The sequence below is a fragment of the Oryza glaberrima genome, chromosome 6 (genome assembly GCF_000147395.1).
Source record: "Oryza glaberrima chromosome 6, OglaRS2, whole genome shotgun sequence".
NCBI classification, from domain to species: Eukaryota; Viridiplantae; Streptophyta; class Magnoliopsida; order Poales; family Poaceae; genus Oryza; species Oryza glaberrima.
Genome location: NC_068331.1, coordinates 26,008,823 through 26,135,813, shown reverse-complemented (window position 1 = coordinate 26,135,813; position 126,991 = coordinate 26,008,823). Strand labels below are relative to the sequence as shown.

Sequence of the window (126,991 nt, the reverse complement as noted above, 5' to 3'; positions counted from 1 at the left end):
GCCTTGTAAATTATATTGAAGTCCCCCACTAGGAGCCACTTGGAGTCGTTTCTAGGCTTGGTGTCTCGCAATTCTTGTAAAAAGGCTTGTTTCGCTCTATCTCTTGTGGGCCCGTATACCATGGTAAGGAGGAAAGTGGTTTGACACTCTTTTAGGAGAACAGTGGCAGTGAGGGAGAAGGTGCCTAGGACGAAGTTAGAGAGGTCGACGGTGTCTTCATTCCAGAGTACCAGTATACCTCCACGTGTTCCAAAAGGCCCTGTAGCTGGCTTACAATTGTAAGACCGTAGGTAGCTCCCACCGAGAGATCCAACAATAGCTGCATCAATATTACTCATTTTTGTCTCTTGCAGGTAGGCGATGTGGGGCTTTGCCGTTTGCAGCGTTTCTCTAACCGTTGCTCTTCTACCTGGTCTATTTAACCCACGAACATTCCATGACATGATGTCAACTATGGGGGTATGACATAATTAGTAAGAACTCTATTATTAAAGCAGGATACCCTAAAAGATTGAGCCCCAAGTAGGATGAGGTTTTGACTTGGTCTACGCCAATCCTGGATTGGGCCGGTATGACGGCCTGGAAATCTCAAAGCGTATGGATCGGTTTTGTGGGCCGCCGGCTGATTTAAACTAAAGTGGCAAGGGGGCAGGCCGGCGTCGCGCGGAGACCTGGGCTGGTGCAGCGTACACGGGCTAGCTGGGAGAGCTTGGCCTGCTTGGGATGGCGAGGCAGACCAGTTGGGCCTGTTTGGCCAAGTTGAGCCCGTTCGGCCTCGTCGCACCAGAGGCGATCTTCTTCGCAAAGTCGCAGGAGCCGGCGCCGCAGCAGCGCTGCACGCAACCGTTCTTCGGCAGCACATCAGAGACTCAGCTTTGTCGCACGAGTGGGAAGAGGGCACGAAGGAGGTGCGGAAATGCGGCACCGAAGAATCGCTAGTGGGGGTAGAGCCGCGGAATTGCTGCAGAATAGGGATGTTTCCCCGAATCGAAGTGCCGTCGCTCAGGACATTCACGCGTGTCCATTCGTCACGCCACTGCAAAGCTAGCAAATATGAAAGATACATGGAGATATCAATCTCTGGACATGGAGCGCAGCTCCCAGATCATGTCGCCGCCGCCAGTTCCTCCCTATAGCAGGTGTCCGTCGGCCCCAGGTACTTCGCGAGCACCGTGTCCGCCGCCTTTGCATCCTCCTTATTCAGACCGAACAGCTGCTCGAGGGCATCGATGGTGTCTTGCGACAGTGGTGCGTTGAACATGGCTTTGAAGTCAGCCCCATTCGGCGGCACAGGTTCAGCTGTGCCTTCAACCCCGACGGCAGGCCGGCCGTTGGTTGCTGGGCTAGTCTTGAACTCCTGTGCCTGTCCTGTCGTGGCATGGGTGGAGGCGGCGTCTGCAGGTTCACATCGGCACACTGCAACGGTGGCGAGGGAAGGATTGAGGGGTGTGGAGATTTGAAGAGGACACATGGCATCGCCGGAGGTACCTGAGGGAAGTCGACTGTCGGGGTAGAGAGCATCGGCGTGTGTATCGCCGCCTCAGGTTGCACAGTGGGCCCCAGTGTTGCTTGCAGATCGTCGACCGGGTCATTTGCAGCAGCCTGTCACGCTGGTTCAGCTTGCTCGGCATTTGTAGGATCATCAAGAGCGAGGGTGTCCGTCGGCGCCAGGGGGCTGGCAGCAGCAAAAGGAGTGACGACACCCCCTGGCGCAACAATGGTTGCTGGCGCCGACAACTTGTCAATGGCAATCGCAACCCCAGCCGCCAGGACGAGCTGGCATAGGGCCCCTTCCGCAGAGGCCACTGAGATGGCCTCTTGTATGTGCGAGAAGACCCTCGCCGCGGGATTGTAGCTCCCCAACCAGCGGACCGGGCTTCATTCCCGAACCCATGGAGCAGAGGCAGAGGGGAGAGCGATCTTGGTGGCTGGAATTCCCCCGCCACTGCAAGGCCAGGAGAGATGCCGTTGTCGCGGTCGCCACCCCCGAGATCGCCGGGCTCCTCGCAGATGTCGTCCTATCTGCGGCGCCCATCACGCCGATCATTGCCACCACGGTCACAAGCTCTTGGCGAACGCGTGCGCTCCCGTCGGAAGTGAACATTAGGCTTCCGCAGCCCACCGCGTCCTTGCCCAACGTCACGGCCATGGCCGCGCTCCTCATCGTCATCATCATCTCGCCGCCACCCAGGGCCACGACCGGCGCCGGGGTGGTCATTGTTGTATCTCCCCCTGCGTTCCCGGCGTTTGTCAGCGTTACGCCGCACATCCCGGTCATCACGGGGTCCATCATGGTCCTCTCGACGCCTATCACGATCCCCGTCGTGCTGACGCCATCCACCATCCCTGGCGGCAGCTTCCCTTGCCGTCCTGCTTCCTTGGTCGTGTGGCTCCCTCGCGAGACCGACATTGTCCTCTACGCCCTCCGCCCGCCACTGGCGGAAAGCATAGGTCCTTGGCGTTGGGGGGTGGTGAGGGAAGTTCTCGAAGAGGCGCGGCGGAGCCCGTTCGCCATCAAGAACGCCCAGATGCCACGGAGGGAGCGTACGTGTCGCTAGCCTGCATGACTTCGGATTGCGGAGGTCCACCGTCACCGCCGTGTAGTCGTGAATCTCTTCAATGTGGAACAACACCGGGTGCTTGACGCCTTGCTGCCAGTGCTCCGGTGGCGTCTCCGAGATGGTGACTGACTCAAGTAGAGGGTCACGGGTTTGACGCGTGATTGTCACCCACATGCGCTTGTCGATGCGGCTCGGGTTTGGCATCCAAGCCCACAGGGAGATCACCCTCGTGTCGCCAGCGTCCACAGGGTGGACGAGGTCCGTCTCCACTGACTCCAGAGTGCAGGTCCTGCTGATGATGCGCTCGGCGATGTCCGGCGCCCACAGGTGCATTGGCACGCCGTCGAGACAGAGCTTCACTCTGTACATGAGGGCAGAACCAGCGGCGTTCTTCAGGCTTCGCCATTGGATGAAATGGACTTCTATCCCTTGGCCCTTAGCAAAACCTTGCTTCACAGCTTCTTCACAGTGCCGGTGATGTTTGAACTTGAGGAGGAAGGCCTCCCGGAAATGCAGTGACACCGCAATCTCCCCAGAACGCAGGCCGAACTCATCGGTGAGGACACGCTCCACATCCTTGGCGGTGACAGACGGCGGGGCGCGCATCACCCAGGTGACGGCCGCCGTGCTCTTCCATTCCCGCAGCTCCGCGTCGATGGCGTGGGACGTCGGGATGAAGATGATGTCTTCTAAAGGCCTTGTCTCGGTGTCACCCAGCTGCGCCATGATGCCCGAAGGCGGCGGCGGCGGCGGAAGGATCTCTGGTACCTTACGCCGGTGAAGCAGAGGCAGCAGAGGCGAAGAAGGGGTGGAATCACGGGGTGTTGGTGGAGAGCATCGGCGGCGAAGTGTGGTTGGAGGAGGATGGCGGAGGCGAGGAGGCGAGGGCGACCGGGCTCTGTTCTTGCTGGGCGGTGGGCGATTTGGTTTGGGGGAGGGGCGGACCGGGGGGCGAAAATTGCAGTAGCGCGCTCTATGGCTAGAGCGGTTGCACACGAAGCAACGAGGCGGGTCTCGGCACACCGAGTCCCGGTGGTCGCGAGCGAGGCACACAAAGCAGCGACCCCTGGTTCTTGCCTTGAATTCCTCCAGCGAGAGAGCCACTCTCCTGCCAGTACCGCGGCCTTGTCGCCATGAATCGGGCCGGTGGTCGGGACTTGAATGTTCTCCCCCTCTCCGCCTGCGACAAGATCTCACCACCGTCCATCCCGGCTCAGGGGGTGTGAATGCTCTGTGCAGCATCGTATGCCTAGGAGGGGAGCTCCTTCTTTCTTCCATCTCGTAGGCGCGGCGGTAGGCATCGCGTCGAGGCGACGGCACAGTAAATGTAGACTTCAATTTTGCCCGCGGCGGTGGTTGGGCGGGAGGCGAGCTTGCGTTGACTCTGGCGGGGGAGAGGACGACCTCAGCAAACGAGCGTGGGCGAGTTGGAGTTGCAAAGGCAAGGGTGACGCTGGTCGGCGACCGGGTGGAGCGAGCTGGAGTCGCGGAGACGTGGGTGACACTATCCGGTGACCATGGAGGGCGGCGGGGGTGGTGGCGTGGCCTGCCAGAACTTGCCAGGGGAGGGGGAGCCCGTGCTGCGGCTCAGGGGAGGGGCGGACTGCGGCCAAGAGACAGCGGAGACGGGCACCCAAACCTGCGGCCGACGGAGAAGCGTGGGCGCCGTCGGTTGGAGCACCGGCGGCGGTGATGGTGGAGCGCGCTGCGGCATTTCAAAAAAATATGTGAAGTGGTGGTAGTTCTTCATAGGGCCTAACTAGATTAGCCTAGCTACTAGTGCGTACTAGGATCTAGAATTAATTCGTGCCTAGCTAGGTGTCACGCCAAGAAATTCCCGAACAAAATTCCAAGCAGAATGTGCATTAGAATCCCCGTCCAGGACCGGCCGGGTACACAAACGACAATGTTGACATTCAGATCCACGTCTTACAAACATCATAAAATTCTTACATAAATGCAGCGAAAAAATGAAAGATAACAGGAGCTAAGCCTTGACTTGATCTGCAGCGGGAACACCACTCCACAGGCATCCTTGATGGCACGGATAAAGCCTATTCCTCGGAGAAACCACCATCTGACACATACTCGTACTCTGGGGTTGGGGAAAATAGAGCAAGACTGAGTACTACCCACTATACTCAGCAAGTCATACCGGAAAAGGGGTATGATGCAGGGAATTATCAAAGGAGAGCTAGAGTGGTTCATTTGCATAAAGCGAGCATTTATAAACAGAAGTTTAAAGAAGTAAACAGTTGTAATAATCAATCATATTATTCATCCACTGTCCAACGCTATAACATGTTGCGACAGGCCCAACCATCCACCTATACTATCCAATTTCATTAGACTAAACTAGGGTGAAACTAATCACGGTGAATCTGGTTGACCGCCCATAACCGCGGGCACGGCTATTTGAATAGTTTTTCTCTGATCAGAGGTGTATAACTGTACCCACAAGACACAGCCCCACGACACGTTTCCGTGCGCCGACATGCCACCACGACATACCGGAAAGAGGCCGTGACAGGACCCTTCGCATAACCCCCTCTAACCAAGCACACCACACCTCAAGTTTCACCCCCACTCCTCGCAAGGCAGCGGGCAGTCCCCTCTCGTGCCTAGGTGAATCCGGAAGCCGCATAGGCCGTCGCAGGGCCCATCCAAACTCCATCACGCCCACCCTTGCCTGGATGCATCGGCTAGAGAAAAGCTACACTACAAGCCCAGCCGTTGCCCATGCTGGCTTGTGGTAAGTACGATAAGTTCTTCCAGGGCATCCCGCGAACCGGTCCTTAACATTAATAGGATTTTTCCCCAATGTGTGCTAGTTGAACTAAGCATGGCTAAGCAATTCCTAGTCCAAAGTCTATTCATGTTATAACCCAAGCTAACAAAGGAGCATGGTATCAAAATAACATGGCTATAACAATAGGTAAACATCCCATAGTAACATTATAAAACAATGCAGTATTTGAAGAAAAATAATAGAGCATTTGCAATATAGGATCAACATGTTCAAGTGATAGGCATGACTTGCCTTGCTCTGCTGCTGGAGAAACCTCGGCGACTATTTCGAAGTACACCGGAGCGTCGGAAGAACCGGAATCTAAGCGACATACAAAGCAAACAATACAAACAGGCTATAAGACTACTGAAACAGAGAACAAAACCATTTTTAATGGATTCTACACATTTTTCTTGATTTACTGAGACTTGAATGGGCTTAAACGGAGCACAGATGAATTAGTTATGAATTTTACAAGATTCACTGTGTTTATTACTATAACAAAAAGTCCTTAAATCATTTATTGAGCAATATGTCCCAGGGCTGACGTCATCAAGGGGGGCAGCGACGGGCGGGGCCCGCATGTCAGTGGCTTAAGGGGAGAGAGGGGCGCCGATAAGTGGGGCCCCCGGGTCAGCGGCCCAAGGCTGCCGGTCCACCGTGGACCGGGACCACGCGGGTGGTCCACCGCCGGTCCACGGGACCGACGACCCAGATCGCCCCGGGGCCGGTCGAACGGGCGGCGGCGACCCGGCTCAGCTTGGCTCAAGGCCGGCCGACCGGCCACGGCGATGGCGACGGCGTGCGCACGCGCACGCGTTGCCGGCGCCGGCAACCGGCGGCGGAGGCGGCGGCGCAAAGGCGACGCGAAGGCAACGGCGCTAAGCGGCGGCTAGGAAGGAGAGGGAGGGGAATCGAGGAGAGAGGGATGCCTCACCGAGAGTGGCCGGCGCGGAGGAGGACGACGGCGACCACGGGCAAACGGCGGCGACGGGCGGACGAGGTCCGGAATGCCCGGAGCGCGAGAGGATGCGGGTTCCGGCGACGAATCTCGACGGAGGAAGGGCGGACGGGGTGGAGTTCGTCCTTGCGAACCCGACGGCGGTGACGGCGCGGTGCGGCGGCGAGCCTAGCAGCGGCTAGCGGCGGTCGGAGTAGCGGGAGCGGTGGCGGCGGGTGGTTGCACGGCGCGGGAGCGATGGGGAGCACGAGGGAGTTCGGCGAAATGGGGAAAAAGAGAGAGGGGGCGACGACGGAGCTTAAATTGGGAGAGAGGGGGCCGGACGTGGCCGGTAGGGGCGGGATTCCACCGGCCAACGCGGGGAGTGGGGGAGGAGAGAGAGGCGGGATTCGAAAATCGAATCCCGGCCATCTCGGGCATGGGCGCGGGCGTGGCCGACGTGGCCCAGAGGAGGCGAAGGCGTGGGCGCGGCGGCGGTTGCGGGCGCGGCGGCGCGGCACGAGGTAGGAGACGGGTCCGACAGGTGGGCCCCACCTGTCGGCGACCCGGGTGAGAGGAGGCAGCGGCCGGCCCGCGCGGCCTAGCTGGGCCTTGGCCTTCGGCCGGCCCAGCGGGAGGAGGGGGGAGAAAAAGGAGGAATGGGCTGGCGGCCCATTCAAAGGAAAAAAAAGAAAAGAAAAGAAAGAAAAAGGAAAAGGAAGGAAAAATGATTTTTTCTAGGATTAAAATTGCATGTGCTCAATTTTAATTGGTTAAAATTATTTCGAGAGCTCTGAAAATTCCACTAAAAATCTTGTTAGCGTATTTCGACATGTAGAACTCAAGAAAAATTCCACATGCCAGTTTCGATTATTATTTGCTTTAATTTATTAAGGTTTTCTCTTGCTTTACACAGGTATTTTCTTGAGACCATTTATAACTTCAATTTAAACTTGGGAAAGAACTTCGGGGTGTGACACTGGGTTCTATTTTGACACATGGGTGTTTCTTGCGAATTTGATGCACCCCCGCCGATTCGTCCACATTTGTACTTGGAGAGGCGTTGTGTGGGGCCCACATCCTAGAACGCAGACGGGTCCGTGATGTGTGGGGTGACACGTATATAACTCGAGTCAGTCAAGCTATTGACTCTTTCTGATTTTGTTTTCCTTCTTCTTTTTCATGTTATTATTGCTGTGAACTACTACTAGTGGGCATGAGGTTTCAACTTCCTACTACTAGTATTTACTACTACTAGGGGTGTCTTATGTTTACATGTATAAGACTAGTTCTATTGTGGGTTTTCTTCTTCGGGGTTATTGTTATCTTGTTAGGGTACATAGTTTGACCGTATGATAGTACTTCCTTCGTTTCTAAATATTAAATACCGTTGACTTTTTAGCACATATTTAACTTAGGTACACGAACTTGCAAAACGCACATCGAGCTCTCTAAACTTGGTTTATTGTATCATCCTGATCCAAAGCCGCATTTGACCGTGGTCTTACCTATGTGGCACGCCACATGGACGATGACATGGATTTTTTTTATTTTTTCTTCCTTCTTTTTTCTCTTTCTTACTTCTTTTTTCTCGGTGGTGACATGCGGCATGAGGGGAGGGGCTGTCGTGGTGGAGAAAAAAGAAGGAAGAAAGAGAAAAAAGAAGGAAGAAGGAGAAAAAAGAAGAAAGAAGGGAGAAAAAATAAAACAAATCCATGTCATCGTCCACATGGCGTGCCACGTAGGTAAGGCCATGGTCAAATGCGGCTTTGGACCGGAATGATATAATAAACCACGTTTAAGGACCTTGATATGAGCATTGCAAGTTCGTGGACCTAAGTGGAATCTCCTGACAAGTTTAAGGACCGCTGGTGCATTTTACTCTTTAGAAACGGAAGGAGTATGATACTATATGTAGTCAGGTGGTACTAGATCAACTTTTCCGTCACTGTTAACAGTGAAATTTGGTAAGCCCGGAGTAGTCATCGGCTTAGAGTCAGAATCGGCTTCGAAGTCCTAAGATTAGTTGATGAGAGTTATCAAGTCGTCAGTTATCGGATTCTTGCTATATTCGGTTAAGGAAATTGATCTACTAAAGGAAGTTTATCCAGAAGAGACAGAGTTCAAAGAGAATGCGGCATGTCAAGTTATCTATTAATTAGGAAATTAGGAATAGTCTGTTAGTTTCCTTTTATCTTTAGGAAAGTGTGTTTAGTGTCCTATAAGTACTTTATGTTTTCCTTTTATCTTTAGTTTCTTTCTTGTCTGACAAGGACTAGTATCTCCCTATGGGTATAAATATGTACACCCAGGGTCATTGTAATCTATCAATATATCGATCAATAAAACTACTCTCGGCGCATCGCCACCCTCTATACCGAGGTTTTTAGTTATCATCCGACGGAACTTGGCACCTAACGCGGGGCTGCATCGGCTTTCGATCTCCGGCAAAGGGGTAAGTCCTACGTTCCGCTGGCCCTAGTGAATTTGTTGGCTACATTGGTGTTGTTCAAGGCTGCATCGCTTCGATCTCTTGGATCGCTCTGGTTTGGTTGATATATTTGCCTACCTGATATCTCAATTCTATCTCTAATTACATTGTGTTTAGAGACGCATCGGTTTAGTTGGAACTGTCTCGGTTAGGTCCGATCTTCTGTCTTAGCCGATATATCTCTACAATCACAATGTTGTTCTAAATAGATTTGTCATATCCATCACATTAGATAGATCTATCGGCTCATTGAGTATTAGATTATCATATACAATCTCGTGTTGCATCGGTTAGGTTCGACCTACTAGATTGTTATTGATAATATGAATCTTGTTAAGCCGATAGGTTCATGCTAGTGTTTTATCGGGGTGCTAGCTGATAAGTTATCTGGACGTTGCATCGGCTTATAATAATTGCATATACATATAAGTTGGATTTAGTCGATGACAACAAAGGTTTCATTGATTTATCTAATTGTTTGGATTTTATGACATCGGACCTTTAGCTGATTTATGCTTTAACCTTTGGATCAATGCTTATTCTATCATATTGTATTGCTAGCCGATTGGTTTATACTGGATTATATTATTGTTATACTATATTATCATCAGCCGATTGCCTGTATATCATTATTAAAGTCAAGTATCAGACTATACATTGGACATAAAGCTGATAGCTCAGAACCCTATTGCTATCGGCTGGCATCGGCTATCGGCTGGTATCGGCATCTGCTGGAACTACAACATCGGCTTGTCAGCCGATCGGCTTATTGATCTACTATTTGCATATCTTGTCAGTTGTAGGGTCAAATTGACTGGCACGCCTACATTTCAGTAACCTTTGGACCTGCACTGGAGTTAAGCAGATCTCCTAGGCCAGTGTGTGTTTTTCGCATCAACAGTCACATCAAATGTTTGGACACATGCATGGAGCATTAAATATGGACGAAAAAACCAACTGCACAGTTTGAATGTAAATTGCGAGACGAATCTTTTGAGCCTAATTATGCCATGATTTGATAATGTAGTGCTACAGTAAACATTTGCTAATAACGGACTAATTAGACTTCGATTTGTCTCGTAGTTTACAGGCGGAATCTGTAATTTGTTTTGTTATTAGTTTACATTTAATAATTTAAATGTGTGCCCGTATACGTCAAATTTATTTTTGCCAAAACAACTAAACACGGCCATAGTATCCTCTATCCTGGATGGCCTTCTTGTGAAGACGCCGGCCATCATCAACGGTGGAGTCCACCAACATAGCTTTGGAGCTTGTCACTAGCATCCATGACCGATTCTCATGTCCTTCGCAGAAGTGAAACGGATTTCATCAACAAACTACACGAGCATATATAGTGTTGAGCTATTGATGGTTTTTTTTATACAGAAGCAGGACACCCGGTGAAGGGGCCCACCTTGCTCTCGTGTTGTTAGGAGTTGGGCCCATCCCATTCGACTCCCGTCCCCTATCATTACTGTTCTTCTAAGACGCATCTGATTTAGGTTATTGGGTGAACTTTATGATAAGCATATTTCTCGAACTGCAACGATGTTTTTTTTAAAAAAGAAACTTTGCGTATATAAATGTATTAAAAAAATCAAATAAACCCATTTTTCTTTTCTATAATAGCTAATACTCCGTATTTAATTATTCATTCGCTAATGAAACGTTGTGTTTTTTTCACCGATCAGCTCAGCCTTCCAGGTGAAGCGAACAGTGCCAAGCCGGTAGTGAAAATTGCCTTATTTATATAAAAAAAGTAAATGTGAATGCTTAATTTGGTTTATTATTGTTTTGTCATATGAAATAGGGCTTTGTCTACTGTCCTCAGACCAGTATCGCCGTCGTACGTAGCAATTGAAAAATCAGGATTTGCTACCTTACTGCGATCAGGTCGAGTTTAGTTCCAAAATTTTTCTTTAAACTTTCAACTTTTCCATCACATCAAAATTTTTCTACACACATAAATTTTTCAACTTTTCCGTCATATCATTCTAATTTCAACCAAACTTCTAATTTTAGCATGAACTAAACACACCCTCGGTAGACTCTGAAGTTTCAGCTTAATTTGGTGCATGGTCTTGACCAATTGACAAGCCGGAAGCTGAAGCTGCTTCCGTATGCCTCCTGGACAGACTACAGTGACTAATAGAACATGGTTTCTGTCTGAAACCGACACACTTGGTCGCCTCCCACCGGAGTATTTTACCATTAATTACCTCTCAGAGAAACCAATTTATAATTACCATCAGCATGCAATTGTTAGTTCGGATTTGTATATAATAAAGTAGGACTAAAAGTTTAAGATAAGAGAGAACCTCTGAAGTCTAATCCTTTAGTTGGGAGATTTTGAAAGCTATTGACTCGCAGACTTGGTCAAGCAGCCTAACCAACAACTCTAGGCTTAGCACTGAAGCTTCTTCATGACAACATAATGAGCCCCAGTTGATATTATCTGATGTCCAGTTACTATGAACGATTTGATGTTGACAACACTGTCGTATACGTATAGTTAGTAGATATTTAGAGCAAACAAAACTTGCTTTTTTTTTCAAGGGAGTGAATGAGTGATAGGGAGGCAGACACAAACAGATAAACAAATTGCAGATTAAAGGAGGAGGAGTACTAACAAACAGATTAAGACCTCTTTATTCGCAGCCGGATCGAAATCACTATCGTCAAACATGACTACATCAGCATGTATACTCGTTCGTCGCGTTTGTGTTCGATTGCTAAAAAAATCCGTCCCAGATTCGATCGATTCGAGCAGTAAAATATACTCCGTATTTGTTTGACCTCTTGTTCCCGATCTGTGTACAGCAAGATGATGCACGTACGGTGGCCTGGCGATTGCAAAAACCACAAGAATTTGAGCCGTCTCTTTTGTTCTTGAGTCTGTCAAAGCCGCGGTAATTAAGGGCAGGTAGATGGAGCACAAGTCACATTGATCAGCTTGCAGTTTTTTACCTGCGCCGAACTGATGCGTCCTGTTCCCCGTACAGGCCACACCATTCACCATTCACTGTACCGTAGCACTTATAACTAATCATGGATAATTAGATTAAAAAATTCGTCTTACGATTTACATGCAAACTGTACAATTAGTTTTTTTATCTATATTTAATATAATACTATATATATCAAAGATTCGATGTGATGTTTTTAGAAAAGTTTAAAGGGGAAAACTGCGCCAAAGTCGCGAACGGCACGGCACCGATAGATGAAAGCGTACACATATCCATTACATCACATGCATCTACAACCACAAATGCACAATTGAACATGTCTAGCTCACCTGCGTTTGAGAGGGATAGGTATCATCAGGTGAGAAAGGCTTGGGAAGTTGGCTTGCTCACTTCGGTTTGGGCTTAGCAGGCCACGTGGGAAAGTGCCTGCAGTGGCCTTGTTTGTTATTTGGCCCACAATCCAACAAGGGCCTAGGCCCCCCCCCCCCCCCCCCCCCCCCAACTAACAAGATCGCTACCGCCTGAAGCACAGGCAAACGTACACACGCCATGCGCTGCGGGGGTATGCAGCCAACTTGCGAGAGAAGCTCGTGGTACATGGACGTAGTACCAGTAGGCTCGATCAGCTGCACACGGGCGCGTGCATATGTGCACGATTGCACACGTACACCAACCAATTGGGAGAAACGGAAGTGCGTAGTGGAGAATGGTCAATCGGAGGAGGAGGGACCAACGGTCAAAAGGATGGACAATGATGCGAGAGGGGTGTGTGTGTGCGACCTGACCACCCCTGCTGCAGCTGAGTGCACAGCTAAGCTGGGGGCGCTGCCTCCCTTTCCCCTGCAAGAAAGCCCAGTAACCCGTGGGGGCGCTGCCTCCCTTTCCCCTGCAAGAAAGCCCAGTAACCCGTGGGGGCGCAGCAGCTGCTGCTGCTCACTGCACACCAATCGCAACCGCCATTGGAATGGGCTGGACCACCTCCCTCCCCTTCTCTCCATTATTACTGCCTCTTTCTCCAACAGGTACAATACTCCTCCGTGTATGTATGGCTGTATTTAGTTGGATCCAAAGTTTAGATTTTGGTTGAAATTAAAGATGATATGACTAAAAAGTTGTGTGTGTATGACAGGTTGATGTGATGGAAAAGTATTGAAGTTTGGATCTAAACTTTGGATCTAAACACAGCCTATGTACTCATCACGGCTGCTTCTGAATCTCTGCTTCATACAAGAAGGTGTACGTAACGTACGCACCGATCCATCTGGATTTGGCCTGCAGGTTAGCGTCGTACGTCGTCCCGTGCCGTGCGCGCAGGTTGGGTGGCCAATGGTGCGTTGGTCAAGCGCACGATCGATCGGTGTCCAAACACACGGGACGTACAGAGAGAGGCAGTGGGTGCATGTGGCAGGGGAGACATGGCCGCGCCCCAGAAACCCACCACAAAAACTAATCAATCGTGCAGAGATCGAATAGCTAAAAGCCATGAGCCAGTAGCCGCGCAGTCTCCCGCCGCTATTATTGATCTCCTTTCGTCTCCATCGGTTGATCGATCGATCGTTGCCGGGAAAAGCTTGCTAGCTGCTCGCCTGTTCGGCCCCGCCCGACAGTAGCGCCATCTTTTACTACTACTACTAATCGGTCCATCAATTCGGTGGATCCAGCACAAAAAAAGACATTAGCAAATCCTCCAAAAGATTGGCAAGAACGTTAGCTAGATCTTGTGTTTTCTACTAGTAAGTCACAAGTTTACCAGCATGTTAGGAGTTGCATTTAGCCACGGTAGTACAGTACGTAGTTCCTAAGCTTCAGTTTTTGCCTTTGTCTTTTTTTTTCCCTTCTCTTATCATAAGCCGGTCTGACTGATTGCGTTGTGTAAAAAAACCTATTTTTCTTCTAATATATTAACGTGCAATCATTTTGCACGTTTGCGAAAAACAAGTTTACCAGCAATCAAGCTGGCTAGTTTTGGTACTAATCTTGTACGAGGTAGGGTTATGTACAAATTCATAATTTCAGAATGTGCGGAGGAAGTAATTATGAACGGTTGCTAATTAACCTTGATTTGTACTTGAACCTACTACTACTCCGAGAATTGTAAATCTACTGTACAGTGTATATATTGACGATGGATGAGGGGGAGATGTAGTAAAGAGTGTGCAAATGGAGGGGGCTGGTGATGCAGTCAGTCACTAAGCTAGAAGTAGCTCGTTGGTTGGTTGGTTAGGTTGCATGTGGTAAAGCTGACATGGATGTAGGGGAAAGCGGGGTCGAGGGCGGACGAGACCGTCAGATCGATGCGCAGAAGTGGTGCTGTTTGTGATAGATTCCGCAGGTTTCAGGACAAGGGCATATGAAGCGAGTTTTGCTCTTGCAACACATCAATCATTGGGGAAAGAAAAGGAGGGAGCGGTGCTTTATATGCTGCGAGTATAGTAGCGGTGGATTGTTACTGCCATTGCTCGTTACCGCTGCCCCTCCGAGAGTAGCAAAAACCACGACGCAACCAAGCGGTTTTTCTTGCATCCGCTATCTATATATATGCTCCGAGTATAGTAGTAGGGGTTTGTTATTACAGTCATTGCTTGTTACATCTGCTCCTCCGAGAGTGGCAAAACCACGATGCAACCGGATGGTTTTTCTTACATTCGGAAATCTCACCGCTACATGAGTAGCAGTATTAGTAAAGCTAGCGTTGTGAGTTGCGATAGAACCTAGACAATGAAGAATTATAACTTGTTATCTACTCCCTTCGTCCCAAAAAAAGACAAACCGCGGGTTTGCGTGCTAACGTTTGACTGTCCGTCTTATATAAATTTTTTTTATAATTAGTATTTTCATTGTTGTTAGATGATAAAACATGATGAATACTTTATGCGTGACTTATCTTTTTAATTTTTTTCATAATTTTTTCAAATAATATGGACGGTCAAATATTGGACACGGAAACCAGAGTTTGTCTTTTTTTTTGGGACGAAGGGAGAACAATTTTTCTGTCAGTCATCATAACGCGTGTCAGTGTTTATGTTGACAATCATCCTGACGAGCCTACTAGCTGGCTCCAACATTGTTATCTAGCTGTTATCTCTCATTCATATAATAGTGGTATGTTAGTTGTAATAACTAATTGGAAGGGCCTGTAGACAGGTTTGAAAAGAGAGAGACCTTGGTGAGAGAGCTCTTGCCGAAGTACGGAAGTTTGTGAGAATCTCCTATAAGACCTGTGATAGACTTATGTAATTACCAATTCTCTTGATGAAATTTGGGGTGTGTGTGTGGGGGGGGGGGGGGGGGGGGTTCACTCTCCTAGTTAATAAAAAAAAGTAAAGTGTACGGGCGGTATTTAAACTTGTATTAATTAATGTGTCATCTAGGTCTCTAAACTCTCGAAATGAATATCCAAGTCCTAGAACTTCTCATAGTGTGTCATATAGGTCTCAAATCACCACAACCCCTTCAGGATCCTACACGGCGTTGATGTGTCATGCCACACGGAATGGCGTGGCATCATTTTGACTGACAAATAGGTCCCGTTAAAAAATTTTCCTTTTTCTTTTTTTCTTCTCTTTTTTTCCCTTTCTTCTCCTTTCTCTGTGACCCGAGCAGAAGAAAGGAAAAAAGAAAGAATGAGAAGAAAACGAAGAAAAATAAAAAAAGAAAAAAAAGAAAATGGCATGTCACATCCATGTGGCATGTCACATCAGCGCCACATAGGATACTAGAGGGGATGTGTCGATTTGGGATCTAGATGATACACTTTGACAAATTCTGAGACCTGGATATATATTTTGAGAGTTTAAGGACCTATATGAGAAAACCCTACAAGTTTAAGAACCGCCAATACACTTTACTCATAAAAAAAGTTGGCTCGATCAGTGCTCATTAGCAGTAGCAGTGATGGAGCTAACTATGTACGTTATTGGGTCTTAGGCAACGAGGAGCTTAGGTTATTGATCGATATTTTTTTTGTCGATTATTCATGGTGCACAAGACAATTCGGTTTGCCGCCTCACCAGCTTGGTAGCATATGCTCCTTTTCTTTTTAGAGAAAAGGCAGACGCCCAGCTTTTCATAAAGCATAACAGAGAGTACAGAATGCTGGGGTTTCCAGCTTTACAAGAAGCAACACAGTTCAAAATAAAAGGAGGACTAATGCTGCTGGCACAGCCAAACAAGCTAGAGATAAAGCAAAGAAAACAAGTTCATAGAGGAAGCAGCTTTAAGATCAGGACGCCAAATCTTCTATTTTTGCCTAAGCCTAGCTGATCAAATTGTGATGTCTCCATTTACTCCCCATAGTCTTTGCTGTAGCCATCCTTCACAGATGCAAAATGCTGGGGTTTCCAGCTTTACAAAAATAACATAGAAACAAAACAAACGATGAGCCCTTGCTATTGACACAGCCAAACAAACCAATAAGACATCATGTTGACATCATCATCTGCTGTTGTCTCCGAGCGCGTGGATACTGGCAAGCAGTGAGCTTTGTGCCGTCTCCAATTCTCCCCTTAGTTTTGCTGGAGCCATCTTCCTCCACCGAATTGCAAAAGATAGGGCTCTGTGAGGCAAAGTCATAATATCTTTCATTAGACGATTATTAAAGACCCAATCACTTCTAATTAGCCAAATTGCCCAGATTTCAGCAGCAACATATACCCACAAAGTTTTGTTATCTACCCCCCTTTGATGTTGAATGATATCGAGCATTTTACTTCTGTCAGTAGGAATTCTATCCCACCCAAAGTCATCTCTAAAACAACACCAGAGAAACTGAGCTGGTGGGCATCTGAACATCAAGTGATCCACATCTTCCTCTACTCCACACAGCTTGCATAAGGGGCTGCTAGGCCACTTCATTTTTTTCAGTTGTTTAGCAACTTGGATTCTCCCCTTAATCATTAACCACGTAAAAATTTTTATTTTTAGAGGCATCGGTGACTTCCACAAAATCTGAAGCTGAACATCTTTAATGCCCCCAAAAACCATCTCTCTATATAAGGACTTTGTAGTGAACTTTCTTGACTTTTCTAGCTTCCAAAGCATCCCCCAAAAACCATCTCCCTATATAAGGACTTTGTAGTGAACTTTCCTGACTTTTCTAGCTTCCAAAGCATCAAATCTCTTTCTGTCGATAATTGGATAGTAGCAAGCTTTGCTTGCAACTCTGTCCATTCAGCCACCTCCTCTTGGGTTAAGGTCCTTCGTAGATTAATTTAACAGTGCCCTTCTTTATACAACTTGCTTAACCGTCATCCCTGGATCAGCACTGATGTTGTAAATGTATGGGAACATGATTTTTAAAGGAACCTCCCCTATCCAGATGTCATCCCAGAATCTGATGGCCGCCCCATTACCTACCACATAGGCATTGCCAAGGTTCATCCATCTTTTAACCTCGTGCAGACCTTTCCAAAACTGGGAGCCCCCCTCAGCAGATGATTGAAAGAAACCTCCCCCATTAGGTAGATATTTGTTTCTGAGAAGGTTGCAGCAAAGACTATCAGTTCCAGATTCCAACTTGTAAATCCACTTACAGAGAAGAGCCTCATTCATGATTTTGGTGTTGAGAAAACCTAGTCCTCCATCCTCTTTGGGTCTACAAAGAGCCTCCCATTTAATCATATGGTACTTTTTCTTTCCTTCTAAACCATCCCAAAAAAACCTCGCTCTGATAGCATCCATTTTGTGGTGCACTTGGTCTGGTAATAAGTAGAAACCCATCATGTACATGGGAATACTACTTAAACAAGAGTTGATCAGTATCGATTTACCTCCATAAGAGAGAAAACCACATTTCCAGGTAGCCAATCTTTTTTCAATCTTCGTGACTGGCACTCATAAATCTTTTGCTATCAGTCTCCCCTCACTAACAGGAAGGCCTAGGTAAATAATAGGTAACTCCCCTCTTTTGCAGTTGAAGAGATCAGCCACTCTCTGTGCTTCCTATTCCTCTCCTCCAATCACAATTACTTCACTCTTTTGGAAATTTATCTTAAGTCCTGACATAGCTTCATAACAGTATAAGAGAAATTTGACAGGTATTATGTTTTCCTCTGTGTTTGTCATGAAAAGTATAGTGTCATCTGCATATTCCAGGTGTGTCAGCCCTCCAGTGACCAGATGTGGGACTAACCCTTGTAAGTGACTACCCTCTTTAGCTTTATTTAGCATCTCAGAAAGAGCATCTGCCATCAAGTTAAACATTAAAGGAGACAGGGGATCCCCTTGTCGAACACCTTTGTGAGTCCTGAAAAAATTCTCCACTTCTCCATTTATATTGATAGCCACCCTCCCCTTAGTTGTAGCATCTTTCATCCAGCCAATCCACTTTTCACAGAAGCCTTTCCTCTCAAGTACATCAAACAGGAAGTCCCAATGTACTTTATCATATGCCTTCTCAATGTACTTTATTATATGCTCCTTTTCTTTTGGCATACTATAAGTAAGAAAAACTTCACTGTTCCTAATTATATGCAAGGAATATATAGGTTTTGGTTTCATGTATCTTTGTTTTAAAAACTACTATGAAAATGTGTTGTACAATTGGTTATCTACACGCGTATGACCGATCGGTGAGTGAGATTCTAGTGTAATACAGTAATTTTCAGCGCTTTTGTTGTCAATATTACTCCTTAACTACCTTAAGCCTATATTGGTTAATTATCTCAGTATAAATGAGATAAAACATGAGGAGTAATTGCATTGGAGCATATATAACGTGTTGGTGCGTTAATTTGTCGTTGCAAATTAACATATGACAACCACGTTCACGACGTACTCCCACCATACTTATAAAGGAAGTCGTTTAGGACAATGTTTAAGTCAAACCTTAAGAATATAAATCATAAATAACTCTCAAGTTGTTGAGTTTGAAAATGTAAAAATTATATGTATAGATTTGTTTTGAAAAATACTTTCATAAAAGTATACATATATCACTTTTCAATAAATATTTTTATAAAAATAAGAAGTCAAAGTTGTGTTTTAGAGACCGGTCGCTGTCCTAAACAACTTACTTTACTAGTATGGAGGGAGTACTAAATACCCCCTATAGATTGTCACACGTGTGACAGTGAACTGAACCGCATGCAGCAATAATTAACCAGACGTGCCGTCCATGGACGAAACAACAGTACATGGCGGGCAACTGCGCTGTAAAAAGCCGTCAAAATGTAGCCCCCAATGACCCGGGACGGACGACCGATCAGAGAACAGAACAAAAACGTGGAGCAATGTTGATCGTAAGGTGATTGTGGGCTCGATTTATATATCGTTCGCATGCGCAAATTAATTAAAGTGGCCATACATATATCAGCAGCTCGTAGTACATGTTGCTGGGCCATGCATGGACAACGATGATCACGGGCAGTAACTCCAAATTAATCAAGCTTGCATACACATGTACGAATATTGTTCATGTAATGCAACTATGCAAGTAGATACGTACGCCGTATGGTTCAGCAGAAATATAATCGGCTGACAAGTCTGTCTGTGCACTCTGCACTGAGAGCAACAGGGAGCGGATGTGGCCGTGCGTGCGTGCGTGCGTGTGGTCACCGTTGCAGTCAAGTTGACGAAGTTCTTCACGGGTTGCCCGGTCGGGGGAGCCCCTGCCTGTGCCGCCCGGGACCATCGATCCATCCATCCATCCATCCATGCGTCGCGCGGCGCCCTGTACGCCTGTACGCCCGCGCCGCACGTACGTACGTACGCACGCCATCTTCCGTGGTCCACCACACCGCCCCCGCGGTTTGGTTGGATAACCCCAACACAACTGCATGCGGCCTCGTGCCAAAAACGGCTTCTCCCACAGGAAAAAACGGTGGAAATTTTCCTCTCCTCCCGGATCGCGACGCGCATGCAGCCGCGATGGGGGGAGATGGCGCGCGTGTGCTACACCGGTGCGGGGGTTGGTGATTGGGGAACACGGTGGTTTTAACGTACGAGCGCCGCTAGCTAGCTATGGAAGTCGATCGGGATAGGGGAGGGGTCGCGCCGTCGCCGTGTAGGGGTGTGCAGCTCGATGATTGAGTTGTGTGTGGTTTGCATATGCACCTGCACCAATTATTAATTGTGCCGCACACCGTCCAGTTATATGCATGTTTCGTACCTGGGTAAATCCAACTTTGGATTCGCTTGTACCACGTGATAATTGGTGTAGGATTTGGCACCGAATCAAGATCAAGTGCAGTTAGTATAATGACCGCAAGTTAAGCAGTCATATCCATTTACAGCCGTTGGATCAAGTTAATGAACGGCAGAGAGATATCCACGTCACAACCTGGCTGGTAGAGCTACAGTACATGCTACAGTGCGTAACAGGACTTTATGTACGTGCTACAGTACACTGGCCGAATCTGAGCTGTTCTTATTTGATCTAATGGTGAGGCAACGACTGCTAAAGTTGCAGTCCCTATTACAACTACAGGGGATCCTGATCCATTTGGCACCATAGTAAACAGCACTAGAGCAGATCAGCGCTGTCATTCACATTAGCAGACCGGCAATCAACCGGAGTACATACTTCCCAAGTGACAAATCCTGTAATAGCATATACTGGAGTATTTGTGTGTCTTAAAATAAATACACCGCTTATACTTATTCCTGGACACGGAGGGAGTACAAACTTTTATCCTTTTGCGTATTTGTGATACAGTACTCGTCACATCTCGATCAAACGACGGAGTATACCAGAGAAGAAGAACGAGGCATGGCGGCGTAGGCGTGCATGCATGATGGCAGGGCAGCCGTTCAGACATGCAAAATAACGAACCAGTGGGTCCCTCTAGGAGAGGAGCTGTGATGACAAGACTAGGCATTGCATGTTGCAGGAACAGCATACTACCCCTAGTAGTACTAGTAGTGTTGCAGGTCGGATGCAGAGATCACCATGTCCATGAACACTGTTTGCCATGCCGTCCCGGGAGTAGTAGTAGTAGCCGCTGCTAGCTGGAGTAGGATTGCTCGATCGTTTCTTCGTCTCGAGATCGTCGTCAACATGCATGCGCTGCGGGCGGCAGCAGTAGCTAGCAGCGGTTGATGGGCTACCATGGACGAACACATGGATCACATACGTTGTGCTGGTGTGTAGTGTGAAGCGAAGATGACCCAGTTCAAACACCATGCAATGTGTTGTCTCGTCAATCCGTCACTCTGGTCGCCGTTATCTTCATACTGGTATTTGATATCCATACAAGGAATCCGCTCCACTGCTGCCAAAATTGAATCAAACAGTGTGTTTTGTTCACACCAAAATTAGAAGTTTATTTGAAATTGGAACAATGTGATGAAAAAGTTGGAAGTTTGTGTGTGTAAAAAAGTTTTGATGTGATGAAAAAGTTAGAAGTTTAAAGAAAAAGTTTGGATCTAAACTCAGCCAAAAGTTATATAATATACGCTCACTGGGCCTAGATTTTTATTGCTTCATGTTGGTTGTGTTTAGTTTACATCAAAATTGGTTTGGTTGAAATTTGAACGATGTAACATAAAATTTGGAAGTTTGTATGTAGGAAAGTTTTGATGTGATTGAAAAGTTGGAAGTTTAAAGAAAAAGTTTGCTACTAAGATTAGTATTATGGCATAGTAATATTGCATACTATTCCAAAAAGAAGACAAAAAGGTAACCTTATTAGAGACCATAACAAAATCCAAAACGACAACTAGAAAACCATAATACATTTCCGCCTACAGGAGGAGGAGGAGCATCGCATGGTGCAGCTTTCCTCGGACAGAGCAGCATGACAAAGAGCATATGGAGGGCCCTGTTCAGTTATCCCCATAACCCCGTTTTTGGCGTTTCCCTGCAGTTCCATTCCATGCAGCGTTTTGTACAACTGCATGCAGCTGCCTGTGCCCTGTGCCCTGTGCCCTAGCAAACAAGAAGTACTTGTATACGATTGCTGGAGTAATTTGCACAAATGATGCCCTCTTTTTCCTGCGATCGATCGGGTTCAGAGTGGCTCTTCTCTTCCATTACTGATCTGATCATCGTCAGACAAGGCTAGCTCTGTAGCAGCAGTAAACAGGGCATCGTTTCATGCCGTGTCATGTCAGCTCTGCTTGCCACGGTAGCGAGATCTACAGTTGCAGGGCTTAGCTATAGCTCGTCACGATCAGCAGGTCAGTTTCGTTAGAGTTGCGGCGAGATGAGAGGAAGCATGGATGAGCCGTAGCAACAGTCTCTAGATGCCAAGTTCAGGACTTCAGGTTTGTGCCACTCCTCTCTGCCTGCCGCTACCAACAAAGCCTGCAACTGCAAGAGCCAAGAGGCCGGCTGGCCTGTGGCCTCTTCCTTGTACTCTCACTCTCTAAAGCGAAGTGATTTGTCGAAGCTGAAAGCATCTGACGATGCAAATTAATTAGTACTCATGAGGCTTAATTTCTGCAGATCTGGTTTCTTCTGGCAAACACAGCTGATTGATTGTAGCATGATTTCAGAGTTTGGAGAGCACAAATGTTTCGTTGACAGTTTTCAGGACATGCATGTGAATTCCAAAGCGATTCAGAATGAACTGTTCCATTTCTCCCTGCCAGATTCATAGGCCATGCATGCATTGATCTTGCTTTCTTGTGGCAAGGACGGCGTGAGTGTCTTTCTTTGTCCACTAATCATCAGAGGAGTAGCTGTAAACGGCACATGGGTTCCACGCAAAACACCAAGAACAATGGCAGATTTGGTGTACGGTGCACATTAAAATAGACGATACGGTCGTAGAAGCTCTCCCGTCCCTCCATGCAAGTACTCCCTTGGTCCCATGTAAAAAAAAAACAATATATTCTGATACAAAGAATATACAATATAGCATACCCTTTAACCTAAAATGAATTAAATCCTAACACGAATCTGGATAAATGCTTATTCATGTTAATAGCTATGATTTAAGTTAAGACATGTCTTAAAAACATATCATTAACTAAATTATTGATTAGAATTATTTACTTGATTATAATAATAAAAATAATTTAAAAAATAGATTCAACAAATAACTTCTAGCACGTGGTCTAAGTAATGCAGCCGAAGAAAAATTGTTAACAAAACTTATTTTTAAACATGTGATGCTGGAAATAATCTATGGCAATAATTTGATGAAGTGTTTTATTCACCCATTCATTTTACAACAAGCCACATAAAAATTTAAATTTTAGAATTAACTCAGAGCTTTTTCTCTATATTTTGTAGCCTTGATTTTTGGATAACTAATTAGAAGTTAAAAAAAGTGTCGAAGTTAAAAGTCTTACCGTCATTTTTTTTTGTTGCTTCATTACTTTTTTGGGTTTATAACCCATAGCTCAACCAATAAATAATTTGTTGCATAACACAAATGTTGTAGTAGTAGGCTGGAATCTCCAAGGCATGGTACTAGTTTCAATTAAACCAACACTAGCTTAAACTATTTCGATTTTAAATAGTAATCTGAAGTCAAACGATAATTTAGAATAATTCTCTTGTTTCTATACGGGACCCTTAGAGCAAGTATAATATTAGACTGTAAGCCGGCTAAATGCTGAGGTGGAGGAGAGAAGAGAGGAGAGAGAGGAGAAGCGGGCTATAAACTTATAGCCAGCTTGGACACAAGAACCAAGAAACTCTGTGAGAGAGATAAGTGGGCCCTGTATTAATTATAAAGAGCTAACTATTATATGGGTAGGCTAAGAGAAAACTAAAAAAAATCTTATAGCTAACAGGTCGGCTGTATTATTAGGCTCGCTCTTAACATGCCACCTGGTCAGAAAATTCCCGTGCCACAAAACGGGGACCTTGTGTCCCTTTTGGTCCCATGCATCGTCGTTCTTAACAAGCAAGATCACGTTTTGGTCCCCTCTTACTAATCATGGGAACTAACAATCCTGTTGATAAGATGTTCATTAGGCCACTGTTTATTCAGCACGGTTTCTACTTTATAGGTCCTTTTCCATGTTCTTGCATAGCCAAACTTAATTGATAAATGAGAATAGGCCATGTGCTAACACAGAGTTCTAAACAAGACAGCACGGAAACAAAGCCAGTTTAAGCGTGACAAGACATGGGAGAGAGCAGCATGTAACAACTTCTCCAATAATACCCATCAGTCCTATTTTAAAATGCAGTTGTAGGTTATGTGTCTAATATTTAATCATCTGTCTTATTCAAAAAATTTATAAAAATATATTTTAAAAAAGTCACGTATAAAGTAATATTTATATTTTATCATCAAATAACAATAAAAATATTGATCATGAAAATATTTTAAATAAGGTGAACAGTTAAAGGTAAAAAAACTCATTATTATATTTAAAATGGGATGAAGGGAGTAAGATTTACAAGACATGACACTACGATTGCCAACGTAACCGAGAGTCATCATGGGCGCCTATCCATAATCAGACGAGGTTGGTAGAAGTATACTAATACATCCGTCCCAAAATATAACAAGTTTTTGTTATGAATCTGGACATATAGTTGCCTAAATTTATAGCTAAAAATACTTATATTTTAGAACGTAGGAGTATATGGTTGTTCAGAAAATGGCAGAGATATGTGTAAAACGACATTTCATATGAACGCCGCACACTAATCGAGGGTCACTTTCTCTATCATGTAAACAAACTAATCTAGTATAGACGTTGAATCTCGATATCTCTCTATTCAGATTGATAGTATGGTGTTAGGCTCTTAGCATATGTTATATTCAGTATTAGATTGAGTATTTTTAGTAGGGCTAACGCCGAAAATCAAACAAACCATTTGATGAACATTTTTTTTAATTCACAGTTGTTGTTCTACCTAAAAATATGTTTAAAATGAAACTTAATTGAAAGCTTCTTTGAGTTACAATGTGCTGTACAGGTTGGAGTCGCATGCATGGCTAAACGGGAGAAGTTGACCGAGAGGGCAAACCGAGTTGTAGAGCCGTGAGCAGCTCAGCATCGATCTATGGTCGATCCAGTAGGATCGGTCGATCAAAATCGAAATGGATCTCATGAGATAGCTTTCTGACCGAAGCCGACACTTCTCTAGTCCCCAGAAAAGAACACCTTTCGCCCACTCACACGACCTATGGTCTGGAATGATTATTGTTTCTATTATGAGAAAACTTTTTGTGAATTCTGACTTGAATTAATATAGGCATATATGCTTACTTAATGTTAGTTTTAAAATTTTTATCAAAGTTGCCACAAATAGAATAATATGTGTTGCCTAAAAGGTCATTAGTCCTACTCAAACTGCTTTTATTCCTGAGAGAAATATCATGGAAGATGTGGTTATTTTGCATGAAACTTTACATGAGTTGCATCGTAAAAATAATAGTGGTGTTATCTTAAAGATTGACTTTGAGAAAGCCTATGATAAGGTTAAATGGCCCTTTGTTCAACAGACCTTGCGGATGAAGGGCTTTTCTCCTAAATGGTGTGAGTGGATAGCTTCTTTTATCCAAGGTGGTCATGTGGGTATTAAAGTCAATGATCAAATTGGCGATAATTTTCAAACTTATAAAGGCCTAAGACAAGGGGATCCGTTATCTCCAATCCTTTTTAATATAGTAGCTGATATGCTTACATTACTAATTAAAAGGGCTAAAGATAATGGTTCTCTAAATGGGGTAGTTCCTCATCTTGTGAACGATGGTTTATCGATATTGCAATATGCAGACGATACTATCATTTTTTTGGAACATGACCTACAACAAGTAAAGAACTTGAAATTGATTTTATCGGTGTTTGAAAAATTATCTGGCCTCAAAATAAATTTTCACAAAAGCAAGCTATTCTGTTTTGGGCAGGCAAAAGAGTGCCTTGATCAATATTCTTCTATATTTGGTTGTAAGCTAGGCTCTTTTCCTGTTAAATATCTTGGAATTCCAATGCATTTTAGGAAGTTGAGTAATAATGATTGGAAGGTTATTGAACAAAGAATAGAGAGGAAACTTAGTAGTTGGAAAGGCAAACATATATCTGTCGGAGGTAGATTGGTTTTGATTAATTCTGTCCTTTCAAGTTTAGCTATGTTCAGGATTTCTTTCTTTGAGATTCCGAAAGGGGTTCTTCATAAGATTGATTATTATAGATCACGTTTCTTTTGGCAAGGGGATGACCATAAGAAAAAATATAGACTAACTAGATGGGATATAATTTGTCAACCCAAAGACCAGGGTGGATTGGGTGTTCATAATTTAGAGATCCAAAATAAATGTCTATTGTGTAAGTGGTTATATAAGTTAATTAATGAGGATGGTGTTTGGCAAGATTTATTGAAGAGGAAGTATCTTCATAATAAATCTATAACCCAAGTGGATAGGAAACAAGGTGATTCTCATTTTTGGTCAGGGCTTATGAAGGTAAAAAACACCTTCTTAAGTATGGGCTCTTGGATTGTGAATGATGATCAACAGATAAGATTCTGGGAGGATAAATGGCTAGGTAATATAGCCTTTAAAGATAAGTATCCATCTTTATATGCTATTGTCAGAAGGAAGAGTGCCTCTATTGCTAGTGTTATGGGTTCTGTTCCGCTAAATGTTTCTTTTAGGAGAGCTTTAGTTGGGCACAATCTAACACTTTGGTATAATTTGTGTGCTTCCATTGCTCATATCCAGTTGGATGATTCTGCTGATTGCTTTAGATGGAATTATCATCAAAATGGCCATTTTTCAGTAAAGTCAATGTACTTAGCCTTAATTAGCAATGGTTACATTGATAGAAATAAGTTCATTTGGAAGCTTAAGATGCCACTTAAGATCAAGATCTTTATGTGGTATTTGCTCAAGGGAGTCGTCTTAACAAAGGATAATCTTGCACGACGGAATTGGAATGGGGGTTTAACATGTTGTTTTTACATGAAAAATGAGACGATCCAACACTTGTTTATGGATTATCATTATGCAAAGTTTATTTGGAGAGCTATTCAATTTTCTTTTGGATTACATCTTCCTAGAAGCATACCTTATATGTTTAATGGTTGGCTTCAGGGTGTGGACAAGGACAAGAGAAAGTTGATACTTGTTGGTGCCTCTGCTTTATGTTGGGCCCTGTGGTTGTGTAGAAATGATAGGGGTTTTGACAAATCACCATCTGTTTCCTATATGCAGGTAATTTTCAGGGCAACATATTGGCTTCGGCTGTGGGCTCAACTACAAAAGTGTGAGGAAGATGGAGTTTTCCTGAATGTTGCATGTCGTACTCTTGAGTCAACGGTTATGCAACTTTTTGCCAACTATGGATGGAGATTTTCTAATAGGCTGGAATAATGTTTTCCTTGTCATGTTAGGTCTTTCTTTTAATTTTGGTTGGTTTGATAGTTTTATCTTGAATTAAGATTTTATAAGTGTGTTACTTTTTATAATAATTGGCTGTAGCTCTTCGGAGTAAAGGCCGGGATGTTTCATTCCATTATCTAAAAAAAATAAATAGTAACTCTATTGTATTTAGGGTTTTTTTTTTTAAGTTGAGGACCAAGTTAAGCAAAGCTACTAAAAGTTTTCTTTTGGTTTTGCACCAAAAATGATTAGAACGCGACATAAACATATCAGAATTGTCAAATGTTATGTAGCAAAAAGTAACTGTCGCATTCGTCTTATTTTCACAAGTAACAGTGTGCTACTAAAACTGTAGTTTGGTTTGGCGCAAAAAGAAATTCTTTTTCTACTGAATTATCACAAAAATGTTAAGATCACGACATAGACAAATCGGAATTATCAAATGTTCTGTAGTAAAAATTGACCATACATAAAACTGTCCCATTGGAGCATTGGGACATCATGGACACGGTTCAAACATGTGGACAACACTAGCCCGTGCAACAGGAGCACCTAAAGCGCAGACTCCGCTCACTCATCCTCCTAATCACCTCGGAAGTTTGGAAAGAGAGAAATACGTGAGTCTTCCAGCACATCACCACAACACCGATCATAATTATGGGTAATTTGGAACCATATCATTATAAATTTTCAAAGTTTGAAATATGTCAGTGGTATCTCAAAGACACGTAGGACCCATATGAGTCAATGACATATGGGTCAGAATGATATATCTTAAATTTTAAAAAATTATAATGACATGGTTATAATTTTCCCCATAATTATTGTAGCATAAACAAAAGAGGAGGCCAGAGCTTGGTGCCTAGTGAGGGCAAAAAAAAGCTTAAAGAGCTAATGTTGTTGTGAGAATAGTCCCCTATGTAACACCCCTTAACACTTGCACAAAACTAAACCTTCTTCTTTGTTAATGAAAGGAAACTGTCCTTCTACCCTCTTATTCAAAAGAAAAAAAAAACAGACTTTTTCAAAAGTAACAGTGCTTGGTACGAAGAGGGGACTTTTCTTCCCTAAAAGCTTTTAGGCCCCGTTTAGTTCACGAGACGAAAAGTTTTGGAGAGTCAGATCGGATATACAAACACACATTCAAAGTATTAAACGTAGACTAATAACAAAACAATTTACAGATTCCGTCTATAAACTGCGAGATGAATTTATTAAGCCTAATTAATCCGTCATTAGCAAATCTTTACTGTAGCACCACATTATCAAATCATGGAGCAATTAGGTTTAAAATATTTGTCTCGCAATTTACAGTGTAATTAGTTTTTCTCTATATTTAATACTCTATACATATGTCAAACATTCGATGTGACAAGATGAAAATTTTTTTATTTACGAACTAAACAGGTCTTTACAGAGTTTGAACACGGGTAGGGCTGTATTTAGTTCACACCGAAATTGGAATTTTGGTTGAAATTGGAACGATGTGACGGAAAAGTTGGAAATTTATGTGTGTATGAAAGTTTTGATGTGATATAAAAATTGAAAGTTTAAAAAAATATTTTGGAACTAACCACGGCGTAGGTCGAGGTCGATATGGATCATATCAATCGATCATGGCGGCAGGCACGAGCTAAGGTACGGTGGCCCATGCAAGGCAACCACTGGCAACAGGCAAGCAAAGCACGGCCGCCGCTAGGTCCAGCTCCATCCAACTCCAAGCAGGCTAGGGGCAACATTTTCTCCAACGCGACACACAACACACAAGTGGCGAGCTCGATCGTCGGCTGTCCATGCCGGTCAAAGGACATGCACAAGCTGCCATTGGTGGATGCATGGCCCGGGACCGACAGGCGACAGCTACATGCGTGCAAGTACCATGGCCATTTGCAGATTAATTCAATGCCCAAACCCTCTCTCGCTACCATCGTTTCACACTATTTCCAATGATCATTTATCCAGTTAATTGTCCTTGATGGCAACAAAATATAGTTCCTCCCTCCAGGTTGTAATACGCGTTGTTTTGGATAAAGACATGGTTTTAAAAAAAACAACTTTAATCATTATTTTTTTATTATAATATATATAAAATTGTTAATAAATATATGATTTTATTAAAGTACTTTCTAATATAATCTATGCATGTAGTCACCTGTCGATGATATGGGTCCGGGAATATGCACAGTAAAGGAAAGTATCGATCCCATCTAGTCGCATAACCACGCGGCCTCGTCTCCCCCGCCCCTCGGATAGCGCTAAGGTGGCTAAGGAGCCTCGGGGTGCCACATCACACCCCTCGGGCTTTCGGGGCGCTCTACCCCGAGGCCCTCGACCAGCCACCACGTGGCGGGGAGAGCGGGCGAGGCAGAGGGCGCCTCTCAGGGCCTTTAATGCGCGACGCTCCAACCATCCCTCACCGCATTTAGGGCTCCTTTGAATCGCAGGGTAGAAAAAACGGAGGAATAGGAAAAACACAGGATTATGACAGGAATTGATGTGTAAAACAGAGGATTGCAAAACACAGAAAAAACACAGGAATGGTCATTTGATTGGAGCGCAGGAAAAACGCAGGAATCGGATGAGAGAGATAGACTCAAAGGAAATTTTCCAAGAGGTTGGAGCTCTTGCTAAATTTCCTCCGAAATCCACATGCAATGTGCCACTCCATAGGAATTTCATAGGATTTGGAAAGCTTCAATCCTTTGAATCAAAGGGCCAAATAGGACAATTTCCTATAGGATTTGAATCCTATGAAATTCCTACATAAATCCTTTGATTCAAAGGGGCCCTTAATGCGGTGTGGGTGGACGTGCAGCGCCGCCCGATAGACCCATGTCAATCGGGCGTGACCGGTTTATGACCGGTCATGGGTGATTGGATGGGCGGTAGCGTCCCCACGTCCCGCCCTGTGTCAGGCGGAGTGGGGGCAGGTATGCCCCGTCCTATCGATGCACTGCCAGGAGCGCCCTCCACGCGTGGTGAACCACCAAAGTCTCCATGCATTTAAAGGGTATGACAGGGATGTCCCCCGTGTCAGGCGGGGGACGGCGCTGGGCCCCACCCAAGGACGCACGACCACCTTGCTTTCGGTTGAAGGCACGAATGGCGGTTTGATCCAGACAGGGTGGGTTCCCCTCCCATGGGAGGGGTAGGTATAGACGGTGCATGTGGTATCCCCTTGAATTATAAAAGGAGAACCTCGCCCACCGAGAAAAGGGACGACTCTCGATTGCTTGAGCTCTAGAGGAAGAATAGCTAGGATTCCCTAGGAGCTCAAGACCTCTTGTAAGACCTAACCATAATCCCACACACAGGAATAGGGTGTTATGCTTCCCAGCGGCCCAAACCTGTATAATCCCTTGTCTTCCACACAAACTCGTGAACGATCCAGTAGTTAGATCCCAAGCAGAAGTACGCTCTTGATCATCGCGCCATCTCCCCCGGTCGAACTCACAAAGGGGGATCTCACGACCACCCGCTAGAGAGGATCACTCCTCGACATCACAATATTTGAAAGACAAATATTTTAAAAATGATTCATAATTAAAGGTTCTAAAGTTTGACCTCACCTTTTGTTTAAAACGACAAGTATTATCAGCCCAGAAGGAGTATATAGCCTCGTAGCTTCGTTTATGTTTATAGAACTAAAATTCAAATTTATCTGTTTATAAAGCTAAATTTCAAGTTTACAAGATAAATTTTGAAGTTGATTTATGGAAAAAAGTTAATTACAGTTTAGTGTTTTATAACATGTGTTTTTCAATTGCTGATAACACGTATATAAAAGTTTTACCGAGAAACAAAACAAATTATTTTGTTTGTTAATAAATAGTATGGATAACCATGTGAATAAGCAAGGAAATGAGGCTAATAAACACATGAAGAATTCTCACTATCTTACATATATAAGAATATTTTGAATTTTAACCCCCATAGGTACACATAGGTAGCGAGCAAACCTAATTAACCCCCATTACAACAAGTACAAAATTGGTAGCCAATCTTTTGGGGTCCCTGCACAGGGGCCCCCACAAAGTCCGTGCCTACCTAGTCTTGTAACAGGGAGGAGTTTGCAAGCTTAGCTGGTTCTCTCCTCTCTCAAATCTCGTCAAAACACTGCTTGCCCTAAAGATGGTGACCCTAGCCAGCCAAAGGCCACACCATCATCCATCACCACAACCACACACACACTCTCTTTCTCTCTCTACAATGCTACTAATAATCATAAGGGGATTACAATTAAGATAGGTAATGAGAGCAACTAATTATATAATAGTAGGGGGAGGTGTTCATGATTATCTGTACTAGCGATCGAAACACGGTTTACGCGTACGTGACGATCTGATGATGATCACGCGAGAGGCGACCTGTGTGGGGCGCCCTTCCTCCTGTTGTTCAGTGACAGCACGATCTGGGGGAAGAACCCGCCGCCGCCGCCGCTCTTCTTCTTCCTCGGGACATCGGCCGTCGTCGGCGCCGGCGACGTGTTCCGGCCGTTGTTGCTGGAGCCGCCGCCGCCGTAGTACTGGTGGTGGTGGTGGAGGGGGTCTTCGAGGATGGAGTTGGGTGTGGTCACCTGGTGGTCGTCGTCGTCGTCGGGGAGGCCGCCGCCGCCGTCGACGCGGAGGTTCTCGAAGCGCGGGAAGCCGGCGGCGAGGTCGGGCTCGCCGGAGGAGCCGCCGGACATGTAGAGGATGTTGGAGAGGTCGCCGCCCTGCATCATCACGTGATCCACCTGCATGCCAATGCATGCACAAATTAATTAACGACACACAGTCGTTGTAGTTAGTAGCTCACTCTCACATCTCTCATGGCAAAATTTTTCACCCGTCACATCGAACTCAAATGTTTGATACATACACAGAGTATTAAATATAGAAAAAAAACTAATTACACAGATTACATGAAAATTACGAGACAAATCTTTTAATACTAATTGCTCCATGATCCAACAATGTTGGTACTACCATAAACATTTGCTAATGATAAATTAATTAGGCTTAATAAATTCGTCTCGCAGTTTACATACATAATCTATAATTTATTTTGTTATTAGTCTACATTTGATACTTCAAATGTATGTTCGTACATCTACGATGTGACCCGTCAAAACTAGTCCTCCTAGATCTAAACACAACCTTATTATTATTATCATTAGAGTTGTGTGTCGTTAATTAATATTTCTCAATCGATCGCCAATTCGCCATGACAGTAAAAAAATTTTCTGGAAGATGTGTACAGTGGCTATCCTACACTACTGTACCTTGCAAGAGAGGCAGCAGAAATGGAAGGGCTCCTGCAGGATCCTGTCACATGTCAAGCAGATGTTGCCAGAGCCCTTGAACGGCCTCGACTGAGGCCTTGGCTTCAGAAATATCACCTTTGCGCTGTTGATCGTGTATGGCTGAAAACAAATTAGAACCAACATTAATAATTAGCTCTACATAATAGTAAAACTGAACAGATTAGTTTCAGAGTTTTTATTGCCGTTCAATTTACCTGAACAAAGGAGCAGTCGATGAGCTTGTCGAGATCATCCAGGCGAACAACGTCGTTGTACACATACCTCCTAACCTATATACACGTATAAGCACTTCAATGCACAGTATACTTATACGTACGGTACTGTTTAATTCTAGTGCTAGTAAAAGAATCTTCGGACCCATCCGTTTGCAAACGAAAAGTAATTTGTAAATATAACTTTTATATACGTGTTTTAGACAATATAAAAGTAAAGTTTGAAAAATAAACTTCGATGAAAAAACTCTCAAAATCAGCTCTAAATTTAAGGTTAAAAATTTAAATTTTAGCTGATAAGCATAGGCCATTATTCCATTATTCCATCCAAATTCAAATTTTAGATGAGACCCTTCTAGAAGTTGTAATTGTTGATGAGGTAAAAAAAAATTCCATTATTCCATCCGGACGCTGAGCCAGGCAGGGAAAGGATAGACTCCCCCGGTAATAATTGCGAGCCTTTGACCGGCGGCTCGTCGTCATCCACATCGTGGGAGGGAGAAACAAACCCTAATTTACCATACCACCCCTACACCTTCCACTTCTCTCGGTCACACAACCCGAGGTCACAAATGTAAAAAAAAACACCTCCAAATTAACCCCATGACACTGTAAGAAAAAAGATAGAGAGTGTGTGTTACTGCCTGAACGAATGAACAGTATCGTCACGGCGACCTTGGATTATACAGAGCCGGAGCAACAGTATTGGGGCCTTGTTTGGTAGGAGGACAGGGTCTTTTACCAAGCACACGTATGGTAAAAAAAAAAACAGAGACACTGCTCACTTTTTTTTTTTACTGCATCTCGCCAATGGCTTCTCTGTGGTCTGTAGCCTGTAGTTTCTGTTACTGTGACTACTGCAGCTGCGATCTTAACAGCTCTAGCTTTGGCTGAGATGATGGATGGATCGTAGCTAGTATGGCTAGATAGACACAGGATTGCCCATCCATTTATCAACCAACCGGCGCCGTCTATCTTTGCAGGGATAGAGAGATCAAGATCGGCATGCTTTGCTATTCATGGCTAAACAATCCGGATAACCCAACCCATTTTTGTGCTAATAGATCAATCTTGCTCACTGCTGCAGTTTGGATGTATTTAAGAATTAGAGCTTTTGTAGTTGCACCAGACTCTCTCTGGAAACACAAATTTTATAAAAGTTTGACAAAAAGAAGTGGTTCATTTTATGTGGTGATCACAAGTTTTTACTGGTTAATTATAATAGAGAGCAGGACACAAGGGCTATTGTTTGTTTACCGCTGTCAAAAAGAGAGATGGCCTTTTTTCATCAGAGGTGATGACTGTGTGTGCTGGCCTTTGCTGCTGCTGCTGCTGCTGCAAAATGTAACTTTTGCAGGTGGTGAGGTGAACAGAAGAGAAGAGAGAGCAATGCATTGCATATGCTTTGCACACCGGAATGGGGAAGATGTAAGATGGGACTAGGCTTAATTATAAGACTATGGTTATTTCAGGCGTATGGGACTGAGGCTCGCAGTAACTTCTTGCCAGAGAGAGACTCATTTTTCACCCTTCTTCCCAATTTTCACCACTCCACATTTCTACTACTCATGGCCCACCAAACAGCAGCCAAGGACAGGAAGAAAAATTAAGTTTGGCAAAGAAGAACACGCAAGAAATTAAGGTGGTGATTAGCAGTGTGAAAGTACTAATGTGTGATTTAGGTGACTAATCAGGGTGATTAACCGAGGGGTCACTTTGCATGGAGCACAAAACGAAGGCCGGAAAACGACAAGGGGAAGACGAAAGATGGGCACAGGGTTCTAAAAGGGTCGAGAGCTATAGCTGCAAGTGGTTAAGTGAGACACCCCATGCGATGCAGCTTAAGCCCAAGCACCGCCGCAATTAAGCCCAACCAAATCTAACCAAATTATGCTAGTAAGTGTGATGTGAGTACTACTACGGCTACTAGTACTCCTAGTGGCACACTAGCATGGTCGCTGATGAGAGGCAATTAGCAATCTTTCCTCTGAAAATGACACAATTAGCATGTCATGGCACATGGAAGAATCAACAAGATCCTCTAGCTTCCCACATCTACTGGTACTAGTAGAAGCAAATCTTGGAATAAGCCAAGACGGAAAGGCTAGTGAATTAGGCCAAAGCTAGTGCTTTTTTGTTAAGTACAAGCTAGTAGCTGCTATACATGCAAAAGCTAAAATCCTAGCCCACACCCCCACAAATCCACTCAATTCAGCACACTGTAGCACACCCCCAACGATTTCAAAGCAGATAAATAAACTTGTAATTGAAGAATTTCAACAGACTAACACACTCACATCACATGCATAATCTGAAATTCTGAATACAGTTAAGATACTGCAATTAATTAACGAAGAAGATAGACATGCATCATATGATGCATGTAGCTAGAGATATATGCAGTGTATCGAGGACATGCATGGCATGGCAATTGGGTCGCCGGCGCCGGCGCCGGCGACGAAGACGGCGGATTGATTACCTGGAGGAGAGGGTGGTGGCGGTGGGAGGGGGCGCAGTGGGGGCAGATGCTGGCGCAGCAGCCGAGGCAGAAGATGTTCTTCTCGTTCTTCTTGCGGCTCTCGTGGGCGGGACACCCAACGAAGAAGCTCTCCTCCACGAGCCCCCCTACCCATCCAGGCCTCATCCCCATCAACCCCTTCGTCTTCCTCCAATCCTCCTCCCAATTTTCTCACTTTCTTGGCCACAGCTACCTAGCTACCAACAATCTCTCTCTGATTGAGTGTATGTACGTGCGTGCGTATGTATGTATGTACAGGTGAGAACAGAAATTAAAGATCGATGCGAGTTTGGAGAGGCGAGGAGAGGAGAATTGGGAGGGATTAGTGGTGGATAGCAATGGAGGAAGCCATGGCAGGGTATATATAGAGCGGGAGAAGGTGAAGGAGAAGGAGGAGCTTGGTGTGGTGTGGGGCAATGGCGTCAAGGGGACACCATGGGGTTCGGCGGTCAAAGGACCAATTGGGCGTCACGGTCCAAGTGTCGGGGACCTTCTCGACAATATCCAACCAACTTGAGGGGTGTTTCTGAATTATCCTTGCTCCCATGGAAAATGATCGGTCTCTGCAAATTGATTCTTTGCTAGTTTAAAAAGTACTGATAAGAAAATGGAATTTTGTAGTGCCGTTTGTACGAAACAATACTAGGTCGAGCGGAAATTTTCGTGACCGTTTTTGTCCCTCACAACTTTGTGTGCAGTCGGACAGGATTAGAATAACAGTGTTATGGGGTGCTTTCTACGAAGGGTTGTTTCGCTTTGCCAAGGGAGGAGGTTATTGCCACCTGCGATTCATGTCACGACTCGTGAGAGAATATAAATCATTTTTAAGTAAATTTCATAAAACTATAAATATTTTAATTAAATTTTAACAAAACTAGGGATATATCACAAAACTATAGATTTAACGGCAAATCTATCGTAACTTTAAGGCTAAGTATTGCAAAACTATAAATTTAATAATAAAATTATCACAAAACTACATATTTTAAGCATTAGTTCCTTACCACTAATGTTATATTTGAGTTATGAATATCCAAATTTAGTGATTAAATTGACACTAAACATGTAGTTTCGTGATAATTTTGTTACTAAATCTGTAGTTTTGGGATACTTCAACTTAAATATGTAGTTCTGGGATAAATTTAGTGTTAAATCTGTAGTTTTATGATATATCATCTTAAATCTATAGGTTTTTTAATAACTTGACAAAAATATTTATAGTTTTGTGAAATTTACTCATCATTTTGTTTTGGGTAATTTAATACTTGTTCACTTTATTATCAAAATTAACCAAATATTTGGCACTTTCAAAATTCAGTACATTTGTCGCTACTAAATTTTGGTGTATTTTGATATGTCGTTTAGTTTGAAACTTTTTAAATTTTGGTCATGTTTTTGTGAGAGATTTTCTAGAACTTCCAAATTCTAATAAGGTAGATATGGTAAGAATGTGTTTATTTTGCTATCCTACCAAAATTGGTAATATAAAAAAATAGCAGGGTTAAAAATGATAATGAAGTGAACTTAAGCTGTTGTTTGCACTGATGAAGTGATGAGCATTATACCCCTCCTTTTATTTTTTATTTTTTTGAGGACGACCCCTTTTTTTCTGTCATCATAAAATTGACGAAGATACTGATAATTTCACATATCTGCTGCTAATCTTGATGGACATCGGTGCCATAAATAACCATCTTAATTATCCAAAAACTGCCATTTGTTCTTCCACCTTTGACCACATAAAACAGGAGCAGGCATTCCCACATGCAACAGCCGCACGGCTGCCTGAAGACTGATATGATTAGTGCCTGATCGAATGCACACAAATCTTTTTCATCAGCTGCCATAGCATTAGCGTGGTCCTGATCTATGCTACTAACTTTTTAATGTGTTCTTGAACACAGTAGTACAGCACAAACAAGAAGAAAATAAACCAAGAAAATAAACCTCCTGGGTTGCTGAATTCCAGTCATCTCGAAATATAATAACTTTTAGCTATTAATTTGAAGACATAGTTGTCTGAGGGAGTAGCAAAAACTGCAATACCACTCGTTCCAATCTGAAATCCCCATTCTTGTCAAGCCTTAATTTCAATTTTTTTCCCTTCAACACATACACAGCTTCTGGCATTATTCTTCCCTGCCTCTTCACAACCTGATCGAGCACTTACTGCTGCTACCGGAGTAGTACAAGTTTGGTAACGAGAGAAGAAATTCGAGCTGTTGCTGGTGTTCGTCGCTGCTCACACAGCATCTCTGCCTTTCCGGTTAGCCCAGTACAAACAGTGGTACGTACTGCTGCCTTTTGGTTTCTTGTTTTATGTGGCCCGAATTCTTTTTTACCCTCGCAGCAATTTCAAAGCTCCTTTTTACAATTTTTTCACAGTTTCTTGGCCGGTAGTGAACGCTTCTAGCTTTTTTTTCATCTCAAGGGCGCAGTACACTCTGTACCATCTGCTATCTCCTACCCAAAAATATAAAAACCTTGAATCAGATGAAACGTTTTCTAGTGCAATATATTTGAATAAAGATACATTATACTATAAAACGTCGAGTCCATCCAAATACGTTGTACTATAGAAATGTAGCATCCGGTTTTAAGTTTTTATATTTTTGAGATGGAGAGAGTAGTACTACGGCAGTGTTTAGTTCCTCCCAAATTTCCAACTTTTCATCATATCACATCACATCAAAAACTTTCCTACACACATAAACTACCAACTTTTTCTCCAAACTACCAATTTTCTCCCACTTTTCAACTTTTACACCATCTAAACACAGCCTACATGGGAGTACGTTGTGTTGCTTCAAATTTTAGAGCTGTATCCCATTTCATATTTCTTGGCATGCTAGTGAACTTCTCTAGGGAGCATATTTGGTTCATTGGTTGTTGAGTAGTAGTACTACCACTATAATTTGGATTGCTAGCTACTCCTCCGTTTCAAAATATTTGACACCGTTGACTTTTTAGCACATGTTTGACCGTTCGTCTTATTAAAAAAATTTGTGAAATATGTAAAACTATATGTGTACATGAAAGTATATTTAACGATGAATCAAATGATATGAAAAGAATAAATAATTACTTAAATTTTTTGAATAAGACGAATGGTCAAACACGTACTAAAAAGTCAACGGTGTCAAACATTTTGAAATAGAGGGAATACATTATTTATAGAATTTTTTGCCAAGTTTTGTGGAGCTTGTAGTGGATGATTGTGTTAGCTACACTTTGGTCTAAAATGTTTTTATTTTGTTAGGTGGAGACCAATTATATCTAGCTAGTAGTTTTTCCTGGTACCATTCCTTTTGGGGCCGATCTGTGGATATAATTTTCGGACTCAGCATCATTGCATTTGATCAGTTCCTGGCCAGATCATCAGTTTAGCAGTTTCTCTAACACGTGTTTGTAGTGCACATGACATGATCAACCAAATTCGCTCATTTTTATGCCCTCTCTGGCGCATCTCCTGCGCCCATGTAGTTGCGAATCTATTCTTAACCTTAAGCAATTTTTAGCATGTCCTAGCTAATCTAGAGTGTGAGATCTATATTATATTATTCCGGTATTATTTCGCATGTGCGGCATTGTGCAATTGTGCACGCTGGTGGCGGCGTAAATCGTTTAGGGCCGTCCTAATAATTTGAAAGCCATGTGTCAAATATAAAATTAAAAGTCTTATCTTTAGTAATACTAATTACATACCCTCTCCGTCAAAAAAAAAACAATCCTGAATTTAAATCTGGATGGATATATATGTGTCCAGATTCAAATCTAGAATTAGTTTTTTTTTCAGGTTCAAATTTAGGATTGGTTTTTTTTAACGATATGTGTCAGGATTCAAACTCAATATTAGGATTTTTTTTTTTGATGAAGGGAGTAATAGAATAATAGAATAGGCTATATCTTATATTTACAATATAATTAAATTGCAGTTAGTGGCCTTCCAACCATGCCAGGAAAGCTAGTATCAATATAATGCTCCTTTATTTAATTAGCTAATTATATCCTGCTATCAAACGAACAGAAATTATTCGCAACCAATAATTACTAGCGCTATGTCAAGTAGCATAATTACCCACCTAAATATGTATGACGATCTGACCAAGTAGAAGAAGAACCGTTGAAACAATTCAGCTTTTTCTTACTAAAAGAAAAAATAAAGCTGTAGCCATGCATGGTTACTATATCGAAGCTTGTCGGAATTAAAAAAAGAGCTTGTTCTAGCCGATTGAGTGGAGAAAAACAGAGATTTGAGAAAATAGAATAAAGAGATTCTAATTATATCGGAACATATTGCCTTGAATAATAGCTAGATACATACGGAGTGAAAGCCCTATACGGTTGCACAGCTCACACGTGTCTCTAGATATGGACGGACCTGCGCTGAATATAAATTTCGGTAGACACAACACATCAACAGCCTAATCAACTTGGCATATACTACTCCCTTCGTTTCACAATATAAGTTATTCTAACATTTTTCATATTTATATTGGTGCTAATGAATCTAGACATATATATCTATTTAGATTCATTAGCATTAATATGAATGTGAGAAATACTAAAATGACTTACATTGTGAAACGGAGGGAGTAGTACGCTACTGTAAACAGCGTCGGTAAATCACCTTTCCAACCTACGCCGCCGTACGTCGGATCGACAATCTCGCCGACCCAATGATTTTGCCGGCCGTACAAGCCCTTGGACCTCACCGCCGGTGACAAAATGGTAAGTGCAATGCATGGTTAACTAGCCAGCCAGCCATGAGCTAGCAAATTCTACGCAACAAATAACCTGCTGCATATATATACACTCCAAAACCATCACCAATATACAGACGACAGGCCGGTTCAGGTTCAGGCCATATATATATGTGCTCTCTAACCTGAAACTCGATCAATGCAAGAGTAGCATTGGTAGCTAAAACAATACAACATCTCGATCAAAATGTCATTATCTGAAAATAAAACAAATTGCAAATGCAGCACATGTTGTAGTGGATAGCTACTACCACTAGTGGCACGTACTAGTGCTACCCCGGCCTGCATGTACTTGCTACATGTGATGGATGGATCAAGTGATGAAGTAGGGGCAATAAGTGCGAGAGGAGGGGTTGGCCGTCTTGACGACGGCCCTTGTCATCGAGCCCGTTTTCGGCACGCCTACACGAGCCCTAGGGGTGTCCATTTCCGGCCTCGCATGTGCCTTTTAACTCTTGCTCCAGTAACCTGATCATATTATGAATTCAGGGTGTGCAAGTCAAGAGAGGAGGAGAGAAATTCAATTCAATAGCTGATCCTGGCCCATGTACATGCATTGCATTGCATATATATGACTCTGTGCTAGCTGCTGCCATTCGATCGGTTTATCTTATCCATCAAGTGTGTGTGTGTGTGTGTGTGCAAGCAATATTATGGAAACCCTGTGCCATGTGAACGGTTTCTTTCTCTCTCACCTGAACAAAGCTAAGAGCATTCCATGATAGGATTGGTGGTTGAAGAAGGCATGGAATTTTATCCATGTGCGTGCGTTCGCGGTTGGACTATCCGCTTGGTTCAAGGTAGCTTTTAGCAGCTGCAGGGTTTATCTTTTCGTTTTTGAAATAAAAACCGCTTCGTATTGGTTTACTGAAAACATAAAACTGGTGACCTTCGGTAAGCGATGTACGAAAACCAGCTAAAACGGATCGGTTTTCACAAACAGACAATTAATGTTTTTACAGAAGATGTATGAACGGTTTTGCGAAAAAAAAGATCGGTTTTGTGAACCCTAAGCAGCTCTAACTTTATTTCTAATCTCCAACTCTCTCCAAACAATTCATATTTTTCATTCAAATTCTTAAAATCTGTAGTTATAAATCCTAAAAAAAAATAAATCAAAGTTGGTTATTACTACCTTTGAAAAAAATAAATCTGTAGTTATTGCTTTATGAATTTGATTTTTATGCTTCTTCTTCTCTCTTTCTTTTTAAATATTCAGCTTTGATGAGGTTTAGCAGGATTGCAGCTAACTGATGTCTGTGCATATGACAAGAGCAATAACTCTGTTCTTGTCAAATCAGGATATATAGTATAGGTGGGTGAAATAGCATGTGTGCATGTGTTGCATTTAGAAGAAGGAAATGCATCGAGAGAAATTAAAGAGCATGCATTGCATTGCATGCTGCCTTTGTCGTTGTCCCTAGCCAAGTTTTGATGAGGATCACAGAGGGGCCCAAAGTGCATTTAGGGGACTGTTTCCAATACACGCCTACAGGCATATATATCCACGGCTCATATATAACCAATTTTTTGTTAGTAATAGAAGATTTGACTGAAACTGTTACCCTATCATAACCCAAGATCTCTGTCCTACTACTACTACTATTTACTAAAAAAAATAGGGTGCAACAAAAAATTAATTAATTAATTTATTAACATGCATGTCACGTTTTCGCACCGCTGATGAAGCCCAAACTTAATTTGCAGCAAAGGACATGTATATATGTGTCCAGTGATGAAGCCCACAGGTAAAGGCCTTCTTAATCTTGAGATTACGCCAAGAACGGCCCATGTATCATCTCGTCGGCTGTGTTGCTAAGATGCTTGCGTGCTCACTTTCAGCTTGGAAAAACGCAATGAACAGTTGCCGGGGCCTAGGCTTCGTCCATCCACCATGGAATCACCTACGTGAGAGCAGTATTGCAGTAGGTTATACCACACAACGAATTTCTGATTAAGATAGGTTACATAATTAACATAATCGTTCAATTAAGATGTACATTCTATCTCGATTTTCATTAGCATGTTTTTCAAATCAATAAACGGCTTTCTTTAAAAAAAAACTTAGTAGCACCCTATATCACCCGTTGGTTCCCTTAGTCGACATGTATGAATCGACCTATGGTGGGCGGGACCTCATGTAAGACGCTGGGCCTCAAAGTATGGGTCAAAGCCTAAATCATAGAGAGTGATATCCCCATATATGAGGAGACTAGCTTTTGGGATCTTTCTTGGTCAGGCTCCGATTAAGCTCTTCTTAGTGAAATACCATGGGGTGGTTTTTCCCAACCAACTAGGTTTATGTGAAAACTTTATATTTGTAAGTTGCCTTAAAATTTTAAATAAATTTATTTTTAAAGTCTATAAAAATTTATACTCACTTAATTATATAATAATGGCTTAACTCGTTTTACATGGGCTGAAAAATCTTCGTGTGCTAGTGAGAATTTGGGTGAATAGCCAAAATGGTCCTTTAAGTTTCATCTGAGGCTCGGTTTTGTCCTTGATGTTTCAATCTATCCATATTAGTCCTTCAAGTTTTCATTTTAGTTCAAACTTATCCTTGAACCAACAACTCTCTTCATAAATGACATTTATACCCTCATCATTCACATATATAAGAGAAAAATTGCATGCTTCAATTTTTTATAGATAATATATAGTATATTATGTAAAACGAAAAAAAATTATGTACTAACAAGTGTATACAATAGCAATTGCTTAAGTTTTATGTGCACATGTTGAAATAATGGGAAGTATATCTATAATGTTGTTTATTCATGTTGGCTTTCTCTTTTCTAGTATATAGATGTATACAAATTAAGGGCAAAAAGGACATTTTCTAATAGAAATATTGATAGAAATAGCCATATGGCATATTAAGTGCACTCAAGGATGATTTCAAGCCAAAACAAATATTTGAAGGACCTATGTGGACAAAATGAAACGTGAAGAATCAAATTGAGCCTTAGCTGAAACTTGAGGGACTAAATTAGTTATTCACCCATAAGAATTTCAGCGTGGTTGGTGTTTTTGAAATCAATTTCATGAAACAATAGAGATGCAAGTGGGTAGTCTCACTACCTATATAAAAACTCACTTGCTAGTTTATTTCTCACACAGTAATATAAAATTTAAAAGAAAAAATAAATTAGAAATGAGATAAACGGGCTTAAAAAAAACCTACATACCCGTCCGGCTTGCATGCCTACGAAACAATCCCATGTGTGGCAGCAGTGGACACCGTGTGGCCGCCATGTGAGGCGCGGGCGCTGCACCTGTGCGACGATCCAGGATGTGACGCGTGCCCCCTTATCGTCCGTACGATGGGCCCCACCGTGGCCTGAAGTGGGGGGACACTGCCAAGTGGGGCCCGGCCCGGCCGACCTCTTTGGAGTTGTTCCTGGGCCGTCAGATGGTCTCATGGAAGACGTCGCTCCCGCATGTTAGGACAGTTTGTGGGGCCCACGGTGTCAGTGACAGGGCGTTGTACCTAGTCAAAGTTGTTGACTGGTTGTATTGCGTACGGAACCACCGACTCTTACCATCGAGATGGATTGTGACGTGCAGTGTTACAGCTTAGGGTGTGTTCGGCAGCTCAATTACTGTGGCTGTTTAGTTGGTGAAATAAAAAATTTTGGGTATCACATCAGACGTTTGATAGGATGTTGGAAGAGGTTTTCGGACACGAATGAAAAACTAATTTCATAACTCGCCTGGAAACCGCGAAACGAATTTTTTGAGCCTAATTAATCCATCATTAGCACATATAGGTTATTGTAGCACTTATGGCTAATCATGGCCTAATTAGGCTCAAAAGATTCGTCTCGCGATTTATATGCAAACTATACAATTAGTTTTTCCTTTTATCTATATTTAATGTTCCATATATGTGTCTTAAGATTCGATGGGATGTTTTTGGGAAAAGTTTTTTTTGAACTAAACAGGCCCACAGTGGTTGTGCAGTGCTGCTGCTGTAGCGGCTATGGCTGAAATTGTATGGTGCTACTGTAGCTATTGGCTGTTAGTACAACTTTTTTTTAGGAGCTACAACATGCAAATTTCAAATTTGATTCGAGCTTATATGACATGCGCCGGTGTATTTGATAGGTCTAATCTCGCATTTCAGATGTGCCGAAACATATAAGCTAAAATATTAGCATCCATCCCAAAATATAAAAGTTAGTATTTACTGCTCCATCCGTCCTAAAATATAAGAATTTATAACTGGATGGGACATACGGTCCTAAGTTTTTATATTTTGGGATGGAATTATCTTGTGGTATTAAAATTTTAGTGTAAAATTTAGTTATCTAAGGTTACTTTTGTAAAAACAGTTTAAAATTTTTCATAAGCTAAATTTTGCAGTGCTCATGTACGACTGTCATTGTTGTATCTTCGCACCGGAAAGGCCAAAACAGAATTATCTCGTTAGGCAAGTAGGATGAGACGATGCCACAAGTAGCATGAGATGAGACTACATAGTGGCATGTGACACCTTTACATACTACAGCTCACATAGATTAGAGATCCATGCGTACGCAGTCCTAAAATATAAAAATAAAGAAATAAAAGCAACATATTCTATTACTGTGAATCTAAGCCGATTCATAGTACAAATATACATCTCATTTTATTATATAGGTTTTTATAATTTGGGATGAAGATAATAATGGCTGCCACTTCACTCAAAACAACACAAGATTGGAAAAGATGAGGTCTTTTGAGATAGAAGGAGTGGGAAAAAGAGAGCTCAAAGCTCATGACTCGAATCAGCTCGGATTGGTTTAAAGGTAAAGTCGTAGCGATATAGTAAGTTTGAGCCAAATTAGGCTTTTAAGTTTTAACTAGTAAGCTTAACGAGTTAGATCGCGAGCTACCTTGTTAGTATAAGATACCAACGTATCTTTATATACTTTGTGCTTACTTAGCATTTTAATTACATCTAAACTACTTACATTTAGTGAGTTCTTTATTACTTTGTGTTTATTATTATGTTAATATAAGATAAATTTAAAATTATGAAAGTAATATAAATGAGATATAAGAAGTGAAGATAGGTACTCCCTCCATTCTAAGGTCCCCATCGGTTGGCTTTTTCCCTAACAAGCCAAAACGGCTTATTAGGAAATAAAAATGAATTTGTAGGTAAAACTTTTATATATGTGTTCTTGGTGACTTAAAAGCCAATATAAAAAAGAAACTACGCTGAAAATATCTCAAAATCAATCTCTAAATTAAGTTTGAAAATTTAAAATTTGGCTTTTTCTTTGGCTAATTAGGCCATCCGATGAGAGCCTAAAATATACTACAACTTCTACTCCTCCGTCCTAAAATATAATAACTTATGGGCTTTAAATTTTTTCCAAAAACATAGATTCTCTTTCCAACCAACCATAACCCCTCTACCATTCAATTTTTCCAACTACCTCCATTTCTCAACCAATCACAATCTCATTCCATTTAATTCTATATATTTTCTTAATAATCGTGTCCAAAAAAATAATATTCCGGGACAAAATTAACAGCATTTAAAATTCGTTTCAAAATATAACGATTTCTTCACTTTTATTGAGTTCTCAACCTATCATAATCTTCGACCATCAAATTCTCCACATATCTTGCTTTTTCAACCAATCACAGTCCTTTCTCATTTAATTTCACCTACTACCACTCTAAAACCTGTTATATTTTAGAATAGAAGTAGTAACTCATTAAACATGTCCTCTATATTTGGTTTGGGGATGAGGTGGGATGGGTTAGACTCATTTCCATTTCTTGGATTCGTCCGTCAATTTTTTAGGGACTAGACCATCTGAAGGGAAATATTTCCTGTCAGGATCATCCTATTCCAGTTATTCTCGAATCAAACGCTATAAAAAATCAATCTTGCTATACGTACGAATGAGCCGTACGATTTGTGTCCGACCGAGTCATACAACCAATCACTGAACTTGTTTACTACCATGTGGGTCCAAACAAATAGCATATATGCTTATACATACACTAGTCGGATGGATGGGTCGGACGTATAGGTCGGACGTATAGCAATTTTGATAAAAAATAGGTTCAGCCCGATCCATCCCAACATTCAACCAAATTAAGGATGTGTTTAGTTCACGCCAAAATTGGATGTTTGGTTGAAATTAGAACGATGTGTGTGTAGAAAAGTTTTGATATGATAGAAAAGTTGGAAGTTTAAAGAAAAAGTTAGTAACTAAACAAGGGCTAATGCATAAGATAAACAAGGGCTAATGCATAAGATAACTGCGGGGTCGTCATCCACCCGAATTGCCCATCCGGCCACGGCCACTTTGGCCGCAGCGAACCTCTGAAGCCTGAACTCGGCGATGTGAGATGAGAGAGGAGAGACTGGCAAAAGAAGAGGACTGCCATTCTGCCAACAAGGCAGAGAGAGTACTCGTCACCCTCACCGGCCAGTCGGCCACACTCGAGTGTCTGGACGACCGTCGTCCGTCGTGTCGCCACCACACACTCACACTGTAGCTAGCTATCATCTCATCACTGAAACTTTCCACCAATCCTTTCCTCTAAAAAAAAGCTCCGCTTTTCAGGCGACACACAGCGCCGCGCCGCATCCGTCCACGATCCATCGGCATCGGCATCGGCATCGGCATCGGCGGCCATGTGAAGCGCGGCCCCCGCCACCACCACCGGCGCGCGATCGAGCTGAGCTGCGAGGAGAGGAGAGGCAGCGAGGCAGGCTGCCACATGGGCGGGAGACACGCACCGGCGTTGCCAACCTCACCGGGGGACAGCCGTCTCGTCGATCTGGTGAGTGACTGCTGTCTGCTGGTGTGCGCAGGCGCAGGCGCCATGGATCTGGATGATGGATGGATGGCCGGTGCGTGCGTGCATGCATATGCATGTACTGTAGTACTCCACCGTAGCCTGCACTGCACCTGGCCACTACTACACCTGCGTTCCCGCCACAAGGCGCTGTGCGTGTCAGGCGCCATTGGATGCTTTGCATCTCTGCTTACGCCATGTTTAGTTTCAAAATATTTATTCGAACTTCTAACTTTTTTATAACATCAAAACTTTTCTACACACATAACCTTCCAACTTTTCCGTCATATCGTTCTAATTTCAACCAAATTCCAATTTTGATGTAAACTAAACCCAATTTTGGTTGGGAAACCCTCTCCTTCGTTTTCCGCGCGCACGCTTTTCAAACTGCTAAACGGTATATTTTTTACAAAATATTTCTATACGAAAGTTGCTTAAAAAATCAAATTAATCTATTTTTTTAAAAAAATAGCTAATACTTAATTAATCACGCGCTAATGGTTGCTCTGTTTTCCGTGTGGAGGGTTCGGTTGGGAACCAAGTACAGCCAGCGAACACACCCTTATCCGTTAAGGACCTCTTTGATTTAGAGGAAAAACATAGTAATTTTGGAAGATTATAATTCTATATGAAAATTTCCTATGAAGCCCTTTGAATCCTATCCTTTCAAATTCCTATGGAATGGACAATCCTATAGAGATTTTGGAAGAAATTTAGTAAGAGCCCAAATCGATCTCTTGGAAACTTTTCTTTGAGTCTATCTCTCTCATCCGACTCTTGCGTTTTTTCCACGGTTCAATCAAACCGTCATTCTTGTGTGTTTTCCTGTGTTTTGCAATCCTCTGTTTTGCATTTCTATTCCTGTTAGAATCCTGTGTTTTTCCATTCCTACGATTCAAAGGGATCCTAAAGCTTATTTTTTTATTCATCCCACACATACCAATATAAACATTAGAATGCTCTTACTTTATCAAATCCGAAAGTTATTATTTTTTACTTTATCTACTTCCAATGTAATTATTCCATACTTTCATAAACTCAAACTCTGATGCAATAATTTAATTACTTAGAAATAAACTTATTTTGAGATAAGTAGGAGTCAAAAATAAACTTAATATGATACGGAGGTAGTATTATGGTGGATGGAGAATAAAGTTGGACAAACGAAAAAAAAACAATTGACGTATGATTAATTAAGATTTAATTATTACATTAAAAATAAATTTATTTCATTTTAAAGTAATTTTTATATAGAAAATTTTCATATGAAACGTATTTAAAAACATGCTAATAAAAACCTAAGATAAAATATGTATCTTAATAAAAAAAAAGAACATAACATTTTTACTGAGTTCTCATGGTAGTTCAGTTGCCACAAAGTTCCTTACGGAGTTTTACGCCGTGTTTAGTTCCAAAATATTTCTTCAAACTTTTAACTTTTTTATCACATCAAAATTTTTCCTACACACAAACTTTCAACTTTTACATCATATCGTTCCATTTCAAGCACTTTCAATTTTAGCGTGAACTAAACACAGCCTTAGTGGTAGTTCAGTTCGCACAAAGCTCCTTCAAATTGCCTGCAGTTTCGAGGGAGGCCTTTGAATCTGGTGTGCTAATTCGGTGGTAGTTCAGTTCGCACAAAGCTCCTTCAAATTGCCTGCAGTTTCGAGGGAGGCCTTTGAATCTGGTGTGCTAATTCGGCAATGGCATATTTTCGTTCCTGCCGCCTCGCACCTGTTCAAGAACCCCTGAATCTGTCCGTGCGTGGCCGTTTTGACCTTTGGAGTATGGATAGTCTGGATAGTGGCCTAGTGGGTAGAGCACGATCACAGTATACGGTGCAACGCACCAGATTGCTCAGAAATTCAGTTGAAACTCAAGCATTTAATTTATTTTTTTTCACTTTCGAGACGCCAAACATCGTAGGTTCATGATTAACTTGTGCCGATGGCGAGAAAAAATTCTGGGGGACTTGTAGCCCAACACTGGAATGGTTGAACTATGACAAAGGCCCAGAAAAACAATGGATGGACTGACAGGCCCAGAATTCCTTCACGTCTATCCCAACAAAATTAGTGGGTTGCTGCATCCCAACAGAATGTTCGCGTTGATTCTGATATTAGACATGCAGACTATACAAAGTTGTGCTAAATAAACAAGAGGTGCAATGTACTGAATTCAGCATGATAAAAAACAACCAGAAGGTTCAGAAATATCAATGTCAAACACGTTGATGGAAGGCACATGGAGACATCTGGCCACCTCCCGGTCATATTCTTCCACAAAACTTCTATAGTTGCCTGTGCAACAAAAGCATAATACCAGGGGCACTTAGTAAGTGATGGACACAAGTGTATGAACTCGTATGCATATCTTATCATCACAACCAAGGTTTTGCTTGTTTTGTAGTGACAGGATTAAATTTAATTGGTCAGGTTTTCTTTATGTCCATCTATTTAACAGCAGAGATAACAAGGGAATAATATAAATTGAATTTCTTACTTGTGAAGACTTTCCATGGTTGATTCAAGTTTTGTCGCATTAGCACCAACCACCTCACCTGTCTTCCGACCTTGGTAGTAGAAATGGAATGTTGGCTACAAGAGCAAAACATGTTGGCAACAAAGAAAAAGAGATCTAGATAACTGGAGGAAGCTGCGCAGAAATTTAGGCACAGTCATGAGCTATAGTCATAGTACAATGCAACTCACCACAGAGAATATTTTTAGATCACTTAGTTTGCTTCCAACACCATCCTGCAAAAGCAACACAGGTCAGGGAAGTGCCTATCAATAAACATGTCCAAGCATGGCCATAAGGTTCAGATAATTATTTCAGCCATAATCAAAATTGGTAACATAGTGAAACACATTTTGCCTTTCAATGTACTGAAAGTATAGGAGTGTTCTCAATAGAGTATTCCAGTTATTGAGTGAACTAACCAAACAGTGTAGCATATTAGTCTTTGAAATCAGAATACAAAGGTAGGAAGCTCTGAACCGGACACCAGCTTGATTAACAGTGATTCATGGAACAGTATTACGGATATTCAGTGAAAAATTCCCATCTCATAACTTTGCCTTCTACATATGCAGATCCATACTTGAACATAAGTAGTGCTAGAATGATGCGAAATATTTCAGACTAGATCCAGATTGGTCAATTGACTCGAGGCTTTCTACAGAAGAACAGGATTGGTTCAATCACTAGCACTTGAGTTTTAAGCATTGTAGTTTACTAAGGGCACGTTTGGATTTCTGGAATATTTTGCCTAGCCAAGCAATGCCAAAGTAGTCAGGTTAGGCTATATAGCCTATGGCAACAAGAGAGTTCATTTGGTTTCATGGCTGCTCAAGCAAAACTACCAACGATCATTGCTTGCCGCTGGAGGAGAGCTGATTTGGCTGTCCCTGGTGGGCAAGGATTTTGAGGCAGTTATTGCCTAACTTGCCCTCAAAAGCTAGGATTTTTTGTTTGTACCAAATGCCTCTCCTAACTTAGCAAGGATAGAACTTCCCTTGCTCAAGATTAAAACACACCCTAAAAAGCATAAGCCAAACCTAAACTTTGAAAGGACAGGGGTCAAAAATACTACTCTGCAGTTAACACATGGGAGGTAATGCAATTATACATGACAAACAATCTTCAACTATGAACATATGAGTAACCAAACAATTTTGCAATTTTAATCCCAACAACACCTATTTGAGCAAGAAGAACACTTCGGCGCATCACAATCGCAGCGAGATTTGGATCCGCCCACTTACCATGTCAATGTCAACTTTGTAGATAGGTATCTTGGGGTACTGGCTGCTCAGTTTTGAAATCACGGGTGCCATCGCTCTACCTACAAACACCAAACAACCCATCTTATAACACCTCACATCATCATCAACCATCTAATTCCAAAAATCCCAATTTCGGCACGAAGATCCGGCACTTACAAGGCCCGCACCATACCGCCGTGTAGTAGAACACGGCCGGAAGCTTCTCCGCTGCAAAAAGGAAATCGCGCGCATCCATGAGACCATGATCCAATCCTACCCACCAAAACACTAACAAACAACAGCAGCAAAGGTGGAAGGGGAGAGGAAGAGGAATCGGGCGCGCCGCACCTTCCACCTTGGACATGATGCTGGTGAAGGACTCCGCCGATCCGACCACCACCATGCTGGAATCACCTGCAATAACAAAAGAAGAAAAAGAAAAAGAAAAGAAAACACGATTATCTCGAGTCCAGTAACCACTTGAGGAGAAGTGGTGAGTACCTGAGGAGGAGGGGGTGGTGGAGAAGAGGCGGGAGAGAGAGGGAAACGGCGGCGGGGAGGAGAGGGGAGGAGGAGGCGCGGGGCTAGGTTTTCCGGGGAGGTAGGGTTTGGAGGCGGCGGCGGCGGCGGCGAGGGGGAGGAGGCGAGGAAGACGGCAGAGTCGGTGAGCCAGAGCCATACTGTGCCACGTCGCCGTGAAAGATTTTGCCTCTTTTGTGCGTAAAAGCTCGGAGACGCTAAGCCCACGACGAAACCGCATGGGCCTGAAAGTTTCTCACACAGTAGGATGGGCTTCCGGCCCAGTGTATTTCAGGCCCATTTATTCTTTACAAGTCTGTTTACCTTTTTATTTGATTGATTGAATAATAAATACTCTCTCTAGTTTTTAACTGATGACGTTGTTAGATTTTGAATATACAATTTGACTATTGGTCTTACTCAAAAATAAATTTTACAATATGCAAAAATATCGATTATCCTTATTTTTAATAAGACGAACAATCAAACATATGTCTAAAAGTCAAAAGTGTGATCTACTGAAAACCGGATGGAGTACTAAAGTAGCAAACCGATTTTTAACAAAAATTTAAAATGAGTTTTTTCTTTAGGAAAACCACCTAAGCTCAGACAGTGAGCGACAGTTGCAAAGCTTTGTTTGAGACCTTATAAAGAATATCTTTATCTTTAGACCACAAGTAGAGATTACTAAAGAATGGGATAGTGGAGCATTATTGTGCATTATCGGTGACTGCAAAATCCATCATAAGGCTTGGTTATAAAACTCTTCACTAACATTCACTAGTTGGGCCACATGACCTAACAGAAAGGATAGGAAATTATTTAGGGAGAGAAAGAACCTGATCCACCATGTAAAATTGAGTTGCAAGGAAAGACCAGGACCTACCAATCTATCCATATTTGTCCCTAAAGGCTCCACCAGACTGCATGAAATGGAAGTAGCTATGATGATTACTATTTGAGAGTGAAACTGAAACCAAATCTGACAGACAAATTGTGTGTGCATGTGAGTCATGGTCAACTAGGTGGCACTGTTGTCTCTAATTAAATAAGATTAGTACTCTAGCATGAGTTGACAGAGTCTGAACAGGAGAGGGGAATAAAAAGGTTAGTTACTCTGTCTCTCCATGTGCTTTGTACTTTACCTTCGAGAAATTCAGGTTCTCATTTTCAAGTGGTTAGAAAAACCTTGCTGGTTTGCTGAATATTGCCACTCAACGTTGCCAGTTCTTAAGAGTTTGCATATCACATGACTAGAAACTGTAAAATGGAGTAGAATACCTTTTCTCTTGTACCTTTTAAGAAAATCTATTGTGCATTTGTGATACTAACATACAAAATTCCTTTATTGAGAGTGCCCTCACCATTTGACAGCACTTGCTGCTGTTGTTCAGTCAATTCATCACCTTGCTTCAGTAATGGGTATGGTTTGATCATCAACCTAGCTTTTTAGCAAGTATTCAAAAGTACTAATGCACACTGACTTGCACCCATGCACCTAAAAAAAAGACAGATTCAGCAAACCAAGAAAAGATAGCTAGCATGGGCTGCGTAGTTGGGCTATATGTATGAACATATAAATGCAAAAGAATATCCTCTGAAAAAAATCAATCGTGAACACATCTCAGTGTAATATAACGAACTCAAAATCAGCGAAATGATCGTATCCTAGTTTTTTTGTGACAAGTTCAGAAGAGATCCAGCTCCCAAGTTGACCCATGAAAGCCTGCAAAGGCAAAACGAAACTATCTTTTGACCTCATGACACCGACTGTCGTAAAATTCTTCACGACAGACATGATGGTCATTGAGACTTGCTTCCATTCCAAGGGCCTTTTTTCCATCACCCGAACGCCAAAGGCAATGCCGTTGTCTGCCGGCTACCTCAAGTTCAATTGCAGATCAAGAAAAATTCAGGCGATGACCAGACCATAGTAACAAAGGCTGTGTTTAGATCCAAAGTTTGGATCCAAACTTCAGTCCTTTTCCATCACATCAACCTGTCATACACACATAACTTTTCAGTCACACCATCTTCAATTTCAACCAAAATCTAAACTTTGCGCTGAACTAAACACAACCAAACTGACAGGTAGTACATGTTGTAGATGGTGACCATTGCTGCTCAGATCATGGTAGTACAAGTTTTGCCAATGTTCTAGTACTTGCAACTAGAAGCAGAGTCCAAAGCTATCAGATGTAGGATGCCTTGTCGATTTCCCCCTTTTTTCACTGAACAGTTAGGAAATTGAAGCTTAGCTTCAGAAAAGAAGTTGGAAGAGAAGGTCCAACAACTTTTGATTAGGTGGACAGGCATACCAATACCATCACTGAAAGTGAGACTTTGGTGGGTTCAGCACTTTGCAGCTGTTCTTCCACAATATTCGGATGCTTTTGATCAAGACCTCCAAACTAAAGACACATTCATTTATGACTAATATAAACCATTTTCAGTGTCTTAGGTACTAGTACTACTATCAATTTACATAATCAAGCTGAAAGAAGTAGGACATTTCTGCTGCCCCTTTGTAACCTGTTCTTTAAGAGTTAGGACATGTTCAGTCTGTCTGTCTGCATGAACCGCACAAATGGCACAATCGATGCATGCATGGATAGCTGGATATCAAGCTAGTAGTTAATTTAGATGTCATGGTCCAGGAAGAACATGCTAAGCTACAACATGGAGTATACTAAATCATGATATAGGAGGATATCATCGTCACCTGACCTAACAAGCGTTTGCACTTATTCATTATTAAGCCGTGGATGATTATTTATTACTAGTACAATCGTAAAGAGATAGGACTAATGGGTGATTAATTAATGAAGCATCATAAGTATGGTGGTGGTGGTCGTACTCTTGATCTGGTCGATCGAATCACCAGGACTTTTGGTGCACGCCCACAGGATTCATCTGGCCCCTGGATTTTCCCCTTGGCGGGAAAAAAAGGTATCTCTGTTTAAATCAACACCGTTTACTGAAAATAACCAATCTGTCTGAACAATTTTATTTCAGCAGCCTGAATTTGTGACTGAGCATTTTGAGCATTCTGAACTTTTTTACTGAACATTTGAGCACCAAGTGACCGGTACTAATAATCGAGCTGCAGTTACAGAAAGATTTATGTCTCAGATCACTGTTTATCATCAGAAGTGGTGGTGAAGGATTCTCTGACCTGTGAGTCAGGAATCACTGGGCGTGTGCTTGCTGAGGCAGCATCCATGGCGAGGCCAGTGAGATGCAGCGCGGACGGCACTGCATGAGGCCGAGAGCTCATCATCATCCAAAAGCTGCTGTTTCCTTTAGGCTTTAGCAGGGTTTATGTTATCATCATCCCACGGTTTAGCGGTTACCACAAGATATACGTTACCGCATATTCCCTCTGTCCCATAAAAAACTAACCTATTACTGAATGTGACATATCCTAATATAATGAATCTAAACATAGAATATGTCATATTCAGTCTTGGATTAACTCTTTTTTGGGAGGGATAACAATATGATAATACGGTTTTGTAAATCCCAGGTTTTAGCTACTGAACAAACCAAATATCGTGTCTTTACATGATTGCCATCTTGCTTACTTCGCTGATAGCTCCAACTCGTAAGTCGTAACTGAAGCAGTGTCGATCTCAAACACGGAAGTTAAAACCAATCAAATGCGAACTTTGTTTTTGTTATTACTACTCCTAGTACCTGAATCTTTGCCTAACTTCAGCTCGATCATCATCATCATCATCACCAAGATTCATCATCATTCATTGCATCGAAAGTTGAAAACTGAAAATTATAGAAACGAAAAAAAAAATACAGTACTAAGAGCAAGTATAATAATAGTAGGCTATAAACCGGCTAAATGCTGAGGCAAATGATAGAAGAGATGAGAGAGAGAAAAGAAGCGGACTGTAAACTTACAACCGGCTTGGACACAAGAACCAAAAAATTCTATAAGAGAGACAAGTGAACCCTATAGAGAAGGCTAAAAAAACTTATAAACAACAGATCGATTGCATTATTAGCCTTGCTCTAACATACACTAGCTTGTATGCGGAAATGCTAAGGGGTGATCGATCGCCCCTGGGCGCCCCCCTTTCCTCCACATGGTTTCATTTTTTGGCACCACATTACTTTCCTATTTTAGTAAATTTACGCACCTAAAGTTTGTACACCTTAAGTTTACACATCTAAAGTTTAGAGACCTAAAGTTTATATATCCGGTTCAAATTTGAATTTAAATTCAAATAATTTTTATATATAATATTTCTATACATCTAAAGTTTATACACCTAAAATTTATAGACCCAGAATTTATAAGTCAAAAGTTTACATACCCAATTCAAATTTGAATTTGAATTATATCCGATTCAAATTTGAATTTGAATTCAAATATTTTTTATATATAGTATTTTGTACATCTAAAGTTTATAGACCCAAAGTTTATGTCAAAAGTTTATATACCCGATTAAAATTTAAATTTGAATTCAAATATTAGTTTATAGACCCAAAGTTTATAAGTCAAAAGTTTACATACCCGTTTTAAATTTAAATTTTTTATATATAGTATTTATATATATAGTTCTTTTTAATCTTATGTTTTTTATTTTTTAAAAATTTATGGTGTAATAGGAAGAGAAGAAGGGGAGGAGGAAGAAAGGATGGGGGGTGTTAGCCGCCCCCGCTTGTATGTGTCTAACGCGATGGGTCAACCTCGACGAACCGGATTTGTGCATGCGTGTCGTCTTGGCTTACACACCACGCCACGTCGGATGGGCCCCACACTCAGAGCCAAGCCTACCTACACACACCTACCCCTCCGACGGACGGCCTCACCCAATCACGACCCAGGCCACCCCGGGCCCACCGTCGCAGCGACCGTTATCGATCAGCAGGTGGGCGCCCACGGGGATCTTTGATTATTAGGTGACTAGGTGAAACCCGCGCATTGCTGCGGGAATTTAGTATGATAACTATAAAAAAATAACGTGTAAGATAGCTAGATAATATCAGATTAAGTAAATTAATGTGGTTTATGATAATTTAAATTTAAATAATATGTAGAATAGTGATTCAAACGTAAAAAGTAAGGTGATATGACTTTATGGAATAAGAAAAGTAGGGAGATAGTTTGGACCGTAGATTAATCATCTAAAGGCTAAAAACAATTGATATGATATGTCTTAATGAGAGGAAAAAAGGAGAAAGATAATTTGGACCATAGATTAATCATTTAAGCACTAACTAAGTGAGGATAAACTATATAAGTATATAGGATATATCATAAAACATAATAAAGATAGGATTAGTGAGGCGCTAATCACCCGATTAAAGTAGTAAAACATACTACTCCGTGATTAGCCGCGCGGAACACGTGCTCCGGAACCTGGCCACCGGCACGCGGATTCCCGCGGCGAAACCGCTCGTCTCCTTCTCTCCTCGCGCGGTCGCTCTGAATTTGTTTGATTTTTTTCTTTTTGCTTCGATTGCATTTTGAATTTCGATATGATTTGGGTGCATTTTGCAATGGGTTTATGAAATTTATGATGGGGGTTACATTTTGGCAGAATGGGCGTTGGTTTTAGCAGTGGAGTGGAGTGCCTGCATCCGCAAACACAGCGACAGCAGCGTAAGAACAAAGCTTCACTGTCAGAGCGAAACAAAAATGTCGCTAACCTAATGTTTTGGACTTTGTAAAGGGCATGTTGGTTTAGCTCAACTTATCCCAAATCATGCTAATTTCAACCAAACAAAGCCCCTACTATATTCTAAGCCAAAAATGTCAGAACAAAATAATCACAACAAAAGCTCACATATAACCAAGCATTAACTTACTACAATTACGAAAGCAGTTACGCTATAGTAGACCGTAACATTGACTTCCCCAACACGGTGATATGATGTACTCCCTCCGTCCTAAAATAACTGCAGCCATAGTTTGCCGCGCCCAACTTTGATCATTCGTCTTATATGAAAATTTTTTAAAAAAAATTAAAAATATTAGTCACGAGTAAAGTACTATTCAGGTTTTATCATCTTATAACAACAAAAATGCTAATTATAAAAAAATTTTAAATAAGACGGACGATTAAAGTTGGACACGGAAACTTATGGCTGCACTTAATTTGGGACAGAGTACTACTACCAAAAAGTTCAGAATTCGAAAACCCGGTCAGAGAGATTTTCTTCGAACCATCTGAGAAGAAGTCAAAAACGGGAAAGTTCATATGGCGAAATTTGCCTCTCCCAGCTAAACGCACAGATAACAATTTCGAGCATTTGACTAATCCATAATTTACAAATAACCCCCTAAAAATGCAAAATAATTCCACTTTGCCCCCTGCGCTTTAACTTTTTTTTTCCCTCTCCGTTTATATAATCCACCTCGCCCCCTTCTCCTTCGTTTCGTTTCCTCTCTCTCTTCCACCAAATATTCCCACCTCGCGCGGCTACTCTCTCTCTCTCTCTGACAGGCATGGCCCACCTGCAGCTCTCGGCGGTCGCCGGCGGCGGCCGGCTGGCGGCGGCGGGTGGGGGAGGGGACGAGATGGAGGACGTCCGGCTGCTGGACTCGTACGACGAGGAGATGGGGGGCGGCGCCGCCGCGGCGGCGGCGGGGGAGGAGGAGGAGGCGCACGTGCGGGTCACCGGAATGACGTGCTCGGCGTGCACGAGCGCCGTCGAGGGCGCCGTCTCGGCCCGCCGCGGCGTGCGGCGCGTCGCCGTGTCCCTGCTCCAGAACCGCGCCCACGTCGTCTTCGACCCGGCGCTCCTCAAGGTGATTTCCGCGCGATTGCGATTGCGATTGTGATGTGATCCTTTTGCGTGGCTGAGCCCGTTTGTCGAGCCGAGTTTTGCGCGTCTCCGGGAGCAAACTGGGATTCGTGAGCTCGTTGACGCTCACGCGGTGGTAAATTTTTTGAAGTTTTTTCTTGCGCTGGAATTATTGCGTAGGTGATGGTTGGTGCGGTAGAACAGGATTCTAGGAAGCTGGATCGCGCTGCTTGCTCGTGGTTTTTCTCGAGCGGTTAGAAGTTGGTGAATCGGAATTTACTCTTGTCTAATAATAAGTTGAGTTTACTAATTACTATGTGTGTGAGTGTGAGACCGAGTCAATCGTGTATGATATTGCAATTTTGGGTTTTAGCTGGAGATGATTTTTTTTTCCTTTTGACTTCACCTTGCGATGACGACCTTTCATGAGTTGATTCGTGAAATGTGGTTAGCCCACAGTGCCCAGAGGCCAGAGTTTTTGTGCTCCTTTTGCTTTGGCGGTTGGATGAGCTGTAACCTTGTTGCAAGCTCGTGATTGCTGCTGGACTCTCTGGATTGTAGGATTTGGGAGCTCAAAAAGGCTGGCAGTTTGCTGCGATTGGTTGTTCCTACCGGCAGAAATGGGGTAACTGCTGTACTACGATAGGTTTGATTGGCTGGTGAGGTAGGGAGCAGCCGAGTCATGTTTTCGGGGGGAAAGGGTGCTAAGTTAAGGATCCCAATTTATGTGGCTTCTAAGTACTCATTGAAGTTTCCCTTGAGAAAAACTGAATGCAAAATGATGTTACATGCTAATTTGGGACAAGCATATAATCTCATTATTCTAGGCCCAGTAATTACCGTGCAAGTGTATAAACTTTCAGTAGTAATAACAGTGTACTTCACAGTTTGAAATTTATTAATGCTTATGGTTATTATGTTGGGAAGTACTCTACAGTTTGGGACTCCCAAGGATGGTTGTAATGACTGTTAATGTGAATATTAGTTGAGTTGTAGCGCTAGCAACTTTTTGATGAGCCTATTGTAGTGCAGACGGGGAATGTTGTGTTTCATCTTTCTGTTTTTATTGGAACTATTAAGGAAGGTTTTCCTGACTATTAAGTAGACATTTACCAGCGAGTTTTATCTGCTACCTCCTGTTCATAATAGGCATTCATTTAGTTCGTTTTTAATGGCCACCCACTATTCATTGTTGACACACATTTTTAGATTATATGGGTCAATTAGCTACCTGCAATTTTTATTTGGGTACTTGTTTATACAGGTTGAGGATATAATAGAAGCTATAGAAGATGCCGGATTTGACGCAGAAATTATCCCAGATACTGCTATCTCTCAGCCAAAGGCACAAAAGACTTTGTCAGCACAATTTAGAATAGGAGGAATGACATGTGCTAATTGTGTGAACTCAGTTGAGGGGATCTTGAAAAAGCTATCTGGTGTAAAAGGAGCTGTTGTTGCCTTGGCAACCTCACTAGGGGAAGTTGAGTATGATCCTTCTGTCATTAACAAGGATGAAATTGTTGAGGCTATTGAGGATGCTGGTTTTGAAGCTGCATTCTTACAGAGCAGTGAGCAAGATAAGATTTTGCTAGGCCTGACTGGATTGCACACAGAGCGGGATGTTAATGTGTTACATGATATCCTCAAGAAGATGATTGGTTTGCGACAGTTTGATGTAAATGCTATGGTCTCAGAAGTAGAAATTATATTTGATCCGGAAGCAGTTGGTCTGAGATCAATTGTGGATGCAATTGAGACAGGAAGCAATGGAAGATTGAAAGCTCATGTGCAGAATCCATATGCACGAGGGGCTTCAAATGACGCACATGAGGCCGCCAAAATGCTTCATCTTCTCCGCTCGAGCTTATTCTTAAGTGTAAGTTTTGACCTTTGCTCTTCTTTTTCACCACTAGCATAGTTATGCATTTTTGCACAAAGATTTTTAGTTGGATCAATGTTTGTGACAATATCCTTGACATGGTTGTGACCTGGAGGACCCTTCCGACAGACTTCTGTTGGAGCATTTTAGTTTTGTGGAAAAACAGCAATCATCATGTCCCTGTGCCATTTGAATCAGTTATTTTCTCCTAACCACATAATAGTTTAGATTTTTTCTATTTACTTTCTTCTATCTTACATGTGAGATCCACTTGCCATAGGAAAGCATGCTGCTTTAATTCTAGGTTTGGGGGTTTGGGCTGTTCATAAAAGATAACAAGCACATTTTACTTCATACTTGAATTAAATTTGGCAGTACTGAACATTTGGGAGTGTTAGATATGTTCCCTAGCTACGTAGTTCTTTTGCTTCTTTATATTTCAGAATACCTTTGAACTTCTCTTCTTCTTGCTTACTAACTCTATCCAACTGTGTCCTTGCACCAGATTCCTGTATTTTTTATACGCATGGTCTGCCCTCATATACCTTTCATTCGTTCAATACTAATGATGCACTGTGGACCATTTCATATGGGAGATTTGCTGAAGTGGATATTGGTAAGCATTGTACAGTTTGTTGTGGGCAAACGGTTCTACATTGCGGCTTATAGGGCCCTGAGACACGGGTCTACAAATATGGATGTGTTAGTTGTTCTTGGCACCACTGCATCATATGTATACTCTGTTTGTGCACTCCTATACGGAGCATTCACTGGATTTCACCCTCCCATATATTTTGAGACAAGTGCAATGATAATTACATTTGTGTTGTTCGGGAAGTATCTTGAGGTGCTTGCAAAAGGGAAAACTTCTGATGCTATCAAGAAGCTTGTAGAATTGGTCCCTGCTACTGCTCTTTTGCTTCTGAAAGACAAAGGTATATGGTAAAATTTTGTCCTTTAAAATATATACAACTAAGTCACAGTGCCACACTCATCCATTAGTTTTAGAAGTTATTTCTGACTTGTTTTAGGCAACCGCCTGTGTTTTTTTTTTCATTTTATACTATCAAGTTACACAAACTCACATTGTTCTTTTCAAATGCAGAAGGAAAATATACTGAGGAGAGAGAAATCGATGCGCTATTAGTCCAACCTGGAGACATCTTAAAGGTGCTTCCTGGTTCAAAGGTTCCTGCTGATGGTGTTGTCGTGTGGGGAACAAGCCATGTCAATGAAAGTATGATAACTGGTGAATCTGCATCAATTCCCAAAGAAGTATCTAGTGCAGTAATCGGAGGGACAATGAACTTGCATGGTGTCCTTCATATACAAGGAAACAAAGTAGGATCCGAGACAGTTCTGAGTCAGATCATATCTCTGGTTGAAACTGCTCAGATGTCCAAAGCCCCCATTCAGAAATTTGCTGATTATGTGAGTAAGCTCCCATATTCATTTCTGTGATGTCCTTCATTTGCTTTGTCTGTACTTAAAGTGTTTACCATGTACTTTACATATTAACTTTAAAAGCGTCAGAGCATTTTTTGTGATCTATTTACTATTTCCGATACTTGAGAATGTTGCAGGCAGATGTTGTTTGTTTATGAGAATTCGATTGTTCATATGCCCTCTTTTAACATCATCATTCTTATGTTGCTTTCTACTTCTGATGTAAAAAGTTGTAACTTGTTTAATCTCAAAACATTTTGGCTGCTTAGGAGTACCTTCCAGTCCAAAGTTTTTCCCTGTGTTAACTTTAGTCTTTGACCTTCTATGCTTTCTAAATACAAAACATACATGTCTTTTGTATATTCGTGAAAAATTTAACAAAACTCTTGGAAGAATAGACTAGTTTCTTTTATCTGTGAAAAGCTCTTGTGTCTCCTAAATGTGCGGTAATGAATATAGAGGCCTGTTATGGTTAATGCTGACACTGCCTACATTTTGCTTTCAGGTTGCTAGCATTTTTGTTCCAATTGTCATCACCTTGTCCATAATTACATTCCTTGTATGGTAAGTTCAACATATACTAACATGATTTCTGAGTGACACTATGTTTGAAACTTCAATTTTTCTGACATGTACATTGGCTGCTTTTGTAGGTTTTTATGTGGATGGGTGGGAGCATACCCAAATTCATGGATTTCTGGAACTAGCAACTGCTTTGTTTTCTCTCTCATGTTTGCAATAGCTGTAGTTGTGATTGCTTGTCCTTGCGCCCTTGGTCTGGCAACACCTACTGCTGTGATGGTGGCAACTGGAGTTGGAGCTAATCATGGAGTACTTGTGAAGGGGGGAGATGCATTAGAGAGGGCTCAAAATGTAAATTACGTGATTTTTGACAAAACAGGGACACTAACACAAGGAAAAGCAGTTGTGACAACAGCAAAGGTTTTCTCAGGAATGGATCTTGGGTATTTCCTCAAATTAGTAGCATCTGCAGAGGTGAGGTTGAACTTAAGTTGCTTGTATGGTTCATATCAAGCTGTAGTATATGTGTTTCGGTACTGTAACTATGCTTCATATGAATGTGGTAATGCCAAAATATGTTTTGCTCCTCAGGGTTTTAGTTAAAAAAAATAATGTGTTTTGGTCTTGTTCATATTGACTTGTCAAAAGTAAAGAAAGTTTTCTGTTTTCTACTCAGGCAAGCAGTGAGCATCCTCTGGCAAAAGCAATTGTGGAATATGCATTCCATTTCCATTTCTTTGGCAAGCTCCCTACATCAAAAAATGGCATTGAACAAAGAAAAGAAGAGATATTATCTCGGTGGCTCCTTCAAGTTGAAGACTTCTCTGCCTTGCCTGGCAAAGGAGTTCAATGCTTGATTAATGGGAAGAGAGTTCTGGTGAGTCAAATAAGCTACCATAACTCTTCCTTGCCCTTCTTGCAGCGGAGTTGAAAACAGTGTACAAGTCTTAACCCATCTTTTAAGCAAACCACTGATTATCTAGACATAACTGTTGCACAGGTTGGAAACCGTACTTTGATTACTGAAAATGGTGTGAACGTTCCCCCAGAAGCTGAAAATTTCTTGGTAGACCTGGAACTGAATGCTAAAACAGGCATTCTTGTGTCCTATGACGATGATTTTGTGGGTTTAATGGGGATAACTGATCCCCTGAAAAGAGAGGCTGCTGTAGTTGTGGAAGGACTAAAGAAGATGGGTGTTCATCCCGTGATGCTCACAGGGGACAATTGGAGAACCGCAAAAGCCGTTGCAAAGGAGGTTAGTCTCTAATCTCTATTACCTTCCTTGATCCATAATGTTCATCATTTACCTGAACACCTCTTCATATAAATGTCTGCGATTTTCTGCTCTTGCAGGTTGGCATTGAGGACGTGAGAGCCGAAGTCATGCCTGCCGGAAAAGCCGACGTCGTCCGCTCTCTCCAAAAGGACGGGAGCATCGTCGCCATGGTCGGCGACGGCATCAACGACTCCCCTGCGCTAGCAGCGGCCGACGTCGGGATGGCCATAGGCGGCGGCACCGACATCGCCATCGAGGCCGCGGACTACGTGCTGGTGAGGAACAACCTGGAGGACGTCATCACGGCCATCGACCTGTCCAGGAAGACGTTCAGCCGGATCCGGTGGAACTACTTCTTCGCCATGGCGTACAACGTGGTCGCCATCCCGGTCGCCGCCGGCGCGTTGTTCCCGTTCACGAGGCTGCAGATGCCGCCGTGGCTCGCCGGCGCCTGCATGGCGTTCTCCTCCGTCAGCGTGGTGTGCTCCTCGCTGCTGTTGAGAAGGTACAGGAAACCAAGGCTGACGACCGTGTTGCAGATAACTGTAGAGTGACATTGACATTGCTCCTGTATACGTACATAGATTCCCCCTCTTCACCGTTTCATCACAGAAATGAAATGAGATGAGAAAAGGAAGGCCGATGGCGTCTTTTGTAATTTGTGGATCGCTCTGGACGCTGTTTGCTTTACAGGTTTTTTCGATTTTGGTCGGGTTCTTTGATTCATTTTTTTCCCCTTTTAACTCTCCTGGTGAATTACCAGTTGTCAGTAATCGGTTGCACTACCATTCATGTTTTTGCTTATCTTTTCGCTACAAAGCAATTCTCAGGGAGCTAGGGGGATATTCCGCTGTGACAGCTCCGGTGATCTCAATAGGCTGTGTTCGGAATCGGATTTTCCCAGCATGCACAGTAAGTATGAAAAACATAGCGATTCATTAATACGTGATTAATTAAGTATTAGCTATTTTTTTAAAAAAATTGATCAATATGATTTTTTAAACAACTTTCGTATAGAAATTTTTTGTAAATCGCACGATTTAGCAGTTTCAAAAGCGTGCGCACGGAATACGATGGAGAGGGCTTGGGAACGTAGGGTTCCAAACATAGCAAGTCCACTTCACAACGCAATTCCTCGCCTCTCTCCACTGATCTGGATGTTCCGTGCGAAACTGCTAATAGGTGACTAGCTGCGTGGGCCTGGTCTCGCGCGATTAGTTTCGCACCTCCCACTTTCAAACCGTTCTTCCTTTTCTGTTTCTTTCCCCTGTGTTGATATGAGGAGACTTTTCTGGCATCTGGAGCAGCATTTGGGCAAGGCAACTTGGATTGAGATCCTCTGCAGTCACTGCACCGTGCATTTGTTATTGACATGTGGACCACGGTGAAGTCGACTACAGAGGATCCTGATCCAGGCAACTTATGCTTTCTATCTATCGGTATTTCTGAATCCAGACACTACTACACGTGTAGTCATGCACGCGCCTCCGCCTACGCCTGGCCTTATGCATTCCTCGCCTTTGTGTCCCCCATGCTCGTCCATGGCGACGCCCGAGCACGTCTTCAAGGGGCGGTCCTACTCAAAACTCAAAAGGATGATATATTGCTGTTGGCTTTCTCTCCTTAGCAAAATATTCGCGCCATAAAAAAAATATAAGACATATTTCTTTTTGTTACCAAGACCAAAGAGAAATGAACTCAAACACCATATAACAAAACCAAGGTATCATATGTATGCATGCAATTAATAAGTATTAAGATGGCTGCTTAGGTTTCAATCAACAATTAATCTAGCACATAGAGACTACAAATATGACCATCTCTTTTCTTTTTTTAAAAAAGGAATAGGCTTAACACTTTTAGATGAAGGAAGTAGCAAGGATATTGAGATCCCATCGGCTCAATATCATTTGACCCCTTTCAAAAAACATAACTCGTTTGACCCCTTTTAACTCTTCACTTGGTTTAAAATTCACCTCTCTAAACCAGGTATTTGACACCTCCAACTTTCAATAATGTTTACTTGACCCTCATAGATCAAAACAAGGCAGTTTATATCGTGTTGACGTGGCAATCTAGTCAGCCAACAAAAAAATAGTAAAAACAATTGATCCCACATGGTATGGGTCACGTCATCTCTTTTCGTCTTTCTTTAGTTGTGTCTCCTTATCTGCTGGTGATTAGCATAGTTTGAGAGCGGTGGTCAGCTAGGCGGAGAAGGTGGCGCTTGGGAACTCATCATAGCTAACGGAGCAGTGGCACCCTAGCATAGAGGAGGGCGGCGAAGAGCGCTGGAGTCAAGATGATGGTCACTAGTGTAGCTCACGCCATTCTCCACCACATTGATAGATCGACGCCTAATGAGGTCATTGTCACCGCTATCGGCTCGAATCGAGGATGAGCCCGAGTGGCGGTGGTGTGTCCATCCGGTTTCCTTGTAGGCTCAGAGAGGATACTGATGGCAACATCTTTAGAAGAAGTCCACACTCGGCATCAGTAATCAATGCATAGATGGGATAATGAGAGAAATAGAGAAGAGAAGGGAGAGAGAAAGCAAGATGGTGGTCAATGGCAAGTGGACTCTGTAAAACTTTTTTAGGATTTTGTTTATTGGATCGCCACATCTACATCATGCAGGTGAAAACCACATTGGTTTGACCCTAAGTAGGGTAAAATGAACAGTATTAAAAAGCAAAGGAGGTATCGTTACACGATTTAAAGTAGAAAGGTGCACTTTAAACAAAATGAAGAATTCAGGAGATCAAATGGACTAATCCCTGAACATTAATTCCTTCGAGGGATTAATCCTAGCCCAAAGTTCTCCTCTGGACTTGGACTAGTGCCTGGCTTGCTAGCTGCCCTGCCTGAGCTCGTGAGCACATAGCAAAGAGAAATGTCACGTCATCAGTATCGGACAATGCTGGCCACTTGTCATAGTGCTTTTCATTGAGACTTTAAGAAATTTCTATGTCAGTATTGATTAGTGGCTAACTGGCTATTGGGGATGAAGAAGACAAGCAAACTGTAAACAACACATTACGGAGAAGAAAGTTGTAGGCGATTTTTAATTCTCGCTATGATTCGATAATAGTGTCATGAACTCATGATAAAAGGCACACAATAGTGTTTTGACAAAAAGGCAAGAGAAATGCCACATGTCACATCATCGGTACTATAGGGGTTTGGGCCATCGGTGCTGCAAAAGACAAGCCATTTGTAATGTTCTCTGATCATGATAGCACTGAATATACAAAAAAAAAAAAACGTGGTTCAGCTAATGCAGACATGAAAAGATCACATTTACGATCGATCGTGTCATCGATCACTACGGTGCATTCTTAACCATTGGCCATGCATTATTGTACTAACTTGCCTAGTTAGGACTTAATTTTGCTGCATTATACAGTGCAATTCTTGCGTGGAAGCATAATAATCTCACCTTTTGCGGCTAATAGTCAGAGATTCTTACACAAAACGTATCGATTATCATCATTATAACTTTAACCATTCATCGTAAAAAACTTCAATCAGCACAACACTTATTGTTTTTAAGATAATAAAAATGGTTTACATTTTCGGACTCTATCGACAGAGAAACAACCAATAAGTTAAAAAAATAATATAGAGTGATTGGACATGTTGCATTGAAAGTTAAGATAAATAGCATAGATTTTAGTAATTAATTATATAGGTACTATGCTATCCAAAACGAAATAAAAGGCTACAAACTCCAAGAGTATAGCACCACAGTGTATAGTATCTTACTATTTTTGTGCTAGCATCAAAGATCAAGTGTGAAGCCAGATGAGAGATCTGAAGATAACCTGCATGTAGCCTATTTTCTATTATAATAACTTTATCATTTTGGTAATACTAATTAATTTACCAATATTATGCACCAGCTTCAAATGGAACTAGTTTTCTTGACATGGACATCCCCACAAGTTAATTCGCAATTATATTTTTGCCACAAGTCAATTCACAATTATATTTTTTGCACTATGGGGAGGAGGACTTTTCAAAGCAAATAAGATAGATCGCCAAGCAAATTGCTCAATATGACATTCAAAGAAATGGTATTGAATTGTCTCTTGCACATTAGAAAACAATGTTGCTTATCACCCCTTAATCCCCTTTTGCAAGGTTATCCTTTGTTAAAAGATTAATTACTTGACCAATATTATGCACTGGCTTCGAATAAAACCAATTTTCTTGACCTGGACATCCCCCGTAAGTCAATTCACAATTATATTTTTGGCACTGTGGGGAGGACATTTGAAAGCAAATAAGACACATTGCCAAGCAAATCGATCTATGTGGCATTCAAAGAAATGGTATTGAATTGTCTCTTGCACATTAGAAAACAATTTTGCTTATCGCCCCCTAGTTCCTTTTTGCAAGGTTATCATTTGTTAAAAAGATTAATTACTTTTTATGAAAGAACCACACAAACATTTTGATGATTTTCAGTGGCACCTTCATCTTCTATAATATTGCCTTCGGCGCATGATCGTAGTGAACATTACTATATCATAACATCGAGTGAACATTGGTTATTTTTATGCATCGATCGGATAAAGCAATCCTTTTTATTTGACAATGTTATACTTACTCCATCCCAAAATATAGCCACTATTAGATTGGTACAAATATTAAGAAAGTAAGTGAGAATGATTGGAGGAAGTTTGTGATTGGTTGAAAAGAAAAAGTAGGTAAAGAAGAATGGTTGTGATTGGTTGAGAGGAGGAGGTAGATGGAGAAATAGCTTTATTTTAAAACAAGACACTGTCTTAGAAATAACTATATTTTAGAATGGAGGTATATTTTAGTATTAGCTAGCCAGCGTACCAAATCATCTCCTTCGACTAGCTTGGGACCAATAATTATCAACATTTAGTGATATTGAACCATAGTATTGATTCCTTCCGGCCACGTTATATAAATAACGTAATTATCTTTTGGAGGATATGTTCAATCAGCACAGCACTCATGGATTTTAGTGATGGCATGCAAATGGTTCTTTTTGGAAAAGATAAACAATGAAGAGAATAAATGTAAAGAACCAGATTTGATTATAAATATGCGGCCGAATTTTGCATATGTAAGCAGCAGATCATCAGAATTCAGAGCTAATGCATTAATCCATCATCCACACTCGAGGCTGTCAGGTGCCCATCTGACGCCACGTACGTCCAACCAGCGCGTTTCATGCTCTGCATATAATATAAGGGATTTTGACATTTTAATTATACTGTTTGACCACTCGTCTTATTCAAAAAATTTATACAAATATTAAAAACGAAAAATTATGTTTAAAATACTTTTGATAATAAAGTAAGTCACAAAAAATAATAATTTCAAAAGTTTTTGAATAAAACGAATGGTCAAGCAGTGTAAGAAAAAAATCAAAATCCCTTATATTATGGGACGAAGTGAGTATTGCGGAAAAAAAGAGAGCAATAGTTTGATTGTTATCAAGTACTCCACTCCCTCCGTAAAAAAAGGAGATGATGTGACCACTTCTAGGGCTATGAATCTGGACTATCTTTGTCCAGATTCATTGTTATAGGTTGAGTTTTTTTTGGGACGGAAGAAGTACTCCATCCGTTTTAGGTTATAAGTCGTTTTGACTTTAGTTGAAGTTAAATCGCTTCAAGTTTGACAAAAGCAGTAACATTTTTAACCCAAGACAAATTTATTATGAAAATATATTTAATTATTGATTTAATAAAAATAATTTAGTATTGTAAATATACTTTATTTGTTTATAAACTTAGTTAAATTTGAAGTATTTTGATTTTGACCAAAGTTAAAATGATTTATAATATGAAACGAGAAGGGAGTATCGTTTTGTTTATTAGGTGAAAGATGTATATACAAACTATTCTCAAGCATTTCACGTGCCTTCTTATCGTGCATTTAATGTGACAAAAATCAACGGCAAAAAACCCTACATCAATAAAATTATATTAAAAATGCACATGTCTAAGTAGTACTGTATATATTTGTGAAGAACAAGATTTAAGTGATACTTTTTCTCTCAAAAAAAAAAGATTTAAGTGATACTTGTGAACGCCAAATTAAGTTTTGAAATGGATGACATATGGTTCCACATCACACCACTGGTGCTTATTAATTACCTAAACGATCGATCGATCGCTATCATTGGCTGATTTTCGTGAAATCAACCTTTGTCCCCCCGCCAAATATTGGTAATTAAGTGTAAATTGAGCATAAAGTAAAAGTACCACCTTTTCAAATGTGGTAAGAACACTTTTATTGGAACAATTCAATTTTCTCCACAAAAATTTACTTCGTCACAAAAAAAGGCCTTAGCATGTTGTGGTTGATGGGACTAGGGACTGTTTAAGTAATTTTAGATTATGACAATCAACTAATGGGAGTTCAGATGGTAGAAATCTAGAAAAATTGGAAAAAAAAACATCTACTGACTTATAGTGAATTTCCTGGATTTTAATTTCTTTATGATTAAATTGATTGTAAGAGATGCCGCAGCGGCTAAAGACACCCTAAATAGCTTGTGTGTGTGTATTAAGATATACATCTAGATTCATGATGCATCACTTATGGTGGAGGCCTAGGATACAAACTTCATGCAAATTCTATACAATTTTTTTGAGGGAAAAAAAAGCTTTGATTTTACATATAAAACCAGGGCAAGATGACATAACTTAGTTGTAGCTGACTCCACCACTTGAGTACATATATAATAGTCTAGTTTAGTGTACGCGCCATGTATATCATATCGGTTCGTTCTACTTTATGCGAGCACGAGATGAGATCATGTCCATTCATGCGAGTGGTGCTCGATCGAGAAGAGAAAAACTAGTGGGTTCGTCCATTCTTAACCGTCCTCAGATTCAGCCTAAAGCTCTTGACCCGTCACACTTAACCTATTGATCTAAATATTTGGTAAGTAACTAACACATAAACCCACCCATAAACCAAAATAAATAAATTTATAACTTATTATAAACTATAAATAAGTTCGCGGGTTAGACACACAAACCAAGCCGCTTTTAGGATCTCCTCACGAACCAGGCTGCAGGTGAGCGGCAGAATCCAACCCCAACACGTCCATCTCTCCCTCGATCACTTTGGCTAAGCTAAGGCAGTGTTTAGTTCACGCTTTAAAATTTTACACCTTTCACATCGAGCGTTTAAACACTTGTATAAAATATTAAATATAAACTGAAAAAATAACTAATTTCACAGATTACGACTAATTTACAAAATAAATCTTTTAAGCCTAATTTCTCCATGATTTGACAATATAGTCTATTGTAAACATTTGCTGATAACGGATTAATTAGGCTTAATAAACTCGTCTCGCGGTTTACTGACGAATTCTACAATTATTTTTTTTATTAGTGCCAAACATCATATATGATATCCTATATAATACCCGATATGACACGGTAAAACTTTACACCCTAGTCCAAACACCCCTCCTAAGCTAAAGCTAGTTGCATGCAGCACGGCGTCCACCCGGGGACCGGCCCCACACCATCCTCGTGGGCCCACTTGTCAGTGACGTTACGGGAGCTACTACTTGGGTAGGTCGCTTGCTGGGTTGTTGTTGTTGTTGTTGGGGGACTCGCTGGATTCCAGATTCTGTTCGGCTGGATAGCGACGGCCACCGTTTTGCGACCACCACCAGATTCTCTGCGCGCCACTCCTTTTATCTTTTTGCCACTCCTACCTACGATCGACTTGTATCACTTGTGTGGATCTCTTCTACTTTTTCGAGTTTTGTCCCGTCCCGTGTGTGTGCGCGATGCATACCTGCATGGCCAGCCGCCTCATCCGCCCGTACACGTGTCCTGCATCGACGGCGCAGACGGTCTGTCCAGAAAGGTCGTCAGCTCAGGGCACTTCCGTGAGCAAGGGCACTTGTGTTGCCAAACGGAATCCGTTCAGTTCGCTCCTTTTCTTTTCTTTTCCTTTTTCTATAATTTTCGTTGTTTTCACCATTGCTCTCAAATCTGGCTCCGTTCATGCCATGCATACTCTCCTTTCGTGTCACTAAAAGATACGAAATGTTACACATTATTAGAATCTAAATAGGTACTAAATGTATCATATTTTATATATTGGATTTGTTTCACGAAGAGAGTAATTATTAGGAAGGTTTTACAGCAGCAGATTTGGCGAAAGGCTCATGTATGATTTGAGATCCTACGCCTTTAAAGATATTGTGGCATTATCACTCTTATATAGGATATCTTCTAGTATTACGAATATGAACATGCTGTCATTCTGAATTCGTAGTACTATAAAATATACCATTCGATTCTACATTCTTATATTTTAAAATGGATAAGTATATTCAGGGTTCATCGGACCCACGCGTCAGCTGACAGCTTATTCTTATATTATAAGACGGATGATGACCTATTTGGTAGAGTTTCAACTCCTAAATTTAACTTCAAGAGGTGGGTTTAGAGTGAAGCTGTGAAGCTGCCTAAACCCAGCTCCACTTCTCTAGTTCATTTTATAGGAGAGCTTTACCCAGCTCCGCTCCCATTATAGATAGAGTTGAAACTGTTTGGCTGAGCTCCAGCTCAGTAGATGTGCCCGGAGTATATTCAGGGTTCATCGGACCCACGCGACAGCTGACGGCTTCACGGGCTCTCGTGGGGAAATTGAGGGTGCTATAAAAGCAGCCGCCATGAGCCACAGCCACACCCGCTGTGGGAAGGGAAGAGCCAGAGAGGCCACACACACACAAGCACAACACAAAAGTGGCCATGGCTCTCCTCCTCTCCTGCCCCAGGCGCCACCCATCCATCCACCTCCTCATCCTCTCCGCCTACGCCCTCTTCCTCCTCCCAATCTTGGGTGGGTCTTGGTTCTTGGATCATTCACTCCATTGCCATCTATCAAAAATTGCTTCTTCTTTGCGATTTTGTTTGTTTGTGATTGTGATGGATGGTTTTTTGTGGTGTCTGATTGTTAGATGGATTGGAGCTGGGAGGAGATGGGCTCTACAGGGAGATCCTCAGGGATGAGACGGTGCTCAGGCTCAAAGAACTCGGCAAGGTCAGATTCTTCATGTCGTTGGAATATTCAGTTCTTTGATCCACTTTTTAAGGGGAATCTCGTCCGGATATGTATAGATTGTTTGGCCTCCTGCATGCTGCTACCTCTGTTTGTTGGTAATTCAGATAGCTTCATAATTGGAAATAGAAATTAATTCTAGGTGTTATATGTCAACAGCTATTGACACCTAAATCACCATATATAGGTTAAAAAAATTATGTGGGGTTCATGTGTGTACACTTCTTTGTTCATCAGATGAACAGAGTAAATTTCATTTTTAGGATACAATTTCACTCTTTCCTCGGAGAGAATACAATTTCATTTTGTATAACTTACCAGTACAGACCATATCAAGACAGCTGGCTGCAGGCCACTCGAAAATTATGCAAAAGGATTGCAAATATATTCTAGGCTTCGCATCTCTTCTTTTTTGGGGTGAATTTCATTTTACTAGGCGTTAAAGCATCAAACTTTTGTAAGGCTTTTGTTCCTTTTCTCTATTAGTTATGTTTATTGGTCATTTCAAAGAATCATATCCATCCCCTGTATTCGGGTGAGATGACCTTACGCTATGAAGGTTGCTCAATTTTCACGTTCTCCAGTTGAAATATTAAATATATATAAACTGAACAAAATCCTGGTTTCAAAGATCCGTGCTGCACCTTATTTTTACTCTATTGCCTAACAGTTTAGCCATGCAGTCCTAACACGGCGTCGTTTTGTGTGAATCAGATATCTGATGGGGAAGGTTACCTTGAGAGGACATTTTTGAGTCCTGCCTCAATCAGAGCCTCTGCTGTCATTATCAGCTGGATGAAAGATGCCGGGCTTACCACGTAGATCTTCTTCTCTTGTTTATACTGCAGTCATTTTCTCAAATTTTGACCTTGGCTGACCAATCTATGCCTTATATTAAGGTGGATTGATCAAATGGGGAATATTCATGGTCGATTTGAACTGACCAACTCAACCAAGGAGGCCTTGTTGATCGGATCTCACATGGTGAGAAATAGATATATATTTTTCATACTGTCGCACATCTAGTTAAATAAAATCACTGATAAAAAAATAAATCTTGTTTTTTTTTGGGGAAAACAGGACACTGTTATTGATGCTGGCATGTATGACGGAGCTTTGGGTATTATCTCTGCAATCTCTGCTTTGAAGGTTTTGAAAGTTACTGGGAGACTTCAGAGACTTACTAGACCAGTAGAGGTTAGATAAAATGTTTTCATCAGTGTGCTAGTGATGTTACTACTTTATCATCATAGTTTGTTTCTTTCATAAGAATATATGTATTGGGTTACATTAGTCGCTATCCTACTCCTTACTAGTTGCATGATGAGTCACATGTGTCCTACAAATAAGACATTTATCTGCACATAACTTGTCTGTGTCTTGTGTATTTTACTAGTATCTTAGTATGTGTCGTCCACATCATCGATCTCGTGTTGATTTAAATTAGCATAGTAGGTTTCAAAGAACGTGTATGGGCTGCTACCTCAATAGATTATCAGAAAGACTACAGATATAGACATATTTAATCCAGGATGAATCCATTATATAATGTCTCTTTACTCAGTTGGCTGTTTCCCTGCTTATGTAGAGAAGAACCTATACCTTATTCTGATATCTATAATTCATAAAGCTGTTGGGTCTCACTGTTGCCTGGTAAACCTCAGGTGATTGCATTCAGCGATGAGGAGGGTGTTAGATTCCAAACAACTTTTCTGGGAAGCGCCGCTGTAGCTGGTACACTACCTGAATCAATTTTACAAGTATCTGACAAGAGGTTGTCTTTTTTCGCATAAACCAACCGTACTGTTTTTTGAAATTGTTTGCTGATTCAGTGTATATTTTGCATTCGACTTCTTCAGCGGCACAACAGTTCAAGATGTTCTAAAGCTGAATTCTCTTGAGGGCACTGCTAATGCTCTTGGTGACGTAAGGTACAGCCCGGAGTCTGTCGGGAGTTATGTTGAGGTATACAAGACTCTGTATTTTTTTAATCTAGGTGCATAACAGATAAAAGAAATTTAGCATTTACCATTTTTTTTCATTATTATTTTGGTTAGGTTCACATTGAACAAGGGCCTGTCCTGGAAGCCCTTCGTTATCCGCTTGGTGTTGTAAAAGGAATTGCAGGACAGACGCGATTAAAGGTGCAATCACTTTCTAATTAATACTTTTTTTTGGTCAAGTGTAAGCAGTGACACTTAAAGAACTATGTGAGCCAAAACAAAAATATGACTCGTTTCTGAAAACAAAACTAAAACATGACCAGGTAACATTGCATATTAAATTTAGACCAACTCTTCCAAACAATTGGCATGCTCTTTATAATGACCAGGAGCAAGTAAACAATCAAGTAAGCAACTATATTGCTGGTTATTCTTTAGCAAAGAGTGTCAGTGCTCGAAGTCAATACTGAGGTCAGGTACTAGTAATCAGTGACAACTGAAGAACTTTATTAGTACTTCACAAGATTCTCGTTTAACAAACTATTTTGAAAGACTGCACCAGCGTAGAGTTGGTACTTGCAAATCAAGTAAAATGTTATAGCATGAACTTTCTTTAATAAACAGTAGTAACCAACTTAGCTGACTATCACCGAAGTTGATGTTTGATATTGTTCTGAATTATCCAAATCCGTTAATCTCAGTGTGATTTTAGCACGAGCAGTGCTTCCTTACACTACAAAAACTAATTAAACTAGTTTTCAATCTCGATGCCCACAGTACCAGATTAGTAGGTGCTGGCCAAAATATAATCGATCAAACAAGCTGTGCTTGCTTTCAACTGCCATTGCTTAGCAATTTTCTGGTTTCTTTAGGTAATTATAAATGGTTCACAAGGGCATGCTGGCACGGTTCCAATGAAATTGCGCCGTGATCCCATGGTTGCAGCTGCAGAGCTCGTCCTGACACTGGAGACACTCTGCAAAGAACCCAACAAGTTCCTCACCTACGACGAGGAATGCGGCTGCTTCACTGAGGAATCCGTCGCCGGACTCGTCTGCACCGTCGGCGAGCTCCTGACATGGCCCAGCGCCAGCAATGTCATACCTGGGCAGGTAATGTATATAATTCAGCTTGATCATTGCTGGTGATGATGCTTTCAGCTAAAGCTAAGCTGGGCTCTGCTGTGCTGAAGCTTTTGGAGTTTGGTGATCTTTTGCAGGTGAACTTCACGGTGGACATACGCGCCATGGACGACAAGGTGAGGGAGACGATCGTCGCCAGCTTCTCGAGGCTTGTTCTTCAGAGATGCGACGACAGATTGGTCGACTGCGCCGTCGAGCATAAGGTGCCAAGAAATCGAAGCATTTCGCATGTGTTTTTTTTTTTTTTTTGCAGGTAATCTGGTGTTAAAACTGCGGATTGGTTGGTGTTTGTTTCTGCAGCACGCGGCGGCGGCGACGCCGTGCGACGCGGAGCTGACGTCGCAGCTGGAGCGCGCGACGCGGTCGACGATCTCGTCGATGGCGACGGCGGCGGCGCTCCCGGGAGTGCGCCGCGCCGGCGGCGAGACGCCGGTGCTGATGAGCGGCGCGGGGCACGACGCGATGGCGATGGCGAGGCTGACGAAGGTCGGGATGCTGTTCGTGCGGTGCCGCGGCGGCGTGAGCCACTCGCCGGAGGAGTCCGTGCTGGACGACGACGTCTGGGCCGCCGGCCTCGCGCTGGTCAACTTCATTGACCAGAACGCGGTGGATGCGGCGGCGGCGACGGCGGCGGAATCGTGACAACGACGGCGGCGATTCTTTTGGTCGGTGTGTGCCTAGTAGCCTACAAATTGTAAATATGGATTTGCTTCTTACCTTTGTCAAGAAATAAAATTAAATTCTCTTCGTTGAGACGTTCAATTCTGCTTATCTTTTATTTTATGGTTGCAGTTACTCTAAGGTCCTAACTTTAACTCTCCGTAGAATCGAATTTCAAATTTCAGACTGCATTATTTGAAAGGCTAAGTTTACAATTTAGGCTGCATATATCTGATTGGATGTAGATGCTAGATAAAAAGTACCATTCTCAGAAAAAATAATAATTTTATCTTTTTAAATGTTTTTTCGTTATTTTTGAGTGAGAATCGTGCTGCATCATAATGCTCAGCCTGTAACTGACGAGTTGGTCCAACAGATATAGAACGTAAGTTTGCTCCGGCCCAACCAAATATAAATAGGCCCAAAAAGGTTCAGAGTGCCGCTCCGGCCCAATATATATGAGCGTCACGTAGATCGTAGTCCCGTTCCGGCCCAAATAGTATGGGACGTACATAGCTGATTCCTTTTACGGCCTGCGAGGTGTACGTGAAGCAGCCGCGTCGAGATCAGAAACGCCAACTAACGTGTGGGCCCGAGTTTGTTGGGGCCCACATGGCAGTGAACCGAATTGGGCCGGGAGGAAGGACCGGACGGGGCTAAGGAATAAGTTCATCTAAGGTCCCTAAATTTTACACCGAATCTGATTTTCATCCTTAAACCCAAAAACCAGATACAACCGGTCCCTGAACTATCAAAACCGTTGCAAATGAGGTCCTTTGGCGGTTTGGAAGGCGGTCTTGGCTGACGTGACGTCTACGTGGCTGGTTTGACTAGGTCTCCGTCCCACGTGGCATTGACGTGGCGCTTACATGGCAATAATAGGTTGGAAAAATAATAAAAACTGTGGGCCCACATGTCAGCTACACATAAAAAATAATTTAAAAATGGTAGGACCCATATGGCCCCACATGTCAGCCAACAAAGTAAATTTGGTGGGGCCCGTGTGGGACCCAATGTCATTCCCTCTCCCCCTCTCGGCTCTCATTCTTCTTCCTCATCCCGTCACGGCGCCGCCCCACAGCCTTAAAGCCGCGGCCGGAGCGGCGGGGCCCGCCGCGCCAATCAACCGCCGTCGGCCACCGGAAAGCCGGCCGCCACCACCGCCGCTCTTCCCACTTAGCCCGCATCGCAACGCCACAAGGGGACGCGACCGCCGCCTCCCCACACCTCCGGCAACGCCGCCCGGAGTCGCGGCCGCATCAGCCGCTCGCTGCCGGGGGCGCCCATGGCGACGATTTCGGAGACACTGCCCAACTCGGAGGCCGTCTCCCACGCCTACAAGTTCGCCTCCACCTGGGAGAAGGTCGGTTTCCTCGCTTCGCTGCGCGTCGGGTGGGTGTGTGGTCCAGTGGTAGCACTGGTGGATCTGGTGGATCTGATCTGATCTGATGGTGATCCAATGTGTTTGATCCATAGTCCCTGTTGCTTGCGATGACTAAATGTTGTGAACTGATGCTACCATGGTTTGGTTTAGTTTAGTTTAGTTTGTCGTGCTATGCTCGGGATAGACTAACCCATCAATCGTATTTGAAGGATTTGAGATATTTCATTAGTTGCAACACAGCATACATACTCCATTTGGTAGTTCCCTATTCCTCCTCTTGTTTCTTCCTGTAATCTGCTTCCTCTGCCTGCGCCATGGCCGCACCAGGAAGCAGCCTCGCGCCGACTACCTAATCGTCGGCACGCTGCCACACTTGGTCAAGAATCAACACCATCTCGTCGAGTGGTCGGCTGGCATTGTATGTGCTCGACACCGGATTAGGCGCAACCCGCGCTGCTCGAAGCGCAGGGGACCTGGAGCTCGGGGAGCTGAGGGCTGAGGCACCTCTCCGTGATTTCAACAGCGCAGCTCATCGAGAAACTGCCGCGCGCGGCGGGTGGCGGAGCAGCTGCTTGCAGATGGGCAGTGAATCGAGGGAGTGGTGGATATGGTGAGTCTAGTTTTGCAGTTATGTCGCCCCTCCACTCCGCCCTGTCGGCGTGCTTCGGACGACGAGGAAGAAGAGGGAGAGCCGAGAGGGGAGAGGAAATGACATTGGGGCCATGTGGGTCCCACAATTTTTCTTTAACTGACATGTGGGCCCATGGTTTTTATTATTTTTCTAAAATATGATTGCCACGTAAGTGCCACGCCAATGCCATGTGGGACGAATACCTAGTCAAACCAGCCACGTAGGCGCCACGTCAGCCAAAACCGCCTAACAAACCGTCGAGTTACCTCGTTTGCACCGGTTTTGACAATTCAGGGACCGGTTATATCTGGTTTTGGGTTTAAGGACCAAATCGGATTCGATGTAAAATTAAGGGATCTCATATGGACTTATACCCGGGGCTAATGGCGAGGCCCAAGTTTGCTAGCCGAACGGATAAAAGAAGTGAAATACCGGCTTTGGCATGGCAGTGGGTAATACTCCTATACACTAATAATACGAAATAATACTATAATAGTAGTGGTAAATGTTAATAGGAATATTAGATAGCACACATCGAGAGTACTAGTGATATGAATCACAGAATCAGTAATATGTAGGCCCTGTTTAGTTTTAAAGTTTTTTTTTTCCAAACTTTCAACTTTCCATCACATCAAACATTTCAACACACACAATTTTTCTATCACATCGTACCAATTTCAAACAAACTTTCAATTTCAACCAAACTTCCAAACTTCAGTGTGAACTTAACACAGCTATAATATACTACTTCCTCCGTCCCAAAAAGAATCAACTTAGGAGGGGATGTGACCCCTCTTAGGTTGATGTATGTGACATATATCCACGGAGTACATCAACCTAGGAGGAGTCACATCCAATATGTCTACATACATCAACCTAGGAGGGGTCAGATTGATTCTTTTTGGGACGGAGGAAATACCTCCGTACTCGTAAAAGAAATCGTTTAGGACAAGATTTAAGTCAAACCTTGGAAAATATAAATTATGAATAACTTTCAAGTTGTTAAGTTTGAAAATGTAAAAATTATATGAATGGATTTGTATTGAAAAATACTTACATAAAAAGTATACATATATCACTTTTCAATAAATATTTTTAATAGAAACAAGAAGTCAAAGTTATGTTTTGGAGACTGTGTCGCTGTTTAAAACGACTTCCTTTACGACTACATAGGGAGTATACTGTAGCTGGTTAGTATACTACTCCCTCAATTACAACATTAAAGTTTTGTCATGAATCAAACTTCTATCTCTAATTTTAACCGAGTTTAATAGACAAAACTAAGTATCTATAACATCAACAGTTTTATTAAATCCACTACAAATATCATCATCCTTAGGATTTTATCCATTCCATTTCGTTAATCCTATTACATTTTAACGGAAAGAAACCAATGGAACCCTAATAGTAATGGCATTTCTAGGACAAATTGATTCATGCGATGGTATTTCTTGAAAGTTACGTTTGTCGATGGTATTTTTTGAATAGAACACTTGCCAATGCATGGCATTTGTCCAATTTTCTTCTTTCTACAAAGTTGGGAGATATTGGACTTTAGACAGAACTAAAATGACTTAGGCCCCACTGGAGCCAGGCGGCTCGCCAGCTTGGTTGCAATTGTGCCCCATAGAGGGCACGGTTGAGCTGCAGGGCTTGAGGCCACCACGCTCCGAGTACGGATCACGAGTGGTTACATGTTGGGCAAGGCCGTGGCCTTGTGACGCATGCTCCTGTGTGTTAGGCTAGATTTGACAAAAACGGACGGTGCGATGGATGAGGTTGAAGAAGATAACAAGTGCGGTGGGAAGGAAGAAGAGAGGACACTACCACCACAGACACTGTCGTGTTCATCACTACATCTGCGCATGCTGCTCACCTTGATCTGCTCATCACTGGGTGGCGCCGCCTTGATCTGCACCATTGAGATTGCTGTTCAATCTTTGCTCGCCGATGAGGGAGGAAAAGAGGGGCCGACTTGATCTACCTGCACATTGTATATATTATATGCAAAAACCACTGCCGGGGAAACCATCTTTAATCCCGGACTACAACCTACTTTAGTCCTGGATTGTAAACTGGGACGCTCAATCTTTAGTCCTGGTTGAAATAACCAGGACTAAATGTTTTTTTTCTTTTTTTCCATTGTTTTTTTGATACTTGTATATTGATTTCGAACCGAACTCAACAACAAAACCATCTACATTCACAAAAACATTATAAAATCATCCACAAATTCACAGATTGAATGAACATACTCAAATTGATATCACAAACTCACAGATCCACAGAATGAACAAATTCACATCATAATTTCACAGGTCCACCAAATGAACAAATTCACAGACATCGCAAATGAACAAATTCATAGACATCACAAATGCTGCACGCCTCCAAGTCCGTCGCCCCACATGGTGCCAGCAACCACGCTCGCGCCATCGCTCCACCGCTGCACAGGCCGCCGTCGCCAGCCGCCTCCCCTCCCACTGGATTCGGCGGAGGGGAGGGCGCCGCCGCCACCCGCCGCCTCCTCGTGCCCCGCCTCCTACCGTCTCCTCGTGCGCCGCCACCTACCGCCTACCGTCCCACCAGATCTAGCGGGAGGGGAGGGCGCTGCTGCCACCTGCTCGCCGGCTTGCTCGCTCATTCGCTCCTTGCTACTACTGCACGAAAAGAAGAGGATAAGGCAGAGGGAAGAGAGAGAGAGAGAGGAGAGAGGAGGAAAAAATGAGGAGGAGGAAAAGGGAGGAGGAGAGGATAAGTGCTAGGGATTATATATGGCGCGTCGATCTTTAGTCCCGGTTGGTCGGTTGGTGACATCAACCGGGACTAAAGATAGTGAGGGGCCTGACATTTTTTGAACCGGGACTAAAAATGATCTTTAGTCCCGGTTGATTTATAAAGGTTCGTTGGGCTTTTGAACTAGAGCTAAAGGTCTTCTTTAGTCCCGATTCCTATTCGAACCGGAACTAATGTGATTTTTATCATCCGGATAAATCACTTTTTCAGTAGTGAACCAGCTCGGATTTTAGACCCGTGACCTCAACTTAAGTGGCACTGTCACTGATGCCTCCATTTTTCATGTCCTTATGGTTCCATGCATGCAATGCTAGTAGGAAGGTTCTACATGCATCCCTAGAAGAGGCCACACAGCTGCTGGGACTGTAAGCTGCCTGTGAGGGTAATTGTACTCCTACACTACTATAGTCAAGGCAAGAAGGATGGCATGAAGGACTAACATACAACAATACACAGACCCAAATCATACAGCCATGTGACCTAAAAAAAAGATTCCCCTTCTTTTGTAATAACCAAATAAAGGTTTCTCTCCTCCTGCCAATGCAAATATACTCCCTCCATCGGTCCATCCCATAATAAATTTATTTTTAAGCTCCTTTTGTATATCCTAAAATATCTTTTAAGAAATCATTATACCAAAGTTTATAAAAGTAGAAGATAAACATATTGGGAGTAGATAAAGCTAGTATGAGTAATTGTATTAAGATTTAATAAAATGAGGATATTTTTAATTTTTTATTTTTATTGGTAGATGTATGTAGGATTAGTAAGAAATAAACTTATTTTGGAACCAAGAAAGTACTTATACTTGTTACATGCATGGCGGCCAGACTCATGGAAAATTAAAGACTGGTTTGGTTTAAGGCCTAAATTAGGCTTACCAATATTTGTTAATTTTAATAGTGTTTAGTTTCTATATGGTTTGAAGCCAAATTTAATTTGGCATGCCTAAGAAAATAGATCATTTCAATAGTGAACTTAGGCTATTTTAGCTTTAATCCAAACACAACTTTACCTTACCAAAATTAGTCATGCCAAAATTTACCAAAATTTAGCATTTACAAAATTTGATAAAGCCTATCTAGACCACCACGAACCAAACCAATCCTAATTTTCTGCCGTGGCAACGGAGCAAAGCAAAAGATACACTGTACGGTTACTGTACCCTAGGCCTCCACGTATCATGCACCTGGCTGGAAATCGAGGCACGTCGTACAGTACAGTACAAGTACAAGTATTCGCTGACATACTACGTGTAGAGATCAGTACTTGTACTAGCTAGCTAGTACGTACTTAGTAGCTTCCTCTTGTGCATATGAATGCGTATGTATTGCTGCAGCATACAGCCTCGTACGCTACGAGTAGTTCGTAGTATAGAGATGCAGATCGATCGATGCATGCTTGTACGTATAAACTTAATAAAGGTGAAGTGACTTGGAAGATTTAATTTTAATTGGACGCGATTTGAAAGAGAGAGAGAGAAAAAAAGTTTGAAGTTTGGCCAGTAGATCGATCGAGCTAGCTATACTCCGTAATTATAAGTACGACGTACAGACGACGCGCACGGTAGATATCGTTAGATCGAGAAGCAAGATGGTGTGCACTACTACTCTGTGTACCGCTACCACACCTTTGTGCCAACCCGGCCTGCTCTTGTTAAACGATTGGGGACTTCCAGATAATACACAAATGGTACTGTTATATCATGTTTATAATTATATAATTAGTTGAGTTTGACAAAAGCTTTCATTGTATTAAAAAAGGAGTAATCATATAAACTTGGTGTAACTTAGTATCCGAACTTATAATAGGCTAGCTTGTTATGATACACAAACTTAGGCCCCATCGTTTCGTTTTTTTCTTGATAAGCCAAAACGGCTTTATTAGAGAATAAAAATAAATTTATAGGTAAAAGTTTTATATATGTGTTCTTGGTGACTTAAAAGCTAATGCTGTAAAACAAACTACGTTAAAAATATTTTAAAATCAATCTCAAAATTAAATTTGAAAATTCAAATTTTAGCTTTTTCTTTAGCTATTTAGGCCATCCGATGGGAGCCTTATCTAGTGATAATCCCAGGTTCAAAACAACATATTATAACTGATTATGTTGAGTTAATTATTAGGACACCCACGATGTGAGAACATGGGTGGGGTATTATGATATGAAAATATACCTTATTGATTGTGAGGGTCATAGAGTGATTTCTAGATACGGGTGTCCATATGATTATAGCCTGCCCTCAAGGCATTAAAAAATGAAAAATAACTCCCTTCTCTCACTGACCAAGAGAAAAGAAGAGACGAAGGGAGAGAGAGAAAAACGATTTTCTTTTAAAAGTGTGGGTTCCATCTTAATTAGCTTGGTCCCACCTTAACACCATCATACTACATATACACTGCTAAATCATCATCCAATATTTTAGACGACATTAGAGAATCAAAATCCATCGCACCATCAGTTGTACATACATATGGGACTCCATCTGAGCTAAAATACAGAACTTTAGCACTTAGGATTTGTCTCAAAATATAATAATTTATCCACCAACATTTCCTTCCTAATTAATCACAACCCTCCATCATTCACTTTTTCTACATATCTCTACTTCTCAACCAATCATAACCCCCTCCTATTTAATTATACATATTTTTTTAATAATCGTGTCCAACTCTAGAACTCTCTGTATCAGAGACTGAGGGAGTAAGTTGATAACTCTGTTGAAGGCATTAGTTATTCATTGGATTTCACCGTGGTGAATCTTTCGAAGAACTCGGGGGGGGGGGGGGGGGGTTGATTGTTCCCGGTGGTGTTTCACCAGTGTTTACAAAACTGTGTAGTAACCTTTTTAGTTTTTTAAACCGCAGTATATCTCACAATAACCATACAGTTTTTACAGTAACCGTGCGGTTACCGCGATAACCTCCAAACTATGAGGTGATGGGAACCCCACCCAGTACGATTTTGGAAACCCCGTGTGTCACTTTATCAAAAGCCTATGGTTTTGGGCCACTACTAATAATAAGTCGTCGTTAAAATTTAAAATTTTATTTTGAAATTTTTTATCATAATTTATCTTCCAACATTAACTTTTACGAAAACTTAGGGGGTGTTTAGATGGGGCTAAAACTTTTTAGCCCATGTCACATCAAATGTTTGGACGCTAATTTAGAGTATTAAATATAGACTAATAAAAAAACTAATTTCATAAATAAGAGCTAATCCACGAGACGATTTTTTTAAGCCTAATTAATCCATAATTATCAAAAGTTTACTGTAGCATCACATTGTCAAAATCATGGCGTAATTAGACTCAAAAGATTCGTCTCGCGAATTAGTCCAAGCTTATGGAATGGATTTTGTAATTAGTGTATGTTTAATACTCTAATTAGTGTCAAACATCCGATGTGACAGGGACTTAAGTCCCTGCAAACCAAACAGCCCCTTATTGCTGCGTTTATTTTAGGGCGGAGTAGAAGATAAGAGTATAAAAATGTGACATGAGCATGTCGAGAACTTGAGAGTTGTTGGGTGTATACCCCTTTGCCGGTTGCTTCATCTTCATCACAGTTGGAACTGATCGATCGACATGCATGCAGAGCCTTGAATATTTCTCTCCTACACTCACCTGACAGCTAGATCGATCGATCGATTTGCCTGCTATCGTGTCACTCATCAGGCGGAGAAACAGATTGATCATCCCGTCACCAATCGATCGATCGATCTATGATCTCTCATCTAGTAAACGATTGATGAGAGAATGAAGGAAGAGCATTTCAGAAAGGGATGACACTGTGCAAAAATGGAAGTGGAGTAGCAGTAGCAGATCAAACGCGAAAATGCAGGGAGCTGAGCTAGGGCGTAGTAGTAGTAGTAGCTGGGGATCTCTGCCTGCTTTCTAGGGCTAGCTTAGCAAGGGACAGTGACACGAGAGTGGAAGTGGTAAGAGACAAACTGGATGATGCATGCTTTCTGAATTCTGACAGGCAGGTGCAGAGTGCAGACATGGTTTTGCCATCAACTTTTGGCCTCTAGCAACACACACACACACACAAAAACTCTCTCATTCACTCTGTCTCTTCTCTCTCTTCCTTTGGCTCTCTTTGATTTTGTTTACAGAAGTTGTTAGCAGCAGTAGTTTCTTTCAGAGGCCGTGTTTAGTTGCTTTTCAAACAAATCTAAAATTAGGAGACATATTTAAAGTATTAACTATATACTAATAACAAAAACAAATTACAGATTTCGTCCGTAGACTACGAGAAGAATCTATTAAACGTAATTAATCTGTCATTAGCAAATGTTTACTGTAGCATCACATTATCAAATCATAGTGTAATTAGGCTCAAAAGATTCATCTCGCAATTTACATGCAAAATGTGCAATTGGTTTTTTTCGTCCACATTTAATGTTCTATACGTGTGTCCAAACATTTGATGTGACGGAATTTTTGAAAGTTTGAAGGGAACTAAGGGTGTATTTAGTTCACGCCAAAATTGGAAGTTTGGTTGAAATTGAAATGATGTGATAGAAAAATTGGAAGTTTGTGTGCGTAGGAAAGTTTTAATGTGATGGAAAAGTTGAAAGTTTGAAGAAAAATGTTAGAACTAAACTTGGGAGTCAATTTTTTTTTCAAATAATTTAGTTTTTTTCTAGATTTTGAGAAGTTATAATTGTAGCTTGTAGAATCTTAAAAATAAATTAGAAACTAGCTAGCAACCAACTTCTTTTTATAATCGTAAGCTGTCCCAAACAAGCTCTTAGATTACTGAGTCGATTTTAGTCGTGGATTATCTACTTGATTACAGAGGTAAATCAAATATTTGAAAATTTTAAACTTAAATAATTTGAAATAAGTAGTCTAAATAATGTAGCACAAGATATTTTTTAAGAAAATGTATTTTTTTGACAATGTAATGTAAATAATCTGTTTTAATAATCGATGAATGAGCTGAAGAAAAAATATGGTGTGTGTTTCTCTTGCTATCTCTGTGTGTGTGTTCCTTCTCTCTCTTTTTATGTGTTTGTGTGTGAGAGAGATACTACAGCTTTTTGGAAGAGAAAGGCTGATGATAAGTTTCGAGTTGGCGACTTCAAGTCAATTCGTGTAGCTACGATACCAAGTGCACTAGCTATAGCTTAGCCCTAGTACTGCACTGGAGTAGGAGTACTACTGTGGTTGTCCTCCATGTACGCAAACAAAAATTTTCGCATCAAAGCGACAACGCCACAGAAGATATTACTGCAGAATATTTATCTCTACTACCCGCGATCCACTACTAGCCAGAGTCCCAAGCAACACATCACACAGTGTAAAACAAGTCCAGCCACGAATTTATACAGTGAGAAAACTACTTCAGCAATATCCATTGCAGACGTACGTACTCGCGTACTCCTATATACTACCTCCGTCCCAAAATAAGTACAGCCATAGATATCCGTGCCCAATGTTTGACCGTCCGTCTTATTTGAAAAATTTATAAAAAATTTAAAAATATTTAGTCACACATAAAGTACTATTCATATTTTATCATCTAATAGAAATAAAAATACTAATCATAAAAATTTTTTAAATCAGACGAACGGTTAAAAATTGAACATGAATAGTGTAAAACTGCACTTATTTTGGGACGGAGGGAGTATCAGTAGTTGTGAGATAACGCTACAGCCGGCTACAGGTAAGGGCTCCGTTGGAAGAATTTTTTTTATATATTTTTAGACTTTTTTACGTTTTAATTTTATTAATAGACATTTCCAAAAAATATTTTTTAAATCTAAATATTTTGTCCACGCCTTGCAGTGCTGTCTTGCCACGCTAGCCCCTTGCTACGCCATTATGGCCAAACTGGCCAGGCCAAAAAGTTTAGTTTTTGAAAATATTTTTTTGGAAATATCTATGTTGACAGAAAACACGAGACCTGAGAGATCTGCTTAACTCCAATGCAGGTCCAAAGCTCGCCTTCGAATGTATGAACGTGCCAGTTGATTTGATCCTATAATCAACAAGAAATAGAAGCAAAGAAACCGCAGTTAAATCTATAAATGATAGCCGATCGGCTAGGTGCCGATGACATATCATTCATCAATGAGCCGATGTCATATATGCATCGATTGGCGGTCATTAATAAATAAGGAAGGACTGAATCTACTCGATCGGCTGCAGATATTTCCAATATATAATCTTTATATCGATATATACTTAAATCAAGTGATTGGGATAGATCGGTCGCCATGCCGAGACAGTATAAATCACTTAGATCGAAATATATATTAATAATGAGACTATATGTGTTCTTAGCATAGCCGATCAGATAGATCTAGCATGTATCGGCTAATACTCCGATACCACTCTATATTAAGATATTAAAGCAAGTAGAATATACTAAACAAAAGCCTAATATACTTAAATGCAGCAAGATCTTAACGTAAAGGGCAGATTTAACATGTCAATCAAGCATATAGGATAAAAAGTAGTTAAATCAGGTAAGATCGGCTGAAACTCCGATGCTACCCTAATCAGCAACCAAGAAGCGGGCTAGAGATTGAGATTCTAATCACGACTCATAAGATCAAACTTAACTGATGCATCTATAAGTATGAAAAGAAAGATAATATCTAGACAATCAAGACGTTGGATGTGTCATAGAGTGGTAGATATCCTATATAATCTAAGTCAACACCGGAATTTAACCTAATCGGCTGCCTTCTATTGACGGATGTTAGCCGATTGTAGGTTGGATATCGATATTGCCAAGGATTATGTAGGATATATGATAACTCGACGAATTACATAAACAAGATTAGAGTGTCATAAAGATGGAAGCACTAATCCTGAGAACGCAAGCCGCCATAACAAGTTTTACCTCTTGTTGAAGATCGAAAACGATGCAGCTCAACCCGAAAGCAAGAACTCGTCGAAATAAAACTAAAGCAAAAAAGGGTGGCGATGCGCCGAGATTGTATTGAACATCTGTGTTAAAAGTTACATAGGGCTCGGGTCTATTTATACCCGAAAATTACAAGATATGTCCATAACAACTATCTCTAACAAACTCTAAGATACCATAAGTCTTTGCGGCAGACTTTTGCCCAAGCATATCTCTAAGGAAATTACCTAAAACATCCTAATTAATAGATACAATTGCCTTCTCAGGACTCTATCCATGTGCGGCAATCACCTTGAAGCACCTCAATTCAACCCGATATCATACATCAAGTTGCATTGTCGGAATCGGCTGCATCAGCTTACCTAGCCCGACTCAGACCCAGCCGATCCTAATCGTAGCCGATCTGGACTCCAGCCGATTCCTGCTCTGTTTCCGAACTCGATCTCCGCCTCCGACTTTACTTCAATCTAATCTTCTTTCCCGATGCCGATATTACCAAATTTGGTTGTTAACAATCTATTAATAAAATTTAAAAATAAAAGGTCTAAAAAATAGAAAAATTCCCATTGGAACGCATCATTCGAAGAACGTAATTAAGAATAGAAAAAAAATAGAGCATTTAGGCTTCTTTGAATCAAATGATTTACGTAGAAATTTCATAGGATTTAAATCCTATATGATTTTTTTCTATTTGGCCCTTTTATACAAAGAATTAAAGCTTTTCAGATCGTATGAAATTCCTATGGATTTAGGAGAAAACTTAGCAAGAGCTCTAACCTCTTGAAAAATTTCTTTTGAGTCTATCTCTCTCATCTAATATAATTCCTGAATTTTTCTTGTGGTCTAATCAAACAATCATTTTTATGTTTTTCTTGTGTTTTGCAATCCACTGCACTATTTTACATTTGCATTCCTATTAGAATCATGCGTTTTTCCTATTCCTCTGTTTTTTTAACCCTACGATTCAAAGGGGCCTTTTATGTATGGACAAATCACGCAGAATTTCAAAATACATGAAGTTGTATTGGATATACTAGGGATTTAGTGTTTTTTTGAAACACAAATGTTGAAAAAACTTAGGGATATGCATTGAGCTTCTGAAAGGAAATCAAAACCATGAGGTCTGAGCTTATGTTTGAAATCCTTCAAAAAGTGGAGGAAAGAAAGGATTCCTATGAAAATTTTCTTGAAGGAATCCTGTGAAAATTTTCTAACCAAATCATTCAAACCGTATGTCTCTCTAGGAAAATTTTCAATAGTATTTCAATCCTACAACTTTCCTTTGTTTCAAAAGAGAAGATGCGTTGGCCTTACCAAACACAGAATCATAAAAACGCATGAATGATCAGAATAGAAAAAAAATACAGGTTTGGAATACCCCTGCCACTTCAAATCCTATGCAGGAAAACTGCATGAATCCGTTTAGATGGAGTGCAGGAAACACACAGGAATCAGATCAGAAGAGTGAAAGACACAAATGATATTTTTTAATAGGCTGTACCTCATGTCAAAATTCCTATATTTGAACCAATCCGAGGAATTTCGTAGGATTTTCGGATGGACATTCCTTTGATTCAAAGGACTATGTATAAAAATTTTCCTTAGGATTGAGTTCGTTCAAATTTCTTACAAACCTTCTGTCCCAAGGAGCACTAAAATAAGATTTGAGTTCATATATAGTAAAAAAATTTCCAATGGAAGTGATGCATAGGATAACAGGCCATAGAAAACTGTCATATTCATATTCTTTGTTCCAAAACAGACTAGATATATATAGGAAAAAATCCTTTAAAATTCCTTTGTGGGCTCCTTTGGAACATTGTCCAACAATTTCAAAGGATATTTCAAAGGAATTTTAAAGAAAAATCCGAAGATATTTTTTGAGGAAATGATGAACACTGTCCAACAAATTGTTTAAAATCAACCACTGCCGTGTGCAAAAAATAAAAATAAAAATAAAAATGCATGCATAGAATAACAGATCAGAGCTGGGACAAACCAAAACTTAACCGTCGTTGCTACCCAGACAAAACAACAACAGTACTCCGCAGTACTGCTACTAATACTCCATCTCCAATCCTTTCCGCTCTCAAATTTAATTTACGCAAGAACACACAATCCATCGATCCATCATCCATTTATATAACTGTTGCTTTGCTTTTAGATTGCGATTCTCAAATTTAATCATATATGCATACCGTTAGCTTTGGCATGGCTACCTACAATATCTATCACATGAATTAATCCCTTGGCATCTCGAGTACAAGCTATCCGTATCATTTGCTCGCAGCTGCCACTTCACCGCCTCACTCCACTCCACTTCACCCTTGAAATTTCAGCTCACGCAGCTGCAGCTAAGGCTAGCACTTCCGCCGCCTCCGACGACGACGACCATGATGAACCCTCGCCGGCTGCCGCCTCTGCCGTCGTCGGCGTCGTCCGCCTCGGCGGCGGACGACATGGACCCGCGCGTGTGGCGCCGGCTGCCGCAGCCGCTGGTGGACCGCGTCCTGGCGTGCCTCCCGACGCCGTCGTTCCTCCGCCTCCGCGCCGCCTGCCGCCGCTTCTACCACCTCCTCTTCTCCTCCCCGTTCCTCCACTCCCACCTCCTCCTCTCCCCTCACCTCCCCTTCTTCGCCTTCGTCGTCCCCGCCGCCGGCCACCTCCTCCTCCTTGACCCCACCGCCACCGCCTCCTGGTCCCGCCTCCCGCTCCCGCTCCCGCCCGTCGCCGGCGGCCCCGCCGCGTTCTCGCCCGCGGCCGCGTCCGCCGGCCTGCTCGCGTTCCTGTCCGACGCGTCGGGGCACAAGACGCTGCTGCTCGCCAACCCGATCACCCGCCTCCTCGCCGCGCTCCCCATCTCCCCGACCCCGCGCCTCTCCCCCACCGTCGGCCTCGCCGCCGGCCCGACCTCCATCATCGCCGTCGTCGCCGGGGATGACCTCGTGTCCCCCTTCGCCGTCAAGAACATCTCCGCCGACACGTTCGTCGCCGACGCCGCCTCCGTCCCGCCCTCCGGATTCTGGGCTCCCAGCTCCCTGCTCCCTCGCCTCTCCTCCCTCGATCCCCGCGCCGGCATGGCCTTCGCCTCCGGCAGGTAAGCGCGCCGCGCCATTGATGACGCATGGGTAAATATTCTTGCACAGATTTGTTGATCTTGCCTTGGTTGTTCTTCTTAGGTTCTACTGCATGAGCTCGTCGCCGTTTGCGGTTCTGGTGTTCGACGTGGCGGAGAACGTGTGGAGCAAGGTGCAGCCGCCGATGAGGCGATTCCTGAGGTCGCCGGCGCTGGTGGAGCTCGGCGGCGGGAGGGAGGGAGCGGCGGCGAGGGTGGCGCTGGTGTCGGCCGTCGAGAAGAGCCGTCTCAGCGTGCCCCGCAGCGTGCGCCTGTGGACGCTGCGCGGCGGCGGCGGCGGCGGAGGAGGAGGCGCGTGGACGGAGGTGGCGCGGATGCCACCGGAGGTGCACGCGCAGTTCGCGGCGGCGGAGGGCGGGCGCGGGTTCGAGTGCGCGGCGCACGGCGACTACGTCGTGCTCGCGCCGCGCGGGCCCGTGGCGCAGGCGCCCACGAGCGCGCTCGTGTTCGACTCCCGCCGCGACGAGTGGCGGTGGGCGCCGCCGTGCCCGTACGTCGTCGTCGCGCACCACGGCGGCGCCGGCGCCGGCGCGGCGGGTTTCCGGGTGTTCGCGTACGAGCCCCGGCTGGCGACGCCGGCCATTGGCCTCCTCGACGCCACGGCGCCCGTCGCCTTGCATGGCATGCATGATGGTTAGGAGCATACTATGTGCTTTTTTGTGCATGCTGCCTGCATCAACTAATCAATTTGTTATGGCCTAGGGCATGCATACACATGTTCATGAGCAAGCTAGGTTTGTGGTGTAGTATTAAGTTGTTTCAGCAATGGGGATCATATGTTAATTTCTTATGAGCAATTAAGTGTGTTATATGATAGGTTAGGTATGAGAATTAGCATGATTCTAGCTAGTAGTATGTGCAAGTTAGTAGTATGTACTAGGTAGCTTAATTAATTAATTAGGTTGTATTTGTCATCTGAGTTGGTAGTGTGCTAGATTGACAGTGGTCTGAAGTGGTTTCATCTCTGTTAATTCAGAAAACACTAATAATTCAGAAAACCTACTGAAGGGTTTCTACTCAACTACTACTAGTAGTACTACCTTGTGTTCTCTTATTTAGCCAGAGTGGATTCTAATCCCTCGAGGGAATATCCCCTCATACCTTTTTCTTCCAAATTCGATGCAAATAGTTGTGAAAAATTCTGAAAAAAATTGACAATGTAGAGTATATTGATACCTACTAGTCCACCAAAATTCATATTCAAATTCGATCTACACATCGAGAAAAAAAAGAGACAAATTTAGATATAAACAATACACTACTATTCATACGCTGAATTTGTTTTTTTATATCTCGACGTGTGAGTTGAGTTTGGACTTAAGATTTTGTGGAGTTGTATATATGTGTTGTATAATTTTTTTCAAATTTTTCTAGAATTTTTCATAACCGTTTAGATGGTTTTTGAGCAAACGAGGGAACATCCCCTCGAGGGATTAAAATAGTTTCCCTTAAGTTGGTCTTGCCATGAGATCTGTTGAAGAATATTCATGCATGTGATTTTCTGAAGAGTGTTGATTTAGATGGTTTATCATGATCACATGAAGCCTACAACAGTATGATCTTCTGGCCAGCATGACTTTGTCTGTTGAATCCACCTCAGATCGGTATATAGTTTCTCAGTTTGGGTATGCATTTCTTTCATATATTTGCTTAATATTCACACATATGTGTGTAGTTGCATCTTTCTTGTGAGTGAAATTAGTACGATCTCTATTAAATAAAGCTAGATACTCTGAAAAAGTAAGATGCCCAAACTTATAGTTTATGTAGCGCCCTTGGTCGATCAAATTTTATGGTCAATCTTTTTTTTGTGTGTGCAAGCTTACTCTAGAATTGTACCTAACATAGACATTGTAATGTAAACATAGTTTTCCTGATCGATCGAGTTGTTGATTCAGTATATCATGCATCTCGGGGGAAGCAGTAATAAGCACCAGAGATATATATGGTGGGTTCAGAACTTTAGCCACCCCCAACCAGGTTCAAATCATATCCATTTAATTAAAAAAAATCATGTGTAAGTAATATACTGCAAGCATATAGTTCTAAAGAAATAGGATTGTAGAAATCCCAAAGGAATAGGAGTATGTTCTAAAGAAATAGGCCTTGTTTAGTTCCAAATTTTTTCTTTAAACTTTTAACTTTTTCATCACATCAAAACTTTTCTACACACATAAACTTCCAACTTTTCCGTCACGTCGTTCTAATTTCAACCAAACTTCCAATTTTGACGTGAACTAAACACACCCGAACTAAACTGCAAAACATGCTATGCACTGATTATTACATACTCCGTACATGTCATTTGGGAACACTAGTGATCATGCATGCATGAAAGTAACTTGGGTGTTTCAGAACCATGAAATTGTACTTCTGTTTTTCTGTTGCAAAGAATGACTTCACTAGCTTGTAGAGTACTGTATACTCCATTGCACTAACTACTCCATCAAATTGCATTTTGACATATCACCATCCAGTAACAACACCATTTTCAGTTCTTTGAGATGTACTATTGGCCTGTTTTGGGGAGGTTAATATTCTGAGAAGTAGATGAGAAGTAGATGGTTGGTAGCCAGCTTCTGAGAATCTGAAAAGTGGGTTTCCCAACTTCTGTCTTCTAGTTCATTTTCTGGGTTCTACAACTACAGCTTCTTAGAATTCGAATTAAGTTGGACTGTTTGGGAGAGCTTCTGAGCTTCTGATTCTGGGAGAAGTTGCAACAACTATAGGCTCCACCAAACATGCCCTATGGCCTATGTATATCTTCAGATACTGGGCGCACTAGTAAATAAATTTTCGGAGAATATATCTCCCTCCGTCCCATAAAAAACCAACCTACTACTAGATGTGACACATCCTAATACTACGAATCTGGACATACCTCTATTCAGATTCATTATACTAGAATGTATATGCATCCTGAATCAGCTAGGTTTGATATATTTTGTTCGTTACTACCTTCGTTTCAAAATGTAGCTAAAATAAAATTATTTCTTCACTTACCTCCTACTTTTAACCAATCATAATCATTCTTCATTTTATTTATTCGACTACTTTTTTTTCTCAACCAATCACAACATGTTTTCAATCATTTTCACCTATTTCGTTCACCTCAAAAATGCTTATATTCTGAAAGGTATAAAGTAGTATATATAGAATCATTCTCAGGAAATTATGTTAACTAACAAATGTTAATTACAAAATGTGATCAAAGAGAAGATGGATATATCTGATGTTGTTGTTGCATGCACAGTAGAACTATATTTGGTAATGTACAGTGGAATGGAGGAATCTCTTATGGGGAATGCACATGAGTTAAGTACTGTAGGGTGAACAGCAAGCTAGGGCAGGGGTATGAGTATACTCCTATATGCAATGCAGGTAGTACTGTACTACTGCTGCTACTGATCTTGACCGGATCGGCCGGCCGGCCGGTCGGAGGGCCTCTGCCATGGCCACAGGAAGCTCTGCTCATCTGCATGCTGGGCTGGCTGCAACAATCGCAGCTGGAATCCTATCATTTCTTTGGCTTTGGCCAAGAAATCAATGGAGCAGTAGTACAGCCTCACCAGCAGGCTACACAACCTTAGACCCCGGGCCCTATATAGTAGACCTCGAATATTAATTAACATGGGTACTGTATTAGTAGTACTTTAATTATACTTTAATTAGAGATTGGATTTTAATTTGCTGATACGGACTATACTTAATTAATCTGTTACTACTTCATTTTACATGTTGGGAGAAAAGGATTTCTAACCATTCCAACCGGTCACTCCGTTTTGCAAACAAACATATCCTTAAGTGGCCAGTTAGCCACTTATCCATATTTCTAACCATCCCAAACAAACGCAGACTAAGATGTAAAATACTCCACAATTGATTCTTAATCTTGTCAGTTAAGTTTATAAACTTTCATGACTCTTTTGAAATGACGTAGAAAGTTTACAAGATTTTTATAAGAAATAGTTCGTTTCATGTAAAATTCCTTGATTCCAAATTAAACCTTAATTTGCATATACAGTACAGTGCTTAAACTCTGACTACCTCAATTCTCAAAAGGACGTTGATTTGGACATCCACGTAAGCTTCAATATAATGCATATGCTTTATAATTACTTTCTTAAAGTATTTATAAAACATATTAAAAATATAACTCTAGGAATATTTTGCACAGAAAATCTACTAATTAATATCATTTACACATTTTAAATCATAATATTTTTATCTACTAGTGATTTAAGATTTTAAGATTTGACTACACACATTTTGGGAATTCTCTTAAGATCAAGAACCAATGTTGTTGTAAAGCATCGATATACACGTCAATAGTTTGGATATAAGGGTGTGTTTAGTTCACGTCAAAATTAAAAATTTGATTGAAGTTGGAACGATGTGATGAAAAAGTTAGAAGTTTATGTGTGTAGAAAAATTTTGATGTGATGAAAAAGTTGAAAGTTTAAAGAAAAGGTTGGGAACTAAACCAGGCCTTGATGATGGCATGAAGACATTATACTATTTGTTAACTACGTTATATTGAATTCTACATCACAGGATATTAATTATGGGCACTCCTTTCCCATCCAACATCCAGTATTTATATGTTCTAGGTATGCACGGTCCTCAACAAACTAGACCTCGACTTGTCGTACTCACACCAATATTACTATTAGTAACATGTAGTTATAATGTTTGTCTAGAATAAATGTCCAATGCTGCTTATATCCTACTATTACAATTCTAAATTTTACTTTGCACTTTAACTGTAGAACAAAGTTATTAAAACTTGACCAAACAGCCTATCAGAGATCTCCAAATTAAATCACCTCTGGTCGCCAAGTAGCAGTTAGCATGCCATTTATACTACATATGGTGAATTATGTGACTTGGAGAAAACGTATAATATTTTTAATAAAAAATTATAAGCGTGTTGGAAATTAAACATGAGTATCTTAGGGTTGAGATCACACACCCCCTTCTACTAAACTATCATGTGCATCTCAAAAACGTATAGTACTATGACTGCAAGAGAAAATATTGAAATCGTACAAGGTATAGCCTTGTGATCTTTTTTTCTCTAAAATATCTATAGGGATAGTCCATTTCATATATGAATTTCAAAGAAAATGATATAATTAATTGCGGATTATTGTACTCCAGTCTCCTCGATCTCTCGTGGACGTTGGCAACCTGGCACAACCACCACCCCTCGTTTACTGACGTTTTTGTGTTGTTTTCAACAAGAAGATAATTATTGGATGTTTGACTACACTTTTTCATAAGAGAAACAAATAAACAATGTCCGGTGTCTCTAGCTTCATGTTAATTTCTAAGTCATTCATACGTTTCACAATGTAAGTCATTCTAACATTTCCCACATTTATATTGATGTTAATTAATCTAATATTTAAATTAATTAACATTAATATGAATGTGAGAAATACTAAAAATTTAGATTAATTAACATCAATATGAATGTGGGAAATGCTAGAATGACTTACATATCTATTTAGATTCATTAACATCAATATGAATGTGGAAAATGCTAGAATAACTTGCATTGTGAAACGGAGGGAGTACTTGGTATAGCTTGGTAAGATGAAAACACATACCTATACAAATAATATAAATCAGGGAGTTGAAAAATTATTGTTTTTATGTGTCATTGACATTTAGCAGACCATTCATGCATTAACTACCTTTTGCGATGAGTACATTGTAAAATCTTCACACCGGTATTTTCTTAATTTCTCTAACAAATTAAACGATGAAATGGCCATGTGAAAATATGAAGTATTCCATATTTATGTGCAAACAAGTTTGCAATGATGTATCAGCCAGTTGTCTCTGCTTGAGTGGAACCAAAGCAACGAAAAAGGACCCATCCCATACGTGCAACTTTAATCAAATTTCCTCTTTTCTTTTTATTTATTTATTTCTTCTTCTTCTTCTTCTTCTTTTTTGAATTTCTCATTGACCAAGCAAGCACATGTGCCAAAACTGCACCTGGAGAAAAGATCAAGAATCCGAACAAAATGCGCCGAAAACAACAGTGAAAAGAAATAAACATTTGCAGCATAACCAATTTTCTGAAGAACCAAGTAACCAATATTCTTATGCACCTTAGCCTGCATAGCGAAATCTGGCTAGCATCTAGCATGCAGCTGGAAAATTCTTCCTGCTTCCCCTTTGCCTGCTCACCTGAGACTTGTTAACCATTTGTTGCAAGCTCTTTTAAACTTGTATCTTTTTACTCAAATATTATACATATTACCTCTGTCCTAACATCTAAAATATTAGTGATTGATCCCATATAGTTACATAGGAAAAATTCGTTATATTTTTTTAAAAAATATATTCAAACAATATGATAATATTGTGTCTTTCATCATCTGTTTGTTGGGTGCAACCAAAATTTAAATTTTGAAACTTAATGCTAGTGGCTGAATTTGGCGCTTTCTTTTCCATTCACACATAGTTTTTTCCCTAGCCTTGACTAGTACAGATACAAAATTTTTACCTATAAATATTTTTTTCCTTTGTTCATTGACATAAGGTGTAACCAGCCTTAAATAATAAGGCTTCAAATAATTAGTTAGTGCGCGCAAATGTGTAATTCAATTTATTGCTAGTACAACGAATCTGGATAGGTGCCAGATAATGTAAGGTATGGTAATGTCATACCATAACATAAATTCGTTTATTTTAGAATGGAGGACTCTCTCCGTTCCAAAATAAATCAACTTCTGAAATTCAAATTTTTGTCCCAAAATAAATCAACATCTACCTTCTTATCTACTCTCGGTTCGCAAATCAAAAAATTTTATTCCTTCAGTACCCCTTATCTATCTACCCACCAATACTAATTTACTAATAATAAGGGTTATTTGGTCATTTATCCTCTCCTTTAATTTTGCATTGGGACGCTAAGATTTGTCTTTTTTGGGACAGAGGGTGTAGTCCATCTATGGATTAGAATCCTTCTCCTTATATTCGTTTGCAACACTATATCAATGTCTCACTCTCCCCGTACTCCAATGTCTTACAAGCATCAGTTTGGTAGCCTCGCGGCCGTAGTAAATTTAATATACATATATAGGATCATCTGACTAGATGAAATTCATTGTGCCGCTAATGGTGATCATCATCAAGCGCTACATCCTCCTAGCTCTCATCCTCTCCATTCAATGTGGTAATTATGCATCAAGAATTCAATCTAGCTACAAAATGCACACTAATATATACATGTATGATTTGATTTTGTACTTGCTCATATATATGTATGATTTCGTCTAATTTGGTCCAATTAATCTAGTTAATTACCTTGTTTAATTATCTTTTGTGTGCATTGTAGGTGGAGCAAATGGCACCTCAAGAGAGTACTCACCGTTGCCACCGTTCAAAGACGTGGTGGGCCCATCAACTCCGGTCGCCGCCGACGACGTTCCGCCGCCGCCGTACTGCGTGTACCCTCCTCCTCCTACCAAGCCGGCTCTTCCGGCCCCGCTGCCGCCGACGCCGGCGAGCCCCGGCGACTCGCCGCCATCGATCGCGCCAGCTGGAAACCCACCGACGCCGTCGCAGGCCGGTGCGCCGCCGCCATCGATCGCGCCGGGAACGGGAAGCCCGCCGCCAGCAACGACGAAGCCGCCGGCGCCGGGGGCGAGGGAGGCGGGGGTGTGGTGCGTGGCGAACCCGACGGTGGCGAGCGCGGTGGCGCAGACGGCGATGGACTACGCGTGCGCGTCGGGCGCGGACTGCGACATGGTGGCGGCGCCGGGGGCGCCGTGCTTCCTGCCGGACACGCTCATGGCGCACGCCTCCTACGCCTTCAACAGCTACTGGCAGCGCACCAAGGTCGCCGGCGGCACGTGCGACTTCGCCGGCGCCGCCATGCTCATCACCAAGGATCCCAGTAAGTACGCAGCCATGTCGATCGTTTGCATTATTGGGCCAAGGCCTTCTTCTGGTCATTAGGCCCAAGGACGGCCCATTCCCATTTTACTTGTTTATTTACTACCCCTCCATTTCATGTTATAAAACATTTTTCCTATTCAAACATATTTAGGTTCGACCATGTTTATAACACCAAATAATTTCATAAATATAATATTGAATATAGTTTGATAATAAATTTGTTTGGGTTGGAAATGCCGCTATATTTTTCCATAAAGTTGGTCAAATTTAAAAAAAAAGTTGATAAAAAAATTCAAATATGAAAAGGAAGGAATGGTAGTTCTGAAAATTTTCTCCTTTTCTGCATGAATTTTATTGATGAATTTTAATGGGTTTTGATTATTGTCACATTGTTTTGTTTCATTAATTTGTGTAGGTTATGATGGGTGCCGGTATGTGTACATGTGATGTGGTACGGAGCTCTTCGGGAAATGAAGATGTTTTGCAAGGCTTTTGGGCAATCGAATCCATGGGTCTCCTGCACAAGTATATTTACCGAAGTAAATATCTCATTTTTGAATGGTCGGACAGTCCACAGTATCAGAGTCAAAAGCATACCACTTTGTATGGTGTATTCTTTGACGTCCACATTCACAGGCTAGTTGTTCTATTAAAAATGTACAAATAGATGTGCTAGACTATTATTAACTGTGTCACCATTGATCCGGTTGCAGTAGTACAAAAAAAACAGCGTATTAAAAAACAGTGTGTTATATCATAAGAAACTTATGGGCTTAAAAAATTGCAAATCTTCCACGGAAAGAAAGTAACTGAATTTATTAAAAAGACAGGGGCTTAAAAAATTCTAAGCAAACGGTAAAATTCGGAAGCATCATTAATCATAAAAATAGAAGAAATTCCTACTTTTAATAAAGAAAGTACTATATTATTACTTCTGTATCCGTCCGAGCACACATGTGCAGCTCAGCTCAAGAACAACATGGTCGATCCGTTTAGCGGAGGGTCGTGCTGGCACGACCTGTCTAGTCAGGCTGTGCTTCGGTTGCTACTCGGGTTGTCATGCCAACACAACAAGTGCATGTGTGAGCCAGCACGACATGACCTAGGAATAGCGCATAGCTTGGCCCGTGCGACACGATGGGACCGACGGAGTAAAGGAAAACGGAAAAATCGAAGAAGCCAGGGGTTCAGGAAGAGGAAGCGACGGAGGATGCTCGTCGACATAGACCTGCACGGTACCATCGTGGTATGGCCAACCCAATTTGTGAGCACAACTACTAAGCATAGCGATCACTATGGACTCACCAGCTCGGGGCGAAGAAAGTAGGAAGTGAAGGGCCATGGCATTGCTTGACGATGAGGATGAGGAATGTGCTATCAATGAGCGGGGGATCTCATTTGTGCAACATGTGCCGAAGTTTGTGCAACATGATAGAACAGACTCTATTCATATTTTTTTTTCTTAGTATATGTTAAATTTGGGCTAACCGGCCTCAACACAGTTCACGTAAACTAATCGTGCCATGCCAACTCAACATGACCCGACATCTCATCTCACTGGACCGTGCCTAGGCTCTAGACCCAGCACATGGGGCCGACACAGCATGGCTCGTTCGGTCAGCCGTGTCTAATCGGACAGTGCCCCAAAGATAGCTATTTTTTATCCACCATCTCAACCATATAAAAAATTAAAATAAAAACCCGCCGTCTTAAAGGTTAATCCCAAGGGCTTAATTTGAAAAATGGGATTGGAAGTGTATTATACATTATTTCTATTTTTCATATTTCGGGTACGGTGGGGATGGGATGTGCAATTTGCAAGGAATGGGATGCGCTAGGCGAAATTACTAAACTGCCCTCGCCATTTTGACGCTTCTATCTCGCCCACCGGCCACCGCTGCCGTCTCCATCCATCCCGCGAGGCGCCGCCGCCGCCTCCGCCTCCGCCTCCGCCTCCGGCGATCCCCATCCATCACGCGAGGCGCCGCCTCCGCCTCCGGCGACCCCCATCCATCACGCGACCGCCGCTTCGTCGGCATCCTCCCACCGCATCCAGCCTGGTGAGTGAGCACATCCTCCCGCCACCGCCGCCCGCCTGCGCCGATCCCCATCCGTCGCTCGTTCTGCTCCTTCTGCCCGCATCCGTTACGCACACGGCACACCTCTCTACCCACGCACTTTCTGTCTTTCTTCTCCAAATTTGCGTTAGCCTCTAGCTTCTGTTCTAGAGATCTGCCCTCAACCTTAATACTAGTAGTAGTAACAGTTTGATGGTTCCCCATGTTAGATCCGCCACTGTAGAATTTTCATCGTTTTATTTTTTTGCTGCTCAGAAGATCATCGTCAAAACATGTCGCTCATTTCGAAGCTGCGGTTGATCACTGTGGATGTCACCGGTACTCTGCTTGCCTACAAAGGGCAGCTTGGTGATTACTACTGTATGGCAGCTAAGGCTGCTGGGAAGCCATGTCCTGACTACCAGCGAATGCATGAGGGCTTCAAGCTTGCATACACCGAGATGGCAAGGCAATACCCATGCTTTGGATTTGCAGCGAAGATGCCGAATATCGACTGGTGGAGGATGTGCGTCAAGGATTCTTTTGTTAAGGTGATGCCACTGTTTTGTAGGTCTGAAGCTTTTCAGGAACTAGTGATGTCTTTGTGTTCAGAGGCTAAGTGCTTCGGTTGCTTGATATGTGCTGTCTTGTAGGCTGGTTATGAGTATGACGAGGAGACATTTGAGAAGATTTTCAAACGGATTTACTCTTCTTTTGGCTCGTCTGCTCCGTACTCGGTATTCCCTGATGCGCAGCCCTTCATGAGGTGGCTTCGCGGGAAGGGGCTCACGGTTGGAATTGTCAGCAACGCAGAATACCGTTACAAAGACGTCATCTTGCCTGCTCTAGGACTGAACCAGGTTCGATATTCTCCGCATAACAAATTACACCTCATGCTCCTCTAATGTTATCATCTTCACAAGTAAATGTTGTGGTTCATGACTTCTCTTGATCTTTTTTTTAACCAGGGCTCCGAGTGGGACTTTGGGGTGTTCTCTGGAATAGTTGGTGTGGAGAAGCCAGATCCAAGTATCTACAGGATTGCACTGGAAATGGCGGGCAAGGTCGCGCCAGAAGAGGCGCTTCACATAGGCGACAGCATGCGCAAGGACTACACCCCTGCACGGAGCATCGGAATGCACGCGCTGCTTCTGGACCGATTCAAGACCGCCGATGCTGAGAGCTGGAGGAAGTCTGGAGCAACTGTGCTCCCTGACCTGGTAGCTGCTCAGGAGTGGCTCAGCAAGAATCTCAAGGATGAGCCAGTAGCAGCTGAACAAAATGTCTGACCTTAGAAAATTCAGTTCCCCTGTCACTGAGCTGAATTCCCTCTTGTTTCCTAGTTATGAAACGAGGGAGGCAAAAGAAATGTGCCATTGATGTATTTGTATTGTACTGATGGAATAGGTTATGTGATGGTTCTTGGCTGCTGGATTATGTAAGCTGTTTGGTGTTGAACTGTTGATGCTGATTGCTGAATATGTCAAGCAAATCAGTGTGGCAGAGCATTGTTGTAGCCTCCCATGAACTGTGTTTCAGCGAAGAAAACTAGTTTTGTTTGGCATCTTCGCCTGTCTGAAGCAATAAAAGCAGGGCAATTTCAGTTCTGTTTGTCATTCTATTCCACACCTGTCTGAAAAAAAAGAACAAAAAAAAAAAAGCAAAGGCATTTGATTCTGCCGCTCGTGTTTGAGATAATGTGAGAAGTTTGCAGCATTTGATCATGGTAGACAAGCAAATCTGTTAAAAATTATTCAATCCCATATTCCCATTATCAGAAGACAGTTTGTTTGTTTTATTACTGAAGCATGCATATCAGCATGATGAATGAACCACTTAAGCCAATAACAGAACGGTTTAGGCATTCAGAATGATAGGATTCTATTCATCACAAAACAATCAGTACCGATTCTATTCATCACTGCTATATGCAGTTCCGAAATAACAAAAGAAACAATGAAACAAAACAGCGTGGTTCTTATGCTAAGATGTACATGAAGGTCTAGGTCAAACCAAAGACCTGATTACACTCCCTGACAATTTTCAGTATATCATCATTAAGTACATGATACATGTCACCGGATGAGCCATTTTTATGCGACAAGTGTTTTGGACGTCTTAACGGCCTCCAGGATGTCTGTTCCAGGACAAGTAGTTGTGATCACCCAATTTCCTGCAAAAATACCGCAGATAAATATAGTAGAACGACTTCCATATACCAAATACAGCATGTGGTTGTGTGTAAATACAGGTGCATATCAATGCAACATGAGTATGATACTAACTAGCTGTGCCCTGTGCTGCCTTAGTATTTTACCCTAACAAAATTTGCAACTAAAGAGATTCTTCTATAAAATCTCAGTCAGCAAAGGAACGAAAGTATGCATGTTCAATATGAACATTTTAGCTTTGTTTCTTTATTTTGATACAATGATACAACCCAGTACAGCAATGCCACATCACTCTTAATGGCACTAATAGCCGTAAGAATGATATGCACCAAAAAATGATCGACAGTAGACATGTTCTCAGAAAACATAATAATCTAGGAAATGAGCTTTTTGCATAACACCCATGTCATGAATGTAGCATTCCACAGCATATGCATCTACATAGTGAACTATAATGAGAAGGTTAACTGCATGGCCTACAAGCATATCAAGTATATAGCACATGCATTTCCATTTAATTGCAGGGAACATATGTTACCAACCTTGGTTTTATGAGGTATAGCAAGGTGAAAGCAAATGCCAAGAAAAAGCAGACCCCTCCGACTATAACATACGCAAATCCTAGAAAATCATTCTTCCCACCAAGCCAGGTTGCAGTAGAAAGGACCAGCTTTTTCTTGCCACCAAAGTTATATGTATTGTAGTTGTTACTCAGCTTCACAGTTATGGTATCATTCTTCTTGAGGTCAACATATATTCTCCCATACAACTTTCTGAATGTAGGAAGTGCCGCAGTCCGCATCCAAACGATAAGGTCCTCTTGCTCACTCAACTGTCACATAGAATGCGAACTGATATGAGTTACTCATAGAAATTCCAAGGCTAGGCAACTTTTTTATATATCTATGTGAATAAGAACTCAAATGAACTATAGTTGATATTAGCAGAAAATCAAGATGTTAAGCATATGTAATAAAATGCGTAACAGTTTGCCTCCAACTACATGCATGTGCAACAGCGTGATAGCAAAGATCAAGAGTTCACATACTGGGATTGCCGGATCAAGTGTTCCTCCACCTTTGAGCAAACCATTCTGAAAGTTGCTTGGATAGACATTTTTGCCAAATTTGTGCTCCCTATCACTTTTCCAAGAGATGTCCTTCTTGTCTACTGTCAAGTTCTCATTGCCACGAGTGAAGCTATATGTATCATTGAACAAACTCCAAGCAATCAGCCCACAAGGAACAATCGGTTTTCCATCTGCCGTGGTTTTCTCAGGTTCACAGGCAGATGTCTGGTTTGCCTTCGCAGCGTCCCTTAGCTGTCCATCATTTCGGCTCTTCACATATCTGAATTTGGAAAGAGTTATACATACTAGGTATCAAATGCATGTTATTGTTATCATAAGGCAAAAAAGTCATAGGTTTCATTGTTGCCAGATTGGTTAGGAAGGCTAAGTAATCAAATTCTTGATTGAAAACCTTGAATAGAATCATGTCATACCTCCTATGATTCTGGTAGAAATTATCAAGTTGATAGTATACAAAAATTGGCTGATTCATATCCTCTGTAATCTGGAGATAAAAACAAAACAGTTCCCATTTAGCCAACAAATTTTGATACAATGTCCACTTACAACCACATGCTAATTAAAGTTTTAAAAAAATGTCCCAGATATATTTAGCTGCAGTGTTGCTCCAACTATATACCCTAATCATTCAATATGAGGTAACTGCCAGAAAATTAAGCTCATTACCGTCAGAGTCCTTGTGCACTCTTTGGATATGTTTGGATTTTGGATGTAAGCAAGCTTGTTATCAGTCATGTTGGCTGGCACGCATGCATCATCATACCGATCAACTATCTCAACAACCTGCAACAGTTTCAAACAGATAAATACAGAAACTTCCAGAACATGTCCTATTGTGTAAAAGATACAGAGCATACATTTTGTGCAGCTAGCAGCGAAACAACACCAACTGGTACGAAGATGACGCCGACAAGGAAAAACACCGAGACAACCTAAGTAGCACAAAGCCAAAACATCAGTGAACGGCTCCGCACATATATTCATCTTTTATCCCCTAAAACTAGTAACACCCTAAATTTATTAATCCTTGGAAGTATGCAACAAGTAATTAAACTTACCCATTTTGGAGTTAGAATTGGTTTACAAGCCGGCAGCTCCTGCTGCGTGAACTTGGAATCTGCGCATGAAAAATTTACGGAGTAAGAATCAGCTCACAACCTGGAAACGCTAGTCAGATTCGCTTCCCCTAACACTTGATCGGCGTTTTCGACCTAAAATGTTCGTCTATGCAAAGCACAAACCAAACAATATTAGAATTGCGCACAGCTCAATTTAATCAAGGTTTCTCCTGGACGATTGAAGCTAGGTATATAATCACTAGAGGTAAGTACACCCAACATAAATCATTACCTACCATACTAATCCAAAAAGAAAACATGCATGAGCTAGCATCCATCTCGAGAGCTGAGACCCCCCCTAAGCTAGCCAGATTACCACCACCTTTGCGGGGTGAAATTGCGAAAAGAACCCAAGCTACTAACTACTACATGGACTTCGCTCTCAGCAACAGCTCTGCTCATCGCATCCTGATCTTGGACTAAGGCTAGACGAGACAAGAAGCAAGCAAAGAAGAGCAAAGAGAGAGAGAGATCTCGCGCGCTCACACTTGGGCATCTTGGTGTTCCTCCTGGCCGCGCCGCCACCGCCGCCGCCATCCCCGTCGACCCCGGATCCGCCGTTGCTCGTGCTCCCGCCCGCCGCGTGGTTGTTCATCGCGCCAAGCCGCAGCCACCACCACCCACCACCTCCTCGACCCCACGACCAAGAAACCTCAAGAACCGGGCCCCCGGAGCCCGAGGCCCGGGCAGGCGGGCCTCCCTCGAGGCTAGCTTGCCGCGATCTTGGAGCTTGCTAGGATTGCAAGCAAGGAAGGGGAGGATTTGACCTGTGGAGAGAGGGGAGGGAGGAGGAAGACGAAGAGAGGAAAGGAAGGGAGGCTTTGCTGTGGTGGTTGGCTTGGGAATTGGGAGTTGGGATTAATTTTTTTTTCATATGGTCAAAACAGGTTTTATTTTCACTGTCTTTGTTCTAGAATATTTTTTCTTTTCTTTTTTAAGGACTTTTCTTATAAAGATTTAGGCCCTGTTTGCAACTGATAAATATGAGGATTAAGAAAGTATACGCAAAAACGAAAAAAAATAACAACGTATGATTATTGAGTTTTGATTATTATAAATTTAGAAGATGAGTTGATTTGATATTGTAGAGCAACTTAATCAGAAAATAAAAGGCCTAATACTAATATATAGTTTGTTTTTCTTTTTTTTAGAGATTTTTTCACAGCTATCAGTTAGATCTACTTTGTTCCTTTTCAAGCACTTTTCTTCCCATGTTTAGTACTAATGGGTTTTTTTAAAAAAAAATCTTTGAGATTTTTCGTAGCTACTATACTCATATTTACGTAGTTGCTAAAAAGTTTTATGATAATATGTTAATACCTCCTCTTAGAATAAAAGAGGTTTTAGAGTTTGACACGATTGTTAAGAAATTAGGTAGAATTAAATAGAGAGATATTGTGATTGATTAAGAAGTAAAGTTAGGTGAAAAAAGTGAATGGTGGAAGAGTTGTTATTGGATGAGAAGAGAATGTTGATAGAGAAGTTATTGTATTTTAAAACAAATTTTAAATGCTAAAAATAGTTATATTTTGGAACAGAGTATACCTGTCATGATAGCACATATAGTCCCTGTATTACGGAGAAAACGAGATAGTAGGACAGTCTGTACCCTGACAAAGCAAGATTATGCGTTACAAACTATGGCAAAAATAGTGATACGGAAGTATCATTTCAAACAAATCTGCACGTGATTTTAGTCAGCACAACAAAAATATGAAAGGTACTCAAAAGTTCACCTTAGACTAATCTGGCCCTTATGACGAACTCAATATACGGAACATTTTTGGTCATGCATGTGACACCTGGCAATAAGATATTGGTGCTTTTGTGCTGCGCCCCTACCCTCTAGCCTTTCTAGAAGATGAACACCGTTAGTCGTTAATTAATTAATCTTCTACAGTTGTAGTTTGACTTGTTCATCACTCTCTTGCTGATAATTTATCATTATATATGGAATCAATGTTGGTCACTCATTTTCGTACTTACGGTAGAAAAATCAACGACCATAAATGATGTATCGTATACGTTATCTCACATGACCATGACCTATAGAACATTGACACTTAATTTCAAGTTAACAGTCATCGTTATCATCGCCGTTTAGGTTTGGGTCTCGTTGAAATTTGAAAATTCAAATGTCAAGGTCAAACAATGTCATCTTGGAAGACAAAATAAAATGCGATTAATTAGTTGCCCTCTTGTGCATCCTGTCCGTCCAATGCCATTTTCCGGCCATCCATCAGGTAGGAGAATATTGCGTTGACGTTGGGAAGTCTTGGTGGGCCCCGGCTGCAGGCCGCGCTGTATTGGGCTGATAGTGGGCTCTAGTATGGGCCCTGATGGGCTGGATACGTCGTTTCAGCCTGATTCGTATTATAGCTAATTTTTATATATTTTTTACGAGGGATTGCAGTTTATAAAGGATGAGTTTCACCACTATCTCGAATAAATATTGATATTATAAGTTGATAATGGCACAATGCCTATTGGAGACTCTAGGATGAAAAATAAAAATAAAACAGAGAAAGAAAAACAAAAGAAACTCCGATTGCGCCTAATTTTTAGCAAAATCGTTTGGTTATAGGTTATTACATTTTTGGACTTTGGGAGCAGTTAGCAGGTGCTGAGTCATATGCCTCGACAAATAAATTCGGATATCATATTATTAATTATGCCATTTTGGAACACCATCAAACAAGACACACACACTCTCTCTCTCTCTCTCTCTCTCTCTCTCATATATATATATATATATATTAAATTTGTTTGGTGCTCCATGGTGCCCGGGCACCATTGTTGAAATTGAGTATATACCCAATTCAAATGAGTATGAAACTTTTTCAATTACTTAGATATTAACATTAACTACTTTACTAACTAGTTCAAAGCAAGTTTGAACTGAATTTGAACTTGTTTTTGTTAGATTTTGATTCTAGGTATATAGCATCCATACATATAATTAGTTAGGTATGTAATCATGGATTGTGAAATAAAGTTAAATTTGAGTTGTTTTGTTGATAGGTATAGGTATGAATCGAATTATTATAACTAGGTATATACTCACAATTTGAAAATTTTGAAAAATTTGAGTGATTTTGTGCATTTGATACCATGGTGCCCCATATGAGTGTCCTATATATGTGTGTGTGTATATATATATGCGCTTATTGACTGATCATGCAAGAGGTTTATTACACCTCTTAATCATAAATTATGATACCCCATAGCCATAGAAGATGTTCCTTTAAATAAGTAATACCTACCTTCCTCCCAAAATATAGTTGCTATATTTTGAAGTGGAGGTAAGGCTATTTATCCTCCTGGATTTTTCACATTTTGGTCATTTTGAAAAATTTATTTCGCAAATAGACCTCTGAAAAAACTTATCCCAGAAATGGTCCTTTTTGGGGCGCCAGAGTGGCTGGCGCCGTCGTTCAACTGGACGGCGCCAGCCTCTTTGGCGCCGTCCCCCTGCCGACGTGGCGGGGCGATGCTGAGGTGGCTAGGGGGAGCGTGCCAAAGTGGCTGGCGCCGCCCCAGGGAGGAGGGCGCCAACATGGCTGGCGCCTCCCCCCACCCCTCACCTCCATTCCTGTTTCTCTGTATGGAGTTGCAACGGTGTCATTTTTGTTTTATTTTTTCGGATGTTTTTTCACACTTAGGATCACGATACAACCAACCACAAAAATTTTTTTTAACTCGAACTACCACTTAGCTAAGTCTGAAAATAGCTAGCATACCACTTAATTAGTCTACTTTGCACCTTCACTAAAATTAGACCATAACTCCTTTAGTAAAACCTTTTGATCAGCATGTTAAACATAAGAGAGATCCTTTAGTAAATTAGACTATATGAAATTACTTAATCTAATTCAAAATATAACCACATGAAATGATAGCCATAAGTTAAACAATATAGAGAGATGCAATTTTTTTATTTTTATTTCATTTTTTTGATATTTTTTTCACACTTAGGAGAACATAGGAACCAACCATATAAAAAATAAACTCAAACGGACAAAATATGTGACTTGTAGAATTTTCCAAAACTCTACCGAAACGGACAAAATATGCCATTTATTGAAATAGGCGTAACTTTCCCATACGGACTCGGAATCAGGCAAATAATATATCCACGGACATCTACAGAAAAAGTTACACCCGATTCTCCCCCGCTTTGTCGGGTTCGGCGATATTAAAACCTCCAAATTCCACTTGCAAGATTGTGTTTTCGAGGAGAGAAGTTTTTCGGTAGAGCTTTGAAAAATTCCACAGGCCACATATTTCGTCCGTTTGAGTTTATTTTTTATAGGTTGGTTCTTGTGAGTTCCTAAGTGTGAAAAAATATCAAAAAAATAAAATAAAAATAAAAAAGTTGCACATCTCTCTCCTCTGCACTAGTTCAGAGAGAGAGGAGAGAAAAAATTCTACAGGTCACATATTATGTCCATTTGAGTTTATTTTTTTCTATGGTTGGTTCTTATGTGTCCCTAAGCGTGAAAAAATATAAAAACATAAAAGAAAAATAAAAAATTTTAAGGGGGGGCAGCCACTCTGGCGCGCTCCCCCTAGTCACCTCAGCATCGCCCCGCCACGTCAGAGGGGGACGGCGCCGTCCAGTTGGACGATAGCGCCAGCCACTCTGGCGCCCCAAAAAGGACCATTTCTAGGATAAATTTTTTCAGGGATCTATTTGCAAAATAAGTTTTTCAAAAGGACTAAAATGTGAAAAATCCAGATTTATCCTCTCACTTCCTTCCTGGAGGTGAGATCTTCGCCTGCTCATCGGCGGCGGGCCACGTGGCGCCAGATGCGAGGGCTTGGTGTGCTTTCTCCATCATGGACCGCATGTATTTCTCCTGGGCCTCAACCCTCATCTGGAGGTGCTTTTCTGCCTGCATGCAAAGAAATATATTCACTTTCTGGGTGTCCAAAGAAAATGCATATGCCAAATATAATACTCATGATGAGTTGAAAGATTATTGAAAAAAAAGTTGTGCTAGCACTAGCAGGGTAAACTTCCCAAGAATGTTCCTCTTGCAAGAGACATATCATTTAATTTTCAGATAGAACATGTGAGAATTTAATGGGGAACGTTCATGCATGTAAAGTTCAGAAGCAACATGCTATTCCTTCCGCAAATATCCTCATTTTTATCAAATCCTAATAAAATTATCCTACATTTTATATGCTCCGATCCTAATACATATATCTGCTACTTTTATAAACTCCAATATAATGATTGTTAATTTACGAATAAATTTATTTTGAGATAAATGGGAGGAGCAAATAATGAACTTAAAGGGGTACTAATTTCTTATGTGAACTAGTCATCAGTATGCAATGATGAATTTCAAAATACATATGCTCTCTCACCTCTTCTTGTTCTTGGCTCTGGGCCTTCTTCTCTGCCCCATTCACATGCACGTTGCGGCTGTGACGATCGACAAAACAGAAAATTAATTTTGAAAACATATGAACATGCATGGAGCTAGATCGATCAGAAAGTATAGACAAAAGAAAATTAATTTTGATTGTTTGGCTAAAAAGAGGGTGCATTTTGAATTAATGAACAACAAATTAATATAGCCATGGTAAATCAACTTACTCTGAATTCGTGCCTGAAGATGGCGCTGCATTCCATTGATTGTCCATTGCTGAAGTACTGGGAATTGAAATGGCGATGGATCGATCGAATGCACGAAGAAGATGATGAAATAATCAGTACTCTGACCGGTGTAATAAGAGATATATATAGGAGTACAGTGGCGCAGTTAAAGGGTTTGTCTATGGTAATATTCTAAAATCATCCCTAATTATCACAGGTAATTAATTAGCATGATCAGAGGAGCCACATATATGTTAATTTGCATGCGCAGATCACGCTAATACCAAGGAAAACCGCTTGTAATAATACAAGGGACGAGGGTGGGTGCATTTCAGGAACAAATATTTCTTTCCTGAAACCAGAAATATTCCACCGTTCTAGTGGATTTCAGGAAAGAAATCGGGACCATATATAATTGCAAGTCCCATGTACTCAAGGGGATATGAAAACAGCCAGTTTTTTTTATACAGCCAATATAATTGGGGTGCATGAAATGGGCTGATTCATAGCCGCCGTTATCTTTACTATTGTACAGCCTGCTCACCGACCCTCCTCTTTATTGTTACTGGGCTTTTAAAAATCAAACCTAATCGTTATTTTGGTTCTGTTTTATATTTTTTTAATATCGCGTCAACTGCCCCACCCTATCCTGTTGCCCCTTCTATTTATTATTATTGGATTTTAAAGGTCGAACACGATTCTTGTTGGGATTCCCAAACATGAATTAACATACACGTTTCTCAAACTCTTAACAATACGTGATTTTTGAAAATTTTGTACATATATGAATTTCTTATAGTAAATACTATTTAATTTAAATCTATTTCCTAACTTTATAATACTTCATTCATTTATACCTCGAATAATTAATCTTAACAGCTGCTGAAAAAAAAATAGAACAGTTGCTTGTGTCCCTGACCATATGATATGATCTGAATTCTGAATTGTACACTAGCACAAGCAGTGTGAAGTTCAGCAATTCCAGGGGCACTGTGTATAGACATTAGACTGTACATACATATGCAGCATTGCAGAAAGGAGGCGACGCAGAACAAACGAAGCTTCCACTCTCAGCAAGAAAAGGCTGCATGCATCATGCTATACAGGGCTCAGTCACTGATATAATTGGAGCAAAATTAATCCAAGCTAATTAACTGTGGATATATTTGAGCTAGCTACTTTAAATTAAGCCATTGCATCGTGATTCGGGGAACAGTGCTTAATTGTGCTGTTATGCAGTGTTGGTCTTTCTCTCTCCCCTTCTCTCCCTTCTTTGCTTCTCTATCGGTGAGAGGAAGACAGAGCACTGGCGACGAGGGCCAGTCCCCTCCACCCGCCGCTCCGAGCTCCGCCGCCCCCTCCTCCCGCTGCCCCAAGCTCTGTCCTCTGCTGCCCCGAGCTCCGCCGCCCCCTCAGCCCTAAGCTCCGCTCACCACCGTCCCGAGCGCCGGTGGCTGCGGGCACCCTTTGCTGCCGCCCACTCCGCCCGACATCGTCCCGAGCTCCGCCGCCCCCTTCATCGCTCCTGCCCGCCGCCGTCCTCAAGGTGAGGAAGCGAGAAGAGTGAGGATTTTGGAGAGAGGTAGAGAGGTGAGGGGTAAAAGAGAGGGTGAGAGACTGACATGTGGGGTCTGCTGATTTAAAAAGAAAAAAATTGCTGACTGGATTGCCACGTAAACCAAAACCGTTTGCAAAGCTGCTGGGGGGATTCATCCAATATCGATAGTTGAGGGTGAAAATTGACTGGTTTTCAGGTTTAGAGGGATAATTCGTACTCATCCAATACTTCAGGGGGGGAGTAATTTATACTTTTTCCTTTTAATAATCCATAGCAACAAACGAGTAATTTTGGCTAGTAGTTGATCGATAAAAGGAACGCCAATAATATATAACATTTTTAAGTGCTTGGGCTCATTAATAATCTTTTTAAATGCCTACCCCCAGGCCCCGAGTAATAATCATGAAAATTTCTAGAAATAATGTTAATATAATCTAGATGACATGCAAGTATATATATGTTTTTTTTTTTGCAGTGAACAGGGATATATTACTCATACTCAGCACCCAACAGGTGAGAGATAAAATTACAAGTATCATCCGGCCGGTCAGAAAGCAGTTAAAGCCTCGCTACGCCCTTTATTAGCCAGGGCGTGGCTAACACTATTCTAGTTACGATGAATCTTCAGAATAACAATATCCCTATTCCCAGCCATGAGGTTTCTTATCTCCCTAACAAGGAAAGCTAACTCCGAGCGCTCCTCCTCCTTTGACTGGATTAGTTGGATTGCCCGTAAGCAGTCAGTCTCCAGGATAATTGGCAGTAACGTCCATTAATTGGAGTGCCAGGATATAGATCCAGGATCGATCAAGCACTTGCACTTAATTATATCCTTAAAATATTTACCCATGAGTAAAAACATGTTATCACATGCATGCATGCCGTACTGTGACACGACTCCAAATACATATATATAAGAAAACTTTCGTTAATGTTCAGACAAGCATGGATGAATTAAGACAACACAAAATTAAAATTTACAAACTTTAAGCCAAAATTAAGAATGTAGGCACGACTAATTATCTAGATCACCCTCCTCTCTCAAGAACTTAATTAATTGCATGCATGGATGCATCCTAATTAATTGAACGATGCATAATGCAATACTACTTTTGTATACTCTCCCAACTAATAACAAGACAGTTACATATGCTTATTCAGTGATCTTGCAAGATCAGTTCAGCCTGCTTGCTGGTTTCACCACAAAATTAAACATGCAGTTAATATAATTACCTCTTCAATTCATCATCAATTAGTTTACCCATAGGAGATGTTCCTAGCCTTGGCTCCAACAATTGGACTACTCATCCTCTCACTTCCTACAGGTAGCACTGTTTGCTGTGGAGGTGGTGATCTCATGTCAAGCTTAGAGCTCATCTGACCCTCAAACCCCTTACTGCCCATGGAGTCTCCTCCTGACATGGTGATGGCCTCCATCATCATCGTCGTCGTCGCCGGCGCCGTCATCTGGAGCTGATGATCGCCGGAGATCTTCGCCGGCTCGCCGCCGCCGTCGTCGGCGCCGGGCCACACCATTGGGCTCTTCCCAGTACTGGAGCTGTAATTGAATGCCAAGAAGGTATCAATTGATGGCCTGATCTCCATCTGCTCATGCTGCTGATGCAGGTGATCTAGATGGCTTCCTCCATACAACTGCAGATCATCTTGCAGAGAAGGGAAGCTCATGGAGCTGCCAATGTCAAGGACAGCTTGGCTGCCTAGAGATTTGTATCCTGCGTGCCACGTGGCGCAATCTCCTGAGGACGAGATGGCTTGGTATGCTTTCTCCAGGATGGTCTGCATGTATTTCCCCTGGGCCTCAACCCTCATCTGAAGGTGCTTTTGCACCTGCATGCAAAGTTAGTTATATTCACTTCTTTTGTGTCCAAAGAAAATGCATATATGCCAAACTCATGAGTGCCACAGATGAGTATAGGAAAAAAATAAAGTTGTGCTAGCTAGGTAAACTTCCCAAGAATGTTCTTGCATGGATGCATCTCATTTTCAGAACATGTGAAGGACAAACATTGACATATAAGCTGTCCACAAGCATGTAAACTTCCCAAGAACGTTCATGCATGCATGCAAAAGTTCAAAGGCAACATGTGAAGGAGCATATGCAGAATAAAGCAAAGCAAATTAATAAGTAATTTCTTGGGCTATTAAGTTCAGTATGTGATTAATTTGACACCATGCTGAATTACAGAAAATTAATTTGTTTCTGACAATGCTCTTAATTACCTCTAATTGTTCATGGAATCTTCTCTGAACTTCCATCTTCATCCTTAGTGCCTCATTCACATGCACGCTGCGGCTAACAATTCATAGAAATTTTGAATAATAAGATAGTTATTAAAAACCACATTTTGAATTAATGAACAACCTAATCTAGCTAGGGTACTCTATGAAAAAAAAAATCAACTTACTCATTCATGCTTCTTCCCATGATGCCCGAAGAAGACGCTGCATTCCGTTGCATGTCCATTGCTGCAGTGGGAAAATGGACGAATATAAGTTTGAATATAATTCACCTTTTGATTATATTCAGACAAAGTGTGAAATTAACTATTCTGAAAGAATCATGGTAAGTAAATTAAGCTGTTTAATTAGCTAGCTAGTACAAACGAAACAGAAATTCACTGCTAACATATATCAAGTCGGTAAACTTTAACAAGCGGAATTAAAGGAAGGAAAAACATGCATGTGCGAACAAACTAACAAGCTAACTAGCCAGCTAATTATAAGAACACAATTAGGAATGTAATATGCTATTTTAACAAGTAGATCGTGTGTTTACCATCCTTAACCGAGTGGTCGTTGAAATCCTTGTGCTGCTTCCCAAGTCTGAATTTCTGAAAAAACAACAATCTACAACACATGAGAGAGATCCAGAGATACAGAAGTCTGAATTTCTGAAAAACAACAATCTACAGAACATGAGAGAGAGAGAGAGAGAGAGAGAGAGAGCATAAGCTAACCCTAGTTCTAACCATGCTAGCTAGTGCAACTAGAAAACCATATATAGACATGGATCTATTTATGTACTGCACACACACCTGAAGATGGCTCTTGAGATGGTAAAGTGTGAGTCCCTTGACTCCCATAACCCTCATGATCGTCTTTGGAGTCGCCTCTACAATTGATCAAGAGTTTGATCATGAAACATACAAGTAATTAATTAAGAAGAACCGAACTCGAACCAAATAAAATAAAATCAAATTCTCAGCATCAAGATCAGTCATGTATAGAGCGTAGCTACGTACTGTCCGGGCCTCCGAGCTGGGTGACGGCGTCGACGAAGCGGTCATGGAGCTCGACGGTCCAGCGGAGGCGTGGCTTGGGGTCGGTGGTGAGGACGAGGCCGGAGTCACCCTGGACGCACAACGGCGGCCGATCATTCGAGCTCGCCGCCGCCGCGGCGCCGCCGACGCCGACGCCGCCACTGAGCTGCTGCTGCTTCTTGGAGGAGGAAGGAGAAGGAGAAGGAGAAGAAGGGAACATTCTATTCTCCTAGCTAGCTTTCCTCCTCCTCTTAAGAACCTCTCTCTCTCTCTCTCTAGACTCACTAGATCTCCTCCCTCTCTCTCTCTGTTACAGATTTGGAAGAGATTCAAGAACAAAGGAATAGGGTTCGATCCTCTCGCGGCACGCAGAACGAGGAGGGGAGGGGGAGGAGGAGAGAAAGGACTACGGTGTTGGTAGAGAAGCTGTACTGCTGCTACGGCAACGACCACATCACTTGATCTCTCTTAGCTTCTTTTCTTGATGATATGTTCTCATCTCTCTCTCTCTCTACACCTCTCTTTGTTGCTTTAGTTGCTTTGTTTCTCTCTCTTTCTCCTTTCTCTCTCTGGGTCTCGGCGTAGAAAGCGCGCGCACCGGGTGATATTCTATCCCGGGGGGGGAGGGGGGGGGGGGGGGGGGAGCGGCCACCGCCAACTGCTAGCTAGCTCGAAGCCTCGCCGGTCTCCTTCTCCTGCCGCCTCGCTTTGTAACAAAGGTGAGGAGAGAGACCTTGAATTATATTACTCCTTCCGTACCGTTAATCAAAAAGTCAACGACGTCATACATTAAAATACGGAGGGAATATTTGTTAGCACTATCTCCTTGCACAAATGTATGACGTTGGTTGGTTCATTTTTGAGCTAACCAACGTCAAAGAAAAAAAAAATGGAGGGAGTTATAATTAAGCTTTTTTTTACTAGCTAGCTAGTATAGTTTTTAAGTCATAATTAATCAGCTTTGACCTTAAATGTTTGTGTACTAATGAAACATAAAAACTCCTATATGACGCCTTAATATATATATATATATATATATATATATATATATATATATATATATATATATATATATATATATATATATATATATATATATATATTAACAATTATTATGCTGCGTTCGGCAGCAACACAAAGAGAGGAAAACTTTTATTTATTTTTTTAGAAAAAAACGAAGTCTCACCATGTTTTTTAAAAACAAAGAGAAGAAACTGTTGTGTTTTATTAACAAAAATCTATAGAAAAATTGTTTCAAAAGTCATATTTATCTGTTTTTCAGTTTGAAATAATTAATACGTAATTAATTAATCATACGCTAATGACTCACTATTTTTTTCTTAATATTCTCTTTTTTTTCTCCTCAAGCACACCCTCAGGGCGCCGGTGCATATATACGTATCCTCGAAAATATTAAATTAGTTTTTCCTACATTTATTAAGTTTTTTTAAAAAAATCAAACAATATTTGTTACCATAGGGTGTATAACTTATAAAGATTGTTAGATAAGTAAATCATATATTGTTGAATTCTCGATTCTAGTAGGTATACTTCACCCAATCTGCAAAGGTTTATCCATTAACAAGCAGGGGTGAAAACGGATCGAGTTCGGTCGGATCTCAACCTTTCCATATCCTAACCCATATTTTATAATCGGAATCGGGTCAGACACGGATAGTGTCAAATACAGATACAAACTCGTATAATGTCGGGCAAAAATATGGAACAAATACGTACCAAAATAGATACACACACTATCGGTTACGAATATTTATTCGGATATCAAGTCGAAGCAACAATCTTATATATCACATAGACAATAACCATTTAACAATTTCATATATCCATAATACAATTATATTAGGCCATTAGGAACTTAGGAAATAAATAGGGTATAATACATCATAGCAAAACCAATACATAGTACCAAAAAATGCCTCACAAAAACATAATATAGGTAATATCCGTATAATTATCTGGGTAAAACCCGAATTTTTTACCAGATAATCTGTATCCATCGGATACTATGTTTCCGAACCCGATCTCATATCCGCCAAAAAAGACATGTATTCGGACCTGATATCCGTGAAAAGTCCCGGGTACCCGAATTTGTCCCGAAATAATGTGGCCAGACAGGAGGGCGGGAAATACCTGCCCCGTTTTCACCCCTATTAATAAGAAGCATTATTAATTCCACATGCATTGTTCATCTATCAATATATATATTCTTATTGCTATGTTATGAGAAGGATTTTTTTTACCTACTTAATTAATTACCAGGAGATACAACATACTCCACATTCTTATGTCCTCCGGTTACACGAATTAACACTAAAATTGTCGACCTAATTAGGCTGAATTATGCGCGCCAACAGAGAAGCTAGATTAGTGGAAACAAGAGATGACTTCGTCTTTTATCACTAGTGCATCCAATCATCATATCGTTATATATATGTGGGTCAAACTCTATAATATATATGCATATATCTAGACACATCATGCAATTAGTCATGGAAAAAGGAGTGTACTCAAAAAAACACCATCATATCCAAATGATGGCTTGCAGATTGTGAGGGAATTAAAAAGACATGCATTTGCATTGAGCCCCGTGGGAATGGTTGGTTGCCCAAGTAGACATCACAACATATACACTGAAAAAAAAAACCCTAAAGTTTATATAGTGTGCATTGGGGACCAATCAACCACAACCAGTCAGGCAGCTTTAGTTTTGGTTTGGTTCCTACAGCCATAAACCATTAATTGCCATCTTGTGGCACTTAATTTTTTTTAAGAACTGGCTAGCTAGATATTCACTGGTGCATATAAATTGATAGTAAGATACTCCATATTGGTAAATCAAACAAATTATTTGTTGTCAAGAATTGATCAGGTTCATGCATGATTAGTTGACTGAACCAAATAGCAAATTGATATTGAACTTGTTGGTAGCTAAATTAGTTTATTTCCATCAATTTCAATTTTTCCTTTTGTATGTTACATATATATAATGCTGGAACTGCTAGCTAGTTAATTTGCTGTGCTCTACTCTTTTTCTACTTAAAAGATGAATAGGTGAATGCACACTCTCCTTGATCTTCTAAACGGTGTGTTTTTTCAGAAAGAAAAAAATAAAGAACTTTCTATACATAAATTTCATTTCTGTTTTTTTTGGCACACTAGTATGATTTGTTCAAAGCAAATTAATGTGATGAACAAATTGTCCACAGGTATTGATGCCACAAAGGGTCAAAAAAGTGAGCAGCTTACAATCAATCTCACTGAGAGTAGTCTCCCTTTAGTACAATAGAAGATTGTCTCCCATACATGCACACGTCACTAAGCATGCATCCCATTATGACACATACAAATCCAAACAAAAAAAAATATGGTGGTCAAAATTGTGGCTTGAGGGGCCCATTTGGGAGAGGATGAGTGAGAACATTATAAAGCAATTAAGCTCTAGCTCAATCGTTCCTAGCTTACTCTTCCATGAGGGGGATGGACAAGCCGTTTTCTTTACACGAGAGGGAATAGATGCTTTCTTCTTTGACAATTAAGCAAAGATTCCTAGATAGCTTCCAATGAAACACCCATTTTGGTTTTGATTTCTAGTGCTTATTAATATAAAATTTATAGGTTAGTGCTGCATAAACAACCATAAAATCAACAAATTAAACAAAAGGACAGTTTGTAGTACTTACTCATTTTCATAATATATATTAAAAAAGTCATTTAAGTCTTAAGTTATGTTATTGTAAATAACTCTTAACTTGTGTTCAGTCAGACTCGAATAATATATATGCACGTTAAACTTAAAAAAAAACTAATCATTTTGCACCATGAACTTTTCAATCTAGAGTAATATTAATTAGCATAGTTGATGAGACTTCAGAATAACCTAGTCATTTCCGATATATAGCACCAAACTCTAGATTCACAATGCACAGAAAGACGTACAATTAATGAATAAAGAAGCAAATAACGAAGGGAACTAGGGAAGCAATGATATATATGATCGATGATGTGATGGTGGATCACACTGTATATATTCTCGCGTTGCAAACGCACACCATAATAGAATATATATATTTATAAGTAAAATTTAGTTCATTTAATTAAAATAGGGTGGCTAAGCAATGATATATATGATCGATGATGTGATGGTGGATCACGCTGTATATATTCTCGCGTTGCAAACGCACATCATAATAGAATGTATATATTTATAAGTAAGGGCGTGTTCAGATTGTAGTCAAAATAAATCTTACCAAGTTTTGGCAATGCCAAAAGTTTAGCAAAATTTTGACAAGATAGTAATCTTGGTAAAATTTTGGCAGGATTTCTTATATATTGATCAAATTTAGCAATAAACTAATTAAATGTAGATATTTTTTTAACAACTATATAAAAAAATAGCATGGTTGAAAATGACATGAAAGTGAACAGACACTAAAATTTAGTTCGATTAATTGAAATAGGTAGGCTAAGCAGTACTTGACTTGTCTTGTCCAAGTAGCTCGCGATGCTCTGATAAGCAACGAGAGGAGTAAGTGAGATTCGCTACACACATATATATATATATATATATATATATTAAATTTGTTTGGTGCTCCATGGTACCGGGCACCATTGTTGAAATTGATATATATATATATATATATATATATATGTGTGTGTATGTATGTATGTATGTATGTATGTATGTATGTATGTATGAATGAAAATAATCCACGTGCAGCGAGCAACCAGCTGCAAGCAGGCGCGCGCATACGTACTTAAATATCAACCTTTATAAAGTTGGTCCTTAACTTTTAGCTCTCATTAAACTAAGAAAATCGCTGTCACCAGTTACAATGGATGGTAGCTTGAGTTTCAAGCACACATTTGAGATGCTGTCCCATGAGACATGACATGTGAAATGTTTGCATGTGGATCACCCTAGCTAGGATTAATGAGTTTTCTCTTGCCCGAATTAAAGCGTACACGTACTACTATCGCTTTCCAAAGCGATTTTTTGTAGGCACCTATTTATTATTATTATTATTACCGGCAGATTATTAAAAATCAGTTTGCAATAATACCAATGAGCTCCTATAGTCTCGTGCTAAAGAGCATCGCCTGTAAAAAAATGTTGCCACCTTAAAAGTGTGAGTCACCTCGATCGGCTTCTTCGACTAGCCTCAATCTTGGCTAAGTCTCTGTAGCCTCTGTTCCCTCAATACTCCTTCCAGCCACTCTACCTCACCATCACCACCCTTCTTGCCAAAAGCAGCTGATCAAGATTGAGGGTCCTTATCGTTGGGGGCAACAAAGGGGAGGGACGGATCTAGGCAGTGAGGATGGAGACAGAGGTCCTCACCGTCCTCCCCAGCCCACCTCCACACTCTTCCTCTACTCCTCGCCGAGGAGAGAGGAGGCATATCTAAGCAAGCAGCAAAGGGGAGGGGCGATGGCAAGCGGAGTGGCAGGGGCGAAGCAAATATGGACTGCCAGATCCACGACAACAGAGATGAGTCGGCGATAGCAACAAGGAAAGGGGTGCATGGTGAAGAGCGGCAGTAAAGGAGGCGGACCTAGGCGGCGAGAGATGATCAGATTAATTTGGGCTACCAGATTCATGGCTCGGCAGCGGCCTGGTGACAATGGTTCTAGGATAAGGGCGGTGGTGCGAAGAGGAGGGGCGTAAGGTGGTGGGCGGCAGTGGAATGTGAGTCGAGGTGGTGACGACAACCGCTCCTAGATCTAGTACAGTGGCTCCACAACGACGACCATGACTAGGGATGCGACAACGATCTCGACCTCAATCATGACCTGTCGACTTCTAGGGACGACGATCGCGATCGCTACCAGCTGCGACGTAGGCGGCAAGCGCTATTTTTTCCCCTGAAAAATTATCTTCATATGTGGGTGTCATAGTGACTCGCTTGCAAAAATCAATGATTTTTACATTCCTTTGGTTAGATACGGGCCGTCCGTATGGAAAAATTATTTCCTAGTGGAGTATATATGATTAATAGATATATGTTAGCTTGATCAGTGATGGGTAGTACGCTTTCTCTGTCATGAAATGATTAAGACCACAAAGATCTTCTCCTGCTTGCCAATCTTATAAAATATATGTAATGCTTTACGTGGCCCATTAAGTAGCAACTTTAATAAGTACGTAATCATGGTTACCCAATATTTGATGTTTAGATTAATGTCTGAACACGTATGAACAAAACGGGTCACGCACACACTCGAGTTCTTTCGGCCGTCGGCAAAATGTCCCTTTGCAAAACCGCCCAGATTATACTACTACTATAGTCCTAGACCATACAGATGATTTGGAAGGAAATCCACTAAAGTGAGCACCAATCAACACATTTTTGCATTTATCGGTCTAGCTTCTCTCGTGTTAGAAAAAAAAGAAACCAACGTCACGATTGCTAGGTGCGCATCAAAATTAAACTTTGGATCTAAAATAAAAGCTATTACCGATGAGTCATCCGTAACGGTCTCAAGACGATACCAATAAAAGGTGACCATCACATTTTGTTGGTTTATAGTACGTTACCATGTATCACGGATGACTTATCTTCAGGCTTTGATTTGACTTCTTTGTTGGGTTAAAATTATTAGTGATGGTCTTCTATATCGGCCTGAGACAAATCACTGTTATCGGTGACCAATTATCCATAACGCGGCCTGTCGTCGATGCAGATGAAGGTTCCCGTCCGACACAGATATTTTTTTTCCACACTAGTGTCTAGTTCTGTCTCGAGTTATCACTTCATGGCCGAGGTGCCTTGCCTCTCTAGGTTGGATTCATCATCATCATCTTCTTATTTTTTCAAGAATGGCAACAAAAGTGTGTATCATGCTAGCTAGGCCAATCAACTTTGGACGTATACACGCGACTGCATTGGCAGTGGCACTTTCATTCGTTCGTTTTTCTCTTGTGTGCTTTGGCGGCGTTGAGAGGTGTGTTGCTTTGGCTTCTTTGCGTTTGTGTGCTTTTGTCTCTCTCTCTTGTTCTTTTTTACCACACGTACCACTTTCTTGACCTTCTTTGAGCCATATGCGTGAGATGAGGTGCTGCACTTTCGATCCATCTGACCATCGATCTCTCGAGGAGGGACGGCAGGTTGGTTGTGTTGAGTGTCGGGTGCATGCAGTCTAGGACTGTCTGCACGGGGTATCTATAGCACCCATCTCCATACCTATGTCCTTATGGATAGGGAGAAAAATATCTATTTTAATTTTGGATAAAGAAGCGAGGGTAATACCTATTGTTATCCGGGAACATATCCTATGCACACAAGCCCCACGTGTACAGCGTACACACTGCACATACCAATTAACAAATGCCATGTCACGCCCTAAAAATCACCTAAATTAAAAATGCATTGTTTAAATCATTTTTAGAAATTAAATTAAAAGCCTACAAGCTAAACTCTAATAATCTAGGAAAATTTTCAACATAAAAAGGAGCTAGATAAAATTTTATTAAATACTTTGCTTGTTCCTCTATTTTCTAGAATTTTCTGGGAATTATTTGAGCAAGGGAAGTATTTTTAATAATTGGAACGATATTTCACAAAATATTTTAATTAAAAAGTTCAAAAAACCCTTCCTTAAGTTGTTGGGCCGTTTTTGGCCCAACACTCCCTCTCTCCCGCGCGGCAAAGCCGGCCCAGCCCGTCGCCGCCGCCCCCTCCTCTCTAGGCACTGACATGTGGGGCCCACATGTCAGGCCCTTCTTCCTCCTCTAGCAGCCGGCCGGCCGAGCCAAGCAAGTCGCCCGAGCCGCCCCTTTTCTCCCTCAAATCCGCGTCTAATCCGGCCATCCCGAGTCCGATTGTTAGGGGGGTTTTATCCCCACATCCTCCTCTATCTTTCCCCTCAAGAATCGGAGCAAATGGTTGAGTATCTTGCCCGAATCGAACTCGTTTCGAGTTTATCTCCAAAACCGAGTTTTTGATTTCCCGGATCGATTTCTTGCGGGAGGAGTCCGATCTCTTCAATCCAAGGCTATAAATAGGACCCCATAGTCCTCCTCTTTTGTTTGCCCCATCTCCCGAGTTCTCTCGTGCTCCGTAGCGCCGTCGCCACGCCGAGAAAGCCGCCGCCATCGCCGGCCGACGCTCAGCCGCGCCGCGCCTTCGTTTCCGTCGTCGCCGCCGCTTCCCCTCGCCGCCGTTAGGTGTGCAAGGAGGTGAGGAACCTCGGCCGCCCTCTCCCCGCTGTCGCCGGTCGCCGGAGACCCGTCGCCGCCGTCGACCGAACCGCCGCCGCCGCACAAGCTCGCCGCCGGCCGTCATCGGTCGTCGTTAGACGTGTTGGTGAGCACCGTTGCGTTCGTCTCGTCGTCCTCTACGTGTACATGTCCTCCAAATTCGCAGCCGACCACCCTAGCTCCGGCGAGGGTGCAAACCGAGCCGGCCACCATTGATGATGTCATCATGACATCATCATCTTTTTCTTTTTCCCGTTTTTTCTAATAGATTAAATCTTCGGAAAATCATAACTAAATAATCGTAGATCCGTTTCAGGTGGTTCAAGTTGCTAAACTTTTCTAAAATTGAGATCCACATGCTAAAAATATCCACATGTACTGTTAATGCTTGTTTTTGTACTGTTTTGTTGATTTTTGTTTAATTGCTTTAGTTTCCGACGTTCCGGAGGAGAGCGTTTCTGTTGAGGAAGGTTCCGAAGCGTTTGCGGAAGCCCAAGGCAAGTCACACAGATCCCAAACAACCCTTTGAGCATGTTGAACCCGTTTAAAGCTATTATTTTATTTCAACTATGCATTATTTTCGAATGTCATCGGGTGGTGAACCTTTCCCAGTTAGTTATTGGCCGAAGATGACTTTATTTTCCTATGGGTTATAATTTGATTAGCGTGAACCTTATATATTGGATTGGTTCAGCTAAATGCTATATGTATGTGTGCTTAGCCATGCCTAGAAACATTAGCTAACTAAAGGGGTTAAATATAAATTATACTATACTGTGATTATTAATGATGGTTATAATAAATGGTAGCTCACGATGGTTAATCGTGTGATGTTAATTAATTGATAATTAAAACCTGGTTAAGGTGGGTTGTGAGCATATGGTTTTGATGGTTGTGCTCATGACAATTAAGGACCGGTTCGCGAGCTACTGTTGTGAAACATTTATCGTGCCAACCACAAGCCAGCGTGGGCAACGGCTTTATCTTTTGTGTAGCATGATTCATTATAGTGTGCCAGACTGTGAAGCGGCGAGAAGTCCGTGGGGGTCGCTGGGGAGTCCATTGCCTCTGGTTTTGAGGGGGAGATTATGATCCAGGAACGGTGCACTGTGGTGAGTTGTGTTGTGCGAGGGGTATTGTCACAGTTCTTTTCCGAGGTACCGTGGTGGTACTAAGGCGCATGGTAACATGTTGTGGGATTGTGTCTTGTGGGTACAGTGGTACACCTCTGATCAGAGTTTAATCTATTCGAATAGCCGTACCCGCGGTTATGGGTGAGTTGAGCAATGTTTTTCGTGATTAGTCTCATATTACACATTAAATGGTAACGGTGTTAGTTAATGTAACTCCTGGTTTGGAATGGTATATTCCTAGTTTGGAGGTTTAATTTGTTCAACTGGGGTTGGTTGTTCAAATGAGGTTGGGCCTATGCAACACGGGTGTGTTGTATGGTGTTTATTTAATATTGATTAATTATACAACTGTTTTACTATTCTCTTAAATATTTGTTAAATGCTGTTATGCAAATGAGCTATATTATGCCATCCTTTGTTATCCTGTGCACTTGCATATTTGCTGTGTGGCTTGTTGAGTATGTCATATGCTCATTCTTGCAATATTAAATCATCAGAAGAGGAGTATTTCAGCGAAGGTGATGATCCGAAGGATTGAGCTTGTTCTGGTTAAGATGCCTGTGGAGTGGAGTCGCCATAGCTGTCCCGTAGTTTGTCATAGTTTTATTTTTTTCCGCTGCGTAGAAGGTTATTCTTTGAGAGGAACTATCTACCTCTGTAATAATTTATTATTTGCGAATATTAAATAGTTATTTATTTGTACTCTATTATCAATTTGTTATTGTGTGCCTCGGTTGATTCCTGGACGAGGGTTTAACACACATGTAAGCGTTTGGAATTTTGGATAGAAATTCCGGGCGTGACATGCCACAAAAAAATCTACAAAAGTATGTTCATACATGTATTTTCAATTGTATATCTACGTGTAAAGTCGTACCTTCAAATTCATTTTACATAGAGATAAAAAAAAGCAAAATTTTTTATAGAAACCTTAAAACTGTGATTTTTTTGTTACGGCTAAAATATAATCAATTTGAGGTTAATATTTTACGCGTAGGAGTAATTTTATTGGAAGTACGTCTACGCAGTTTTCTAGATTTTTTTATGATATTTGTTATTTGGTATGCATGATGTATACACGTAAAGATTTGTGTGCACATGATATGTTCCCATCATTACACACTTTATCCATACCATTTTACGTGTGTAAAGCTCGAATCCAAAATTTTAAAACTCGTGTTCACATTATAAAAACGTTGCAAATTGGGTTGAATTCGTAGAAATGATTTATTGTATATAGAAGCACTTTTTGCAAGTTTTAGACCATTTCTATATAGAGCCCACATATAAATTACCTATACCCATTGGATAATTTTCATACCCAATAGGTATGGGAAAGCTAATTATATAAAATAGATATGGGTTACCCATACCCTCCCCAGTGACATCTAAAACTCCAATTTAAACTCGATGAAAAGATGAGGAATATAAAGTAGACTTATTCCGTTGAAAAATGGCCGCTTGAAGCTGATGCGGCCCGTGTCACAGGCGGCAGCAGATGCCGATCGAGACCGAGCAGGAGAAGCCCATCCGTCCCGTTTGTTTCGTGCTGAACGCTCGCGTCGCGTAGCGTGCGATGAGGCCGTGGAAGTGGAACTGGGCTTGAATCAAGGACACCACCGTTGCAGGCCTCGCTGATATGGGTTTAGTTCGCAGGCCCACATAAAATAGGCAAAACCTCTTTCTTTTTCCCAGACAACAAAATGCTCTTTTGCACTAATAAATAACTGAAGCATGAAATTACATTTCAAATTGCTAGTTTTAATTAAAAAAACAAAAACCCTTCAAATTGCGCTTGCAAAGCCACCGATATAAAACGTGTTTGAAGAAAAGGTGTGGGAACCCTTTACGTGACAAAAAAAAACTCATTAGAGCATGTTTAATTAAGTATTAGCTAAAAACTTTAAAAAATTAATTAATATGAACTTTTTCTGAAGCAACATTTTTATAGATTTAAAAAAAGATGCACCATTTAGCTGTTTGGGAAGCTTGCACGTGAAAAAAGTTAAATAAAAAGGAGAGAAATGAACTCACCCCAAGTCTTGCTCATTTGCAATCTTAATACTAAAGACAGTCTACATTGCCAATGTGCTGATAGTATCTCTAACAGAATATACAAATTAGACTATGCAAACACCTATATAGCTATATCTCCAATTGATTTGGTAAGCCAAAATCGTTGCTCATGCCAACAGCTTCTTCATCTACCCTCTCCACTCCAACCCATATGATACTGCAACCCATATGTCAGCCTCTACCATCTCTTCTTCCTCCTCCTATTTCTCCATTCTTCCTTTGCTTCCGCTGGGGCCACCCTGAGCTACTCTCCATCCCTCTCCCTCTGTGCGGCGACAATGTTTGCGTGATGGCGGATGGTGACAGCGGATCCGTGAGCGCGCTAGGCGGGGT

At 41.6% G+C, this 126,991-nt stretch overlaps 9 protein-coding genes across 12 annotated transcripts; 5 read left to right on the top strand and 4 right to left on the bottom strand.

Annotated features, from left to right (window-relative positions):
• Window positions 1-30,926: 30,926 nt before the first annotated feature.
• LOC127775678 (protein RGF1 INDUCIBLE TRANSCRIPTION FACTOR 1-like) lies at window positions 30,927-35,423 on the bottom strand. Of its 2 annotated transcripts, XM_052301958.1 has the most exons (5): window positions 34,976-35,423; window positions 33,754-33,831; window positions 32,479-32,553; window positions 32,243-32,383; window positions 30,927-31,714 (listed from the first exon to the last, which is right to left on the bottom strand). In XM_052301958.1, the coding sequence occupies exons 1-5, from the start codon at window positions 35,144-35,146 to the stop codon at window positions 31,331-31,333; spliced, it is 849 nt and encodes a 282-aa protein (XP_052157918.1). In that variant the 5' UTR covers window positions 35,147-35,423; the 3' UTR covers window positions 30,927-31,330. The 2 variants fall into 2 exon arrangements, with proteins under 2 accessions (XP_052157918.1, XP_052157919.1); XM_052301959.1 differs by lacking the exon at window positions 33,754-33,831 and having other exon boundaries at window positions 34,976-35,416.
• A 13,182-nt stretch (window positions 35,424-48,605) lies between these two features.
• On the bottom strand, window positions 48,606-51,117 carry LOC127775605 (thioredoxin O, mitochondrial). Its single transcript, XM_052301868.1, has 7 exons — window positions 50,859-51,117; window positions 50,706-50,771; window positions 50,535-50,585; window positions 50,358-50,437; window positions 49,302-49,346; window positions 49,093-49,187; window positions 48,606-48,890 (listed from the first exon to the last, which is right to left on the bottom strand). The coding sequence occupies exons 1-7, from the start codon at window positions 51,115-51,117 to the stop codon at window positions 48,881-48,883; spliced, it is 606 nt and encodes a 201-aa protein (XP_052157828.1). The 3' UTR covers window positions 48,606-48,880.
• A 6,185-nt stretch (window positions 51,118-57,302) lies between these two features.
• Window positions 57,303-63,561, top strand: LOC127776170 (cation-transporting ATPase HMA5). Its single transcript, XM_052302515.1, has 9 exons — window positions 57,303-57,648; window positions 58,909-59,523; window positions 60,032-60,461; window positions 60,632-60,957; window positions 61,478-61,536; window positions 61,626-61,968; window positions 62,171-62,371; window positions 62,495-62,752; window positions 62,851-63,561. Exons 1-9 carry the CDS (start codon window positions 57,346-57,348, stop codon window positions 63,325-63,327), a joined length of 3,012 nt encoding a protein of 1,003 aa, XP_052158475.1. The 5' UTR covers window positions 57,303-57,345; the 3' UTR covers window positions 63,328-63,561.
• Window positions 63,562-71,488: 7,927 nt separating this feature from the next.
• On the top strand, window positions 71,489-75,701 carry LOC127776171 (probable allantoate deiminase). Its single transcript, XM_052302516.1, has 11 exons — window positions 71,489-71,635; window positions 71,754-71,836; window positions 72,569-72,672; window positions 72,754-72,838; window positions 72,935-73,051; window positions 73,519-73,628; window positions 73,714-73,819; window positions 73,912-73,998; window positions 74,670-74,909; window positions 75,017-75,142; window positions 75,240-75,701. The coding sequence occupies exons 1-11, from the start codon at window positions 71,545-71,547 to the stop codon at window positions 75,579-75,581; spliced, it is 1,491 nt and encodes a 496-aa protein (XP_052158476.1). The 5' UTR covers window positions 71,489-71,544; the 3' UTR covers window positions 75,582-75,701.
• Window positions 75,702-89,754: 14,053 nt separating this feature from the next.
• LOC127775514 (protein ABERRANT PANICLE ORGANIZATION 1) lies at window positions 89,755-91,142 on the top strand. The gene is made up of 2 exons (XM_052301762.1): window positions 89,755-90,392; window positions 90,475-91,142. The coding sequence occupies exons 1-2, from the start codon at window positions 89,755-89,757 to the stop codon at window positions 91,067-91,069; spliced, it is 1,233 nt and encodes a 410-aa protein (XP_052157722.1). The 3' UTR covers window positions 91,070-91,142.
• Window positions 91,143-97,497: 6,355 nt separating this feature from the next.
• Window positions 97,498-99,079, top strand: LOC127776684 (vegetative cell wall protein gp1-like). Its single transcript, XM_052303190.1, has 3 exons — window positions 97,498-97,623; window positions 97,786-98,346; window positions 98,764-99,079. Exons 1-3 carry the CDS (start codon window positions 97,545-97,547, stop codon window positions 98,793-98,795), a joined length of 672 nt encoding a protein of 223 aa, XP_052159150.1. The 5' UTR covers window positions 97,498-97,544; the 3' UTR covers window positions 98,796-99,079.
• Window positions 99,080-100,206: 1,127 nt separating this feature from the next.
• LOC127776683 (uncharacterized) lies at window positions 100,207-101,842 on the top strand. Of its 2 annotated transcripts, none has more exons than XM_052303189.1 (4): window positions 100,207-100,408; window positions 100,685-100,956; window positions 101,059-101,265; window positions 101,374-101,842. In XM_052303189.1, the coding sequence occupies exons 2-4, from the start codon at window positions 100,699-100,701 to the stop codon at window positions 101,692-101,694; spliced, it is 786 nt and encodes a 261-aa protein (XP_052159149.1). In that variant the 5' UTR covers window positions 100,207-100,408; window positions 100,685-100,698; the 3' UTR covers window positions 101,695-101,842. The 2 variants fall into 2 exon arrangements, with proteins under 2 accessions (XP_052159149.1, XP_052159148.1); XM_052303188.1 differs by having other exon boundaries at window positions 100,208-100,408; window positions 100,682-100,956.
• A 442-nt stretch (window positions 101,843-102,284) lies between these two features.
• Window positions 102,285-105,625, bottom strand: LOC127776682 (ALA-interacting subunit 3-like). The gene is made up of 8 exons (XM_052303187.1): window positions 105,271-105,625; window positions 104,725-104,783; window positions 104,524-104,598; window positions 104,333-104,449; window positions 104,080-104,150; window positions 103,625-103,925; window positions 103,119-103,408; window positions 102,285-102,578 (listed from the first exon to the last, which is right to left on the bottom strand). The coding sequence occupies exons 1-8, from the start codon at window positions 105,377-105,379 to the stop codon at window positions 102,524-102,526; spliced, it is 1,077 nt and encodes a 358-aa protein (XP_052159147.1). The 5' UTR covers window positions 105,380-105,625; the 3' UTR covers window positions 102,285-102,523.
• Window positions 105,626-112,848: 7,223 nt separating this feature from the next.
• Window positions 112,849-115,783, bottom strand: LOC127775877 (myb family transcription factor IPN2-like). 2 transcript variants are annotated; one of them, XM_052302185.1, is made up of 6 exons: window positions 115,214-115,783; window positions 115,007-115,083; window positions 114,748-114,802; window positions 114,377-114,437; window positions 114,192-114,264; window positions 112,849-113,798 (listed from the first exon to the last, which is right to left on the bottom strand). In XM_052302185.1, exons 1-6 carry the CDS (start codon window positions 115,449-115,451, stop codon window positions 113,208-113,210), a joined length of 1,095 nt encoding a protein of 364 aa, XP_052158145.1. In that variant the 5' UTR covers window positions 115,452-115,783; the 3' UTR covers window positions 112,849-113,207. The 2 variants fall into 2 exon arrangements, with proteins under 2 accessions (XP_052158145.1, XP_052158146.1); XM_052302186.1 differs by having other exon boundaries at window positions 114,192-114,258.
• Between the last annotated feature and the right edge of the window lie 11,208 nt (window positions 115,784-126,991).

What these genes read in the sequence shown, in the direction of transcription:
- LOC127775678 (XM_052301958.1), bottom strand. Translation starts at nt 35,146, where the DNA reads ATGGGGATGAGGCCTGGATGGGTAGGGGGGCTCGTGGAGGAGAGCTTC. An exon ending in CATCTCTCTTTTTGACAGCG is followed by an intron (nt 32,554 to 33,753) that starts GTAAACAAACAA and finishes ACGTGTATATAG; the next exon opens with GTTAGGAGGTATGTGTACAA. An exon ending in TCTGCTGCCTCTCTTGCAAG is followed by an intron (nt 31,715 to 32,242) that starts GTACAGTAGTGT and finishes ATTGGCATGCAG; the next exon opens with GTGGATCACGTGATGATGCA.
- LOC127775877 (XM_052302185.1), bottom strand. Translation starts at nt 115,451, where the DNA reads ATGTTCCCTTCTTCTCCTTCTCCTTCTCCTTCCTCCTCCAAGAAGCAG. An exon ending in CCAGCTCGGAGGCCCGGACA is followed by an intron (nt 115,084 to 115,213) that starts GTACGTAGCTAC and finishes GATCAATTGTAG; the next exon opens with AGGCGACTCCAAAGACGATC. An exon ending in GATTCCATGAACAATTAGAG is followed by an intron (nt 113,799 to 114,191) that starts GTAATTAAGAGC and finishes CTTTGCATGCAG; the next exon opens with GTGCAAAAGCACCTTCAGAT.
- LOC127776171 (XM_052302516.1), top strand. Translation starts at nt 71,545, where the DNA reads ATGGCTCTCCTCCTCTCCTGCCCCAGGCGCCACCCATCCATCCACCTC. An exon ending in CTGTCGGGAGTTATGTTGAG is followed by an intron (nt 73,820 to 73,911) that starts GTATACAAGACT and finishes TATTTTGGTTAG; the next exon opens with GTTCACATTGAACAAGGGCC. An exon ending in ACTGCGCCGTCGAGCATAAG is followed by an intron (nt 75,143 to 75,239) that starts GTGCCAAGAAAT and finishes TTGTTTCTGCAG; the next exon opens with CACGCGGCGGCGGCGACGCC.
- LOC127776170 (XM_052302515.1), top strand. Translation starts at nt 57,346, where the DNA reads ATGGCCCACCTGCAGCTCTCGGCGGTCGCCGGCGGCGGCCGGCTGGCG. An exon ending in TTCAGAAATTTGCTGATTAT is followed by an intron (nt 60,958 to 61,477) that starts GTGAGTAAGCTC and finishes TTTTGCTTTCAG; the next exon opens with GTTGCTAGCATTTTTGTTCC. An exon ending in TTAATGGGAAGAGAGTTCTG is followed by an intron (nt 62,372 to 62,494) that starts GTGAGTCAAATA and finishes ACTGTTGCACAG; the next exon opens with GTTGGAAACCGTACTTTGAT.
- LOC127776684 (XM_052303190.1), top strand. Translation starts at nt 97,545, where the DNA reads ATGAAATTCATTGTGCCGCTAATGGTGATCATCATCAAGCGCTACATC. An exon ending in CATCCTCTCCATTCAATGTG is followed by an intron (nt 97,624 to 97,785) that starts GTAATTATGCAT and finishes TGTGCATTGTAG; the next exon opens with GTGGAGCAAATGGCACCTCA. An exon ending in GCTCATCACCAAGGATCCCA is followed by an intron (nt 98,347 to 98,763) that starts GTAAGTACGCAG and finishes TAATTTGTGTAG; the next exon opens with GTTATGATGGGTGCCGGTAT.
- LOC127776683 (XM_052303189.1), top strand. Translation starts at nt 100,699, where the DNA reads ATGTCGCTCATTTCGAAGCTGCGGTTGATCACTGTGGATGTCACCGGT. An exon ending in TCAAGGATTCTTTTGTTAAG is followed by an intron (nt 100,957 to 101,058) that starts GTGATGCCACTG and finishes GCTGTCTTGTAG; the next exon opens with GCTGGTTATGAGTATGACGA. An exon ending in CTGCTCTAGGACTGAACCAG is followed by an intron (nt 101,266 to 101,373) that starts GTTCGATATTCT and finishes TTTTTTAACCAG; the next exon opens with GGCTCCGAGTGGGACTTTGG.
- LOC127775514 (XM_052301762.1), top strand. Translation starts at nt 89,755, where the DNA reads ATGGACCCGCGCGTGTGGCGCCGGCTGCCGCAGCCGCTGGTGGACCGC. An exon ending in ATGGCCTTCGCCTCCGGCAG is followed by an intron (nt 90,393 to 90,474) that starts GTAAGCGCGCCG and finishes TGTTCTTCTTAG; the next exon opens with GTTCTACTGCATGAGCTCGT.
- LOC127776682 (XM_052303187.1), bottom strand. Translation starts at nt 105,379, where the DNA reads ATGAACAACCACGCGGCGGGCGGGAGCACGAGCAACGGCGGATCCGGG. An exon ending in CAATTCTAACTCCAAAATGG is followed by an intron (nt 104,599 to 104,724) that starts GTAAGTTTAATT and finishes TGTGCTACTTAG; the next exon opens with GTTGTCTCGGTGTTTTTCCT. An exon ending in TTCTACCAGAATCATAGGAG is followed by an intron (nt 103,926 to 104,079) that starts GTATGACATGAT and finishes TTCCAAATTCAG; the next exon opens with ATATGTGAAGAGCCGAAATG.
- LOC127775605 (XM_052301868.1), bottom strand. Translation starts at nt 51,117, where the DNA reads ATGCGGTTTCGTCGTGGGCTTAGCGTCTCCGAGCTTTTACGCACAAAA. An exon ending in CATCATGTCCAAGGTGGAAG is followed by an intron (nt 50,586 to 50,705) that starts GTGCGGCGCGCC and finishes TCCTTTTTGCAG; the next exon opens with CGGAGAAGCTTCCGGCCGTG. An exon ending in ATCTAAAAATATTCTCTGTG is followed by an intron (nt 49,188 to 49,301) that starts GTGAGTTGCATT and finishes TTGCTCTTGTAG; the next exon opens with CCAACATTCCATTTCTACTA.